At 40.3% G+C, this 128,908-nt stretch overlaps 3 protein-coding genes across 3 annotated transcripts; all 3 read right to left on the bottom strand.

The window, feature by feature from the left end:
* Positions 1-19,017: 19,017 nt before the first annotated feature.
* LOC135594700 (probable polygalacturonase) lies at positions 19,018-64,765 on the bottom strand. Its single transcript, XM_065085161.1, has 13 exons — positions 64,520-64,765; positions 58,631-58,855; positions 55,214-55,448; positions 47,355-47,373; positions 41,807-41,832; positions 41,067-41,083; positions 38,952-38,983; positions 34,806-34,834; positions 25,770-25,777; positions 20,426-20,546; positions 19,982-20,156; positions 19,811-19,881; positions 19,018-19,721 (listed from the first exon to the last, which is right to left on the bottom strand). Exons 1-13 carry the CDS (start codon positions 64,763-64,765, stop codon positions 19,018-19,020), a joined length of 1,908 nt encoding a protein of 635 aa, XP_064941233.1.
* A 6,714-nt stretch (positions 64,766-71,479) lies between these two features.
* Positions 71,480-78,151, bottom strand: LOC135594694 (probable polygalacturonase). The gene is made up of 5 exons (XM_065085151.1): positions 77,993-78,151; positions 72,888-73,008; positions 72,444-72,618; positions 72,273-72,343; positions 71,480-72,183 (listed from the first exon to the last, which is right to left on the bottom strand). Exons 1-5 carry the CDS (start codon positions 78,149-78,151, stop codon positions 71,480-71,482), a joined length of 1,230 nt encoding a protein of 409 aa, XP_064941223.1.
* Positions 78,152-91,833: 13,682 nt separating this feature from the next.
* Positions 91,834-93,612, bottom strand: LOC135594689 (probable polygalacturonase). Its single transcript, XM_065085137.1, has 3 exons — positions 93,383-93,612; positions 92,627-92,697; positions 91,834-92,537 (listed from the first exon to the last, which is right to left on the bottom strand). The coding sequence occupies exons 1-3, from the start codon at positions 93,610-93,612 to the stop codon at positions 91,834-91,836; spliced, it is 1,005 nt and encodes a 334-aa protein (XP_064941209.1).
* Positions 93,613-128,908: the final 35,296 nt, after the last annotated feature.

Raw genomic sequence — 128,908 nt, 5'->3', positions numbered from 1 at the left:
TGGATGAAAAATAATTAGAAGACTATGGAATTCACTTGAAAAACATTCCCATAAAATGTGATAATACAAGTGCCATATGTCTTACCAAAAATCCAATTCAGCACTCTAGAACTAAGCATATCGATATTAGGCATCATTTCATACGCGATCATGTCCTTAACAATAATGTCGTTCTAGAATTTATTGACACAAAGCATCAATTAGCAGACTTTTTTATAAAAGCCTTAAATGAAGATCAATTTGAATTCATTAGAAGGGAACTAGGTATGTTAAATTGTCCCTAAATATAAGCTTGTTTGAATGTATTTTTCGAAAAATGTCTCATCCTTGTTCCATTCTTTTATGGAGTTGATTTCATTCTTCTCTTTTGATTCCAAATGATATATTAAAGTACAACCCAATATCTCAACCTATCTTGAGTCAAACACCTCTGAAAAACAAAAGGGGGGAAGAAAGAATTTTTTCTTCTCTTTCGCGGCAAGCTAGCGGTGGCACCGCCAGAATCGGCGGTAGCACCGCCTGAGCGCTCAGGCTCCAGGCAGTGGAACCGCTCGTTTTGGCGGTGGCACCGCCCGAGAGCCCCTTTATAAGTCGAGCGGTTAGGGTCGGCGGTGACACTGCCCCCAACCCGTGAGAAACTGCCTCAAGCTCTCCCACAACCTCTCTAAACCTTCATTCCAACATTTAGAAGCCTTTGAGAGGGATTCTTGTTGGTCCAAGCTCTCCATCTTCCAAGAGATTCTCAATAAGGTAAAATCTGAAATCTTTCCTCTCTTCTCATTATTTTACCTACTCTTTACAGTTTCATCTATCTTGTCTAGATAATGGCTCCTAAGAGATCAAAAGGGAAAAGGGTTGAAGGAGATTTATATGACCAAGACCGTTTTAGATCCAAAGAAGTAGCTCTTAGGTTTCCAAACTTCGAAACAAGAGGTATCCATAAGGGTAAATACATTGATCTCAATGAACTAGGAAACCTAGAACCCATTAGGTGGTTTGCACATCTAGATGCCATACCTCTGCTACAAATAAATGAACCAATTTATCCTAGGTTAGTTAGGCTATTTTATGCAAACTTATATGTGGATAATGATAGCCTAAGTACTTACCTACTAGGAACACAAATTAGAATTTTTGATAGTACTATTTGTGAACTAATTGGAATCACTGAAAAAGATAGGGGCTGTTATTTTAGAGGTAAATGGGATGTCAATATAATCGGAGCAACTTACTCCGAAGCCGTCGAAACTATTTTTGCAAATCCGGACCTCGGCATAATACCCAAGAGTTGCGAGCACTTACTGCCCTTGAACTCTAAAATCCTTCATCATATCATAACAACCATACTATTCCCTAAGCAATTTCATCTTGATGAAATGAGTCAAATAGAAATAAGCACCATGTATTAGATTATGGCCGGTCAATATAACTGTTTTGGATACTCAATCCGGCAACACATGAAGGATATTATAGCTAAAGATACTATGTTGCCATATGGAGGGTTAATCACTCGATTCCTACTTACCCATGACATTTGTATCCCACCCGATGAAGAAACAATTCAAAGTGATCGGTATAACATCATCAATAGAAATCTGCTGAAAAGACTTAGGTGCATATTTAGCAATGGTATATGGGTTAGGCAACCTAGAAGGACTAATCCAATTCCCCCACCAGTAGAACACCTCGAAATACCAATTCTTTGGGGAAATGAATCTCCTCCTCCTAGTCCCTTTGGCGCAACACCTTCGGCTCCTGTTTCATCCTCCAAAGAACTCATTATGGCATAATTATATCAGATCAAATCGCAGTAAGAACAAATTCAAATCTAGCCAATTGAAATTTTGAAGGAACTACGACAAATGAATCAAAAAATAGATGTCATATATCAGTACTGTGGATTACCTCCTAAGGATTAATCAATGTAGTTTCTTATTCTGTTCTGATTACTCTTAATGTCAAGTTAGAAGTTTGTCGTCTTCTTTTGAACAAAAACTAAACCTTTGTTTGAGATGTATTGTTAAATTCTGGATAATTGCTGATTTATTTTGGAATCTGGATAAATATTTCATACGAGATTAACTTTGTATGATGAATTCGAATTTTGTATGATATGATCACAAACTGTGTGTTTCAAGTCACATCTCCTTATTTTTTGTTGATGACAAAGGGGGAGAAGTGATGACTTGTACGACTTATGTGCATCGATAGCATGACTTATATGAATTGCAAAACCTTGTCTTATATGCCTTGCAAAATCTTTGAGTATATCGCAAGATTGGTTGATCATATGAAATCATTCCTCACATTTATATCATGAAATTCATGTTGAAAATCTTTATCATGTTGAAAATTTTTTATCTCTCGTCGAAGTGAAAATTGTCTCTTATCATTTGACTTGAAAATAATTTTCAATTGCTGAAAATTATGAGAAATACGAAGTTTCGTATTTGCTCATGCTTAATAAGACAACGATAAGTTCAACGGTTAGAACTTATCGATTTATGCTTGAATTCAAAGGGATGGAATTCAAGTGGTTTTATCTTCTCACAATATGGCTATAGATAGGGGGAGTTATGTTTAACTCCGTCATCAATTGATTGTCATCATCAAAAAGGGGGAGATTGTTGAATCTCGAATTTTGATGATGAAATCAATTGATGGGTTAATTGATCTAATCCATATTATTGAAGTTAAGTGTGAAGGATTAACTACGATAGCCTAAAAACATAAAGCAAGGATACCGGAGTCAAGTTCGATGGACGTTTGAGAGTCCGAAGATTCGTCGGAGATGCTGTCGGAACCAACCAAGAAAGATCGAAGACTTGTCGAAACTTTCGGAAGTCTGCCGAAGAGATCGTCAGAGGTTCGCAGAGATCACCGAGAAGGCTCGACTACTCGTTGAATTCGTCACAAGATCGGGAGCTTGTTGGGAGTCCGCCGGAAGAAACCCGAGGGCGTATCGGAAGTCCACCGGAAGATCGTAGGAAAGCTCGCTGAAACAAAACTCGACGTTGGCCGGTTAAAAACTTGCTTAGGATTATGTTTTTAGGTATGTAGTTCACATGTAATTAGGGTTAGGATTAAGGGACAATCCTATATCTTGGTTAGGGGCCAATTGGGCCCAAAAGTGACCTGGTCTGGGACGGACGTGAAGCCCAACCAGAGATCTTTAAGGATGGGCGGTGGCACCGCCCAAAGCCCGAAGTGTAAGGCGGTGGCACCGCCCAGCACCCGAGATCAGGCGGTGGCACCGCTAGTACACCATCTGACAGACATTGATAGGCGGTGGCACCGCCAGTCTCGGAAACCCAAGAGAAGTCAAATTTTGGAGCCAAAATTTGAATCCTCTTGGGGCCTATAAATACCCCTCAATTCTTAGCAGAGAAAACAACTTTTGCAAAGCAATAGTTTGAGATAAGAGCCTTAGCAAAGTCTTAGCAAGTCTTGTTTTCAAATTGCTTGAGTGTTCACCTCCTTTGTTCTTATTGAAAAAAATTGTAAGAGTGTGAATCACTTGTAAAGGTTGTAAGAGGGGTATTAGTCCTTCCCCTTCAAAGTGATTTGCTAGTGGAAGTTGGGAGCCTCATTGAAGAAGGCTTCGCAAGTGGATGTAAGTCATTTGACTGAACCACTTTAAATTGGCGTGTTCATTGAATCTGTGAGTACTTACCTTTCTGCAATCGTTTTCGGTTTCTTACTTTACTCAAGTTACAATCAAAGCGAAATCTCCTTGCATTTTACGGAATCATTTTCGAACTTACAAGTTTTAATCCGCTGCACTAATTCACCCCCCCTTAGTGCCGCTCCGATCCTAACAAGAAGATCCTATGAGAATTGAATATGTTCACATAGAAGATGTAAAATAGATATTGGACACTCTACAAAAGCATTTCACAATTGATTTACCTAAGAATAAATTTTCATTTTAAATCCATTACAATTATTTCATCTTCTTTTTCTAATAAAAATAGAAAGAAAAATTTGTAAAGAAAGAAGAAATTTTATTTTTAATCTTTTTGGCACAATATGTATTTTCATGAAATTATCATAATCAAATTAATGTATCTAAGAATAGTGACTTTTAAGTCACTATTCTTAGATACTTATATCCAGGTATTTCACAGTTGAATTAAGTTAAAAAATACTTAAAGTTAGCGATTTATCAATAGATAATGTTGCCCCAATACCTAACCAAAGAGCTGCTAATAAAAAAGACTATTGTAGCTATTGGATGATGAAATAGATTTTAAAATTTATTAATATTCTTAAAAAAAAGTGCTGTCAATAATCTCATTGGTATTGAAACCATTAAAAAACCACCTAATAACATATTGGGCATTGTATGGAGTATTTATAATACGGGAACGAAGTATCGTTTGGGTAATATTTTCAAAGCCTACAATACTAATGATGGTTCTAGAATTACCAAGCCTACATTACATGCAATAGTACCTAGAATTACTACTGAAAAAAATATAAAATATCATTGGGCCATGCGGGTTCTCCATAATAATTATGCCATATCTCTTTAGCCATTTTAGCTCTTAATATAATATTATTTGATACGGCGTATTTTGGGCCCAAGATATGTCACAGTTGAAGCCACACGTCAAGTCAGAACCGTACCAAGAAGCTGTTCCACATGTCCCATCCCGAGAGCTCGGTCATAAGTGTCGTCCCATCCCTCGAGAGTCAGCGGCCACGCCGAACCGACGTGCTATTAACCCTTGTATAATAGTATAAAGCCCCTGGCCAGCATCCGGCCAGAGGGGAGAGGAGGGAAGAAAAATAGAAAACAATCCACCCACTACTGACTTGCTCATCGAAGGGGCCAAAGTCGGGGATCACCCGACGAGGGCCATTTCTACAGGCGAATGACCACTCGCGAGCCACGAGCGTCTCAACCCAGGGGTCGCCATCCAATGCGCAAGGACGAGCCGTCAATCGACTGGAGCCCGACCAATGCCAACAAGCACCCCTTCCCAAGGGCACAACCACCTCGACATCCAGCTCACTCGATAGAAGGCTCCCGACATTGACCCGTGGACCAAACCGTGCTAACTCATCAGCCATGGTATACTTGTTCACTAACATTTTAGCGCTAGAAGGAGGGCCATGTCGCAGAAGCATGTCATAGAAGCTCTCCCCGAGGGAGAACCACCGACCAGTCTCCCCTCCGTCGAGCCCGGAAATTAGTCCCTCCCCACCCTCGGAGATGGGGGAATCCCGGCCTCGACGCCAGATCGATACTAGCACCTTTTCAATGACCCGGGGTTGTCACCCCTCGAACTAACCATGGGACCCTCGGATGGGACACCCGAGGCATTCCTTAGCCTGACCAAACAAGTGCAAGCCATGGTGGGCATAATGCAGATGCTCGCTCCGTTCATTCCTCAGATCGTGTGGCTAGCGGCTCCCCAAACTGACCCGACCCGACAAAGGCCGAGTGGGTAGTAAGTCGAGATGGGGGAAGCCCCAGAGCAAGCGATGGACCCGAGAGGTCTGCCCGAGCAGAGCATACTCGCACCCTGCTAAGTCACACTACCCCACTTCGAGCTTTACACCGTATCGTTTGACTTGGCGGACAACTCGCTCAGGGCCCAACTGTCCCGGGTCAACCAATGCCTGGACGAGTTCTAGTGTGAGTTCCAAAAATCACCGAGCGAGTCTAGCGAAGGCAGCTCAGGCAGCTCCCCTTTCACACTGGAAGTATAGGACAAGTCGGTACCCCTCAACTTTATGCTGCCGGCATTTGAGACGAATGATGTCGGCTCCGATCCCGCAGAGCATGTCTTCGCATTTCGAGCTCAGATGGCCCTCTATGGCACCTCCGATGCATTGATATGCTGGGCATTTCTGACCAACCTGAGGGGACCGGTACGAGCATGGTTCAGCTGACTACGCCAATCCTCAGTCTTGTCCTTTGACCAGCTCACCAGGGAGTTCGAGCAGAACTTCCTCACTAGCGTGCGACCTAGGCCTTCCATGGCCACCCTGCTCGTGTTATCTCAGTGCGAAGGTGAGTTGCTCTCCCAGTTTGTGGCACATTTAGCCACATGAAGTACAGGACTAGTCGGTACCCCTTAACTTTAGGCTGCCGGCATTTGCGACGTATGATAGCGACTCCGATCCCGTAGAGCATGTCTTCGCATTTCGAGCTCAGATGGCCCTCTATGGTGTTAGGATCAAAAGCACTAAGAGGGGGGTGGGGGTGGGGGGTGAATTAGTGCAGCGGAAAACCTTCTACGAAAAATAAAAACTGCGTTCATTCGTTAAAAGTAATTTTGGTAAGAAAGCCGATTCGTAAATCACTTTAACTTTTGTTTAAGCGAGATGCAGCAAAGATATAAATGTAGTTTGCAGTTATGATTCTAATCAGATAGTAGGCGCAAACTGAAATATGATATTCGTACGAAAAAACTGATTTACGTCTAAATGCTGATTCGTCAATCACTTAATTAAGCGAGATGCAGTTTAAGCAAGGATATAAAGGTAGTTTGCAGTTATGATAGAAATCAAAACATAAACGCAAACAGAAATATGATGATCGTACGATAAAACTGATTTACGTCTAAACGCCGATTTGGAAAGTGCAAAGCTTGAAACCCGATCATATATGTGCAAAAAGCAGTAAGTTTTAGAGGAGTTTGCAGTAAAGATAATATGCTTAAAGTAAATGCAAACCGAGATTTAGAGTGGTTCAGTCAATCTTGACCGACTCCACTTTTGGCTTCCTCCACCGACGAGGTCACCGACGTCAACTAGAGGCCTTCCTTCAATAGGCCAAGGCCAACCACCCTTTTACAGTTTCACTCCTTTTGACGGGCTTAGGAGACAACCCTTATAGAATTTTCTCTCCTCTCTTTAAAGCTCAGAACTTGGAAGAAAAGAGGGGGAAGATCTTTTGGCCTTTACAACAATTTTGAGCTCTAAAAATCACAGAACAAGATCAGGATTTCGGTGTATGTTTTGTTGCCTTTCAGTGCTGAATGGGTGGGGTATTTATAGGCCCCAACCCAGTTTGAATTTGGAGCCCAAAACTGTCAATTCTCGGAATTCCGGGATCTGGCGGTTGCACCTCCTGACTGGAGCGGTTGCACAGCCTAGCAGAGCTCGAAGACTGAGCCTCTGGGCGGTGCCACGTCCTGTCAGGGGCGGTTGCACCTCCTGCTAGAGCTCGAAGACTGAGCTCAGGCGGTGCCACCGCCTGACTGAGGCGATTGCACCTCCTGCTAGAGCTCGAAGACCGAGCTAAGGCGGTGCCACCTCTTGTTAGGGGAGGTTGCACCGCCCAATCTCGCTCGGAGACTGAGCCCAGGCGGTGCCACCTCCTGGCTGGGGTGGTTGCACCGCCTAGTCTCGCTCGGAGACTTAGCCCAAGCAGTGCCACCTCCTGGCTCGGGCGGTTCAACCGCCTAGCAGAAATCAGGGTCCGAATGGGTTGATCCATTCGGCCCAATTTGGGTTTTTCAGGGGCCCAATTGCCCCAAGATTAAGTTAATGGGATCACCTCCCATTTCTAACTTAATCATTGTGCTAACTACGATATTTCCTAAGACATTTACGACAACTTGCTCCGGTGCGTCAATCGCTTCTTCCAGCGAGCTTACGGCGAACTTCCGTCGATCATCCGATGAACCCTCGGTGATGCTCCTGCGGACTTCCGGCAAACTCCTGAACTTGCAACGATCCACTTGGCGAGTTCCGACGAGCTTCTTTGGCAAGCTCATGGACTTCTCGGATTTGTTCCCGCAGAACCTACAACGACTGTCCGAACTTCCGTCGAACTCTCGAACTCCCAACGTTATCATTGTCTTGACTCCGGCGCAACTACTACTGCATATCTTACTTTCATCATAGTTAATCCTGTACACTTATCTCAACATATAGATTAGATAACAAATGACAATTGACTTCATCATCAAAATCCGAGATTCAACATATGGCACCTTCGATGCATTGATATGACGGGCATTTCTGACCACCCTAAGGGGACCGGTACGAACATGGTTCAGCCGACTTCACCAATCCTCAGTCTTGTTCTTTGACCAGCTCACCAGGGAGTTCGAGCAAAACTTCCTCACCAGCGTGCGACCTAAGCCTTCCATGGCCACCCTACGAACTTCCACTTAATATAGTATCATTCTAGTCAAGTTTTTTTGTCATTGGGATAGGTGAATTCTTATGGATCCACCCCCTGAAGGAACCAAATATGATAATTTTTCATCATTCGACTCGAGCAAGAATGAAATGAATGGTAAAAATAGATCCGTATAAAATCTACTTTTCATACATATCTCCACATATCATATATAACGACTCTATGTAAGAAAAGATTTACTAAATTCTATTTTCCAGGGTTGCAACTAATTTAGTTCTTATAGGGAAATGCTCGATATCCAAGTCAGCTTATAAATTTGATCATAATCAAGTGTTTTCTTGGATTGTCTCATATTTTTTTATTGGTGTTTATCCCCCTAATATCTTGATTTTTTTACGTACAAAATATTTACTTTTTACTAATAAAGTCCAACCTATGTTCTTCCTTAGATCTCTTATTTCACTCTGATAGTGTTATAGATTTGGATAGATGAAGAGGAAATTAATATGTTTCCATACTGTAAATAAGGAAGTGGAATAAATATAATATTGAATCATCAGAGCATATCAATAACGAATGAAATATTTCGGAGCTTATCAACGGCGTATGAAATGTTTCGGAGCATATCAATGACAAATGGAATATTTCGGAACATATCAATGGCATATGGAATATTTCAAAGCATATCAATGGCGTAGGAATATTTCAGAGGCATAGGGAGCATTTCAGAACATATCAATAGCGTAGGAAATATTTCAGAATATATCAACGGCATATGAACCATTTCAGAGCATATCAAAGAACGAATACGAAGCAGAAGCTAAAACGTCGTATTTGACGTTACATTCATATCTTTCTTATCCAAAGCGCATACATAAATACATAACCAAAGCTCTGGATATCATATCAAACATAGAGAAAAGATATCATATCAAACATAGAGAAAATGTAGTGGGACCATAGACAGAATGTGATTCATCCATTTCTGAATGACCACCTGACATAAGTCTCCCACGTTTGGGATCTCCATCCACCCACGTCTAGGTGAAGTTAGAAGGGGCCGGTAAAGCATCGCAGGCTCTATGCATAACTCTCTTTACCATTTCTAGCAAAGGTTCTTAGTATCCCATAAACACCAAAGTACAAAAGGATAGTATGAACAATAAATAGCACATATCGGAAGTACACGTGGAACAATAAAATGTACATGCGCCTTTACGAGTCAATATGATGCAAGCATAATCTTTCACAAATGTATTCAGATTTGAAAGGAAATGAAAGCAAGAGCATTGAAGGATTCCAAGCAATCACATATAACTCAATTTAAATAAGAAGGTTAGATAGAATTCAATATCCAAAGGAATGAAACTGGAATAGGCACATATCGAAAACAAATACGGAACAATGGGATATATATGTGCCTATATGAGTTAATATGATATAGCATAAATGTTACACAATAGTTTTGAAGAATGTAAATAATTTGAAGGACAAGAGTATACAAGAATTAAAAGCAGTAATATAAAGCTCAATTGGACAAGAAAGCTAAATGAAATCAATTTCCAAAGGAATGAAACCAAAATATATGAAATCGACCAAAGCTCGATTTCTAGCAGAATTCGAGAGTCACATGTCTATTTTAAAATGAAATAAGTTTGGAATAAATCAAAGTTTCCAACAGGGACTTATAGGTAGTTCAGTATCAAAAGGTTAGAAATTATGATCCTTGTTTTACAGAATTCGTAGGCTTATTTGAAATAGAAGTTTGGATAGACAAACTTATTTCGAATTCTTAAAATAAGCTATCGAAAAAAATGTTTATGAGTCTATATTCAGATTAAATAAGATTTGTCCCAATCAGAGGTCAGTGCATACAGTTATAACCATAACAAGGTAGAAAGGTCAGAATCTCGGAAGTTTAATAGATTCAAATCGTTATGTCTAAATAGGAGATATATCAAATGCAAGGCTAGAACAATTCAAAGTTCCTCATATTCAAAGCAAATGTTGAGATAAAATTACAGTAAGGAAAGGTTAGGACACTTGTAATAGGAAAGATTAGAAAGCTTGCAATAGGAAGGATCGGAACACTTACAATAGAAAGGATCGGAACACTTGCACTAGAAAATATTAGAAAGCTTGCAATAGGAAGAAGGAATGGGAATAAGAAACAAGAGATGTAGATGAATGGAAGTTTAACTTCTATGGAAGCACTTCTCGTGATTTAATTAATTTATTTTATTAATTTCCTACATGCAGAGGAAGAGGACATTAATTTCAAATAAAATAAAAATAGGTTTACTCTACCCATTTTTACCTTCCAAGATAGATTAACTAATCTAAAAAAAAAATTATATTGACATGTATTTTTATTGACCGATCAGAATTACATTATAAGACCAATAATTATCTCAAAAGATCCAACATACACATCTTATTGGACTAATCATGGGACCCTCGGCCGTGACACCCGAGGCATTCGTCAGCCTGACCAAACAAGTGCAAGCCACGGTGAGCATTATGCAGACGCTCGCTCCGCTCATTCCTCAGATCGTGTGGCTACTGTCTCCCCGAACTGACTCAACCCAATAAAGGCCGAGTGGGTAGCAAGTCAAGATGGGGGAAGCCCGAGAGCAAGCGACGGACCCGAGAGGTTCGCCCGAGCAGAGCATACCCGCACCCTGCTAAGTCACACTACCCCACTTTGAACCTGACACTATATCGTTTGACTTGGTGGACGACAAGCTCAAGGCCCAATTGTTCCGGGTCAACCAACGACTGGACGAGTTCTAGCGCGAGTTCCAAAAATCACTGAGCGTGTCTAGCGAAGGCGGTTCAGGCAGGTCCCCTTTCACACAGGAAGTACAGGACAAGTCGGTACCCCTCAACTTTAGGCTGTCGGCATTGGAGACATATGACGGCGGCTCCGATGCCGCGGAGCATGTCTCCGCATTTCAGGCTCAGATGGCCCACAATGGCACCTCTGATGCATTGATGTGCCGGGCATTTCCGACCACCCTGAGGGGACCGGTACGAGCGTAGTTCAGCCGACTGCGCCAATCTTCGGTCTTGTCCTTTAACCAGCTCACCGGGAGTTCGAGCAAAACTTCCTCACCAGCGTGCGACCTAGGCCTTCCATTGCCACCCTGCGAACTTCCTCATAATATAGTATCGTTCTAGTCAAGTTTTTTTGTAATTGGGATAGGTGAATTCTTATGGATCCACCCCCTGAAGGAACCAAATATGATAATTTTTCATCATTCGACTCGAGCAAGAATGAAATGAATGGTAAAAATAGATCCGTATAAAATTTACTTTTCATACATATCTCCACATATTATATATAATGACTCTATGTAAGAAAAGATTTACTAAATTCTATTTTCCAGGGTTGCAACTAATTTAGTTCTCATAGGGAAATGCTCGATATCCAAGTCAGCTTATAAATTTGATCATAATCAAGTGTTTTCTTGGCTTGTCTCATATTTTTTTATTGGTGTTTATCCCCCTAATATCTTGATTTTTTTACGTACAAAATATTTACTTATTACTAATAAAGTCCAACCTATGTTCTTCCTTAGATCTCTTATTTCACTCTGATAGTGTTATAGATTTGGATAGATGAAGAGGAAATGAATATGTTTTCATACTGTAAATAAGGAAGTGGAATAAATATAATATTGAATCATCGGAGCATATCAATAACGAATGAAATATTTCGGAGCTTATCAACGGCGTATGAAATGTTTCGGAGCATATCAATGACAAATGGAATATTTCGGAACATATCAATAGCATATGAAATATTTCAAAGCATATCAATGACGTAGGAACATTTCAGAGGCATAGGGATTATTTTGGAACATATCAATAGAGTAGGAAATATTTCAGAATATATCAATGGTATATGAACCATTTCAGAACATATCAAAGAACGAATACGAAACAGAAGCTGAAACGCCGTATTTGACGTTACATTCATATCTTTCTTGTCTAAAGCGCATACATAAATACATAACCAAAGCTCTGAATATCATATCAAACATACATAAAGTTTAGTGGGACCACAGACAGAATATGATTCATCAATTTCTGAATGACCACCAGACAGAAGTCTCTCACGTCTAGGAGCTCCATCCACCCACGTCTAGGTGAAGTTAGAGGGGGCCGGTAAAGCATCGCAGGCTCTATGCATAACTTTCTTTACAATTTTTGGCAAATGTTCACAATATCCCATAAACACCAAAATACAAAAGGATAGTATGAACATTAAATAGCACATATCGGAAGCACACATGGAATAATAAAACGTACATACGACTTTACAAGTCAAAACGATGCAATCATAAATTTACACAAATGTTTTCAGATTTGAAAGGAAATGAAAGCAAGATCATTCAAGGATTCCAAATAATCACATATAACTCAATTCAAATAAAAAGGTTAGATAGAATTCAATGTCCAAAGGAATGAAACTCGAATAGGCACATATCGAAAGCAAATGCGGAACAATGGGATATACATGTGCCTATATGAGTTAATACGATATAGCATAAACGTTACACAATAGTTTTCAAGAGTGTAACTAATTTGAAGGACAAGAGCATACAAGAATTCAAAGTAGTAATATAAAGCTCAATTGGACAAGAAATCTAAATGAAATCAATTTCCAAATGAATGAAACTAGAATATGTGAAATCGACCAAAGCTCAATTTCTAGCAGAATTCGAGAGGCATATTGAATAAATGATTCAAACTATAAATCATGCTACAATATACTCCAGAAAGCTATTGTGAAAGATATTTCAATCTTATTTCAAATAAAATAATTTTCGTATGAATCGAAGTTTTCAACAAAGAGTTACAATAAATTTAGTAACCCAAGATCAAAGAACAAATCTCAATTTTATAGAATTCACAGGGTTAGTTTCAATAGAAAATTGGGCAAGCATTTGGACTCTAAATCTTTCAATCTAAGTATCAAATGAAAGATCTACGCGTCTAGTTTAAAATGAAATAAGTTTGGAATAAATCAAAGTTTCCAACAGGGACATATAGGTAGTTCAGTATTAAAAGGTTAGAAATTACGATCCTTGTTTTGTAGAATTCGTAGGCTTATTTGAAATAGAGGTTTGGACAGGCAAACTTACTCCGAATTCTTAAAATAAGCTGTCGAAAGAATGGTTTATGAGTCTATATTCAGTTTAAATAGGTTTTGTCCAAATTTGAGGTTAGTGGATAAAGTTATAACCATAACAAGGTAGAAAGGTCAGAATCTCGAAAGTTTCATAGATTCAAATCGTTACGTCTAAACAGGAGATATATCAAATGCAAGGCTAGAACAATTCAAAGTTTCTCATATTCAAAGCAAATGTAGAGATAAAATTGCAATAAGGAAAGGTTAGGACACTTGCAGTAGGAAAGATTAGAAAGCTTGCAATAGGAAGGATCGGAACACTTGCAATAGAAAGGATTGGAACACTTGCTATAGAAAAGATTAGAAAGCTTGCAATAGGAAGGAGGAATGGGAAAAAGAAACAGAAGATGTAGATGAATAGAAGTTTAACTTCTATGGAAGCACTTCTCGTGATTTAATTGATTTATTTTATTCATTTCCTACATGCAGAGGAAGAGGACATTAATTTCAAATAAAATAAAAATACGTTTACTCTACCCATTTTTACCTTCCAAGATAGATTAACTAATTAAAAAAAAAATTATATTGACATGTATTTTTATTAACCGATCAGAATTACATTCTAAGACCAATAATTGTCTCAAAATATCCAATATAAACATCTTATTAGACTAACCATGGGACCCTCGGCCATGACACCCGAGGCATTCGTTAGCCTGACCAAACAAGTACAAGCTATGGTGGGCATGATGCAGATGCTCGCTCCGCTCATTCCTCAAATCGTGTGGCTAGCAGCTCCCCCAACTGACTCGACCCGACAGAGGCCGAGTGGGTAGCAAGTTGGGATGGGGGAAGCCCTAGAGCAAGAGACGAACCCGAGAGGTTCGCCCGAGCAGAGCATACCTGCACCCTGCTAAGTCACACTACCCCACTTCAAGCCTGACACCGTATCGTTTGACTTGGTGGATGACTCGCTCAGGGCCCAGTTGTCCCGGGTCAACCAACGCCTGGACGAGTTCTAGCACGAGTTCCAAAAATCACCGAGCGAGTCTAGCGAAGGCAGCTCAGGCAGGTCCCATTTCACACAAGAAGTACAAGACAAGTCGGTGCCCCTCAACTTTAGGCTGTCGGCATTGGAGACATATGATGGCGGCTCCGATGCCGCGGAGCATGTCTCCGCATTTCGGGCTCAGATGGCCCACAATGGCACCTCTGATGCATTGATGTGCCGGGCATTTCTTGGTCTTTCTTGGGTTCAAGTTTACTTTTAGTGTCATTCTTAAACTTGTTTCTTTTAATGAATTTTTTAAATTTTCTTGTTAGAAGTGCCAAGTCATCATCACAGTCCTCATCACTTGAGTTTTCTTTCAAGTGATCTTCCAAAGTTCTAAGTGCCATATCCTTCCTGTTCTTTGGAAGGATGTCTTCTTGCTCTTCATGAGCTTTACAAGTCATCTCGTAGGTCATTAATGACCCAATTAGTTCTTCAAGAGGGAAGTTGTTTAGATCTTTTTCCTCTTGAATAGCAGTGACTTTAGGATCCCAACTCTTAGGAAGGGATCTTAGAATCTTATTTACGAGCTCAAAGTCTGAAAAACTTTTTCCGAGTCCTTTTAGACCGTTGACAACATCCGTGAAACGGGTAAACATGTCGCCAATAGTCTCACTCGGTTTCATCCGAAAAAGTTCGAAAGAGTGTAACAAAAGATTGATTTTTGACTCTTTCACTCTACTTGTGCCTTCATGAGTCACTTCGAGTGTGTGCCAAATATCAAATGCAGTTTCACAAATCGAAACACGATTAAACTCGTTTTTATCAAGTGCGCAAAATAAGGCATTCATAGCCTTTGCATTAAGAGCGAAAGCCTTCTTCTCCGAATCGTTCCAATCGATCATTGGAAGAGAAGACTTTGAAAAACCATTCTCGACAAGATTCCAGAGTTCAACGTCCATAGAAATAAGAAAGATCCTCATTCGGGTCTTCCAATAGGTGTAGTCCGTCCCATTAAACATGGGTGGACGTGTAATGGAATGGCCCTCTTGGTTTCCGGCGTAAGCCATCTCTCTTGGGTTTTAATCCATTTGAGAGTTAACCGGGCTCTGATACCAATTGTTAGGATTGAGAGCACTAAGAGGGGGGGGTGAATTAGTGCAGCGGAAATCTTTCAGCGATTAAAAACGAAAGCTGCGTTCGTTCGATAAAAACTATTTTGATGCAAAAGCCGATTCTAAGATTACTTATGATTAAGTGCAGTTTACGTCTAAACACAGTTTGCGTCTAAGCGCAGTTTGCGTCTAAATGCAGTTTGCGTCTAAATGCAGTTTGCGTCTAAATGCAGATTGCGTCTAAGCTCAGATTGCGTCTAAGCGCAGTTTGCGTCTAAGCGCAGTTTATGTCTAAGCTCAGATTGCGTCTAAGCGCAGTTTGCGTCTAAGCGCAGTTTGCATCTAAGCGCTGATTGCATCTAAGCGCAGTTTGCGTCTAAACACAGTTTACGTCTAAGCTCAGATTCGGAAAGATAGATACTTGTTCGTAAAAGCGCAGAAGGCAGTTTGCAGTTATAAATGGAATCAAAACGTAAACGTAAACTGCAAAGAAACTCGTTCGTAAAAGCGCAGAAGACAGTTTGCAGTTATAAATAGAATCAAAACGTAAATGTAAACTGCAATGTAAATATCGTACGAAAACACCGATTTACGTCTGAATGCAGATTCGGAAAGATCAGAACTTAGAAACTTGTTCGTAAAAGCGCAGAGAGCAGTAGCTATGTAGGAGGTTTGCAGTAATGATAAAGTGCTCAAAATAAAAGCAAACCAGAGATTTAGAGTGGTTCGGTCAGTCTTGACCTACTCCACTTTTGGCTTCCTCCACCGACGAGGTCACCGACGTCAACTAGAGGCCTTCCTTCAATAGGCGAAGGCCAACTGCCCTTTTACAGTTTCACTCCTTTTGACGGGCTCAGGAGACAACCCTTACAGAACCTTTCTCTCCTCTCTTTACAACTCAAGTCTTGAAGAACAGAAAGAGGAGAACTTTTGGACTTTACACAAATTTGAGCTCTTAGAATCACAGAAAAGATCAAGAATTCGGTGTAGGTCTTTTTCTTTTCAGTGCTGAATGGGTGGGGTATTTATAGGCCCCAACCCAGTACAAATTTGGAGCTCAGAACGATCAAATCCCGGAATTCCGGGATCAGGCGGTTGCACCTCCTGACTGGGGCAGTTGCACCGCCTGGCAGAGCTCGAAGACTGAGCCTCTGGGCGGTGCTACCTCTGTCAGGGGCAGTTGCACCTCTCTGCTAGAGCTCGAAGACCGAGCTCAGGTGGTTGCACCGCCTGACTGCAGAGGTTGCACCGCCTGACAGAGCTCGAAACTTGAGCTCTAGCGGTGCTACCTCCTGACAGAGGAGGTTGCACTGCCCAGTCTCGCTCGGAGACTGAGCCCTGGGCGGTTGCACCTCTTGGCTGGGGCGGTTGCACCGCCCAGTCTCGCTGGGAGACATAGCCTGGGCGGTGCTACCTCCCTGCTTGGGCGGTTGCACCTCCCACAGCAACCTTGGTCCGAATGGGTTGAACCATTCGACCCAATTTGAGTTCTTCAGGGGCCCAATTGCCCCAGGATTAAGCTAATGGGATCACCTCCCATTTCTAACTTAATCAAAGTGCTAACTACGATTATTTCCTAAGACATATTCTGCAGCTTGCTTCGGTGCGTCACTCGCTTCTTCCGGCGAGTTTCCGGCGAACTTCCGTCGATCATCCGATGAACCCTCGGTGATGCTCCTGCGGACTTCCGGCAAACTCTTGGACTGCGATGATCCACTTGGTAAGTTCCAACGAGCTCCTTTGGCAAGCTTCTGGACTTCTCGGATTTGTTCCCGCAGAACCTCCGACGACTGTCCGAACTTCCGTCGAGCTCTCGAACTCCCAACGTGATCATTGTCATGACTCCGGCGCAACTCCTGCGGCATGTCTTACTTTCATCGTAGTTAATCCTGCACACTTATCTCAACACATACATTAGACAACAAATGACAATTGACTTCATCATCAAAATCCGAGATTCAACACCCATGGGACCCTCGACCTTGACACCCGAGGCATTCCTCAACCTGACCAAACAAGTGCAAGCCATGGTGGGCATGATGTAGACACTCGCTTCGCTCATTCCTCAGATCGTGTAGCTAGCGGCTCCCCCAACTGACTCGACCCGATATAGGCTGAGTGGGTAGCAAGTCGGAATGGGAGAAGCCCGAGAGCAAGCGACGGACCCGAGAGGTTCGCCCGAGCAGAGCATACCCGCACCCTGCTAAGTCACACTACCCCACTTCAAGCCTGACATCGTATCGTTTGACTTGGTGGACGACTCGCTCAGGGACCAGTTGTCCCGGGTCAACCAACGCTTCGACGAGTTCTAGTACGAGTTCCAAAAATCACCGAGCGAGCCTAGCGAAGGCAGCTCAGGCAGGTCCCATTTCACACAAGAAGTACAAGACAAGTCGGTACCCCTCAACTTCAGGCTGTCGGTATTGGAGACATATGACAGCGGTTCCGATCCCACAGAGCATGTCTTTGCATTTCGGGCTCAAATGGCCCTCTATGGCACCTCCGATGCATTGATGTGCCGGGCATTTCCGACCACCCTGAGGGGACCGGTACGAGCGTAGATCAGCCGAATGCGCCAATCTTCGGTCTTGTCCTTTAACCAGCTCACCAGGGAGTTCGAGCAGAACTTCCTCACCAACGTGCGACCTAGGCCTTCCATGGCCACCCTGCGAACTGCCTCTTAATATAGTATCATTCTAGTCAAGTTTTTTTGTTATTGGGATAGGTGAATTCTTATGGATCCACCCCATGAAGGTACCAAATATGATAATTTTTTATCATTCGGCTCGAGCAAGAATGAAATGAATGGCAAAAATAGATCCATATAAAATCTACTTTTCATACATATCTGCACATATCATACATATATAAGAAAAGATTTACTAAATTCTATTTTCTAGGGTTGCAACTATTTATTGCAACTAATTTAGTTCTTATAGGTAAATGCTCGATATCCAAGTCAGCTTATAAATTTGATCATAATCAAGTGTTTTTTTGGATTACCTCATATTTTTTTATTGATGTTTATCCCCCTAATATCTTTTTTTTTTTACGGACAAAATATTTACTTGTTACTAATAAAGTCCAACCTATGTTCTTCCTTAGATCTCTTATTTCACTATGATAGTGTTATAGATTTGGATCGATGAAGAGGAAATGAATATGTTTCCATACCGTAAATAAGGAAGTGGAATAAATAGAATATTGAATCATCCCACCTCGCTTATTTTATTCTATAGGATCTAACGAAGCCTGTTCAATGCATAACATGATTCAGATATGATCATAGAAAAAGTTCTCCTCAAATAAATCGACCTGTCCTCTACAACATAGGGTGCTTACGTGGTATTTGAAAGTGAAGATACTTTTGGTTATGAATTCAAATGTTAGGGATAAAATCAATCTCTTTGAAAAATTCATTTCAACTATTGGTATCAAATAAAGAATATAACACTTCCAAGTTGAAGAAAAGTATTCAAATAAATAACATGTCTTATTTTTTCAATAATCCATATTTATAGCAATGAAATATTTTTGGATATCGTTCCTCCCAAGTATGATATATGATCAATTACATCTGCCTTTGTTCAAGGCAAACATTTTAATCTGCCAAGCTTCAGGACATCATAGGTTATGCCATTAAACCATGAGTTGTAGAAAGCATCTCAACTCATGGCTTGGCTCTGTGATAAGCACACTCCTCTAGCCCAACACCATTCACAGGTAGATCATCTTCAGGGAAGGGGCAATGCGTTATACGATCTGGATATTCCGGAATCTGCGCACAGGGAGTGGGCGTCACGTGACTCGATACGCCCTCCACGTCGGTGCAGTTCCAAATCGGCTTCTTCGACTTCACCACCTCCGCCGTCACATTGTAGATGCATATTCCGGTGAAGGGCGCGCCGGGAATCCCCTCCAGCTTCGCGGCCATGGTCACGTTCTCGGCCACCACGTTGCTGTAACTGATATTCTGCACCACCGGAATGGCTTTCGGATCAAATTTGTCGTCCGGGTGCTGCCCGTAGGTGCCCGTCATCCAGAAGACCCACTTCATCGTGTGCAGATTCATTCTTCTCACGAATATGTCCTTCACGTAAGCTCCCCTTCCGATGGTCGTCTTGATCCTGACGCCGGATTCGGAGTGGATGGCCGTGATGTCTTCGGCCCGGACATCTTGGATTCCTCCCGACATCTCGCTTCCCAGGGCGATGACAGCGCTCGTGGGGGAGATGCAGGTGAGCCGTCTGATCACTATGTGTTTGCTTGACATGTTGAATGCAATCCCGTACTCATCCCAACCGCTTTTAATGGCGATGCAGTCATCGCCTGAGACTATGTAGCAGTCCTCAATGCGGACATTGGAGGATGAGTCTGCGAAGAAGAGAGAAACCACCAAAAAGAATCAATCGAAACAGCAACATAGAATCTACAACCCAACTAAATGTAGGTACGATATCCACCTGGATCGATCCCATCAGTGTTGGGAGAGTTGACCGGTGCAAGAATTGTGATGCCTGAGACGATTACGTGGCTGCACAGTGCATTCATTCACGTTAACATCAGATTGTAACAATAGAATGGAAAGCAAAAGAAGCCTTCAAGTGTTCTGAAAGTAGATTATTAATATAAACCTGCTGTACACTGGATGGACATTCCACGATGGAGAGTTAACCAATGTAATGTTGGAAATCAGCACTTGTTTGCAGTACATCAATTCAATGAGGTATCCACGAGTGTAATTGAGTTCTTTGTTACGGAACATTTTCCACCAGGTTTCACCTTGTCCATCGATAGTTCCATTATTCCCTAAAAATAACAATAAAACTTGTTAGCATCACAATCAAATTATATTCTGTTCCCCATCTATGATGCAAACAAGTTAGATGATGATATAGTTATATGTGTCTTCTTGTCAATCAAAGCATGCCAAAACATAATTAAATGTTATAGTTTTTGACTAAAAATAATTTTTTTATCTAAATTTTAGGGGATCATGGAATGACAACACGACGCAGGCTTTATTAATTTAGAAGTAATGTGATAGAAGTACTGAAAATATGCAACGTATATACTACCTGTTATGACCACATCGGTTAGGTTATATCCCATGATGAGATTACTGTATCTACCCCCAGCCGCATCTCTTCCTCTACCGTAGGAGGGCAAAGGGTCAATGATCGGCCACTCGTTGATATCCTGCACAAGCATATCACCATGATATGAATTGTCTTAGTTGATGCAGATTGAACAAAAGAATGTCATTCTCAATTAAAACTTATTAATTTTGGAGCGTAATCTTCTAGATCTTGAAATTTGAAAGGAAATTTTTTATGTGGATTCTAATCCAAGATTATTGATGTTCACATACAAGGATATGACATACAAGAGAAATAATAATAATAATAATAATAATAATAATAAAACAAAACAAATATTACTGTTTTCTTATTTTGAGAGATCAAAGTAGAGATACTAAATAGTCAAAAATCTACCATACAAATTGCAAATATTTCAGAAATTAATATTATCAAGACAAATTTAGATTTGTAGTGGCTTAGTTCACTTCTTTTCCCTCATCAGTCCAAAGCGGTGACTATGCACATCGGATTAGACTTGTGAATTCTCCTTGGAGATGAGATGAAGGAAACGTTAGAATAGTATACACTCGCCTTGTGAATTCTCCTTGGGGAGAGAGAGAGAGAGAGAGAGAGAGAGAGAGAGAGGAAGGCTAATTATAAATTATGTTATGTAATTAGTTAATTTCAGTATGTTGATTCGAGCTAATTATAGATTATTTATACTGCAAACTAGAGTATGCATAACTTTAGATAGTTATATTGTCCTTGGTTGAAAATAACGTGTTTGTTGAGATAGTCTGGTCTGGTCTCTCCTTTAAAATGTGATTTGTCCTACTCCAATGATATATTTTAGTTGACATATTATTGAGCAACACATAAGTCTTTTGTTACCACAATAATAAAATCGTAAAGTCTTAACCATTTGGACTTGACAAAAGCTATCTGGAATTAATATGTCTCTCTGCTCTAATAAACTTAAATGGATTGATTATCATCGTATTAAGATTAATTTGTTTCAAGTTGGCCCTTATAGGCTTGTACAATGGTTGCTACTTTCTTAATCATGACACCAGACCTATTTATTATCATTATAATATTTTCAGCCCTATTTGTTATCATTATAATGTTTTGGCTTGACCCTTTGGTATATTTTTTTTATAAAATTATTGTTACTCTAACAATACGTTGAACCAGGAATTTCTTTTTTAATTGGTTCTTACATTAACTGATACAGTAGCCTTGTAACTAGTATCACATCCAACTAGGGTAAATTGCAAGATTATACATTTTTAATACTTATTTTGTTTTATTGAACTTCCGAATCTAAGTCGTCATATGAAAAAAAAATATAAAGAGTGAAAAAGAGAATCTTTTTAGATTGATATATAGTGGGTTTTAGATCGGAAGATGGTGTCCCTATAGATTTTATAAAGTTCTTCCAGATGACATCAAACGATATGCATTGTAGATCCGATATATTATTATTTAATTTTAATTCTGAATTAAATTTTTTTCATATTACATATAACATATTACAGATTTTATGTTTACAATTGATATCAGAACCTAAGTTCTTAAGATTAAATACCTTAGATATTTTATTTTCTGATTTATGATGCATAAATTATTCATGTATATTATCGATTTAAATTCTTATCTAAATGTGAAAAAAAAAATTTTCATTGGTGCTCACATCATCTGATACCATAGCCTTGTATAATATAGCATCTTCCCATAGGTCTTTCATCAGATTGCACCCTTTTAACACTTTCATTTTTTGTTGGACTTCTATAATGTTTTATATAGGATATATTTTATCGGCGAGAATACCTTGCATGTTGATCCTTTTACTTAGCTTATGATAAGATTGGATCTACCAAGTTCGTGCTCCTTGATAGGCATTTTTTTCTTCTTTCTTTGTGGTAATATCACTTTCGTTAAGAAGTTATAACATGGTTCATTTTTATGTTTTAGTTTAAATTTATTTTTCTTTCTTGCCTACGTCATGATTCTTACCTGGCTTTCTTGACTAACATTATTTGCCCCTGCAGTACTTCTTATATCATGACAATATAGTTTATCACATTAAGGCATGAACTATAATGTGATGATATAATGATTAGTGGTAATTGCTAGTCATATTACTAGCCATTCGTAGAAGTGGTATATAATTAAGTTTTGTACTTGATGTAACAAATGATTTCAAGAGAAATAAATGATTCAATGATATAATTAAATAATAGTATTAGTATAGTATGATTTGAGAGGAAGTAGCAGGATCCACTAGAACACTAAAGTAAAGGTATATTGAATCAAGAGTAGACATAAATATTTTTATAATAGTCTTTTCGTTCTATCCTCGCTTATGAAAGGTCAAGCCAATACCATAGCTATTGCAATGCAAAGGGCTTTACTTGAGAATTAGAAGGAACATGTATCCCATGTGCAAACTCTGAGAAAGTGTTGCATGAATATTCTACGATAATAAGAATTGAAGAATCGATACATAAAATTTTACTAAATTTGAAAGAAATTGTATTGAGAAGTAATATATATAGAGTTAGAGATGCATCCATTTGCATAAAGGGCCCTAAATACATAACTGCTCCAGATATCATCTCTCCACCTTATGTGGATATAGTTGACACAACACAATATATAACTAACCTGACGGAATCAATTGATTTATATATTAGATTATACATTAGGTGAGATCATGAATAACTCTCAAAATGGAAGTTATCTTAAAGATGATATATCTATGCCTATTCGAAATGCGAGTCATAGTATTCATTCTTATGGGAATGGGAATAAAAAACAAGAGATGTAGATGAATGGAAGTTTAATTTCTATGGAAGCACTTCTCGTGATTTAATTGATTTATTTTATTCATTTCCTACATGTAGAGGAAGAGGACATTATTTTCAAATAAAATAATAATAGGTTTACTCTACCCATTTTTACCTTCCAAGATAGATTAACTAACCTAAAAAAAATTATATTGACATGTATTTTTATTGACCAATCAGAATTACATTCTAAGACCAATAATTGTCTCAAAAGATCCAATATACACATATTATTGGACCCTTTAAATAAGAGTCAAGAAGATCCTATGAGAACTGAATATGATCACATAGAAGATGTAAAAGAGATTTTGGACACTCTACAAAAGCATTTCAGAATTGGTTTACCTAAGAATAAGTTTTCATTTTAAATCCATTACAATTATTTCATCTTCTTTTTCTAATAAAAATAGAAAGAAAAATTTTGTAAAGAAAGAAGAAATTTTATTTTTAATCTTTTTGGCACAATATGTATTTTCATGAAATAATCATAATAAAATTAATGTATCTAAGAATAGTAACTTTGAAGTCACTATTCTTAGATACTAATATCCAGGTATTTCATAGTTGAATTAAGTTAAAAAATACTTAAAGTTAGCGATTTATCAATAGATAATGTTGCCCCAATACCTAACCAAAGAGCTGCTAATCAAAAAGACTATTGTAGCTATTGGATGATGATATAGATTTTAAAATTTATTAATATTCTTAAAAAAAAGTGCTGTCAATAATCTCATTGGTATTGAAACCATTAAAAAAAACACCTAATAACTTATTGGGCATTGTACGGAGTATTTATAATACGGGAACGAAGTACCATTTGGGTAATATTTTCAAAGCCTACATTACTAATGATGGTTCCACAATTACCATGCCTACATTACATGCAATAGTACCTAGAATTACTACTGAAAAAAATATAAAATATCATTGGGCCATGCGGGTTCTTCATAATAATTATGCCCTATCTCTTTAGCCATTTTAGCTCTTAATATGTCAAGTCATAACCGTACCAAGAAGCTGTTCCACATGTCCCATCCCGAGAGCTCGGTCATAAGTGTCGTCCCATCCCTCGAGAGTCAGCGGCCACGCCGAACCGACGTGCTATTAACCCTCGTACAATAGTATAAAGCCCCTAGCCAGCATCCGGCAAGAGGGGAGAGGAGGGAAGAAAAATAGAAAACAATCCACCCACTACTGACTTGCTCATCGTAGGGGCCAAAGTCGAGGATCACCTAACGAGTGCCATTTTTGCAAGCGAATGACCACTCGCAAGCCGCGAGCATCTCAACCCAGGGGTCACCATCCAATGTGCAAGGACGAGCTGTCAATCGGCCGGAGCTTTACTAATGCCAACAAGCATCCCTTCCCGTGGCCACAGCCACCTCGTCATCCAGCTCACTCGACCGAAGGCTCCCGACATTGACCCGTGGACCAAACCGTGCTGACTCATCAGGCACGGTATACTTGTTTAGTAATATTTTGGTGCTAGAAGGAGGGCCATGTCGCAAGAGTATGTCGTAGATGTTGGGCTGATAGCCAATATTCAGCCCATGTGGGCTAGGGTAGCCTACAGCCCACACCCCATCTTAACTAACCCTAATTAAGATTAGGGGGGTGTGGTGGCTGCGTTTTAGAAGCAAAAAAAGGCTATAAAAAGGCAGCAACAAGGCAGATCTTCACAGCCACGGGATTCCAAAGAGAAGAAGGAGAACAAGGCAGAAAAGGAAGAGAAAGAAAGGGAAGAAGACAAGGACAACACAGAGAGAATGTTCTCAATCATCTAGCAGTGTTCTCATCTCAGGTTAGATCAAATCTATAGTAGACTCTTGTTGTGATTACTTGGGGAGGTTTTAGATATTGTGGCCAGTGACGTGATCCTTGTATCCCAGTTATTCTCTTGTGGTTGTTGCTAGGGTTTAGGGCAAGAGATTGAGATTTGTATATTCATTATTCTCATAGTGGATTATCTCTAGTTTGCCCCGTGGTTTTTACCCTTCACATTGAAGGGGTTTTCCACGTATATCTTGGTGTTCTATTTGATTGTGCTTATATTTAATTCCGCTGCGTATTATGGTCTTCTAGTATTTGTTTATATACAAAGGTTATTCCTCTTTATATCCCCATCAACTGGTATCAGAGCGGGGTTTTGGTGATTTAATTTTTGTATTTGAACATGGAGGTCAGAAATATTTCTCGCATGATTAGTTTGAATGGAAATAATTGGATGATATGGAAACCAAGAATGGAAGATCTCTTATATTGCAAAGATTTGTATGGACCTTTGCAGGGGGATAGTGCAAAACCTACAACTATGACAGATGATGAGTGGAAGAGGTTAGATCGAAAAACAATTAGGTTTATTAGACAGTGGCTTGATGATAGTGTCTTTCACCATGTTTCTACTGAAATTTCTGCATATTCTCTTTGGAAAAAATTGGAAAGTCTCTATGAAAGAAAAACAGCTGGCAACAAAGCTTTTTTTATCAGAAAACTTGTGAACCTAAAATATAGAGAGGGTGCTTCTATTGCTGAGCATTTGAATGAAATGCAGAGTATTACTAACCAGTTATCCTCTATGAAAATGTCTCTTGATAATGAGTTGCAGGCATTGTTACTTCTCAGTTCATTACCAGAAAGTTGGGAGACACTAGTGGTTTCCCTTAGTAATTCTGCGCCAGATGGTATTGTCACTATGAGTCAAGTAACAAGCAGTTTGTTGAATGAGGAGTTGAGAAGAAAGAGTTCAGCAACATCTCAGAATGATTCACAAGCACTTATCTCAGAGAACAGAGGAAGGTCAAAGTCTAGAAGTAGTTCACGTATGAATAGGAGCAAGTCAAGATCAAGAAAAGATATTGTTTGCTATAACTGTGGTGAGAAAGGACATTACAAGAACCAATGTAAGCAACCTAAGAAGAACAAGAAAAAGGGAAAAGAAGTGGAGTCTACAGAGTCAAAGGATAATACTGTAGCTATAGTGCAGGGTGGTGATTATTTGATTTTGTCTCCTTCTGATGATATTTTTTCTTGTGTGTCAGGATCTTGAGTGGGTGATTGACACAAGTGCTTCTTATCATGCTACACCACAGAGGGAGTTTTTTGCTACTTACAGGTCTGGAAACTTTGGTGTTGTCAAGATGGGCAACTATGGCACAACAGACATCATTGGCATGGGTGATATCCATTTAAAGACCAACCTTGGCTGCAAGTTGGTGCTTAAGGATGTGAGGCATGTGATTGACTTGAGGCTGAATTTAATTTCAGTTGGAAGACTAGATGATGAAGACTATGAAAGCAGATTTCACAGACGGCAATGGAAGCTCAGTAAGGGTTCTCTTGTTATAGCTAGTGGAAAGAAATGTCATACTTTGTACAGGTTGCAGGCTAAAGCTTCTGGTGAGCAGTTAAATGCTACAGAGAAAGACTTCAGTATGGAGTTGTGGCATAGGCGATTGGGACACATGAGCGAGAAGGGGCTGCAAGCTCTTTCCAAGAGAGAGGTATTGCCAGATCTTAGAGGTATACATCTGAACCCTTGTATTGATTGTTTGGCTGGTAAACAACATAGAGTTTAATTTGCTAGTGTTGCTTTGTCTAGAAAAATACATGCCTTAGACCGTATTTATACAGATGTATGTGGTCCTTTGAGGACAAAAACTCTTGGTAGATCTGTTGATGTTCTTGGTATAAGTGGTACACTTTATTTTGTCACTTTTATAGATGATTTTTTCAGGAAAGTTTGGGCCTATGCTTTGAAGACCAAAGATCAGGTTATTAATGTCTTCAAAGAGTTTCATGCCAGGGTTGAAAGGGAGACAGAAAGGAAATTGAAATGCATAAGATCAGATAAAAATGGTGGTGAGTATACAAGATTGTTTAATGACTATTGCAGGTCACATGGGATCCAACATGAGATGACAGTTCTTGGTACACCTCAGCATAATGCAATTACAAAGAGGATGAACCGCACCATCATGGAAAAAATTAAATGTATGCTTTCACAGGCCAAGCTACCCAAAAGGTTTTGGGATGAGGCTTTGAGGACTACGGTTGATGTGATTAACTTATCACCATGTACAGCCCTAGATGGTGATGTTGCAGAGCATGTATGGTCAGAGAAAGATGTTTCCTACAGGCATTTGAGAGTATTTGGTTGTCGCGCATTTGCACATATTCCAGACAATGAGAGGTCCAAGCTGGATGGTAAGTCTAAAGAATGTATTTTTCTTGGTTACTCACATGATCATTTTGGTTACAGGCTTTGGGATCCAGAAAAGCAGAAGGTATTCAGAAGTAGAGATGTAGTCTTCTTTGAGGATCAAACCTTTGAAGATTTGAAGAAGAAGATGCTAGTCATAGGTGCCTAGCAAGCCAATCACGTGAGTGATGGCACGTGTGACTTGATACAGAATCTTTTTGCTTATTATATTTTGGCGTATATCACTTTATAACTATTGCATATGTGCATATATATATTGTGATGTCCTTGGATTTATGCAATGGGAATCGGATCGTGATGAGATCACGATAATGAGATCGATTCACCTTTAAACACATATCCTAAATAATCCCGGTCATAGGTTACTCGAGAGGGACATCGTGATAACCGAATAGACTGGTGTGCTGTATACCCGTCCATATGATGGATACAGCTGATCTCATAGCTGCTCGTTTAGAGACACTAGGGATACAGTACAGGTGCTCATTGGAGAATGAGTTCACTAATTGATCCGCTTACGGAATGCTGGATGGTTGATGATGCCTTATTATCAGACAACGATTCCGTAGTCCTAGTGGTGTATCTGGTCCTTATACTTGAGACACCAAGGATGTCCTGTATGAGTGCTCCACTCTTTGATACCAGACTTATAGGTTTGGCTGTCCCAGATCTAGTACAACTGGTCATTGGGAGTGGTAGTCGACCTTACGAGGGCTATTGAGTGTCGATAGAGGATCATCCACTCTCGGCGTCATGAGAGGAATATCCCATGTGTTCTTGCTCAGACAAATCCCTGGTCAGGGTCATTCGGGTTGAGAGAGAAAGAGTTCTCCGGGAGAATCCGATTAGAGCGAGACTCGAGTAGAAACCGTATGGGTCTGACAACACCATGCTCGATATACGGTCTCTGGGATATTAGATGGATGAGCAACTATAGGTACACGGTAACTAAGGACAGACATGTCAAATGGATTGGATTCCCCTGTATCGTTTGGGGACTACGGCGTAGTAGCCTAGTACGTCCGTAGTCGATGAGTCAAGTGAATTATTACAGAGATAATAATTCACTGAGTTAGAAGGAATTCTGACGAGTATGACTCACAGCCAGCTCGATATTGGGCCTAGAGGGTCACACACATATGGTAGATATTGCGATGAGTAGAGGTTCGGATATGAGATATCCGACAGAGCCCTTGTCTTATTGGATGCAGATCCAATACCCGCTAGGGGAGGACCCATTAGGGTTTGACAGGGGACCTCTATAAATAGGAGGGATTTAGAGCCTCATAGGCTAGAGTCTTTGCTTGCCTTTCCTATTCTCCTCTCCTTCTCCACCTCAGAGCAGGCCTGGAGTTTTGAGGAGCGTCGTCGCAACCCTACTGTGTGGATCACCGCTAGAGAGGAGGACGCTTGACCTCCTTCACCCTCTCCTAAGGATCTGCAAGGAAACAGGGATACACGATCTCCCTAGGTAACACAATATACTCTATACGCAGTTTTAAGTTTCACGGATTTTGCACACCAATCTTCGCACGACGACGAACATCTTTTCGGGAATCGGGGATTTTATTTTTTTTGTTCTTCCGCTGCGCATGTGATGTCGCCCCCAAGATTTCCCAACAGTGGTATCAGAGCCAGGTTGTTCGTGCGAATGATTGGTTTTGAACTGCGTGTGTTGTGTTTAGGAAGAATTTTGACGTCAAAATCGTTGACGCAAAACGAGAAAGGGCAGCAACAGTTGCTGACCTCGATCTGCGTGTGTGAAGCGCAGCCGAAGGCGGGAAGCGCAGCCGAAGTCGGGCAGCACAGGGGCTGCGTCTGCAGCAGTCGGCCGGCGGCCTACTTGCAGCAGGCTTGCTGCCGACGGGGCTGGCAGCCCACGGGCAGAGGCGCCGCAAGGCAGCGGCGCTTGCCGCCGTAGGGCTGTTGAATCTCGGATTTTGATGAGGAAGTCAATTGTCATTTGTTGTCTAATGTATGTGTTGAGATAAGTGTGCAGGATTAACTACGATGAAAGTAAGACATGAAGCAGGAGTTGCGCCGGAGTCATGACAATGATCACGTTGGGAGTTCGAGAGCTCGACGGAAGTTCGGACAGTTGTCGGAGGTTCTGCGGGAACAAATCCGAGAAGTCCAGAAGCTTGCCAAAGGAGCTCGTCGGAACTTGCCAAGTGGATTGTCGCAGTCCAGGAGTTTGCCGGAAGTCCGCAGGAGCATCACCGAGGATTCATCGGATGATCGACGGAAGTTCGCCGGAAACTCGCCGGAAGAAGCGAGTGACGCTCCGAAGCAAGCTGTAGAATATGTCTTAGGAAATAATCGTAGTTAGCACTTTGATTAAGTTAGAAATGGGAGGTGATCCCATTAGCTTAATCGTGGGGCAATTGGGCCCTTGAAGACCTCAAATTGGGTCGAATGGTTCAACCCATTCGGACCCAGGTTGCTGTGGGAGGTGCAACCGCCCAGGCTATGTCTCCCAGCGAGACTGGGCGGTGCAACCGCCCCAGCCAAGAGGTGCAACCGCCCAGGGCTCAGTCTCCGAGCGAGACTGGGCGGTGCAACCTCCTCTGTCAGGAGGTAGCACCGCCAAAGCTCAAGTTTCGAGCTCTGCCAGGCGGTGCAACCTCTCTAGTCAGGCCGTGCAACCGCCTGAGCTCGGTCTTCGAGCTCTAGCAGAGAGGTGCAACCGCCCCTGACAGAGGTAGCACCGCCCACAGGCTCAGTCTTCGAGCTCTGCCAAGCGGTGCAACCTCTCCAGTCAGGAGGTGCAACCGCCTGATCCCGGAATTCCGGGATTTGATCGTTTTGAGCTCCAAATTTGAACTGGGTTGGGGCCTATAAATACCCCACCCATTCAGCACTGAAAAGATACAGAACAACATCGAATTCTTGATCTTTTCTGTGAATCTAAGAGCTCAAATTTGGGTAAAGTCCAAAAGTTCTCCTCTTTTTGTTCTTCAAGTCTTGAGTTGTAAAGAGAGGAGAGAAAGGTTCTGTAAGGGTTGTCTCCTGATCCCGTCAAAAGGAGTGAAACTGTAAAAGGGCAGTTGGCCTTCGCCTATTGAAGGAAGGCCCCTAGTTGACGTCGGTGACCTCGTCGGTGGAGGAAGCCAAAAGTGGAGTAGGTCAAGACTGACCGAACCACTCTAAATCTCTGGTTTGCTTTTATTTTGAGCACTTTATCATTACTGCAAACCTCCTACATAGCTACTGCTCTTCTGCGCTTTTACGAACAAGTTTCTTTACAGTTTACGTTTATGTCTTGATTCTACTTGTAACTTCAAACTGTCTTCTGCGCTTTTACGAACGAGTTTCTTTGCAGTTTACATTTACGTTTTGATTCTATTTATAACTGCAAACTATCTTCTGCAATTTTACGAACGAGTTTCAAGGTTTAGACGAAAATCTGCATTTAGACGTAAAACTGCATTTAGACGTAAATCGGCTTTCCTCGTACAATCATCAGGTTTCAGTTTACGTTTACGTCTTGATTCCAACTGCATACTGCCTTCTGCGAGTTTACAAACGAGTTTCAAAGTTCAGACGTAAATCTACGTTTAGACATAAATCTGCGTTTAGACGTAAATCTGCGTTTAGATGTAAATCTGCTTTTTGCAGATTACTTTTTGAGCTGTACAATAGCAGCACACTATCTTTATACTTCTGCTTAAACTGCTTTTGATCTAAACAAGTGATTTACGAATCGACACTTAGACGTAAACCTGTTTCTTCGTACGAACGTCGGATTTCTGTTTGCGCCGATATTCTGGTTTTCTTCATAGCTGCAAACTGCCTGCATAGATTGACTGCAATCTTGCTTCGTATCAACTTTCATATAGAACTGTCCTTATCATTCAAACGCAGCTTTCGATTTTAATCGTACAAAGTTATCCGCTGCACTAATTCACCCCCCCCCCCCTCTTAGTGCTCTCGATCCTAACAATTGGTATCAGAGCCCGGTTAACTCTCAAACGGATTAAAACCCAAGAGAGATGGCTTACGCCGGAAACCAAGAGGGCCATTCCATTACACGTCCACCCATGTTTAATGGGACGGACTACACCTATTGGAAGACCCGAAAGAGGATCTTTTTTATTTCTATGGACGTTGAACTCTGGAATCTTGTCGAGAATGGTTTTTCAAAGTCTTCTCTTCCAATGATCGATTGGAACGATTCGGAGAAGAAGGCTTTCGCTCTTAATGCAAAGGCTATGAATGCCTTATTTTGCGCACTTGATAAAAACGAGTTTAATCGTATTTCGATTTGTGAAACTGCATTTGATATTTGGCACACACTCGAAGTGACTCATGAAGGCACAAGTAGAGTGAAAGAGTCAAAAATCAATCTTTTGTTACACTCTTTCGAACTTTTTCGGATGAAACCGAGTGAGACTATTGGCGACATGTTTACCCGTTTCACGGATGTTGTCAATGGTCTAAAAGGACTCAGAAAAAGTTTTTCGGATTTTGAGCTCGTAAATAAGATTCTAAGATCCTTTCCTAAGAGTTGGGATCCTAAAGTCACTGCTATTCAAGAGGCAAAAGATCTAAACAACTTCCCTCTTGAAGAATTAATTGGGTCATTAATGACCTACGAGATGACTTGCAAAGCTCATGAAGAGCAAGAAGACATCCTTCCAAAGAACAGGAAGGATATGGCACTTAGAACTTTGGAAGATCACTTGAAAGAAAACTCAAGTGATGAGGACTGTGATGATGACTTGGCACTTCTAACAAGAAAATTTAAAAAATTCATTAAAAGAAACAAGTTTAAGAATGACACTAAAAGTAAACTTGAACCCAAGAAAGACCAAGTTATTTGCTATGAGTGCAAAAAACCGGGACACTACAAGAGTGATTGTCCCCAAGCCAAAAAGAGAACAACAAAAAAGAAGGCGCTCAAAGCAACATGGGATGATTCGAGCGCGTCTGAAGAAGAGGAGTCCAACACCGAGCAAGTTGCTCATTACGCCTTAATGGCCATCGGAGAGGAGGTAACGAATTTATTATATGCTGATTTATCTTTCGATGAATTATTAAATGCCTTCCATGACTTATTTGATGAATGCAAAATTATCAATAGAAAATATAAATTGCTGAAAAAGGAGCATGAAAGTCTTACTTGTGATTTTGATAAGTTAAAAATTGAATATCATGATAGTTTAAATTCATGTATCAAATGTCATGATCTAGAAACTCTCCAAAAAGAAAACCTGCTACTTAAGGACACCTTGAAGAAATTCGAGGTTGGTAGCAAGTCATTGAATATGATCCTTGCAAACAAGGGTCACGTTCCAAAAAGAAGTGGAATTGGATTTGTGAGAAGTCCTCACCTAAATCCAACCACCTTTATAAAAGGCCCCATCTTACATGTTCAACACCAAGCAAAATGTAACTTTTGTTGCAAAATTGGACATAAGACGCATTATTGTCCATTCAAGAAAATTAGTCCAAACAAATTGATTTGGGTTCCTAAAGGAACCATGATAAACTCTATGCAACATGATAAACAATGTAGATCTATCCTTCAGGCACCCAAAAGCAAATGGGTACCTAAAAATTATCCTTTCTTGTAGAAACCCACACCATCGCAAGCTAGGAGCAAGAGATGGTACTTTGATAGTGGATGCTCAAGGCATATGACCGGAGATCCATCTCAATTCTCTAAGCTCACTAGCATAGACGAAGGCTATGTCACCTTCGGAGACAACAACAAGGGTAAAATCATTGGCAAATGAACCATAGATAACAAATCCAACTTCTTTATTGAAGATGTTTTGTTAGTTGATGGTTTAAAACATAACCTCTTGAGCATTAGTCAATTATGTGATAAAGGATATACTGTCAAATTCGAATCTAATGCTTGCATCATTGAAAAACCACATAAGAACATGTCTATGATTGCATTAAAACAAAATAACGTATACACTATTAACATCAGTGATTTATGTGATGAAATGTGTTTTGCGGTTATGAATGAGGATGCTTGGCTATGGCATAGAAGATTAGGTCATGCTAGCATGAAACTAATCACTCAAATATCATCTAGAGAACTTGTAAGAGGAATTCCTAATATCAAGTTCATCAAAGATAATGTATGTGATGCTTGCCAATTAGGTAAACAAATTAAGGGTAGTTTCAAAGCTAAGAATCAAATAAGCACCTCTAGGCCCTTACAATTGATCCATATGGACTTATTCGGACCAATCTCTACATCGAGTCTTGGAGGTAGCAAGTACGCCTTTGTCATTGTTGATGACTATAGCAGATATACATGGACCTACTTCTTAAAACAAAAAAATGAATGCTTTAAATACTTTACCAAGTTTTGTAAACTTGTTCAAAATCAGAAGGGTTCTATGATTTCGTCAATTAGAAGTGATCATGGTGGAGAATTTCAAAACCATGACTTCCAAGAATTCTGTGAACTCAATGGATACAACCATAACTTCTCTACTCCAAGAAATCCTCAACAAAATGGGGTAGTAGAAAGAAAAAATCGAAATCTACAAGAAATGGCAAGAACCATGTTGAATGAACATAGCCTACCCAAATATTTTTGGACCGAAGCCGTAAACACTGCATGCTATATTTTGAATAGAGTTCTAGTAAGACCCTTACTCACCAAAACTCCTTATGAGTTATGGAATAACAAAAAACCCAATGTCTCATATTTTAAAGTCTTTGGGTGTAAATGTTTTATCTTAAATGAAAAGGATAACTTAGGAAAATTCGATGCTAAATCTGATGAAGGAATATTTCTTGGTTATTCTTCGGTTTCTAAAGCTTTTCGTATTTTCAATAAAAGAACTTTAATTATTGAAGAATCCATCCATGTTGTTTTCAATGAGATTTCCGAAATTAGGAAAAATGATCTTGACGATGATGTTAATTTTGATTCTTTGAATTTAAACGAAACCCCGTCTCTAACTAGCAACTTGGATGCATCCACTTCCCAGATTTCCTTACCCAAGGATTGGAAGTATGTAGATGCTCATCCTAAGGAGCTAATCTTAGGAGACACATCAAAGGGGGTTCAAACATGATCTTCCTTTAAAAATTTTTGTGCCAACGCTGCCTTTCTCTCCCAAATTGAACCCAAATGTGTTGATGAAGCCATGAAAGATGATTCATGGATTATCGCAATACAAGATGAATTGAATCAATTTGAGAGAAATGAGGTGTGGACGCTTATTCCTAGGCCAAATGACCATTTAGTTATTGGTACTAAATGGGTCTTTAGAAACAAGCAAGATGAAATGGTATCGTGGTTAGAAACAAGGCTAGATTAGTGGCCAAAGGTTTCAACCAAGAAGAAGGTATCGATTATGAAGAAACCTTCGCTCCTGTGGCTCGATTAGAAGCCATAAGAATGCTCCTTGCCTATGCTAGTAGTAATAATTTTAAATTATTTCAAATGGATGTTAAAAGCGCTTTTCTTAATGGCTTTATCTCCGAAGAAGTCTATGTTGAACAACCTCCTGGATTTGAAAATAATAGTCTCCCTAATCATGTGTTTAGATTAACTAAAGCTCTCTATGGCTTAAAACAAGCTCCAAGGGCTTGGTATGAGAGACTTAGTTCTTTTCTTATTAAAAATAATTTCATAAAAGGCAAGGTTGATACTACATTATTCATCAAGAACTTTGAAAATAATTTTCTCATTGTTCAAATTTATGTTGATGATATTATCTTTGGTTCTACGAATGAATCTCTTTGTGAATCCTTTGCTAAAACTATGAGTCTTGAATTCGAAATGAGTCTAATGGGAGAGTTAACATTCTTTTTAGGTCTACAAATCAAACAACTAAGCAATGGCATCTTTATTAGTCAAACTAAATATGCTATGAGTTTACTAAAGAAGTTTAATATGAATAACTCAAAAGCTATTAACACTCCTATGAGCACCTCCACTAAGTTAGAAATTGATGAAAGTGGAGAAAGCTTCGATCAAAAAACCTATAGGGGTATGATAGGAAGTTTACTTTACCTCACTGCAACTAGACCAGACATAATGTTCAGTGTAGGACTTTGTGCTAGATTTCAATCAAACCCTAAGATATCTCATCTCAAAGCAGTTAAAAGAATACTCAGATATCTTAATGGTACCACAAATCTAGGATTATGGTACCCAAAATCAGAGAAGCTTGAGTTAATTGCTTATGCTGATGCGGACTTCGCAGGCTGTAGATTAGATAGAAAAAGCACATCAGGAACATGTCAATTCTTAGGATATGCCCTTGTTTCCTGGTCATCTAAGAAACAAAACTCGGTTGCACTATCAACAACCGAAGCTGAATATATTGTAGCAAGTGCATGCTGTGCACAAGTTGTTTGGATGAAAAATACCTTAGAAGATTATAAAGTTCATCTTAAAAACATTCCCATTAAATGTGATAACACAAGTGCAATATGCCTAACAAAAAACCCTATACAACACTCAAGAACAAAATATATTGATATCAGACATCACTTTATACGAGATCATGTTACGAATCATGATGTAATCATAGAATTCATTGATACGAAACATCAACTAGCTGAAATCTTTACAAAACCTCTAAGTGAAGAACAATTTGATTTCATAAGAAGAGAATTAGGAATGTTGATGTGTCCGAATACTTAAACTAGCTAAAATTATTTTTCGGACGTTATTGATTACATGACTTGGTATCACTTGATCAAATAACATGTTGGAAATTATGTGACAAATGTTTTTGAAAATCAGTAGCTTACTCATATCCGAATGCATGTAAGAAGTTCATCTTATTTTCTGTTTGAATGCTAGTAGATTTTCCTGTACACTCTTATGAAAACTTTTTGAAAAATGAGTTTCCTCCTTCAAACAACGAACTATAACATAACAAGGAGAAGAGATATTCAAAGCATTATATGTGTCATGCCTTCCTTTATATGCTTGATAACCTGCTGGAATCACATCTACCATTCTTTTTGATAATGCTACCATGCTTTTTGTTGATGACAAAAGGGGAGAAAAATATGAATTGATATGGTTGCTATTACTGATGTTATGATTAGGCCATACCTGCTATCACTGATAATGATATGGTTGCTATTACTGATGTTGATATGGTTGCTATCACTGATGCTATAATTAGGCCATACTTGCATCACCAAGAAATATATGATTGCCATATGCCCTGTATCAAGATATCAAACAAAAATTTGCATCTTACGAATTGATATCTTACCATGTGATGCAATGCTACACTTGCTAAAATATTCGAAATGTGTACATTATGTAATGATATCAAAATCTTGCTTCACAGCTTTACATGTCGATATCTTACAATATGATGAATTGCTACAATAACCATCATTAAAACTTGTTATATTTGAAAATGTATATCAAGCCTTGACATCATCTTCAAAGAGATACATATGATAGGAATCATGATGGGAATATGTCTCTTGAATTTATAAAGTTTTTAAATTCAAGAAGTATGGCATATAGACAGGGGGAGTTAAGGTTAACTCCATTATCAATTGATTGTCATCATCAAAAAGGGGGAGATTGTTGAATCTCAGATTTTGATGATGAAGTCAATTGTCATTTGTTGTCTAATCTATGTGTTGAGATAAGTGTGCAGGATTAACTACGATGAAAGTAAGACATGCAGCAGGAGTTACGCCGGAGTCATGACAATGATCACGTTGGGAGTTCGAGAGCTCGACGGAAGTTCGGACAGTCGTCGGAGGTTCTGCGGGAACAAATCCGAGAAGTCCAGAAGCTTGCCAAAGGAGCTCGTCGGAACTTGCCAAGTGGATTGTCGCAGTCCAGGAGTTTGCCGGAAGTCCGCAGGAGCATCACCGAGGGTTCATCGGATGATCGACGGAAGTTCACCGGAAACTCGCCGGAAGAAGCGAGTGACGCACCGAAGCAAGCTGCAGAATATGTCTTAGGAAATAATCGTAGTTAGCACTTTGATTAAGTTAGAAATGTGAGGTGATCCCATTAGCTTAATCGTGGGGCAATTGGGCCCTTGAAGAACTCAAATTGGGTCGAATGGTTCAACCCATTCGGACCCAAGTTGCTGTGGGAGGTGCAACCGCCCAGGCAGGGAGGTAGCACCGCCCAGGCTATGTCTCCCAGCGAGACTGGGCAGTGCAACCGCCCCAGCCAAGAGGTGCAACCGCCCAGGGCTCAGTCTCCGAGCGAGACTGGGCGGTGCAACCTCCTCTGTCAGGAGGTAGCACCGCCAGAGCTCAAGTTTCGAGCTCTGCCAGGCGGTGCAACCTCTCCAGTCAGGCCGTGCAACCGCCTGAGCTCGGTCTTCGAGCTCTAGCAGAGAGGTGCAACCGCCCCTGACAGAGGTAGCACCGCCCAGAGGCTCAGTCTTCGAGCTCTACCAAGCGGTGCAACCTCTCCAGTCAGGAGGTGCAACCGCCTGATCCCGGAATTCCGGGATTTGATCGTTTTGAGCTCCAAATTTGAACTGGGTTGGGGCCTATAAATACCCCACCCATTCAGCACTAAAAAGATACAGAACAACATCGAATTCTTGATCTTTTCTGTGAATCTAAGAGCTCAAATTTATGTAAAGTCCAAAAGTTCTCCTCTTTTTGTTCTTCAAGTCTTGAGTTGTAAAGAGAGGAGAGAAAGGTTCTGTAAGGGTTGTCTCCTGATCCCGTCAAAAGGAGTGAAATTGTAAAAGGGCAGTTGGCCTTCGCCTATTGAAGGAAGGCCCCTAGTTGACGTCGGTGACCTCGTCGGTGGAGGAAGCCAAAAGTGGAGTAGGTCAAGACTGACCGAACCACTCTAAATCTCTGGTTTGCTTTTATTTTGAGCACTTTATCATTACTGCAAACCTCCTACATAGCTACTGCTCTTCTGCGCTTTTACGAACGAGTTTCTTTACAGTTTACGTTTATGTCTTGATTCCACTTGTAACTGCAAACTGTCTTCTGCGCTTTTACGAACGAGTTTCTTTGCAGTTTACATTTACGTTTTGAATCTATTTATAACTGCAAACTGTCTTCTGCAATTTTACGAACGAGTTTCAAGGTTTAGACGAAAATCTGCATTTAGACGTAAAATTACATTTAGATGTAAATCGACTTTCCTCGTACAATCATCAGGTTTCAGTTTACGTTTACGTTTTGATTCCAACTGCATACTGCCTTCTGCTAGTTTACAAACGAGTTTCAAAGTTCAGACGTAAATCTGCGTTTAGACGTAAATCTGCGTTTAGACGTAAATCTGATTTTTGCAGATTACTTTTTGAGCTGTACAATAGTAGCACACTATCTTTATACTTCTGCTTAAACTGCTTTTGATCTAAACAAGTGATTTACGAATCGGCACTTAGACGTAAACCTGTTTCTTCATACGAACTGACACAGACTTAGCTGGTTTTGCCTAAGTCGTGCGGCACCCTTGCGTGTCCGTCCGCAAAGGTCAGCCTCCCCGAAGCCTCCCATTGTCCCTTAGGACCTCCAAAAGAGAGAACGGGTTAGAGAGAACGCCTCAATCGGGATCCACATGCAAACATGTCCGAAAAACACTTCATAGACAATGCAAATTATAAACAGACTTTACAAGCTCTGAACAGTGGCACAACAAAGGGTAAAATGGTCCATTACAGACCGAAAAGCTCTCTCACGTGTCCACATGACACAACCTTTATTTACAAGCCTAAAGAGGCCACCAACCCAACTAAAGTGGGACTATTAAGCCTTCGGCCGCCCCTCTACATTTTGTACAAGGCATGAACATGCCAACAGACACGGACAGATATAAGCATTACATCAAACATCCTGTTTCAAAGTTTGTCCGTGACATTCTCCCCCACTTATCCCTTCGGCGTCCTCGTCGAAGCCTTTGTGAACACTGCAACTCTTCGCCTTTGCTGAGTCTTCAATCTTCTGCTCCAGCTGCAATGCGCCTCCTGGCTCCCAGCTGCTCTCCGCTGCTGTTTTTGAGTAGTCGAACCTTTGATCCGCCATGCTGCTTCAACTCGCCAATGACTCTGACTCTGGTGTGGGGTTGGCTGAGTTGTGTTGATCCTCGTTGATTACTGCGGATCCATCAAATGAAGGAAAAGACCATCCTTACTGCGCCAGTCTCTCAAAATTTCCACATGCTGCTTGAACTGGGTGGATGCTTGTTGGAGCTTTAACGAGCATCGCCTCGCAAACTTCTGAAGTTTTGGGTCCTTCCTCCACAAAATCTACTCATTGACTCTTCTTTCAGTTAGTTGTCACATCCAAGTAGGTTCGCATCACTTCCGCTTTCGATTGGCATTTCGTTGGGAAATGAAGCGGACAATCTACTCTCAGTAGCACTGATCACCGTTGGTGAGGATTTGACAACTATTGTCTTCCTTTATCTTCAAAGGGTCTTTGAACTTGTGCAGAGCTCCTCTGCTGGATAGATAAGAGAACTGGGGTACTCGGTTTCGCCCATTCTCTTAAGAGTTGAGAAGGCAAAGGTTACTTGACTTCGCCCGCCTCCTCGAGGTTGTACTTCATGCATCGAGCTGTTTACTGGCCTTCGCTTGCTCTTTGCTCACACTTCTGAAGCACTTGAAGTGTTTGCACTCCTTGTGTTGAGTTAGCTACTGTGATTCACCTTCTCAATGCCATTGAACTTCTGGAATGCAGGAAGTTTTCACCCCAACTTGGAGTAATTTTCTCATCAGTTTGGTCGCCTTTGGGATTGTACCGTCTTCTCCATCAACCCTGCCGCCTACTCCCCTGAGTAGCAAAGGTACAGCACCACGTACTGCCTGCTTCGTTCCTTGGTCGTGCACTCTTGCATGACCCGAAGTCCTTCACTTATGGCAATCTTGATGAGAAACTTGTTGACACCGGTCTTACGAAGTTCCTCGGCCTCTACCCTTCAGCCATGTCTCGGTACTTGGAGATTGCCTTTGCATGCTCCACCTCCTCGGCCCCTTTCACGACCAAGCGCTCTCCCTCCAAGAGAGCAAGGGATCAATGACTTTGACGGAAGTCCCGCCTCTGCGGTACCATGGCGCTACCAAGCCCATGGCCCTACTATCCGTCGTCTCACATCTGCATCCCTTTTCTTCCCGATTAGTAGATATGTCTCCGTGGCACTCCTCTGAGTCCACCTCCATTCTAACTGATGCTTGATTTTGGGTAGCTAAGTCCCTCTGGACTCATCGTCGCTTCCTCGCCCCTTTCGACCCCCTGCTTCAACACCTCTGTGTTCTCCAAGCAGTCTGTTTGGTCGATGGAAAGACAGACTGCAACTCCCATGCATGGCCTCTGCCATCGCGTTGTAGGGTTTGCACCAATTCTGTTCTCCTTAGCTTCCTTGGTAGCAACGTTCGCTTACTCGACCTTGTCCTCTGACTTGTCGGGCTCCCTTAAGCGAATATGAGCTCTAGAGCAGTCCAACTCTCCAGCTGCTTCGATCATACCTCTGCATGATCAAGTCCCTCCATGGAACTCACTGGTACTTGCATTCGAACTTTTCCCTTGGTGGAACCCAGCCCCCATATGCTGATGACCAAGGTTTTCATCCGATGCAAAATTCGGTGCACGCCCGGAAGACCCGCCTCTGCGGTACCATGGCCTTCACTCCTTGAATCCATAGCCCTTCTTGCCGTCGTGTTGTTCACCAAAGTGGAGCTCCCAGTAGCTCCCGATCATACCTCCATATGATCTCATCCCTCACGGGACACTAGTCGTGTGTATCGCATTGCCACGAACTGTTCCACCACGATCCGCTGCACCATGTCGCCTCCTGGTGACATCTCCATTGCATTCTGATCCTTGTGGAATAAACTCGAATTGTGAACCCTCCATGTGTGGCCTCTGCCAAAACATCGTAGGGTCTCCTCCACCTTCGATTTTGTTCGCTCCTCTGGCAATCGACCTTCATCCACCCACTCTTGGGTCACACCTAGATGAAGCACTGCTCTAGGACAGTCCGTCGCCTAGTAGCTCCCGAAGTCCACCGACTTCGCTGTAATTTGTGCACCATTGCCTGGATCCTGGGCCTCTGCCCCTACCAGCACAATCTCCGCTGCGCACCGCTTCCTTCACGGCAACTTGAATGGCAACACTGTGGCATATTTTTCAAGAGCACCCGCCTCTGCGTCCTCTTGCCCCATGCTAAGGCCTTCTGAACCCAACTTCGCCTCCGCAAATTGAGTCGCCTTAGTTCCTCCCTCAAATGCTCCTCCGAGATAAGGTGCATGTGCCCCGAAGCTCCCTTCGTCTTTGGCACCATGCAAGATGAGTCCACTCCGTCAGAATGAAGGACCCATGGAACAACATGATCCTGCTCTTGCCTCTGCAAGAGCTCATGTCCTTGACCTCTGTCTAAGAAAAGCACTGTGCCTCTGCTCTATGTTCCAACTTCTCTGTTGGCTCCCTTCATGCGGCTTGGGAACTTCGCCAAGTTACACCCAAGTTGCTCCGCTCCTCGTTTTCGCATTGAGTCGATGGTGGCCCTCGCCCACCATTCCACGGGTCAGCCCTCCCTCGAGTCCGATCTCCATATCGACTCTAAGTGTGCCTTCATTTAAGTTGCTTCAGGTCGCTCCCCCACTTGATCTCGCAATGCATCCACCAATGCATTCTCTCGAGCGAGATCATGCGACGACTCCTCGCCGCTTGCTCAGTCCATCGAGCTTCGTGGAGTTGTTGTTTATGAGGTACTCCCCCTCAACATGTGAAGTCCGTCTCACATGATTCTCCCTCTGGAGTGCCGAGACTTATCCCTCCTGGATAACTATCCCATTGGAGCAACATCTCTCTTCGTTTCAGAGACCACCATCCCCTTGGACTACTCCGATCTGCTGAACAAACTGTGCATTGTTATGCCTCTTGCAAACACACTTGCTAGATTGCGCCTCCACGTCAATACAGCCACCGCTGCACCCCTCAAGGCCTAGCAACATGCTGAACTCGTTGCACGCTTCAGCCTCCTCCGGACGTATCCTTCGCATGCCGAAGAGAAATTTTAATGCTCCATGGCGCCGAGTCTCGACCGCCTTGGGATGGCCACGAATATTCCATCGTCCGCATACAAGCCCATGCATGAGTACCAACTTCTTCGAGTTAGCAATTCCCCTCACCTCTGTGAGCTTTGCATAACTCTTTTGGTCGTTGAGCAACTCATTTCACCTTGGATGGTCTCATTCTTGCCAAGCGCCTCGCTTGCCTAGAGCACCATCAAGTATAGTTGTCAACGTTGAGCCGTAGCTCAAACTCAGCCATCCCAACCTTTGTGCGCTCCAAATTCTTCCAAGCTTGCCTGTTCTCGTGGTGCCTCTTGCGCGAAGGGTTGGCCATTCCTCTGAATGCCAATCTCAGATGCCCGCTCCTCTGAGCGACTCTTTTCCCTACATCTCCATGCCCGTTTTCCCTCAAACGGTCGCGCGTGTGCTGACTGCCCGCAACGCAGCCCCGCTAGGTCCCCCACGTTTGCATGTCAAGTGTTTCTATGAGTGCTTGTCCCGCTCTGATACCATATGACACGGACTTAGCTGGTTTTGCCTAAGTCGTGCGGCACCCTTGCGTGTCCGTCCGCAAAGGTCAGCCTCCCCGAAGCCTCCCATTGTCCCTTAGGACCTCCAAAAGAGAGAACGGGTTAGAGAGAACGCCTCAATCGGGATCCACAAGCAAACATGTCCGAAAAACACTTCATAGACAATGCAAATTACAAACAGACTTTACAAGCTCTGAACAGTGGCACAACAAAGGGTAAAATGGTCCATTACAGACCGAAAAGCTCTCTCACGTGTCCACATGACACAACCTTTATTTACAAGCCTAAAGAGGCCACCAACCCAACTAAAGTGGGACTATTAAGCCTTCGGCCGCCCCTCTATATTTTGTACAAGGCATGAACATGCCAACAGACACGGACAGATATAAGCATTACATCAAACATCCTGTTTCAAAGTTTGTCCGTGACAGAACGTCGGATTTCAGTTTGCGCCGATATTCTAGTTTTCTTCATAGCTGCAAACTGCCTGCATAGATTGACTGCAATCTTGCTTAGTATCAACTTTCATATAGAACTGTCCTTATCGTTCAAACGCAGCTTTCGATTTTAATCGTACAAAGTTATCCGCTGCACTAATTCACCCCCCCTCCCTCTTAGTGCTCTCGATCCTAACAAGGGCAGCGGCGCCTGCCGCCGTAGGGCAGCGACGCCTGCCGCCGCTGCTCCCGCGGGCGAAACCCCCTCCCACAGGGGCGGCCGCCCGGCGGGACAGCACCGCCTGCGGAGGCAGCGGCGCCCGAAGGGGGTGCCCACCCGCAGCGGCATCGCCGCCAGCGGGCGTGCCACCTACAGGCGAGGGCAGTGCCCTCGCCCCGCCGCACAGGCCGCCGCCGGCAGGGTGGCGGCGGCAGCAGCGAAAGGGGGAAAGGGCATTAGGGTTTTCTGGGCAAAAGACAGTTTTGCCCCTTGGAATTTGAGAAATTTCAGTTTCTGTCTTTTGTCCAAATTAGGAAAATACCCCTATAAATTCAGAAATTCCCTACATGTCTCTGATTTCAGAAAATATTAATTAATTAAAAGGTTTAGTTGATTATTATCTAGTTGTCCTACATGATGATGATTATTTATACATGTGATGTATGATGTGTGGACGGATGATCATGGACCGTGTGATGTGTGTACTTGTGATTATTATTATTGAGGTCTGCGAGCCTCCATTATATTTCTCGTTTATTGTCGGGCCTGCGTGCCTATAATTAAGTTGTAATCACATGAGGAGGCGCAGCGGGAGCGTGGATGCGATAGCGGGACCCACGAGACGGACGATCGTGATGCATGGAGATGCATCAAGATGTCGACGGAACCGACGAGGATGAGATGGACGATCACAGGGCATGGAGATGCACCGTTGCACACATAGATCTTGATGTGAGTGATTAGGCCTACTGGTTTGGGCCTAATCACATTAGGTTGTGGTCCATAATCATCTGGTGTAATTGATTATACACATACTAGATAAGTATATATATTTGCATGCGATGTAGATATATATTAAATATGTATATATGTGACATGTCATATTAGGAGACCAAATCTTAGAAACATCTCTCGATAATATTAAGTCGGTAAACGTGAGGCAATTAGATTGACCCACGTGGCCTTCCATCGTTATAAGTAGGAACCGATTCCCGATGTAGGTTGAGTTGGTCGAGTCTCTCGAGACTCACCTATATCGCGATTCGCTATCTTGCTTACGACATAGAGATGTCACTGGTGACCTGAGGGCATGGTATACTTGGTCGAGTCCCTCGAGGGTATATCATCAAATCAGACTCATCTTGTAACGAAGGTGTTGACTTAACCGAGCATCATGGTTGGTCGAGTCCCTCGAGGCCATGGTGATTCGGAGGCCGAACAGGACGGGAATCACAAGGAGTTATGATCGGCAAGAGTTGCCTACCTTTTAGGCTTAGTGTGATTGGTCGAGTCCCTCGAGGTTACACTAAGACGCTGATTGGATCCTGATCCCCACTAGAAGTCTACCGGAGACTTCCGTTTCACGTGCTGAGGGTGTCGCGTGACTCGTTAGTAAAATAGTGGGTGTATATTAAGATAGAAGTCCATATCTTGATAGTTTATTTCTTACAAAATCTGCATGTTATTCATTTCTGCTGCATCTATATTTTTAGAAAATGTCGCTTTCAAATCCCTTACGTGACATACTTGATGTCAACCACCTCACTGGTCCAAATTATACGGATTGGTTCCGTAACTTGAGAATTGTTCTCACAGCGGAGAAAATCGTGTACGTCCTTGATACAGTGATGCCTACGCCCGAAGAAGGGGCAAGCGAGGATGAGATCGCTCGCTACGTGAAGTACATTGATGACTCCACTCTTGCTCAGTGCTATATGTTGGGCTCTATGACTCCTGAGTTACAGAGACAACATGAAAAGATGGATGCCAGATCCATTCTCCTACATGTCCGCAAATTGTTTGAGGAACAGGGAAGGACTCAGCGATATGAGATATCTAAGAGTCTCTTCCACGCTAGGATGACTGAGGGGACACTGGTTTAAAATCATGTCCTAAAGATGATTGAATGGATAGAGAAACTCACAGGTCTAGGAATGGTCCTAGAGGATAACTTGTGTGTGGACATTGTACTTCAGTCCCTACCAGATTCCTTTTCATAGTTCATAATGGATTTTAATATGAACAAGCTTGAGGTGACTCTCCCAGACTCCTCAATATGTTGATGGAGGCAGAGAGTACTATTAAGAAAGAGAAGCCAGTTCTCTACACTGGTGAGACCAAAAAGAAAAGGAAAGTAGAAAGGTCCCTTAAGAAGGGAAAGGGCAAGGGCAGACCAGGTAAAGCAAAGGTTGCTAAGAAAGACCTAGTAAAGGACAAAGGCCAATGCTTCCACTGTGGTAAAGATGGGCACTGGAAGAGGAACTGCAAAAAGTACCTTGCAGAAAGGTCGAAACAAGAAGCTTAGTGAAGCTTCAGGTACATTCATGATCAATCTCCAATTGTTGGATTTTTGTGATAGTGCATTGGTATTGGATACCAATATTGCTTATCACATCTACAATTTATTGTAAATTCTAGCAAAGCCGAGGGGAGATTGACGAGAGGAATATTGCATAAAGGTTTGTTTATGCAAGACACTACTCCACATATCATGGATGTAAGTATCTAAGAGGAAACGAGAGGAGGTGAATAGTGTATACCTATGACATTGTAGGCTAGGTCATATCCATGAGGGAATGATTCAAAAGTTGCTAAATGATGGATATCTAGATCCATTCGACTATGTGTCATATGTAACTTGCGAGCCTTGCCTTCGTGGAAAATTGACCAACTCTCCATTTAGTAGAACTGGAGAGAGAGCCACTGAGTTGTTGGAACTCATACATAGTGATGTATGTGGACCCATGTCAACTCATGCCATTGGAGGTTACTCCTACTTCATTGCATTTACTGATGATTTCTCAAGGTATGGATATGTGTACTTAATGAAGTACAAGTCCGAGGCCTTTGAGAAATTCAGAGAGTATAAGAATGAGGTGGAGAACCAGACTGGAAAGAGTATCAAAACTCTTCGATCAGATCGAGGAGGTGAGTACTTAAGTACAGAGTTTACTCAGTTCCTCAAGGACCATGGGATATTATTCCAATGGACACCTCCTTATACACCTTAGCTCAATGGTGCCTCTGAAAGGAGAAATCGTACATTATTAGATATGGTACGGTCCATGATGAGTTTCGCTGACATACCCATCTCATTCTGGGGATATGCCCTAGAAACCGCAGCTTACCTTCTGAACAGAGTTCCAACTAAGTCGGTAGTGTCTACACCATATGAGATATGGAAAGAGAAGAAGCCTGATCTTAAGGTTGTTAAGATTTGGGGCTGCCCTGCCCACGTTAAAAGACACAACCCCGATAAGTTAGAATCAAGGACAGAGTGATGCAAATTTGTGGGATACCCCAAGGAAACTTGTGGGTATTATTTCTATCATCTCGAGGACCAAAAGGTCTTTGTAGCTAAGAGAGCAGTGTTCCTTGAGAAGGAACACATTCTTGGCGGAGACAGTGGGAGAATGATAGAGTTGAGCGAAGTTGGAGAACCAAGCTCAAGCACCATTCTACAGCCCGAGTCTGTTCAGGTACCTAATACACAAGTATCAACTTTACGCAGGTCTGATGGAGTATCCCATCCTCCTGAAAGATATGTGGGACATATTAGAGGAGAGGATGTAGAGGATATTGATCCTCAGACCTACGATGAGGCTATTATGAGTATAGACTCTGGGAAGTGGCAAGAAGCCATGAATTCTGAGATGGATTCTATGTACTCCAATAAGGTTTGGAACCTAGTTGATGCGCCCGAAGGTATTGTACCCATCGGTTGCAAGTGGATCTTTAAGAAAAAGATCGGAGTAGATGGAAAGGTAGAGACCTATAAAGTAAGGCTAGTGGCTAAGGGGTATCGTCAAAGGCAAGGTGTTGACTACGACGAAACCTTCTCACCCGTAGCAATGCTAAAATCCATCAGAATTCTATTGGCTATTGCAACACACTATGATTATGAGATCTGGCAGATGGATGTGAAAACCGCATTCCTCAACGGGAACCTCGAGGAGGAGGTGTATATGATGCAACCTAAGGGATTCGTGTCCAAGAACTGCCCAGATAAGGTGTGTAGATTGCTTAGATCCATTTATGGACTAAAGCAAGCTTCCCGAAGTTGGAACATAAGATTTGATGAGGCAATCAGATCTTATGACTTTGTTAAGAACGAAGATGAGCCTCGTGTATACAGAAAGGTAAGTGGGAGCGCTATCACCTTTTTGGTGTTATATGTGGATGACATCCTGATCATTGGGAATGACGTAGGAATGCTATCCACAGTAAAGGTTTGGTTATCTAGACACTTCTCCATGAAGTACTTAGGGGAAGCATCCTATATCTTGGGGATTAGAATCTATAGAGATAGATCCAAAAGGATGCTTGGCTTGTCCTAGTCCAGGTACATAGAAACCATTGTCAAAAGGTTTGGCATGGAAAATTCCAAGAGAGGTCTCATACAGATGAGACATGGGATATCGCTTTCTACAAGTATGTCCCCAAAGACTCCAGAAGAAAGGCGAACATGTATATGATACCTTATGCCTCAACAATAGGGTCTATCATGTATGCCATGCTATGTACTAGGCCTGATATAGCGCATGCTCTGAGTGTCACGAGCAGGTACCAGGCGGATCCAGGCTTGGAGCATTGGAAAACAGTAAAGTGTATCCTTAAGTACTTGAGAAGGACTAAGGATCTTTTACTAGTATATGGAGGTAGTAGCCTTAAGGTTAAAGGTTACACGGACTCAAGTTTTCAGTCTAATGTTGATGATAGCAAGTCGAATTCAGGGTATGTGTACACCTTAAATGGAGGAGCAGTGTGCTGGAAGAGTTCCAAGCAAGATACCACTGCTGACTCGACCGCAGAGGCGGAGTACATTGCTGCATTAGATGTAGCAAAGGAGGGAGTCTGGGTGAAGAAGTTCATCACAGATTTGGGATTCGTACCAGGTAGCGAGGAGCCGATCTCCTTATATTGCGACAACAACGGGGCGATTACTCAAATAATGGAACCCGGGTCTCATCAGAAGTGTTCTGAGGAGGTTCCAGCTTATCAGAGAGATCGTAACCCGAGGAGATGTAGCAGTGGAAAGAGTTCCATCCGAAGATAACATTGTAGATCCACTGACAAAGCCGTTGTCTCAGATTGTCTTTGAGCGTCACAGGGGTCTGATGGGGATCAGACACATAGGTGATTGGCTTTAGGTCAAGTGGGAGATTACTAGTCATAGGTACCCAGCAAGCCAATCACGTGAGTGATGGCACGTGTGACTTGATACAGAATCTTTTTGCTTATTATATTTTGGCGTATATCACTTTATAACTATTGCATATGTGCATATATATATTGTGATGTCCTTGGATTTGTGCAATGGGAATCAGATCGTGATGAGATCACGATAATGAGATCGATTCACCTTTAAACACATATCCTAAATAATCCCGGTCATAGGTTACTCGAGAGGGACATCGTGATAACCGGATAGACTGGTGTGCTGTATACCCGTCCATATGATAAATGCAGCTGGTCTCATAGCTGCTCGTGTAGGGACACTAGGGATACAGTACAGGTGCTCATTGGAGAATGAGTTCACTGATTGATCCGCTTACGAAATGCTGGATGGTTGATGATGCCTTATTGTCAGACAGCGATTTCGTAGTCCTAGTGGTGTATCTGGTCCTTAAACTTGAGACACCAAGGATGTCCTGTATGAGTGCTCCACTCTTTGATACCAGACTTATAGGTTTGGCTGTCCCAGATTGAGTACAGCTGGTCATTGGGAGTGGTAGTCGACCTTACGAGGGCTATTGAGTGTCGATAGAGGATCATCCACTCTCGGCGTCATGAGAGGAATATCTCATGTGTTCTTGCTCAGACAAATCCCTGGCCAGGGTCATACGGGTTGAGAGAGAAAGAGTTCTCCGGGAGAATCCGATTAGAGCGAGACTCGAGTAGAAACCGTATGGGTCTGACAACACCATGCTCGATATACGGTCTCTAGGATATTAGATGGATGAGCGACTATAGGTACACGGTAACTGAGGACAAACAGGTCCAATGGATTGGATTCCCCTGTATCGTCTGGGGACTACGGCGTAGTGGCCTAGTACATCTGTAGTCGATGAGTCAAGTGAATTATTACAGAGATAATAATTCACTGAGTTAGAAGGAGTTCTGACGGTTATGACTCACGGCCAGCTCGATATTGGGCCTAGAGGGTCACACACATACGGTAGGTATTACGATGAGTAGAGGTTCGGATATGAGATATCCGACGGAGCCCTTGTCTTATTGGATGCAGATCCAATACCCATTAGGGGAGGACCCATTAGGGTTTGACAGGGGACCTCTATAAATAGGAGGTATTTAGAGCCTCATAGGCTGGAGTCTTTGCTTGCCTTTCCTATTCTCCTCTCCCTCTCCACCTCAGAGCAGGCCTGGAGTTTTGAGGAGCGTCGTCGCAACCCTGCTGTGTGGATCACCGCTAGAGAGGAGGACGCTTGACCTCCTTCACCCTCTCCTAAGGATCTGCAAGGAAACAGGGATATACGATCTCCCTAGGTAACACAATATACTCTATACGCAGTTTTATGTTTCACGGATTTTGCGCACCAATCTTCGCACGACGACGAACATCTTTTTGGGAATCGGGGATTTTGTTTTCTTGTTTTTCCGCCGCGCATATGATGTCGCCCCCCCATGATTTCCCAACAGAAGACACAGGCCAAGACTTCTGCAGAAGGATTAGCAGATTGTGACCCAGTTATTCCTCCAGTATATCATGGTGATGGGGGAGATGTGCAGGAAGATAGTGTAGAGCATGATGTTGACCTACCTGCAAGACATGTTGAGCAAGAAGAAGTAGGAGAGCAAGTTCCAACAGAACCTCAGTTGAGAAGATCTTCTAGACAACGTCAACCTTCTAGAAGATACTCTACAGATGAGTATGTGATGCTTACTGATGCAGGTGAACCAGAGAGTTACCAAGAAGTAATTGAAAGTGAGCAGAAAGAGAAGTGGTTAGTTGCTATACAGGAAGAGATGGATGCTCTTCAGAAGAACCACACTTATAATTTGGTGCTGCTACCAAATGGAATGAAGGCCTTGAAGAACAAGTGGGTTTTTAGGTTGAAGACTCAAGAATATTGTTCTCAACTAAAGTACAAAGCTAGATTGGTTGTGAAAGGCTTTTGTCAAAAGAAAGGTATTGACTTTGAAGAGATTTTCTCTCCTGTTGTTAAAATGTCTTCTATTCGTGTTGCTCTTGGTATTGCTGCTAGCCAGGACTTGGAGGATGAGCAGCTAGATGTGAAGACAGCTTTCCTTCATGGTGATTTGGAGGAGGAAATTTATATGGAGCAACCAGAAGGCTTCAAAGTCAAAGGTAAAGATAATTTTGTCTGCAAGTTGAAGAAGAGCTTGTATGGGCTAAAGCAAGCTCCAAGACAGTGGTATAGAAAATTTGATTCATTTATGACAGAAAATGGATACAAAAGAACGACTTCAAATCATTGTGTGTACATCAAATGGTTTGGTGAGTATTTTATTATTCTCTTACTTTATGTTGATGACATGCTTATTCTTGGGAAAGATATGTCTAAAATTGACAGGTTGAAGAAGGAACTGAGTGAGTCTTTTGCAATGAAGGACATAGGGCCAGCAAAGCAAATACTAGGCATGCAGATTTTCAGTGATAGGAAAAACAAGAAGATTTGGTTGTCATAGGAGAAATACATCGAGAAGGTATTGGAAAGATTTAGTATGAGCAACGCAAAACCAGTTGGTTCTCCTCTTGCAGGTCACTTCAAGTTGTGCTCAGAACAAAGTCCGTCAAGTGATGAGGATAAGGAGAAAATGCAAAAGGTTCCTTATGCTTCAGCAGTTGGAAGTTTAATGTATGCAATGGTATGTACGAGGCCGGACATCGCATATGCAGTGGGTGTTACTAGCAGATTTCTTGCAAATCCAGGCAAAGAGCACTGGGCAGCAGTGAAGTAGATTTTTAGATATCTCAGAGGGAGCTCTAAGGTTTGTTTAAGCTTTGGAGGTGGACCACATGTGTTGACAGGTTACACAAATGCAGATATGGCAAGAGATATAGATACGAGAAAGTCTACTTCAGGTTATGTACTTACTTTTGCAGGGGGAGCTGTGTCATGGCAATCTAGGTTGCAAAGGTGTATTGCTCTCTCTACCACAGAAGCAGAATATATTGCTGCTACAGAGGTATGCAAAGAAATGTTATGGATGAAAGAATTCTTACAAGAATTGGGGCTGAAACAGAAAAATTATGTGGTGCATTGTGACAGCCAAAGTGCCATCCATTTGTGTAAGAACCCAATGTTTCATTCAAAATCAAAGCATATAGATGTCAGATACCACTGGATTCGAAATGTATTTGAAGAGAAGCAGTTGCAGCTTCAGAAAATTCATACAGATGACAACGGAGCAGACATGTTGACGAAGACCTTACCAAAAGAAAGACAGGAGATATGCCGATAGCTGGTTGGCATGGCTTCACATTGAGGAGTCATGGGACAGCCTCCCTTATGGGCTGAAGGGGGAGGTTGTTGGGCTGATAGCCCATATTCAGCCCATGTGGGCTAGGGCAGCCCACACCCCCTCTTAACCTAACCCTAATTAAGATTAGGGAGGTGTGGTGGCTGCGTTTTAGAAGCAGAAAAAGGCTATAAAAAGGCAGCAACGAGGCAGATCTTCACAGCCATGGGATTCCAAAGAGAAGAAGGAGAATAAGGCAGAAAAGGTAGAGAAAGAAAGGGAAGAAGACAAGGACAACGTAGAGAGACTGTTCTCAATTATCTAGAAGTGTTCTCATCTCAGGTTAGATCAAATCTACAGTAGACTCTTGCTATGATTACTTGGGGAGGTTTTAGATATTGTGGGTAGTGACGTGATCCTTGTATCCCAGTTATTCTCTTGTGATTGTTGCTAGGGTTTAGGGCAAGAGATTGAGATTTGTATATTCATTATTCTCATAGTGGATTATCTCTAGTTTGCCCCGTGGTTTTTACCCTTCACATTGAAGGGGTTTTCCACGTATATCTTGGTGTTCTGTTTGATTGTGCTTCTATTTAATTCCGTTGCGTATTATGGTCTTCTAGTATTTGTTCATATACAAATGTTATTCCTCTTTATATCCCCATCAGTAGAAGCTCTCCCCGAGGGAGAACCACCGACTAGTCTTGTAATCACATCAAATATTTAAGTTAGGAATTGATTTTCTTTCCTTACTTGTTATTATAATTTAAGAAAATCTTAATCTACTTCCTTGTTTGTTGATATGAATTAAGGAAATAACTAGTAAGTATTCCAAATATGATGATGTCATATTTGTTAGTATATTAAATAGAAATAATTTATATTAAATAAATACGAAAATTAAAATTTATTTCCCTTAATAGAGGCTCACCTCCTCCTATTTAAAGGGGAGGGATCTCTCTCATTCGTTCCTCACACAAGAGGTAGGTTTCCCTACCTTTCTTAAAAGTTTTAGCTTTTATTTTGATTCTTTAAATGTTGAAAGTTTTATAGTTCGAAAAATGTGTATCAATTCTTTAAATGTCAAATTTTTTTGTATTAAAGTAATCAGTTAAAATTTTCAAAATATTCTTAGACCCATGATTAAGGTTTTTATTGTAGAATTAAATATATTAAAAAGGTATATGTTTTATATGATATATTTTCTGTATTACAGTTTATCTTTAATCTTAACTGGATTAAAATCTTGTTAGACTAGAATATGTTATCTAAAATCCCTTTTTTTGATATTCTTTGATCTGAAATTTAAAATATATTATTCTAAATGATTTAAAATATGACTAGAATATGTTGAAATTTTATGTGTTGAAAACATGATTTTTATTTGAATTTAGAAAGCTATTTCCTTGTGTTAAAACTTATCTCCTAGTCCCTCTTTTAATGTCTTATGATTTCTAGTCAAATTGAGAATGTTATTTCTTTGTATTAAAGCTTTTCTCCTCATCTATCTTTTAATGCATTATTATGTTTTTATATATGTTGTTAATGGGTATATGCTATGACTAGTCCATGGGCCAAGGTTGGGCCAGTTTTATGTACTGCATGCTCAATCATGTATAATGCACATGACCAATAGATGGACTGGCTCAATCTAGCCCAATATTATTGTTGAACTTGAGCCCAAATATTGATTGAATTAAATTATACTTGATTAGTCTAGATCAATTCAGGGTGATTCCGAATTGATTGACTTATTCAAGTTAGTTTAACCTAAATTGAACTTAATCTAGTCTAAATTATACTAGTCTAGGGTGGTTCCAGACCAGTTAAATAAGGATTAGAGATCAGTTCAGTTAGGCTCTAGTAAATCGAGTTCAATTGAATCGATTAAACTAGAGTTGAAGTCAATTGAGGGTTAATTTATATTATTTGATATTGATGATTTTTGAAAGAGATGTTTTAAATATGTTATTTCATCCCGAAATGGATATGACCAGTGTGAGATTATATTCCTGCCAAGAGCAGGTAGGGCGATTCCCTTCGGGGATTAGCGGGCCGTCAGACGTGGCGGCTGGACGGTTCCTCCATCCGCTGTTGGGAGGAACGTGTCCCCACTTTGGCGGGTGTGGGACACCACTCCATCCACTGTTGGGAGTGTGATACGAGTTTGCCTCCATCCGCTGTTGGGAGAACACAAACTCATCCCGTAAGATAAAGCCTCTCCATCCGCTGTTGGGGGAGTGCTCCTTCGGGTACTTGATATACGCCAATGGGATGATTGATTGAATTTTGGTCATGTATTTATCTTGATTTGACATTTGGGGTTCCTACTCAGCATTGCTGAATTTTCTTTGTTTTTGATTTTCAGAGCAGCCTCCCTCTAGTACTAAATCGGATTCCAGTGGAGAGCGAACCTTCCTCTACCGCTAGGTAGAGCCACTTGGATGACTCTTGAAGTTAACTTTTCTATTTGTAATTTGATGAATAAATGAATTGTAATAAATGGTTATAGATGATGAATAAAGTGATGTTTATTTATTTGGCCGGTGTGAAAAAAAAAAAAAAAATCCAGGATGTGACAAGTCTCCCCTCCGTCGAGCTCGAAAATCAGCCCCTCCCCACCCTCGGAGATGGGGGGATCCCGGCCTCGACGCCAGATCGCTACTGGCACCTTTTCAACGACTCAAGGTTGTCGCCCCTCGGACTAACCATGGGACCCTCGGTCGTGACACCCAAGGTGTTCCTCAGCCTGACCAAGCTAATGCAAGCCATGGCGGGCATGATGCAGACGCCCACTCTACTCATTCCTCATATCGTGTGGCTAGCGGGTCCCCCAACTGACCTGACCCGACAGAGGTCGAGTGGAGAGCAAGTCGGGATAGGGGAAGCTCAAGAGCAAGCGACAGACCCGAGAGGTTCGCCCGAGTAGAGCATACCCGCACCCTACTAAGTCACACTACCCCACTTCGAGCGTGACATCGTATCGTTTGACTCGGCGGACGACTCGCTCAGGGCCTAGCTGTCCCGGGTCAACCAATTCTTAGACGAGTTCCAGCGCGAGTTCCAAAAATCGCAGAGTGAGTCCAACGAAGGTGGCTCAGGCAAGTCCCCTTTCACTCATGAAGTACTGAGGTTGGCCACGGCCGCTGCAAAGGCCGCCGTGTTGGAGGTCACCCCGTCGCCCACCCCGCCGAAGTCCGTCAGGTTGGCCACGTGGGCCCGACATCCTCCTGCCCCCGCCGCCGCGAAGTGCAAGGCTTCTAGCTCCGTCGCACCACTTGCCCGCCGATGGTGGCGATGGCCCTTAGCGATCCCTATGTACGCCGTCGTTACCACCGTCCACAGCACTAAAATCATCAACACCTGCACGTAACTGAGAAAAGTTGGAGTTTGAAGGATTAAAGCTTTGAGATAGGATTACTGGGAAAAAGAAAAGAAAAGGAGAAGAGGTGTTACACGGAATATTGGCTGCGAGTGCTCCATTGTCAGAGAGATGTGTCAGAAACAGAATGCTTCCACGGCTCGGCTCTTGTTCTATATATAGAGAGAGATGGAGAGAGAGAGAGAGAGAGGAAGGCTAATTATAAATTATGTATTAGTTAATTTCAGTATGTTGATTCGAGCTAATTATAGATTATTTATACTGCAAACTTGAGTATGCATAACTTTAGATAGTTATATTATCCTTGGTTGAAAATAACATGTTTGTTGAGACAGTCTGGTCTGGTCTCTCCTTTAAAATGTGATTTGTCCTACTCCAATGATATATTTTAGTTGACATATTATTGAGCAACACATAAGTCTTTTGTTACCACAATAATAAAATCGTAAACTCTTAACCATTTGTACTTGACAAAAGCTATCATGAATTAATCTGTCTCTCTGCTCTAATAAACTTAAATGGATTGATTATCATCATATTAAGATTAATTTATTTTAAGTTGGCCCTTATAGGCTTGTACAATGGTTGCTACTTTCTTAATCATGACACTAGACCTATTTGTTATCATTATAATATTTTCACCCCTATTTATTATCATTATAATGTTTTGGCTTGACCCTTTGGCATATTTTTTTTTCTGAAATTATTGTTATTCTAGCAATACGTTGAACCATATCATGAGAATTTCTTTTTTAATTGGTTCTTACATTATCTGATATAGAAGCCTTGTAACTAGTATCACATCCAACTAGGGTAAATTGCAAGATTATACCTTTTTAATACATTTTGTTTTATTGAACTTTCGAATCTAAGTTGTCATATGAAAAAAAATATAAAGAGTGAAAAAAGAGAATCTAGTTCTCTTTTTAGATTGATATATAGTGGGTTTTAGATTCGAAGATGGTGTCCTTGTAGATTTCATAAAGTTCTTTCCAGATGAAATCGAAAGATATACATTGTAGATCCGATATATTATTATTTAATTTTAATTCTGAATTAATTTTTTTTCATATTACATATAGAATATTACAGATTTTATGTTTACAACTGATATCATAACCTATGTTCTTGAGATTAAATACCTTAGATCTTTTATTTTCTGATTTATGATGCATAAATTATTCATATATATTATCGATTTAAATTCTTATCTAAATGTGAAAAAAAAAAATTTTCATTGGTGCTCACATCATCTGATACGGTAGCCTTGTATAATATAGCATCTTTCCACATGTCTTACATCAGATTGCACCCTTTTAACACTTTCATTTTTTGTTGGACTTCTATAATGTTATGTAGGATATATTCTATTGGCGAGACTGCTTTGCATGTTGATCCTTTTACTTAGCTTGTGATTAGATTGGATCTACCAAGTTCGTGCTCCTTGATAGGCATTTTTTTCTTCTTTCTTTGTGGCAATATCACTTTTGTTGAGAAGTTATGACATGGTTCATTTTTATTTTTTAGTTTAAATTTATTTTTTTTCTTGCCTACTTCATGATTCTACCTGGCTTTCTTGACTAACAATATTTGCCCCTACAGTACTTCTTATATCATGACAATATAGTTTATACCATTAAGGCATAAACTATAATGTGATGATATAATGATTAGTGGCAATTGCTAGTCATATTACGAGCCATTCATACAAGTGGTATATAATTAAGTTTTGTATGTGATGTAACAAATGATTTAAAGAGAAATAAATGATTCAATGATATGATTAAATAATAGTATTAGTATTGTATGATTAAATAATAGTATTAGTATAGTATTCGAAATGTGAATCATAGTATTCATTCTTATGAGAATGGGAATAAAAAACAAGAGATATAGATGAATGGAAGTTTAACTTCTATGGAAGCACTTCTCGTGATTTAATTGATTTATTTTATTCATTTCCTACATGCAGAGGAAGAGGACATTATTTTCAAATAAAATAAAAATAGGTTTACTCTACCCATTTTTACCTTCCAAGATAGATTAACTAACCTAAAAAAAATTATATTGACATGTATTTTTATTGACCAATCAGAATTACATTCTAAGACCAATAATTGTCTCAAAAGATCCAATACACACATATTATTGGACCCTTTAAATAAGAGTCAAGAAGATCCTATGAGAATATGTTCACATAGAAGATGTAAAAGAGATTTTGGACACTCTACAAAAGCATTTCACAATTGGTTTATCTAAGAATAAGTTTTCATTTTAAATCCATTACAATTATTTGATCTTCTTTTTCTAATAAAAATAGAAAGAAAAATTTTGTAAAGAAAGAAGAAATATTATTTTTAATCTTTTTGGTACAATATGTATTTTCATGAAATAATCATAATCAAATTAATGTATCTAAGAATAGTAACTATGAAGTCACTATTCTTAGATACTTATATCCAGGTATTTCACAGTTGAATTAAGTTAAAAAATACTTAAAGTTAGCGATTTATCAATAGATAATGTTGCCCCAATACCTAACAAAAGAGCTGCTAATAAAAAGACTATTGTAGCTATTGGATGATGAAATAGATTTTAAAATTTATTAATATTCTTTAAAAAAAAGTGCTGTGAATAATCTCATTGGTATTCAAACTATTAAAAAAAATACCTAATAACTTATTGGGCATTGTACGGAGTATTTATAATACAGGAACGAAGTACCATTTGGGTAATATTTTCAAAGCCTACATTACTAATGATGGTTCTAGAATTACCAAGCCTACATTACATGCAATAGTACCTAGAATTACTACTGAAAAAAATATAAAATATCATTGGGCCATGCGGGTTCTTCATAATAATTATGCCCTATCTCTTTAGCCATTTTAGCTCTTAATATAGTATTATTTGATACGGTGTATTTTGGGCCCAAGATACATCACAACTGAAGCAACATGTTAAGTCAGAACTGTACCAAGAAGTTATTCCATATGTCCCATCCTGAGAGGGTCATAAGTGTCACCCCATCCCTCGAGAGTCAGCGGCCACGCCGAACCGACGTGCTATTAACCCTCGTACAATAGTATAAAGCCCCTGGCCAGCATCCGGCCAGAGGGGAGAGGAAGGAAGAAAAATAGAAAACAATCCACCCACTACTAACTTGCTCATCGAAGGGGCCAAAGTCGGGGATCACCCTATGAGGGCCATTTCTGCAAGCGAATGACCACTCGCGAGCCGCAAGCGTCTCAACCCAAGGGTCGCCATCCAATGCGCAAGGACGAGCCGTCAATCGGTCGGAGCCTGACCAACGCCAACAAGCATCCCTTCCCGAGGGCACGACCACCTCGTCATCCAGCTCACTCGACAGAAGGCTCCTAACATTGACCTATGGACCAAACCGTGCTAACTCATCAGCCATGGTATACTTGTTCACTAATATTTTGGCGCTAGAAGGAGGGCCATGTCGTAGAAGCATGTCGTAGAAGCTCTCCCCGAGGGAGAACCACCGACCGGTCTCCCCTCCGTCGAGCCCGGAAATCAGTCCCTCCCCACCCTCGGAGATGGGGGGATCCCGGCCTTGACGCTAGATCGCTACTGGCACCTTTTCAATGACCCAGGGTTGTCACCGCTTGAACTAACCACGGGACCCTCGGCTGTGACACCTGAGGCATTCCTCAGCCTAACCAAATAAGTGCAAGCCAGGGTGGGCATGATACAAACGCTCGCTCCGTTCATTCCTCAAATCGTGTGGCTAGCAGCTCCCCCAATTGACCTGACCCGACAGAGACCGAGTGGGTAGCAAGTCGGGATGGGGGAAGCCCGAGAGCAAGCGACGGACCCGAGAGGTCCGCCCGAGCAGAGCATACCCGCACCCTGCTAAGTAACACTACCCCACTTCGAGCTTGACACCGTATCGTTTGACTTGGCGGACGTCTCGCTCAGGGCCCAACTGTCCCGGGTCAACCAACGCCTGGACGAGTTCTAGCGCGAGTTCCAAAAATCACCGAGCGAGTCTAGCGAAGGCGGCTTAGGTAGGTCCCCTTTCACACAGGAAGTACAGGACAAGTCGGTACCCCTCAACTTTAGGCTGTCGGCATAGGAGACATATGACGACGGCTCCGATGCCGCGGAGCATGTCTCCGCATTTTGGGCTTAGATGGCCCTCTATGGCACCTCCGATGCATTGATGTGCCGGGCATTTCCGACCACTCTTAGGGGACCGGTACGAGCGTGGTTCAATTGACTGCACCAATCTTCGGTCTTGTCCTTTGACCAGCTCACTAGGGAGTTCGAGTAGAACTTCCTCATCAGCATGCAACCTAGGCCTTCCATGGCCAACCTGCGAACTTCCTCTTAATATAGTATCGTTCTAGTCAAGTTTTTTTGTTATTGGGATAAGTGAATTCTTATGGATCCACCCCCCAAAGGAACCAAATATGATAATTTTTCATCATTCGACTCGAGCAAGAATGAAATGAATGGTAAAAATAGATTCGTATAAAATCTACTTTTCATACATATCTCAACATATCATATATAATGACTCTATGTAAGAAAAGATTTACTAAATTCTATTTTCTAGGGTTGCAACTAATTTAGTTCTTATAAGTAAATGCTCGATATCCAAGTCAGCTTATAAATTTGATCATAATCAAAGTGTTTTTTGGATTGTCTCATATTTTTTGATTGGTGTTTATCCCCCTAATATCTTGATTTTTTTACGTACAAAATATTTACTTATTACTAATAAAGTCCAACCTATGTTCTTCCTACTGGGAAAAAACATATTAAAGCGGAATATTCTTTTCCCTTTTTTGTGTATCAAAATGGGTTCCTCATCAAAATACCAACTTGATATCTAAATGAAAATATCAACTAGCACAACATAAATAATAGAGTAAATAATCAATCACACAGTGAGACCAAATCTTTTAACGTGGAAAACCCAGTGTGGGAAAAACCATGAGACCGTAGTCCATTTTAAACTTCCACTATCAATAATAATGATAACAGGTTTACAATAGGTCTTCTCTAGAATAATCAGAGGATCACAATAACATCAAGAACATAGATCTTGGCTTTAGCATATCGGATGGATCTCCTAAAAAGAGAATTCTAGGTCTCAAAGAGTAGATATAGCAGGAAAGTACCATAGAGAGGGTAAACTATAGATCAACACCGTTAGGATTGTAGAGTTTGCTGCAAGGATTCTCCACATAAAATTTGGGCCAAAACTGACAACGTTTGGCTGCCGATCATCAAGCAAAAAACTCAGAAACCTAATCTTTCTCTCTCCTTCTCTCTCCTCTTTTCTCTCTCTGCGCCGCAGCTTGCTGCATGCTCATCTGCACACACACACGCTGCACGCTCTCATTTTTTTTGCTACCCTCACCTTTTGCCCTTTCTTTCAATTATTGATTTGGCCTTAATAGACCCAATTCTCCAAGCCCACATTTGGGCTGGACCCAACAATTCTACCCCTCCAGCTCATATGATGGGCTGTACCAAGCCCGCACTTTGGTTACATGCTTCAAGCTACTCTTTAGGTAAAGACTTTGTCAACATATCTAAACCATTCTCATTGGTATGCACTTTTTCCAATTGTAATTCTTTCAACTCAAGCACATCACGAATCCAATGATATCTCATATCAATATGCTTGGATCTAGAATTATATGTTGAATTCTTGGAGAGGTGAATGACACTCTGACTGTCACATTAAACAGTATATCCTTCCTGTTTCAAGCCCAATTCCTGTAGAAACTTTTTCATCCATAAAACTTCCTTACAGGCTTCAGTAATTGCTATGTATTTTGATTCTGTGGTTGATAGAGCAACACACTTCTGTAACTTAGACTGCTAAGAGACTACTCCTCCTGCAAATGTCATCAAGAATCCCGAAGTAGCCTTCTTGGAATCAGTATTACCTGCCATGTCTGCATCTGTGTAACCTTCTAACACAGGTTCATCACTGCCAAAACATAAACATAACCTGGAAGTACCTCTTAGATATCTTAATATCCATTTCATTGCTGCCCAATATTCCTTTTCAGGATTAGAGAGAAATCGGTTAACAACTCCAACTGCATGAGCTATATTTGGCCTAGTATAAACCATAGCATACATCAAACTGCCTACTGCAGATGAGTAAGGCACTCTGGACATTTTTCTTTCTTTCTACTTGTAGGACATTGTTTCGAACTAAGCTTGAAATGTCCTGCAAGTGGAGAACAAACTGCTTTGGCTTTACTCATGTTGAATCTTTCAAGAACCTTTTCAATGTAAGTCTCCTGAGATAGCCAAATCTTCCTTTTCTTCCTATCACGAAGAATCTTCATGCCAAGTATTTGTTTCACCGATCCCAAGTCTTTCATGGCAAAAGACTTACTTAGCTCTCTTTTAAGCTTTCCGATTTTTCCAACATCATGGCCAACAATCAGCATATCATCAATATATAATAATAAAATAATAAAATCATCATCTGAAAATTTCTTCATAAACACACAATGATCAGATGTGGTTCTATCATACCCTTGGCTCATCATAAAGGAATCAAACTTCTTATACCACTGTCTAGGTGCCTATTTGAGTCCATATAAGCTTTTCCTAAGCTTACACACCATATTTTCTTTTCCCTTGACTTTGAAACCTTCTGGTTGCTCCATATAAATTTCTTCTTCTAACTCACCATGAAGAAATGATGTTTTTACATGAAGTTGCTCAACTTCTAAATTCAAGCGGGCAACCAAACCAAGAACAACTCGGATAGAGGACATTTTCACAACTGGAGAAAATATTTCTTCAAAGTCAATACCTTTTTTTCTAACTGAATCATTTCACAACTAGTCGTGCCTTGTATCTTTGTTGTGAGCTATTGTTTTCAGTCTTCAATTTGTAAACCCACTTATTCTTGAGAGCTTTCTTCTCTTTAGGCAACTTTACTGTTAGGATCGAGAGCACGAAGAGGGGGGGGGGGGTGAATTAGTGCAGCGGAAATCTTTCAGCGATTAAAAACGAAAGCTGCGTTAGTTCGATAAAAACTATTTTGATGCAAAAGCTGATTCTAAGATTACTTATGATTAAGTGCAGTTTACGTCTAAACACAGTTTGCGTCTAAACGCAGTTTGCGTCTAAATACAGATTGCGTCTAAGCTCAGATTGCGTCTAAGCGCAGTTTGCGTCTAAGCACAGTTTGCGTCTAAACACAGTTTGCATCTAAGCACAGTTTACGTCTAAGATCAGATTGCGTCTAAGCGCAGTTTGCAGTTATAAATGGAATCAAAACGTAAACGTAAACTGCAAAGAAACTCGTACGTAAAAGCGCAGAAGACAGTTTGCAGTTATAAATCAAAACGTAAACGTAAACTGCAAGGAAACTCGTTCGTAAAAGCGCAGAAGACAATTTACAGTTATAAGTAGAATCAAAACATAAATGTAAACTGCAATGTAAAGATCGTATGAAAACACCGATTTACGTCTGAATGCAGATTCGGAAAGATCAGAACTTAGAAACTTTTTCGTAAAAGCGCAGAGAGCAGTAGCTATGTAGGAGGTTTGCAGTAATGATAACGTGCTCAAAATAAAAGCAAACCAGAGATTTAGAGTGGTTCGGTCAGTCTTGACCTACTCCACTTGTGGCTTCCTCCACCGACGAGGTCACCGATGTCAACTAGAGGCCTTCCTTCAATAGGCGAAGGCCAACTGCCCTTTTACAGTTTCACTCCTTTTGATGGGCTCAGGAGACAACCCTTACAGAACCTTTCTCTCCTCTCTTTACAACTCAAGACTTGAAGAACAGAAAGAGGAGAACATTTGGACTTTACACAAATTTGAGCTCTTAGAATCACAGAAAAGATCAAGAATTCGGTGTAGGTCTGTATCTTTTCAGTGCTGAATGGGTGGGGTATTTATAAGCCCCAACCCAGTTCAAATTTGGAGCTCAAAACGATCAAATCCCGGAATTCCGGGATCAGGCGGTTGCACCTCCTGACTGGAGAGGTTGCACCGCTTGGCAGAGCTCGAAGACTGAGCCTCTGGGCGGTGCCACCTCTGTCAGGGGCGGTTGCACCTCTCTGCCAGAGCTCGAAGACCGAGCTCAGGCGGTTGCACCGCCTGACTGGAGAGGTTGCACCGCCTGGCAGAGCTCGAAACTTGAGCTCTAGCGGTGCTACCTCCTGACAAAGGACGTTGCACCGCCCAGTCTCGCTCGGAGACTGAGCCCTGGGCGGTTGCACCTCTTGGCTGGGGCGGTTGCACCGCCTAGTCTCGCTGGGAGACATAGCCTGGGCGGTGCTACCTCCCTGCCTGGGCGGTTGCACCTCCCACAGCAACCTGGGTCCAAATGGGTTGAACCATTCGACCCAATTTGAGTTCTTCAGGGGCCCAATTGCCCCAGGATTAAGCTAATGGGATCACCTCCCATTTCTAACTTAATCAAAGTGCTAACTACGATTATTTCCTAATACATATTCCGCAGCTTGCTTCGGTGCGTCACTCGCTTCTTCCGGCGAGTTTCCGGCGAACTTCCGTCGATCATCCGATGAACCCTCGGTGATGCTCCTGCGGACTTCCGGCAAACTCCTGGACTACGACGATCCACTTGGCAAGTTCCGATGAGCTCCTTTGGCAAGCTTCTGGACTTCTCGGATTTGTTCCTACAGAACCTCCGACGACTGTCCGAACTTCCGTCGAGCTCTCGAACTCCCAACGTGATCATTGTCATGACTCCGGCGCAACTCCTGCTGCATGTCTTACTTTCATCGTAGTTAATCCTGCACACTTATCTCAACACATACATTAGACAACAAATGACAATTGACTTCATCATCAAAATCCGAGATTCAACATTTACCAAGTCATAGGTGTGGTTCTCAAGCAAGGATCTCATCTCTTCTTGCATGGCTTTAACCCATTCATTCTTATTCTCATGTAGAATAGCTTCTTGGTAAGTTTCTGGCTCTCCCCCATCAGTAAGCATAACATATTCAAGTGGAGGATATCTGGTAGATGGTTGTCGCTCTCTAGTGGATCTTCTTAATGGAATCTCAACTGGTGGTGGAGGTGCTTGTTTAGTTGGTTCAGTATCATCAACTGTTGGTGTATCATCACTGGTATTCTCACTACAATCTTCTTGTTCATCTCCCCCATGATCATCATGAACTATAGGTGAAGGAACTGGACCCAGACTCCAAGGAATATAAACAGAAGTTTCTGGCTGCTTAATATTATCACCATCATCAAACAATTGGTCTTCAAGAATCACAACATCTCTGCTTCTAATAATCTTCTTGTTCATTGGATCCAATAATCTGTACCCAAACTCTTCATGACCATATCCCAAGAAGATACATGATTTTGCTTTACTATCAAGCTTGGACTTCTCATCTTTGGGAATATGAACAAATGCTTTACACCCAAAGACTCTTAAGTAATTATAAGATATATCTTTTCCTCTCCATACTCTCTCTAGAACATCACCTTTCAGTGGAACTGATGGAGAAAGATTTATCAGATCAACTGTAGTTCTCATAGCCTCCCCCCAAAATGACTTTGGTAACTTGGCATGGGAAAGCATGCACGTAATCCTTTCTTAAATGATTCTATTCATCCTTTCTACCACACCGTTCTGTTGAGGAGTTTTAGGAATTGTTTTCTCAAGCCTGATATTATGAAACCTGTAATAATTCTCAAAAGGACCCCTGTACTTATCATCATTATCTGATCGAATACACTTTAGTTTTCTGCTAGTTTCTCTTTCAACACTTACATGAAACTCCTTGAAAACATCGAGTACTTGGTCTTTAGATTTCAAAGCAAAAGCTCACACTTTTCTAGAATAGTCATCAATAAAAGTAACAAAATAAAGAACACCTCCAAGAGTTATAGTTTGCATAGTACAAACATCAGTATAAACTAAATCAATAACATCTGATCTTCTAGATGATGGATATGTCTGAAATGCAACTATGTGTTTTTCCAGCTAAGCAATGATTACAAGATTTAAGAGATGTACCTTGCAACTCTGGTAAGAACTGCATTCTAGCAAGAGTTTGAAGTCCCTTCTCGCTGATATTTCCAAGCCTCTTATGCCAAAGATCTATACTTTCACGTTTTTGAATTTCATTAATCTCTCCTTTGTGTAGCTTAGCTTCCATGACATAAAAAGAGTTAAGTTTCTTTCCTCTTGCCACAATCAGAGAACGTTTAGTGAGTTTCCATTTGCTTTCACCAAAATAGTGTGCAAAGCCCTCATCATCAAGTCTACCTGTAGATATCAAGTTAAGACGAATATCTGGAACATGCCTTACATCTTTGAGTATCAATTTGCTCCCAATACTGGTCTCCAAGCAAATATCTCCAATACCCACAATCTTAGATGTACCACTGTTTCCCATTCTGACATTACCAAAATCACCAACAGTGTAAGATCTAAAGAAATCACCATGAGAAGTAACATGAAATGAAGCACCAGAGTCAATTATCTAGTTACTGTCCTGAGCTACAAGACTAACACAACCTTCATCACAAACAATAGTGATATTACCTTCAGCAGCAACTGTATTGGTCTCTTTCACATTTTTCTTCATTTCATTCTGTTCTCGCTTCCAAAACCTACACTCTTTCTTCATGTGACCTGGCCTGTTACAGTGAAAACATTTTATATCTCTTTTAGACTTAGATCTTCTTCTATATCCATGTGGGTTTCTGCTATGACTTCTTCCACGTTTTTTTTGTTTTTCAGTAACAAATGCCCCAAAAGAAGATTCACCCTGTTCTTTCCTTCTAGCATCTTCATTTAGCAAACTATCTTTAACCATATCTATATTAAGAGTTCCCTCTGGCATGGAGTTGCAAATAGTCACCACATAAGTTTCTCAACTTTCTGGTAAAGAGCTAAGAAGTAGTAATCCTTGCATCTCATCATCTATATTCATTTTCATAGCAACCAACCTGTTTGCAAGACTCTGAAATAGGCTTATATGCTCAACAATGTTACCACCATCTTTATACTTCAAATTTACAAGCCTTATGAGGAGAGAAATTATATTTCCCACTGTCTTTTTCGCAAAGAGATTTTCTAACCTTTGCCAAACAACATCAGCTCTGGTTTCAACAGAAATATGCTCATGCAAGTTTATATCCATCCATCTTCTAATATAGGCAATAGCTTTTCTATGTTTAACTTCCCATTCCTCATCATCCATAGTAGAAGGTTTATCTTTAACCTTGATAGGCTTATATAAATCTTTGCAATAGAGCAAATCTTCCATCAGACGCCTCCAAGTGGAATAATTTGATGAGTTCAATTTAATCATACAATCTGATTACTCCATTTCAATCACACAAGAAAAACTAGCACCAAACAACCTATTGCTTTGATACCACTTGTTGGGAAAAAACCTGTTAAAGCAGAATATTCTTTTCCCTCTTTGTGTATCAAAATGGGTTTCTCATCAAAATACCAACTTGATATCCAAATGAAAATATCAACCAGCATAACATAAATAATAGAGCAAATAATCAATCACATAGTGAGACCAAATCTTTTAACATGGAAAACCCTGGGAAAATCCACGGGACCGTAGTCCATTTTAAACTTCCACTATCAATAATAATAATAATAGGTTTACAATAGGTCTTCTTTAGAATAATCAGAGGATCACAATAACATCAAGAACATAGATCTTGGCTCTAGCATATCGGATGGATCTCCTCAAAAGAGAATTCTAGGTCTCACAGAGTGGATATGATAAGAAAGTGCCTTAGAGAGGGTAAACTATAGATCAACACCGTTACGATTGTAGAGTTTGCTACAAGGATTCTCCACATAAAATTTGGGCTAGAACCGACAACGTTTGGCTACCGATCGTCAAGCAAAAAACTCAGAAACCTAATCTTTCTCTCTTCTTCTCTCTCCTCTTGTCTCTCTCTGCCCCGCCGCTTGCTGCACGCTCATCTGCACACACGCTGCACGCTCTCATTTTTTTTGCTACCCTCACCTTTTGCCCTTTCTTTCAATTAGTGATTTGGGCTCAATAGGCCCAATTGTCCAAGCCCACATATGGGCTGGACCCAACACTTCCTTAGATCTCTTATTTCCCTCTAATAGTGTTAAAGATTTGGATAGATGAAGAGGAAATGAATATGTTTCCATACTATAAATAAGGAAGTGGAATAAATACAATATTGAATCATCGGAGCATATCAATAACGAATGAAACATTTCGGAGCTTATCAACGGCGTATGAAATGTTTCGGAGCATATCAATGACAAATAGAACATTTCGGAACATATCAATGGCATATGAAATATTTCAAAGCATATCAATGGCGTAGAAACATTTCAGAGGCATAGGGAGCATTTCGAAACATATCAATAGTGTAGGAAATATTTCAGAACAAATCAATGACATATGAACCATTTCAGAGCATATCAAAGAACGAATACGAAATAGAAGCTGAAACGTCGTATTTGACGTTGCATTCATATCTTTCTTATCCAAAGCGCATACATAAATACATAACTAAAGCTCTGGATATTATATCAAATAAATAGAAAGTGTAGTGGGACCACAGACAGAATGTGATTCATCCATTTTTGAATGACCACCAGACAGAAGTCTCCCACGTCTGGGAGCTCCATCCACCCACATCTAAGTGAAGTCAGAGGGGGCCAGAAGAGCATCGCAGGCTCTATGCATAACTCCCTTTACCATTTCTGGCAAAGGTTCACAGTATCCCACAAACACCAAAGTATAAAAGGACAGTATGAACAATAAATAGCACATATCGGAAGCACATGCGAAACAACAAAATGTACATGCGCCTTTATGAGTCAATACGATGCAAGTATAATCTTTCACAAATGTATTCAGATTTGAAAGGAAATGAAAGCAAGAGCATTCAAGAATTCCAAGCAATCATATATAACTCAATTCAAATAAGAAGGTTAGATAGAATTCAATGTCCAAAGGAATGAAACTGGAATAGGCATATATCGAAAGCAAATGCGGAATAATGGGATATACATGTGCCTATATGAGTTAATACGATATAACATAAACGTTACACAATAGTTTTCAAGAATGTAAATAATTTTAAGAACAAGAGCATACAATAATTCAAAGCAGTAATATAAAGCTTAATTGGACAAGAAAGCTAAATGAAATCAATTTCCAAAGGAATAAAACCAGAATATGTGAAATCGACAAAAGCTCGATTTCTAGCAGAATTTGAGAGACACATTGAACAAATGATTCAAACTATCAATCATGCTCCAATATACTCAAGAAAGTTATTGTGAAAGATATTTCAATCTTATTTTAAAAAAAATAATTTTTGTATGAATCGAAGTTTCAACAAAGAGTTACAATAGATTTAGTAACCCAAGATCAAAGAACAAATCTCAATTTTTTAGAATTCATAGGGTTAGCTTCAATAGAAAACTGGGCAGGTATTTAGACTCTAAATCTTTCAATCTAAGTATCAAATGAAAGATCTACGTGTCTAGTTTAAAATGAAATAAGTTTGGAATAAATCAAAGTTTCCAACAGGGACTTATAGACAGTTCAGTATCCAAAGGTCAAAAATTACGATCCCTGTTTTGTAGAATTCGTAGGGTTATTTAAAATAGAAGTTCGGTCAGGCAAACTTACTCTGAATTCTTAAAATAAGCAATCGAAAGAAAGGATTATGAGTCTACATTCAGATCAAATAAGTTTTCTCCAAATCAGAGGTCAGTGCATAAAGTTATAACCATAACAAGGTAGAAAGGTCAGAATCTCGAAAGTTTCACAGATTCAAATTGTTACATCTAAACAGGAGATATATCAAATACAAGGCTAGAACAATTCAAATTTCCTCATATTCAAAGCAAATGTAGAGATAAAATTGTAGTAAAGAAAGGTTAGGATGCTTGCAATAGGAAAGATTAGAAAGCTTGCAATAGGAAGGATCGGAACACTTGCAATAGAAAGGATCGGAAAACTTACAATAGAAAAGATTAGAAAGCTTGCAATAGGAAGGAGGAATGGGAATAAGAAACAAGAGATGTAGATGAATGGAAGTTTAACTTCTATGGAAGCACTTCTCGTGATTTAATTGATTTATTTTATTCATTTCCTACATGCAGAGGAAGAGGACATTAATTTCAAATAAAATAAAATTAGGTTTACTCTACCCATTTTTACCTTCCAAGATAGATTAACTAATCTAAAAAAAATAAAAAAAAATTATATTGACATGTATTTTTATTGACCGATCAGAATTACATTCTAAGACCAATAATTGTCTCAAAAGATCCAATATACACATATTATTGGACTAACCATGGGACCCTCGACCGTGACACCCGAGGCATTCCTCAGCCTGACCAAACAAGTGCAAGCCATGGTGGGCATGTTGCAGACGCTCGCTCCACTCATTCCTTAGATCGTGTGGCTAGCGGCTCCCCCAATTGACTCGACCCGATAGAGGCCGAGTTGGTAGCAAGTCGGGATGGGAGAAGCCCGAGAGCAAGCGACGGACCCGAGAGGTTCGCACAAGCAGAGCATACCCGCACCCTGCTAAGTCACACTACCCCACTTCAAGCCTGACACCGTATCGTTTGACTTGGTGGATGACTCGCTCAGGGCCCAGTTGTCCCGGGTCAACCAATGCTTGGACGAGTTCTAGCACGAGTTCCAAAAATCACCGAGCGAGTCTAGCGAAGGCGGCTCAGGTATGTCCCCTTTCACACAGGAAGTACAGGACAAGTCGGTACCCGTCAACTTTAGGCTGTCGGCATTGGAGACATATAACGGCGGCTCCGATGCCGCGGAGCATGTCTCCGCATTTCGGGCTCAGATGGCCCTCTATGGCATCTCCGATGCATTGATGTGCAGGGCATTTCCGACCACCTTGAGGGGACCGGTACGAGCGTGGTTCAGTCGAATGTGCCAATCTTCGGTTTTGTCCTTTGAGTAGCTCACTAGGGAGTTCGAGCCTTCCATAGCCACCCTGCGAACCTTCCTCTTAATATAGTATCGTTCTAGTCAAGTTTTTTTGTTATTGGGATAGGTGAATTCTTATGGATCCACCCCCTGAAGGAACCAAATATGATAATTTTTCATCATTCGACTCGAGCAAGAATGAAATGAATGGCAAAAATAGATCCGTATAAAATCTACTTTTCATACATATCTTCACGTATCATATATAATGACTCTATGTAAGAAAAGATTTACTAAATTCTATTTTCTAGGGTTGCAACTATTTATTGCAACTAATTTAGTTCTTATAGGTAAATGCTCGATATCCAAGTCGGCTTATAAATTTGATCATAATCAAGTGTTTTTTGGATTGCCTCATATTTTTTTATTGGTGTTTATCCCCCTAATATCTTGATTTTTTTACGAACAAAATATTTACTTGTTACTAATAAAGTCCAACCTATGTTCTTCCTTCGATCTCTTATTTCACTTTGATAGTGTTATAGAATTGGATCGGTGAAGAGGAAATGAATATGTTTCGATACTGTAAATAAGGGAGTGGAATAAATAGAATATTGAATCATCCCACCTCATTTATTTTATTCTATAGGATCTAACGAAGCCTGTTCATGCATAGCATGATTCAGATATGATCATAGAAAAAGTTCTCCTCAAATAAATCGACCTGTCCTCTACAACATAGGGTGCTTACGTGGTATTTGAAAGTGAAGATACTTTTGGTTATGAATTCAAATGTTAGGGATAAAATCAATCTCTTTGAAAAATTCATTTCAACTATTGGTATCAAATAAAGAATATAACACTTCCAAGTTGAAGAAAAGTATTCAAATAAATAACATGTCTTATTTTTTCAATAATCCATATTTATAGCAATGAAATATTTTTGGATATCGTTCCTCCCAAGTATGATATATGATCAATTACATCTGCCTTTGTTCAAGGCAAACATTTTAATCTGCCAAGCTTCAGGACATCATAGGTTATGCCATTAAACCATGAGTTGTAGAAAGCATCTCAACTCATGGCTTGGCTCTGTGATAAGCACACTCCTCTAGCCCAACACCATTCACAGGTAGATCATCTTCAGGGAAGGGGCAATGCGTTATACGATCTGGATATTCCGGAATCTGCGCACAGGGAGTGGGCGTCACGTGACTCGATACGCCCTCCACGTCGGTGCAGTTCCAAATCGGCTTCTTCGACTTCACCACCTCCGCCGTCACATTGTAGATGCATATTCCGGTGAAGGGCGCGCCGGGAATCCCCTCCAGCTTCGCGGCCATGGTCACGTTCTCGGCCACCACGTTGCTGTAACTGATATTCTGCACCACCGGAATGGCTTTCGGATCAAATTTGTCGTCCGGGTGCTGCCCGTAGGTGCCCGTCATCCAGAAGACCCACTTCATCGTGTGCAGATTCATTCTTCTCACGAATATGTCCTTCACGTAAGCTCCCCTTCCGATGGTCGTCTTGATCCTGACGCCGGATTCGGAGTGGATGGCCGTGATGTCTTCGGCCCGGACATCTTGGATTCCTCCCGACATCTCGCTTCCCAGGGCGATGACAGCGCTCGTGGGGGAGATGCAGGTGAGCCGTCTGATCACTATGTGTTTGCTTGACATGTTGAATGCAATCCCGTACTCATCCCAACCGCTTTTAATGGCGATGCAGTCATCGCCTGAGACTATGTAGCAGTCCTCAATGCGGACATTGGAGGATGAGTCTGCGAAGAAGAGAGAAACCACCAAAAAGAATCAATCGAAACAGCAACATAGAATCTACAACCCAAGTAAATGTAGGTACGATATCCACCTGGATCGATCCCATCAGTGTTGGGAGAGTTGACCGGTGCAAGAATTGTGATGCCTGAGACGATTACGTGGCTGCACAGTGCATTCATTCACGTTAACATCAGATTGTAACAATAGAATGGAAAGCAAAAGAAGCCTTCAAGTGTTCTGAAAGTAGATTATTAATATAAACCTGCTGTACACTGGATGGACATTCCACGATGGAGAGTTAACCAATGTAATGTTGGAAATCAGCACTTGTTTGCAGTACATCAATTCAATGAGGTATCCACGAGTGTAATTGAGTTCTTTGTTACGGAACATTTTCCACCAGGTTTCACCTTGTCCATCGATAGTTCCATTATTCCCTAAAAATAACAATAAAACTTGTTAGCATCACAATCAAATTATATTCTGTTCCCCATCTATGATGCAAACAAGTTAGATGATGATATAGTTATATGCGTCTTCTTGTCAATCAAAGCACGCCAAAACATAATTAAATGTTATAGTTTTTGATTAAAAATAATTTTTTTATCTAAATTTTAGGGGATCATGGAATGACAACACGACGCAGGCTTTATGAATTTAGAAGTAATGTGATAGAAGTACTGAAAATATGCAACGTATATACTACCTGTTATGACCACATCGGTTAGGTTATATCCCATGATGAGATTACTGTATCTACCCCCAGGGGCATCTCTTCCTCTACCGTAGGAGGGCAAAGGGTCAATGATCGGCCACTCGTTGATATCCTGCACAAGCATATCACCATGATATGAATTGTCTTAGTTGATGCAGATTGAACAAAAGAATGTCATTCTCAATTAAAACTTATTAATTTTGGAGCGTAATCTTCAAGATCTTGAAATTTGAAAGGAAATTTTTTATGTGGATTCTAATCCAAGATTATTGATGTTCACATACAAGGATATGATATACAAGAGAAATAATAATAATAATAATAATAATAATAATAATAATAATAATAAAACAAAAGAAATATTACTGTTTTCTTATTTTGAAAGATCAAAGTAGAGATACTAAATAGTCAAAAATCTACCATACAAATTGCAAATATTTCAGAAATTAATATTATCAAGACAAATTTAGATTTGTAGTGGCTTAGTTCACTTCTTTTCCCTCATCAGTCCAAAGTGGTGACTATGCACATCGGATTAGACTTGTGAATTCTCCTTGGAGATGAGATGAAGGAAACGTTAGAATAGTATACACTCGCCTTGTGAATTCTCCTTGGGGAGAGAGAGAGAGAGAGAGAGAGAGAGAGGAAGGCTAATTATAAATTATGTTATGTAATTAGTTAATTTCAGTATGTTGATTCGAGCAAATTATAGATTATTTATACTGCAAACTAGAGTATGCATAACTTTAGATAGTTATATTGTCCTTGGTTGAAAATAACATGTTTGTTGAGATAGTCTGGTCTGGTCTCTCCTTTAAAATGTGATTTGTCCTACTCCAATGATATATTTTAGTTGACATATTATTGAGCAACACATAAGTCTTTTGTTACCACAATAATAAAATCGTAAAGTCTTAACCATTTGGACTTGACAAAAGCTATCTGGAATTAATATGTCACTCAGCTCTAATAAACTTAAATGGATTAATTATCATCATATTAAGATTAATTTGTTTCAAGTTGGCCCTTATAGGCTTGTGCAATGGTTGCTACGTTCTTAATCATGACACCAGACCTATTTGTTATCATTATAATATTTTCAACCCTATTTGTTATCATTATAATTTTTTGGCTTGATCCTTTGGCATATTTTTTTTCTGAAATTATTGTTACTCTAACAATACGTTGAACCATATCATGGGAATTTCTTTTTTAATTGGTTCTTACATTAACTGATACAGTAGCCTTGTAACTAGTATCACATCCAACTAGGGTAAATTGCAAGATTATACATTTTTAATACTTATTTTGTTTTATTGAACTTCCGAATCTAAGTCGTCATATGAAAAAAAAAATATAAAGAGTGAAAAAGAGAATCTTTTTAGATTGATATATAGTGGGTTTTAGATCCGAAGATGGTGTCCCTGTAGATTTTATAAAGTTCTTTCCAAATGACATCGAAAGATATGCATTGTAGATCCGATATATTATTATTTAATTTTAATTCTGAATTAAATTTTTTTCATATTACATATAGCATATTACAGATTTTATGTTTACAATTGATATCAGAACCTAAGTTCTTAAGATTAAATACCTTAGATATTTTATTTTCTGATTTATGATGCATAAATTATTCATGTATATTATCGATTTAAATTCTTATCTAATTGTGAAAAAAAAAAATTTCATTGGTGCTCACATCATCTGATACCATAGCCTTGTATAATATAGCATCTTTCCATAGGTCTTTCATCATATTGCACCCTTTTAACACTTTCATTTTTTGTTGGACTTCTATAATGTTTTATATAGGATATATTTTATCGACGAGAATGCCTTGCATGTTGATCCTTTTACTTAGCTTGTGATAAGATTGGATCTACCAAGTTCGTGCTCCTTGATAGGCATTTTTTTCTTCTTTCTTTGTGGTAATATCACTTTCGTTAAGAAGTTATAACATGGTTCATTTTTATGTTTTAGTTTAAATTTATTTTTCTTTCTTGCCTACGTCATGATTCTTACCTGGCTTTCTTAACTAACATTATTTGCCCCTGCAGTACTTCTTATATCATGACAATATAGTTTATCACATTAAGGCATGAACTATAATGTGATGATATAATGATTAGTGGTAATTGCTAGTCATATTACTAGCCATTCGTAGAAGTGTTATATAATTAAGTTTTGTACGTGATGTAACAAATGATTTCAAGAGAAATAAATGATTCAATGATATAATTAAATAATAGTATTAGTATAGTATGATTTGAGAGGAAGTAGCAGGATCCACTAGAACACTAAAGTAGAGGTATATTGAATCAAGAGTAGACATAAATATTTTTATAATAGTCTTTTCGTTCTATCCTCGCTTATGAAAGGTCAAGCCAATACCATAGCTATTGCAATGCAAAGGGCTTTACTTGAGAATTAGAAGGAACATGTATCCCATGTGCAAACTCTGAGAAAGTGTTGCATGAATATTCTACGATAATAAGAATTGAAGAATCGATACATAAAATTTTACTAAATTTGAAAGAAATTGTATTGAGAAGTAATATATATAGAGTTAGAGATGCATCCATTTGCATAAAGGGCCCTAAATACATAACTGCTCCAGATATCATCTCACCACCTTATGTGGATATAGTTGACACAACACAACATATAACTAACCTGACGGAATCAATTGATTTATATATTAGATTATACATTAGGTGAGATCGTGAATAACTCTCAAAATAGAAGTTATCTTAAAGATGATATGTCTATGCCTATTCGAAATGTGAATCATAGTCTTCATTCTTATGAGAATGGGAATAAAAAACAAGAGATGTAGATGAATGGAAGTTTAACTTCTATGGAAGCACTTCTCGTGATTTAATTGATTTATTTTATTCATTTCTTACATGCAGAGGAAGAGGACATTAATTTCAAATAAAATAAAAATAGGTTTACTCTACCCATTTTTACCTTCCAAGATAGATTAACTAATCTAAAAAAAATAAAAAAAATTATATTGACATGTATTTTTATTGACCAACCATAATTACATTCTAAGGCGAATAATTGTCTCAAAAGATCCAATATACACATATTATTGGACCCTTTAAATAAGAGTCAAGAAGATCCTATGAGAATTGAATATGTTCACATAGAAGATGTAAAAGAGATATTGGACACTCTACAAAAGCATTTCACAATTGATTTACCTAAGAATAAGTTTTCATTTTAAATCCATTACAATTATTTCATCTTCTTTTTCTAATAAAAATTGAAAGAAAAATCTGTAAAGAAAGAAGAAATTTTATTTTTAATATTTTTGGCACAATATGTATTTTCATGAAATAATCATAATCAAATTAATGTATCTAAGAATAGTAACTTTGAAGTCACTATTCTTAGATACTTATATCCAGGTATTTCACAGTTGAATTAAGTTAAAAAATAATTAAAGTTAGCGATTTATCAATAGATAATGTTGCCCCAATACCTAACCAAAGAGCTACTAATCAAAAAGACTATTGTAGCTATTGGATGATGAAATAGATTTTAAAATTTATTAATATTCTTAAAAAAAAGTGCTGTCAATAATTTCATTGGTATTGAAACCATTAAAAAAAACACCTAATAACTTATTGGGCATTGTATGAAGTATTTATAATACAGAACGAAGTACCATTTGGGTAATATTTTCAAAGCCTATATTACTAATGATGGTTCTAGAATTACCAAGCCTATGCAATAGTGCCTAGAATTACTACTGAAAAAAATATAAAATATCATTGGGCCATGCGGGTTCTCCATAATAATTATGCCCTATCTCTTTAGCTATTTTAGCTCTTAATATAGTATTATTTGATACGACAAATTTTGGGGCCAAGATACGTCACATCTGAAGCCACACGTCAAGTCAGAACCATACCAAGAAGCTGTTCCACATATCCCATCCCTCGAGAGTCAGCGGCCACGCTGAACCAATGTGCTATTAACCCTTGTACAAAAGTATAAAGCCACTGGCCAGCATCCAGCCAGATGGGAGAGGAGGGAAGAAAAATAGAAAATAATCCACCCACTACTGACTTGCTCATCGAAGGGGCCAAAGTCGAGGATCACCCGACGAGGGCCGTTTTTGCAGGCGAATGACCACTCGCGATCCGCGAGCGTCTCAACCCGGGGGTCGCCATCCAACGCGCAAGGATGAGCCGTCAATCAGCCGAAGCCCGACCAACGCCAACAAGCATCGCTTCCCGAGGGCACGACCACCTCGTCATCCAGCTCACTCGACAGAAGGCTCCCGACATTGACCCGTGGACCAAACCGTGCTAACTCATCAGCCATGGCATACTTGTTCACTAACATTTTGGCGCTAGAAGGAGGGCCATGTCATAGAAGCATGTCGTAGAAGCTCTCCCCGAGGGAGAACCACCGACCAGTCTACCCTCCGTTGAGCTCGAAAATCAGTCCCTACCCACCCTCGGAGATGGGGGGATCTCGACCTCGATGTCAGATTGCTATTGGCACCTTTTCAATGACCCGGGGTTGTCGCCCCTCGAACTAACCACGGGACCCTCGGCTGTGACACCCGAGGCATTCCTCAGCCTGACCAAACAAGTGCAAGCCATGGTGGGCATGATGCAGACGCTCGCTCCGCTCATTCCTTAGATCATGTGGCTAGCAGCTCCCCCAACTGACCCGACCCGACAGAGGCTGAGTGGGTAGCAAGTCGGCATGGGGGAAGCCTGAGAGCAAGCAAAAGACCCAAGAGGTCCGCCCGAGCAGAGCATACCCGCACCCTGCTAAGTCACACTACCCCACTTCGAGCCTGACACCGTATCGTTTGACTTGGCGGACGACTCGCTTAGGGCCCAACTATCCCGGGTCAACCAATGCTTGGACGAGTTCTAGCGCGAGTTCCAAAAATCACCAAGCGAGTCTAGCGAAGGCGGCTCAGGCTGGTCCCCTTTCATACAGGAAGTACAGGACAAGTCGGCACCCCTCAACTTTAGGCTGTCGGCATTGGAGACATATGACGGCGGCTCCGATGCCGTGGAGCATGTCTCCACATTTTGGGCTCAGATGGCCCTCTGTAGCACCTCCGATGCATTGATGTGCCGGGCATTTCCGACCACACTGAGGGGACCGGTACGAGCGTGGTTCAGCCGACTGCGCCAATCTTCAGTCTTGTCCTTTGACTGGCTCACCAGGGAGTTCGAACAGAACTTCCTCACCAGCGTGCGACCTAGGCCTTCCATGGCCACCCTGCGAACTTCCTCTTAATATAGTATCGTTCTAGTCAATTTTTTTTGTTATTGGGATAGGTGAATTCTTATGGATCCACCCTCCGAAGGAACCAAATATGATAATTTTTCATCATTCGGCTCGAACAAGAATGAAATGTGTTAGGATCGGTGCGGCACTAAGAGGGGGGGGTGAATTAGTGCAGCGGCTTAAAACGTTGGTTTCGACAAATCTTTCGTACGATAAAAATCGGAATCGGAAGTGCTTAACTTGAAAGCATATTCGCAAAGTTGTGCAGTAAATGTAATGAGGAAATAAAGCAAGTAAGAGGGTTTGCAGTAATGTAAATAGCAGTAATGAAATGCAAACCAGAGATTACTCCGTTTTTAAAGTGGTTCGGTCAAGTGACCTACATCCACTTGCAAGGCCCCTCTTCGATGAGGCTCCCACCTTCCACTAGCAAATCTCTTGAAAGGGAAGGGTAAATACCCCTCTTACAACTTTTACAAGCGGTTCACTCTCTTACAGATTTTCAGCAAGAAAGAAGGAGGTGAACACTAGCAAATTGAAAACAAGAAAGGCAAAGACTCTTCTAAGACTTTTCTCTCAATCACTTGCTGCTCAAAAAGTTATGTTCTCAGCTGAGACTTGAGGGGTATTTATAGGCCTCAAGAGGATTCAAATTTGGGCTCCAAAAATTTGAATTCTCTTATGTTCCCGATGCTGGCGGTGCCACCGCCCAGCGCTCGGGTGCTGGACGGTGCAACCGCCCAGCCAAGGAGATGTCACCGCCCAGCTCTCGAGTGCTGGGCGGTGCCACCGCCTGGCTCTCCGGTTCACTGGTTTGGCTTAATTTTAGCCCAAACCAAATCTGACTTTGGGCCCAATTGGCCCCTAACCAGGATATAGGATTATCTCTTAATCCTAATCCTAATTACAAGTGAACTACATAACAAAACACATCCTAAGCAAGTTTTCAACCGCGAACGTCGAGTCTTGTTCCGGCGAGCTTTCCGACGAACTTCTTCCGACGGACTCCCATCAAGCTCCCGAACTTGTGATGACTTTAACGAGCAGCCGAGCCTTCTCGGTGATCTCCGTGAACCTCCGACAATCTCTTCAGCGAACTTCCAAAAATTCCGACAGGTTCCCGATTTCTTCTCGGTTGGTTCCGGCAACATCTCCGACGATTCTTCGGACTCTTAAACGTCCATCGAACTTGACTCCGGTATCCGTGCTTTATGTTTTCTAGTTATCGTAGTTAATCCTGCACACTTAACTCAATAATATATATTATATCAATTAACCCACCAATTGATTATATCATCAAAATCCGAGATTCAACAATCTCCCCCTTTTTGATGATGACAATCAATTGATGACGGAGTTAAACATAACTCCCCCTATCTATATGCCATATTATGAGAAGATAAAAAACACTTGAATTCCATCCCATTGGATTCATGCATAACCCGATAAGTTCTAACCGTAGAGCTTATCGTAATCCTCATTAAACAATAGTAAGTACGAAACTTCGATAAAAATCATAAGTTAAATGATAAGGGACAAATTTTACTACGACAGAAGATAAAGATTTTCAATATAAATTTCATGATATAGATGTAAGGCATGCTTTCAATATAATCAATCAATCTTGTGATATTTTCAAGGATTTTGCAAGGCATATAAGTCATTCATATCACACAAGTTTTTGTAATTCATATAAGTCATGCTATCGATATGGTGTAAGTCATCACTTCTCCCCCTTTGTCATCAACAAAAAGAGACAAGCCAACTAATTGATGATCATTGAATCATTAAAAAAGTTTAGCATTTAAAACAAAATTCATCATTCAAATTTGCCAGAAATAGTTTATCCAAAAGAAATCATCATTAATGCAGATCAAAACAATAGTTATCTAAAAGGAAGGATCAGTTATCGTTCAAACGTGACAGACTTTGAACTTGCTGTTAAAAGTAAACAGAACATAATAAAAAGATACATCAATTTAATCCTTAGGAGGTAATCCACAGTGCTGATACATGATATCTATTTTTTCATTCATTTGTCGTAGTGTCTTCAAAATTTCAACTTGTTGATTTTGAATTTGTTCTTGCTATGATTTGATCTGAGACAGTTCTGCCATAATGAGATCTTCAGAGGAGGAAATAGGAGCTGAAGGTGCTGCGCCAAAGGAACTAGGAGGAGGAGATTCATTTCCCATAAGAATTGGTGTTTCGGGGTGTTCTATTGGTGGAGGAATTGGATCAGTCCTTCTAGGCTACCTAACCCATATGCCATTGCTAAATGTGCACCTAAGTCTTTTCAGTAGATTTTTATTTATTATGTTATATCGATCATTTTGAATAGATTCTTCATCGGGTGGGATGCAAATATCATAGGCATGAAGAAATCTAGTGATTAACCTCTCATATGGCAACATAGTATCTTTAGCCATAATATCCTACATGTGTTGCCGAATTGAGTACCCAAAGCAATTATGCTGACCGGTCATAATCCAATACATGGTACTTATCTCTATTTGACTTATTTCGTCAAGATGAAATTGTTTGGGGAATATGATGCTTGTGATAATGTGATGAAGAATTTTAGAGTTGAAAGGCAGTAAGTGTTCACAGCTCTTGGGTAGGAAGCCAAGGTTTGGATTTGCAAAAATTGTTTCTACGGCTTCGGTATAGGTTGCTCCTATTGTATTGACGTCCCATTTACCTTTAAAATAGCATCCCCTATTTTTTTCAGTTATGCCAATTACCTCACAAATAGTGCTGTCAAATATTCTAATGGGTGTTCCTAGAAGGTAAGTGCTTAGGCAATCGTTGTCCTCATATAGGTTGGCATAGAACAATCTCATTAGCCGCGGATAGATTGGTTCATCTATTTGTAGTAGAGGTAGAGCTTCTAGGTGTGCAAACCACCTAATGAGATCTAAGTCCTCTAGTTCATCCAGATCAACGTATTTTCCCTTATGGACACATCGTGTTTCAAATTTTGGAAAGCTAAGGGCTACCTCTTTTGATCTAAAAAGGTCATGGTTATATGAATCTCCTTCAATCTTTTTTCTCTTTGATCTCTTAGGAGCCATTTTCTAGACAAGATGATGATGAAATTGTGAAAAATAAACAAGGGAAAGAGAAAAGAAAAGAGGGATTTCAAGTGTTACCTTATAGAGATTATGTTGAGAGATGGAGAGCTTGGACCACCAAGAATCCTTCTCCAATGCTTCTAAGAGTTAGAATGAGGGTTAGAGGGAATGGGAGAGGGTTTTGAGAGCTTTTTCGTCGGGTTGGGGGCGGTGTCACCGCCGGCCCTAACCCCTCGGGTTAATAAGGGTCACTCGGTCGGTGCCACCGCCAAACCGAGTGGTGTCACCGCTTGGCGCTCGAGCGCTCAGGCGGTGCCACCGCTGGCATCCCGCGGAGGAAGAAAAAAAATTTTTCTTCCTCCCTTTTGTTTAGCTTCTTCCCTCAAGATAATAAGTTATATTTTAATGGATCATTTTGAATTGAAGAAGAAGGAAGAAATCAAATTCATAAAAGAAAGGAAAAGGACGAGTCATTTTTTGTGAAGCTCATTTTAGGGACAATTTAATATGCCTAATTCCCTTCGGATGAATTCAAATTGGTCTTCATTTAAGGCTTTTGTAAAAATATCTGCTAATTGATGCTTTGTGTCAATAAATTCTAATACCACATTGTTGTTAAGGACATGATCACGTATGAAATGATGCCTAATGTCGATATGTTTAGTCCCAGAGTGCTGAATTGGATTTTTGGTGAGACATATGGCACTAATATTATCACACTTTATAGGAATATTTTTCAAGTGAATTCCATAGTCTTCTAGTGTATTTTTCATCCAAACAACTTGCGCACAACATGCACTTGCAGCAATGTACTCGGCTTCGGCCGTAGATAGAGCTACTGAATTTTGTTTCTTAGATGTCCAAGAAACAAGTGCATGACCTAAAAACTGGCATGTTCCAGATGTACTTTTTCTATCTATTCTGCATCCGCCAAAATCGGCATCTCCATAGGCTATTCAATCGAATTTATCTGATTTTGGATACCATAGTCCTAAATTTGGAGTTCCTTTAAGATACCTAAATATTCTTTTAACACTCTTAAGATGAGATAATTTAGGATTAGATTGAAACCTAGCACAAAGTCCTACACTAAACATAATATCTGGTCTAGTCGCGGTGAGGTAGAGTAGACTACCTATCATTCCCCTATATGTTTTTTGATTGAAATTTTCACTATTTTCATCCATATCTAACTTAGTCGCAGTACTCATAGGGGTGTTTATTGCTTTTGAATTATCCATGTTAAATCGTTTTAACAATTCTAATGTATATTTGGATTGGTTAAGAAATATACCATCACTAAGTTGTTTGATTTGTAATCCTAAAAAGAAAGTTAATTCACCCATTAAACTCATTTCAAATTCATGACTCATACATTTGGCAAATGATTCACATAGTGATTCATCCGAAGAGCCAAAAATAATATCGTCAACATAAATTTGCACAATAAGAAACTTATTTTTAAAATATTTAATAAACAATGTAGTATCAACCTTGCCTTTGGTAAAATTATTTAAAATAAGAAAGGAACTAAGCCTTTCATACCAAGCTCTAGGAGCTTGTTTCAAGCCATAGAGAGCTTTAGTCAATTTGAATACATGATTAGGAAGAAGAGAATTTTCAAATCCGGGAGGTTGTTCGACATATACTTCTTCGGAAATAAAACCATTCAAGAAAGCACTTTTGACATCCATTTGAAATAGTTTAAAATTATTACTACTAGCATAGGCAAGGAGCATCCTTATGGCTTCTAATCGAGCCACGGGAGCGAAGGTTTCTTCATAATCGATACCTTCTTCTTGGTTGAAACCTTTGGCCACTAATCTAGCCTTGTTTCTAACCACGATACCATTTTCGTCTTGCTTGTTTCTAAAGACCCATTTAGTACCAATGACTAAATGGTCACTAGGTCTAGGAACAAGCTTCCATACCTTATTCCTCTCAAATTGATTCAATTCCTCTTGCATTGCAATAACCCAAAAATCATCTTTTATGGCCTCGTCAATGCATTTAGGTTCAATTTGAGAAAGGAAGGTGGCATTAGCACAAAAATTCTTGAAAGAGGAACGAGTTTGAACCCCTTTTGATATATCTCCTATAATTAGATCCTTTGGATTAGCATCTATATACTTCCATTCCTTGGGTAAGGAAATTTCGAAAGAAGGTGCATCCAAGTTGCTATTTTGAGGAGAAGGTTCATTTAAATTCAAATTATCAAAACCAAGATCATCATCAAAATCATTTTTCTTTAAATTAGAAATTTCATTAAAAACTACATGAATAGACTCTTCTATTACTAACGTTCTTTTGTTAAAAACCCGAAAAGCCTTAGAAACGGAAGAGTAACCAAGAAAGATGCCTTCATCGGATTTAGCATCAAATTTTCCTAAGACATCTCTTTCATTCAAAATAAAGAATTTACAACCGAAAACTTTAAAATAGGAAATATTTGGTTTTTTGTTATTCCACAATTCATAGGGAGTTTTTGATACGGATGGTCTTAATAAGACTCTATTCATGATGTAGCAAGCCGTATTTACGGCTTCGGCCCAAAAATACTTAGGTAAACTATGTTCATTTAACATAGTTCTTGCCATTTCTTGTAGGTTTCTATTTTTTCTTTCAACTACTCCATTTTGTTGGGAATTCCTCGGAGTGGAGAAGTTGTGATTGTATCCATTAACTTCACAAAAATTTTGAAAGTCACGGTTTTGAAATTCGCCACCGTGATCACTCTGAATTGATGAAATCATGAAACCTTTTTCGTTTTGAGTGAGTTTACAAAATTTAGAGAAGCACTTGAAGCAATCACTTTTGTGGACTAAGAAATAGGTCCAAGTGTACCTAGTATAGTCATCCACAATTACAAATGCATATTTGCTTCATCCTAGACTTGTTGTGTCAATTGGTCCGAATAAGTCCAAATGGATCAATTGTAGTGGTCTAGTGGTGCTAATTTGATTTTTTGGTTTGAAACTAGTTTTTATTTGTTTACCTAGTTGACATGCATCACATACTTTGTCCTTAGTAAACTTCATATTTGGAATCCCTCGTACTAATTCTCTAGATGAGATCTTAGATATTAGTTTCATGTTTGCATGGCCTAATCTCCTATGCTAAAGCCAAGCATCATCATTTAGAGCGGAGAAGCACATTTCATTACTTAGTTCATCAAGGTTGATGGTGTAGACATTATTTTGTTTTAATGCAATCATAGTCAAGTTATTGTTTGGTTTTTCGATAATACACATATTTGATTCGAATCTAACGATATAACCTTTATCACATAGTTGACTAATACTCAAGAGATTATGTTTCAATCCATCAACTAGTAAAACATCATCAATGGAAAAACTAAATTTGTTACCAATAGTTCCCTTGCCAATGATTTTGCCTTTGTTGTTGTCTCCGAAGGTGACGTACCCTTCTTCTTTGCTAGTGAGCATAGAGAAATGAGATGGATCTCCAGTCATATGTCTTGAGCATCCACTATCGAGATACCATCTCTTGCTCCTAGCTTGTGGGTTTGTCTACAAAAGAGGATGACTTTTAGGTACCCATTTGATTTTGGGTGCCTCAAAAATTGATCCACTAACTTTGTTATTTATTATTGAATCCTTTATAGTTCCTTTAGGAACCCATATTAATTTTTGTGAACTAATTTTCCTAAATGGACATTTGTAGGCAATATGTCCGGATTTGCATCAGAAGTTGCATTTCATATAAGAGGAAACATGTAATGTAGGTCCTTTTATGAAAGTGGTAGGATTTTGATGTAATCCTTTTACAAATCCAATTCCATTTCTATTTGCGACGTGACCCTTGTGTGCAAGGATCATATCTAATCCTTTGCTACCAACCTTAAACTTGTTTAAGGTTTCTTTAAAAAGTAAATTTTCATTTTTTATTGCTTCTAAATGCTCACACTTAGAGCATGGAGGAGTTTGAAGACTATCAAACTTATCTTGTAGCAAAGCATGCTCTTTCTTTAAGATACTTAACTTCTTGCTAACAGTTCTACATTCATCAAATAATTCATGAAAAGCGATAGAGAGTTCTTCAAAAGATAAATCTTCATTAAATAAATCACATACCTCTTCTCCTAAAGCCATTAGCGCGTAATGAGCAACTTGCTCGGTGTTGGACTCCTCTTCTTTGGGCGTGCTTGAATCATCCCACGTTGCCTTGAGCGCCTTCTTCTTTGATGTTCTCTTTTTGGCTTGAGGACAATCGTTCTTGTAGTGTCCCGGTTTTTTGCATTCATAGCAAATCACTTGGTCCTTCTTTTGTTCAAATTTATTTTTTGTATTATTTTTAAATTTGTTCTTTCTTAAATATTTTTTAAATTTTTGAGTCAAAAGTGCAATGTCATTGTTACTGTCCTTATCACTTGATGTTCCTTTCAAGTGGTCTTCTTGTGATTTGAGTGTCATATCCTTCCTGTTCTTTGTAAGGGGGTTCTCGAGCTCGTCATGAGCTTGACATGTCATTTCGTAGGTCATTAGAGACCCAATGAGTTCTTCAAGAGGGAATGCTTTAAGGTCTTTGGCCTCTTGAATGGCCGTAACTTTTGGATCCCAACTTTTAGGAAGGGATCTTAAGATTTTAGTTACTAGTTCAAAGTTAGCAAAATCTTTACCAAGAGCTTTGAGTCCATTGATGACATCCGTAAACCGGGTGTACATGTCTCCGATGGACTCACTTGGTTTCATTCGGAAAAGTTTGTAAGAGTGCACAAGGATGTTGATTTTGGACTCTTTCACTCGGCTAGTGCCTTCATGAGTGACCTCAAGAGTTCTCCAAATATCAAAAGTTGAATCACAAATTGAAACACGATTAAATTCATTTTTGTCTAGTGCACAAAACAAGGCATTCATAGCCTTTGCATTTAAAGCAAAAACCTTCTTCTCCGATTCATTCCATTCGCTCATCGAAAGAGAAGATTTTTGAAATCCGTTTTCAACAATAGTCCAAAGCTCGAAATTCATAGAAATGAGGAAGATCCTCATCCGAGTCTTCCAATAAGTATAATCCGACCCATTAAACAAGGGTGGACGTGTGATAGAATGACCCTCATGCATGCCGGAGTAAGCCATCTCTCTTGGGTATTAAACCAAATATGAGAGTGAGCCTTGCTCTGATACCAATTGTTAGGATCGGAGCGGCACTAAGAGGGGGGGGGGTGAATTAGTGCAGCGGCTTAAAACGTTGGTTTCGACAAATCTTTCGTACGATAAAAATCGGAATCGGAAGTGCTTAACTTGAAAGCGTATTCGCAAAGCTGTGCAGTAAATGTAATGAGGAAATAAAGCAAGTAAGAGGGTTTGCAGTAATGTAAATAGCAGTACTGAAATGCAAACCAGAGATTACGTCGTTTTTAAAGTGGTTCGGTCAAGTGACCTACATCCACTTGTGAGGCCCCTCTTCGATGAGGCTCCCACCTTCCACTAGCAAATCTCTTGAAAGGGAAGGGTAAATACCCCTCTTACAACTTTTACAAGCGGTTCACTCTCTTACAGATTTTCAGCAAGAAAGAAGGAGGTGAACACTAGCAAATTGAAAACAAGAAAGGCAAAGACTCTTCTAAGACTTTTCTCTCAATCACTTGCTGCTCAAAAAGTTGTGTTCTCAGTTGAGACTTGAGGGGTATTTATAGGCCTCAAGAGGATTCAAATTTGGGCTCCAAAAATTTGAATTCTCTTATGTTCCCGATGCTGGCGGTGCCACCGCCCAGCCAAGCGGTGCCACCGCCCAGCGCTCGGGTGCTGGATGGTGCAACCGCCCAGCCAAGGAGGTGTCACCGCCCAGCCAGGCGGTGTCACTGCCTGGCTCTCCGGTTCACTGGTTTGGCTTAATTTTAGCCCAAACCAAATCTGAATTTGGGCCCTGTTGGCCCCTAACTAGGATATAGGATTATCTCTTAATCCTAATCCTAATTACAAGTGAACTACATAACAAAACACATCCTAAGCAAGTTTTCAACCGCGAACGTCGAGTCTTGTTCCGGCGAGCTTTCCGACGAACTTCTTTCGACGGACTCCCATCAAGCTCCCGAACTTGTGATGACTTTAATGAGTAGCCGAGCCTTCTCGGTGATCTCCGTGAACCTCCGACAATCTCTTCGACGAACTTCCGAAAATTCCGACAGGTTCCCGATTTCTTCTCGGTTGGTTCCGGCAGCATCTCCGACGATTCTTCGGACTCTTAAACATCCATCGAACTTGACTCCGGTATCCTTGCTTTATGTTTTCTGGTTATCGTAGTTAATCCTGCACACTTAACTCAATAATATGGATTAGATCAATTAACCCACCAATTGATTATATCATCAAAATCCGAGATTCAACAAAATGAATGGTAAAAATAGATCCGTATAAAATCTTACTTTTCATACATATCTCCACATATCATATATAATGACTCTATGGAAGAAAAGATTTACTAAATTCTATTTTCCAGGGTTGCAACTAATTTAGTTCTTATAGGTAAATGCTCGATATCCAAGTTGGCTTATGAATTTGATCATAATCAAGTGTTTTTTGGATTGTCTCATTTTTTTTTATTGGTGTTTATTCCCCTAATATCTTGATTTTTTTACGTACAAAATATTTACTTATTACTAATAAAGTCCAACCTATGTTCTTCCTTAGATCTCTTATTTCACTCTGATAGTGTTATAGATTTGGATAGATGAAGAGGAAATGAATATGTTTCTATACTATAAATAAGGAAGTGGAATAAATACAATATTGAATCATCGGAGCATATCAATAACGAATGAAACATTTCGGAGCTTATCAACGGCGTATGTAATGTTTCGGAGCAAATCAATGATAAATGGAATATTTCATAACATATCAATGGCATATTGAATATTTCAAAGCATATCAATGGCGTAGGAACATTTCAAAGGCATAGGGAGCATTTCAGAACATATCAATAGCGTAGGAAATATTTCATAATATATCAACGGCATATGAACCATTTCAGAGCATATCAAAGAACGAAGACGAAACAGAAGCTGAAACGTCGTATTTGACGTTGCATTCATATCTTTCTTATCCTAAGCGCATACATAAATACATGACCAAAGCTCTGGATATCATATCAAACATACAGAAAGTGTAGTGGGACCATAGACAGAATGTGATTCATCCATTTCTGAATGACCACCAGACAAAAGTCTCCCATGTTTGGGAGCTCCATCCACCCATGTCTAGGTGAAGTCAGAGGGGGCCGGTAAAGTATCGCAAGCTCTATGCATAACTCCCTTTACCATTTCTGGCAAAGGTTCACAGTATCCCATAAACACCAAAGTACAAAAGGACAGTATGAACAATAAATAGCACATATCGGAAGCACATGCGGAACAACAAAACATACATGCACCTTTACGAGTCAATACGATGCAAGCATAATCTTTCACAAATGTATTCAGATTTGAAAGGAAAATGAAAGCAAGAGTATTCAAGGATTCCAAGCAATCACAAATAACTCAATTCAAATAAGAAGGTTAGATAGAATTCAATGTCCAAAGGAATGAAACTAGAATAGGCACATATCGAAAGCAAATGTGGAACAATGGAATATACATGTGCCTATATGAGTTAATACGATATAGCATAAACGTTACACAATAGTTTTCAAGAATGTAAATAATTTTAAGGACAAGAGCAGTAATATAAAGCTCAATTGGACAAGAAAGCTAAATAAAATCAATTTCCAAAGGAATGAAATCAGAATATGTGAAATCGACCAAAGCTCGATTTCTAGCAGAATTCGAGAGGTACATTGAACAAATGATTCAAACTATCAATCGTGCTCCAATATACTCAAGAAAGCTATTGTGAAAGATATTTCAATCTTATTTCAAATAAAATAATTTTCGTATGAATCGAAGTTTTCAACAAAGAGTTACAATAGATATAGTAACCCAAGATCAAAGAACAAATCTCAATTTTATAAAATTCACAGGGTCAGTTTCAATAGAAAACTGGGCAGGCATTTGGATTCTAAATCTTTCAATCTAGGTGTCAAATGAAAGATCTACGTGTCTAGTTTAAAATAAAATAAGTTTGGAATAAATCAAAGTTTCCAACAGGGACTTATAGGCAGTTCAGTATCAAAAGGTCAGAAATTACGATCCCTGTTTTGCAGAATTCGTAGGCATACTTGAACAAAAGTTTGGAAAGGCAAACTTACTCCGAATTCTTAAAATAAGCAATTAAAAGAAAGGATTATGAGTCTATATTCAGATCAAATAAGTTTTGTCCAAATCAGAGGTTAGTGCATAAAGTTATAACAATAATTAGGTAGAAAGGTCAGAATCTCAGAAGTTTCATAGATTCAAATCGTTACGTCTAAACAGGAGATATATCAAATGCAAGGCTAGAACAATTCAAAGTTCCTCATATTCAAAGCAAATGTAGAGATAAAATTACAGTAAGTAAAGGTTAGGACACTTGCAATAGGAAAGATTAGAAAGCTTGCAATAGGAAGGATCGGAACACTTGTAATAGAAAGGATAGGAATACTTGCAATAGAAAAGCTTGCAATAGGAAGGAGGAATGGGAATAAGAAACAAGAGATGTAGATGAATGGAAGTTTAACTTCTATGGAAGCACTTCTCGTGATTTAATTGATTTATTTTATTCATTTCCTACATGTAGAGGAAGAGGACATTAATTTCAAATAAAATAAAAATAGGTTTACTCTACCCATTTTTACCTTCCAAGATAGATTAACTAATTAAAAAAAAAAATTATATTGACATGTGATTTAACCAATCAGAATTACATTTTAAGACCAATAATTGTCTCAAAATATCCAATATACACATCTTATTGGACTAACCATGGGACCCTCGACCGTGACACCCGAGGCATTCGTCAGCCTGATCAAACAAGTGCAAGCCATGGTGGTCATGATGCAGACGCTCGCTCCGCTGATTCCTCAGATCATGTGGCTAGCGGCTCCCCCAACTGACTTGACCCGACAAAGGCCGAGTAGGTAGCAAATCGAGATAGGGGAAGCTCGAGAGCAAGCGACGGACCCGAGAGGTCCGCTCGAGCAGAGCATACCTGCACCCTACTAAGTCACACTACCCCACTTCGAGCCTGACACCGTATCGTTTGACTTGGTGGACGACTCGCTCAGGGCCCAGTTGTCCCGGGTCAACCATCGCCTAGACGAGTTCTAGCGCGAGTTCCAAAAATCACCGAGCGAGGCTAGCGAAGGTGACTCAGGCAGGTCCCATTTCACACAAGAAGTACAGGACAAGTTGATACCCCTCAACTTCAGGTTGTCGGTATTGGAGACATATGACGACGGCTCCGATCCCACGGAGCATGTCTCTTCATTTTGGGCTCAGATGGCCCTCTATGGCACCTCCGATGCATTGATGTGCCGGGCATTTCCGACAACCCTGAAGGGATCGGTACGAGCGTGGTTCAGTCGACTGCGCCAATCTTCGGTCTTGTCCTTTGACCAGCTCACCAGGGAGTTCGAGCGGAACTTCCTAACCAACGTACGACCTAAGCCTTCCATGGCCACCCTGCAAACTTCCTCTTAATAGAGTATCGTCCTAGTCAAGTTCTTTTGTTATTGGGATAGTTGAATTCTTATGGATCCACCCCCTGAAGGAACAAAATATGATAATTTTTCATCATTCGGCTCGAGCAAGAATGAAATGAATGGCAAAAATAGATCCGTATAAAATCTACTTTTCATACATATCTTCACGTATCATATATAATGACTCTATGTAAGAAAAGATTTACTAAATTCTATTTTCTAGGGTTGCAACTATTTATTGCAACTAATTTAGTTCTTATAGGTAAATGCTCGATATCCAAGTCGGCTTATAAATTTGATCATAATCAAGTGTTTTTTGGATTGCCTCATATTTTTTGATTGGTGTTTATCCCCCTAATATCTTGATTTTTTTACGAACAAAATATTTACTTGTTACTAATAAAGTCCAACCTATGTTCTTCCTTCGATCTCTTATTTCACTCTGATAGTGTTATAGAATTGGATCGATGAAGAGGAAATGAATATGTTTCCATACTGTAAATAAGGGAGTGGAATAAATAGAATATTGAATCATCCCACCTCACTTATTTTATTCTATAGGATCTAACAAAGCCTGTTCATGCATAACATGATTCAGATATGATCATAGAAAAAGTTCTCCTCAAATAAATCGACCTGTCCTTTACAACATAGGGTGCTTACGTGGTATTTGAAAGTGAAGATACATTTAGTTATGAATTCAAATGTTAGGGATAAAATCAATCGTTTTAGTGACAATCATAAGTCATCCTGTCTTTGAAAAATTCATTTCAACTATTCGTATCAAATAAAGAATATAACACTTTGAAGTTGAAGAAAAGTATTCAAATAAATAACATGTCTTATTTTTTCAATAATCCATATTTATAGCAATGAAATATTATTGGATATCGTTCCTCCCAAGTATGATATATGATCAATTACATCTGCCTTTGTTCAAGGCAAACATTTTAATCTGCCAAGCTTCAGGACATCATAGGTTATGCCATTAAACCATGAGTTGTAGAAAGCATCTCAACTCATGGCTTGGCTCTGTGATAAGCACACTCCTCTAGCCCAACACCATTCACAGGTAGATCATCTTCAGGGAAGGGGCAATGCGTTATACGATCTGGATATTCCGGAATCTGCGCACAGGGAGTGGGCGTCACGTGACTCGATACGCCCTCCACGTCGGTGCAGTTCCAAATCGGCTTCTTCGACTTCACCACCTCCGCCGTCACATTGTAGATGCATATTCCGGTGAAGGGCGCGCCGGGAATCCCCTCCAGCTTCGCGGCCATGGTCACGTTCTCGGCCACCACGTTGCTGTAACTGATATTCTGCACCACCGGAATGGCTTTCGGATCAAATTTGTCGTCCGGGTGCTGCCCGTAGGTGCCCGTCATCCAGAAGACCCACTTCATCGTGTGCAGATTCATTCTTCTCACGAATATGTCCTTCACGTAAGCTCCCCTTCCGATGGTCGTCTTGATCCTGACGCCGGATTCGGAGTGGATGGCCGTGATGTCTTCGGCCCGGACATCTTGGATTCCTCCCGACATCTCGCTTCCCAGGGCGATGACAGCGCTCGTGGGGGAGATGCAGGTGAGCCGTCTGATCACTATGTGTTTGCTTGACATGTTGAATGCAATCCCGTACTCATCCCAACCGCTTTTAATGGCGATGCAGTCATCGCCTGAGACTATGTAGCAGTCCTCAATGCGGACATTGGAGGATGAGTCTGCGAAGAAGAGAGAAACCACCAAAAAGAATCAATCGAAACAGCAACATAGAATCTACAACCCAAGTAAATGTAGGTTAGATATCCACCTGGATCGATCCCATCAGTGTTGGGAGAGTTGACCGGTGCAAGAATTGTGATGCCTGAGACGATTACGTGGCTGCACAGTGCATTCATTCACGTTAACATCAGATTGTAACAATAGAATGGAAAGCAAAAGAAGCCTTCAAGTGTTCTGAAAGTAGATTATTAATATAAACCTGCTGTACACTGGATGGACATTCCACGATGGAGAGTTAACCAATGTAATGTTGGAAATCAGCACTTGTTTGCAGTACATCAATTCAATGAGGTATCCACGAGTGTAATTGAGTTCTTTGTTACGGAACATTTTCCACCAGGTTTCACCTTGTCCATCGATAGTTCCATTATTCCCTAAAAATAACAATAAAACTTGTTAGCATCACAATCAAATTATATTCTGTTCCCCATCTATGATGCAAACAAGTTAGATGATGATATAGTTATATGTGTCTTCTTATCAATCAAAGCACCCCAAAATATCATAAACTGAATTAAATGTTATAGTTTCTGGCTAAAAATAATTTTTCTATCTAAATCGAAACACTTGCAATAGAAAATATTAGAAAGCTTGTAATAAGAAAAATCGAAACACTTGCCTTTCGAAGATTTTTAACCGAAGATCCGAAGAAGGTGTACGCCCGAATCCTTCTTCTATTTTTCTGTCTCCTCTCCCTATTTTCGTTTTCTGCACCAATCTTCTTTCTTCCTCCACAACTGCAGCTCGTACAAAACATAGGGCACATTCACCTGCCCTCCCTTACTCTTGTTCCTTCTTTTTTTTCTTTTCCCAAACGCAGCTGCCGCAGCCACCGCCGTTGCCGTTGCCACAGTCGCAGCCCCTTTCACCACATTGCCTTCTTCCTCCTCTTCTTTCGTAGACACAACTGTTGCAAACGCAGCCGCCGCCGCCGCAGCTGCAATCATGGCCGTAGCCCCTTTTTTTTTTCCCTTTCCTTTCTTTCTCTTTCCCAAAAGCAGCTGCTGCAGCCATCACCGTTGCCGCAGCCACCGCCACCGCCACAGCTGCTACCGCAGCTGCAGCCACAGCCACCTTCCCTGCTTCCTCTTCTTCCCTCTCGTTCTTCTCTTCCAGCTGCAGCTGCCACCGCCGCAGCCGCAGCGTCTTCTTCCTCCCCTGCTCTTCTTCTTCTCTTCTTCTCCTCTCCTCCCCGACGCCCCACACATGCACTCCTATGTTTCCTCCTACAGGAAACAGAGGTGCTGCAGCCCTAGCTGCTGCAGTTACCTCTCTCTCCTCTCCCTCTTCCCTCTCTTCTTATTCTTCTTTTCTTCTCTTCGCCCTCTTCTTCCTCCTCTCTTCTTTTCCCCTCTTCTTCTTCTTTTCTTCTCTTCTCCCTCTACTTCTCTTCTTCTTCTCCCCACGCCCCACAGCTTCTTCTCCCGCTACTTTTCTTCTCTTCTTTTCTCCCCATGCCCCACGGGAAACAGAGCGTGGGGGGCGGGGGAATAAAATCGAAATTTTCGATTTTTTTTTAATTTTTTTGCAACTTAACAGTTTAGTCCTTAAAATTTCTATATTTACATATAGATCCTCCGATTTACAAATAAATCCTTATTAATAAATTTCAAAAGTGAGGGATATTACATGAACCCTCTCTCCCAACTAGCAACTTAGATGCATCTTCTTCCGAAACATCCTTACCCAAGGAATGGAAGAACGTAGATGCTTATCTTAAGGAGCTAATCATAGGAGACACATCAAAATGGTTCAAACTCATTTTTCTCTTAAAAATTTTTGTGCTAATGCCACTTTTTTTTCTCAAATTGAACCTAAGTGCATTTACGAGGCCTTGAAAGATGATTCATGGGTTATCGCAATGAAAGAAGAGTTGTATCAATTTTAGAGAAATGAGGTGTGAAAGCTTGTTCCTAGGTCAAATGACCATTTAGTTATTGGTACTAAATGGGTCTTTAGAAACAAGCAAGATGAATTTGGTATCGTGCTTAGAAACAAGGCTAGAGTAGTGGCCAAGTGTTTCAAATGGATGTTAAAAGTGCTTTTTTTAATGACTTTATTTCCAAAGAAGTTTATGTAGAACAACCTCTCGGATTTGAGAATGATAATTTTCCTTATCATGTGTTTAAATTGACTAATGCTCTCTATGGATTAAAATAAGTCCCAAAGGCTTCGTATGAGAGACTTAGCTCCTTTCTTATTCAAAATAATTTTTCTTAAGGTAAGGTCGATATCATATTATTTATTAAAAATTTTAAAAATAATTTTCTTATTGTTCAAATTTAAGTTGATGATATTATTTTTAACTCTATAAATGAATCTTTATGTGAATTATTTGCCAAAAGTATAAGCCAAGAGTTTGAAATGAGTCTAATGGGTGAACTAACCTTCTTTTTAGGCTTACAAATCAAACAACTTAGCAATGATATTTTTCTTAGTCAAACAAAATATGCATTAGACTTGCTAAAATGGTTTAATATGAATAATTCAAAGGCTATCAATACACTTATGAGTACAACCACTAAGTTAGACACTGACGAAAGTGGAGAAAGCTTTGATCAAAAAGCTTATAGGGGTATGATAGGTAGTTTACTATACTTCACCGCAACTAGACCAAACATCATGTTTAGCAGAAGAATTTGTGCTAGATTTCAATCTAACCCCAAGCAATCTCATTTAAAAGCCATTAAAATAATTTTTAGATATCTTAAAGGAACCACTAATATAGGATTATGGTATCCAAAATCCGAGAACTTTGAACTAATTGCTTATGCTAATGCGGATTTTGCTGGATATAGATTAGATAGAAAATGCACATCCAGAACATATCAATTCTTTGGTCATGCACTTGTCTCTTGGTCTTCCAAGAAACAAAACTTGATTGCACTATCTACAACCGAAGCCGAATACATAGCTGCTAGTACATGTTGTGCACAAGTTGTGTGGATGAAAAATACTTTAGAGGATTATAAGATTCACCTTAAGAACATTCCCATAAAATGTGATAACACAAGTGCAATATGTTTAATAAAAAATCTCATTCAACACTCTAGAATTAAACATATTGACATTAGGCATCATTGCATAAGAGATCATGTTAATAACCATGATATATCTTTAGAGTTTATTGATACAAAACATCAATTAGTCGATATCTTTACAAAATCTTTAAATGAAGAACAATTTGATTTTATTAGAAGAGAGTTAGGGATATTAAATTGTCTGAATGCATGATCATTGATGTATATCTTTTCCGGACTTTCTCGTTTTCTTTTTAGGCTTTCATGAAATCTGAAATATGAAAACTTAATGATGTTTGATACATGGAATTCATTAACAAATGCATCTTTCACAGATTTCACTCTTATGAATTTTTAATGAGAAACATATTTGAGTTATGAAGGCTTATTCATGGAATTTCTTTTATCCTTCATATGATGCTTCTTTCCCATGAATTCTTCCTTACTCTTCTCATTAAAGAAATTTTTTTATGAATTTTTAGTATGAGATTATCACTTGCAAGAATAGGGATTTGATTTTGTATGGATATCTTGACCCTTTTCATGAATCCCTTCTCTTTGATTAAAGTATGTTTTAACGAAAACTTATTTAGTGTTTTTGACTTCAAAAATTTGGTTCTTTATAGATTCCCTCCTTACCTTGCTTCCTCTCCTTCATGCAAAGTTTTGATAACAAAGGGGGAGAAGTTGATGAAATATATCGTTTTAATGTTGATAACTTTTGATGTTGAGAACTTTTGAATGTTACCATGCAACGATGCAAATTGGATAAAATAGAGTGATACTTGAATTTTTACCATACTTGCATTGTTGAATTGTTCTCCTTTTTATTGATGACATAGGGGGACAAATGATGTGACAAATTGATGACAAATTGGCATTGTAAATGTATGCAATGTATCTTATCATAAATGCTTGTATGTTTTGAAAAATTGGCATTGTAAATGTATGCAATGTATCTTATCGTAAATGCTTGTATCTTATCATGAATGCTTGAAATATGATTGGTACGTAACGTAATGTGGCATGATTACTTATAAATGTTTTATTCTAGCATCATGCTTGATTTTGTATCAAAATGATAAATGTCTATATCGAAATTGCCATGTTTTATTTCATATTGGAATCATGCCTCGGATTGATGAATCATCATTTTTTTGAAATTTTAATCTTGGAAAGTTTTATATTTGAAATTTCTATCATATGTAAAAATGATGATTGTTTATCATCTTTCTATATTGAACTTGGAAATGGATATCATGCCTCGACATTATTATTTTTATAAATATGTGACATCGTATGTTGAGAATGTTAAATCATGATAGTGCATATTGATAAGTTTAAATGAACTAAACTTATCGATTTAATACTTGAATTCAAGAATGTCTTTTCTCAAGTATGGCATATAGATAGGAGGAGTTAAGGTTAACCCCGTCATCATTTGATTGTCATCATCAAAAAGGGGGAGATTATTGAATCTCGAATTTTGATGATGAAATCAATTATAAATTATTTGATCGAATCCATATATTGAGAAAAGTGTGCAGGATTAACTATGATAGCAGTATGATATAGAGTAGGTGTTGTGCTGGAGTCAAGATCGGGACTTCTTTGGGAGTTCGAGAGGTCGTCGAAAGTTCAAACATTCATCGAAAATTTTGTCGGAACTGACTGAGAAGTCCAAGAGCTTGCCAAAGAAACTCATCGGAACTCGTCAAGAAGATCATCGTAAAGTCCAGGAGCATGACAGGAGTCCATCGGAACTTTTGTCGGAACTGACTGAGAAGTCCAGGAGCTTGCCAAAGAAACTCATCGGAACTCGTCAAGAAGATCATCGTAAAGTCCAGGAGCATGACAGGAGTCCATCGGAACTTTGCCAAGAGATTGTCAGAAGTTCACTGAAAGATTGCCAGAAGCTCGCCGGAAGAACAATTGACTTACGGAATAAGAATGCTTTAGTTAAATATCTTAATTATTATAGTTAGAACTTAAATTGAGTTAAGATTGGGAGGTAATCCCACTACCTCAGTCAGGGGTCAAATAGGCCCTTAATAGGGTTGAATTGGGCCGGATTGAATAGCCCATTCAACACCTAAAACCATAGTCGGCGGTGGCACCGCTTGGGACTCGGTCTCCCAAGTGTTCTGATACCGCTTAGACTGGGTGGCGGTACCGCCAGCAGTTAATGCTACCAGCAGTGGTACCGCCCTTGTCAGGTGGTGGTATAACTAGAGCTCGGTCTCCGAGCTCTATTAGGCGATCGTACCGCCCAGGCTGGGTGGTGGTACTGCCCAATGCATGGTGTAAGGCGATGGTACCACCTAGTACTGGTGGTGGTACTGCCAATACCCCAGAAATCTGGGGCAAGACATATTTTGGCTCCAATTTTGAAGCCATTGGGGCCTATAAATACCCCACCCTTTTCTACATAAAAGGGAATGAAAGTGTTAACATAATCTTGAATTCTTGGGGTGTTAAAGTGTTGTAAAAGTGAGAAGTGTCCTCCCCTCCCTCTCTTAGTTTTGTAACCATCCAAGAAAGCAGAGTAAGGCTTGTAAGGGTTATCTCCTAAACCCGATAAAAGGAGAAAGTGCTATAAAAGGTGGTTGGTGTTCGCCTATTGAAGGAGGACCATTAGTGGATGCCGGTGACCTCGACGGAGGACTAATCAGAAGTGAATGTAGGTCACAACGACCGAACCACTATAAATTCCAGTGTGTTCTTTCCTTACTACAAATTTTCTTTACTGCATTCAACTTTAGTACATTGCAAACTGCCCTACCTCTTCTTCTCTACTTATTCAAAGTAAAACAACGATTTGAGTCGAAATCGATTTTTATCATATGAAATTTTTTGAATCGACATAATTTTTCCACTATACTAATTCACCCCCCCCCCCCCCCCCCTCTTAGTGTTGCTCTTGATCCTAACACATGCACCTTATCTCTGAGAAGCATTTGATAGAGGAGCTAAAGCGACTCAACTTGTGGTGGCAATGTTGGGTTCGGAAGGCCTTGGCATGGGACAAGAGGACGTGAAGGCTGGTACTCTTAAAGAATATACTATAGTGCTGCCACTTAAGTTGCCATGAAGGAGAAGATTGTACTTGTGGGGGTAGAGGCCTAGGATCCAAATAATAGTACACCAATTTTAGTGAAGTCGGTGGACTTTGGGAGCTAATAGGCAATGGATTGTCCTAGAGCTGTGCTTCGTCTGGTGGTGACCCGAGAGTGGGTGGATGAAGATCGGTTGCTAGTGGAGCGAACATAATTAAAGGTGAAAAAGGCCCTACAATGTGTTGTCATAGGTCACACATGGAGGGATCACAATCCAAATTCATCCCACAATGATCAGAATGCAATGGAGTGTTAGGACTCTAGCTAGGAGAGTCCTAATTGAGAGGGGCATTTATGTAAAATCTACCTAAGCCGACCCCTATTAAAGAGGTGAAGAGGTCGGTTAGGGTTTGGAGGTTATTTCTTAGAGAAGAATTAAGAGTTGTAAAGGAATAGGAGTCTTGAGTAGGAGTCTTAATTGAGTAGGAGTCATATTAGGAGTTAGGGTTTAGAAACCTATAAATAGCCATGTATTTATATACTTTTGAGAAGCAATAGATGAATCTTTTCAGCAGTCTTTGAGCAATAATTTGGAGGAAGGAACCCTTATAGAGTTCCAAGGAAGCCGATCCCCTAAAGAGATCAACCCCAAGCTTAGAATCTGTAAGGATTCTAACATAGAGATGTCACCAAGATGCAACATGGTGTAGCAGATCATGGTGGAATAGTTTATGACAATATAATACACCAAAAACTAGTCCCACAAGGGACTAGATCATACAAAGGTATGATCGAGAGCTATTGGGAGAGCACGTGGTTGTGAAAGGGGCCGAGAAGATGGAGAATGTAGAAGCAAACTCCAAGTACCGAGACAAGACTAAAGAACAAAGGCCAGAGAACTTCGTAAGACTAGCGTCAATGAGCTTCTTATCAAGATAGCCGAAAGTAAAGGACTTCGGGTCGATACAAGAGTGCTCGACCAAGGAATGAAGTGGGTAGTACATGGTGTTGTACCTTTATGACTCAAAGGAGTAGGTGGCAAAGATGATGGAGAAGATGGTACAATCCCAAAGGCAACCAAAACTATTAGAGACTTACTCCAAGTTGAGGTGAACACCTTGCATTCCCAAAGTTTGATAGCGTTGAAAAGGTGAATCACAGAAGTGTGAGCAAAAGAGCAGGTGAAGGCTAGTAACCAACTTGATGCATGAAGTATAACCCTTAAGGAGGCAAGCAAAATTAAGTAACCTTTGCCTTCTTAACTCTTAAGAGAATGTGTAAAGCCAAGTACCCTAATTCTCTTATCTATCCAGCAAAGGAGCTCTACATAGGTTTAAAGACCCTTCGAAAAAACATAATGAAAGATAATAGTTGTCAAATCCTCGCCAATGATTATTAGTGCTATGAAGAGTAGATTATCCACTTAATTTACTAACAGAATACTAATCGAAAGCGAAAGTAATGCGAACCTACTTGGAAGTGACAATTAAGTGGAAGTAGAATCAATGGGCAAATTTTACGAAGGAAGGACCCAAAAAAACTTTAAAGTCTTTGAGGCGATACTCATTAAAGCTCCAATAAGCATCCACCTAGTTTAAGCGGCATGAGTCATTTGAGAGACTAGCGCATATTAAGGATGATCTTTTTCTTCATCGAAGAGATCCGCAGGAGACAACACGGATTAGCATAACTCAACTGACCCCACACTAGAGTCAGAGTCATTAGCGAGTTGAAGTAGCAAGGTGGATCAAAGTTCAACTACTCAACTACAATGGCAGAGTACAGTTGGGAGCCAAGAGGCGCATTGCAACTGGAGCAGAAGATTGAAGGCTTAATAAAGGCTAGGAGATGCAATGTCTGCAAAGGCTTTGACAAGGACATCGAAGGAATAAGTGGGGGAGAATGTCAATGACAAAACTATAAACGGGGTATTTGATGTAATGCTCATATATGTCTGTGCCTTTTGGTTTTTATTGATGCTTTGTATAGTATATAAAGGGCTGATAGTAGGCTTAGTAACTCCTTTTTCTTTGGTTTCGGTGGCCATCTTAGGCTTGCAAACAAAGGTTGTGTCATATGGTTGTATGGATTTTAGTTTGTAGTGGACCATTTTGGATTATTTGTTGTGCGACGTTTAGAGCTTGCAATGTCTATTTGTAATTTGTATTGGCTATAAAGTATTTGCTGAAATGATTGCTTATGGATCTCGAGTGAAATACTTTCACTAACCTATTTTCTATTTTGTAAGTTCTAAGGGACCAAAGGAGGTTTCAGGGTAGCTGACCTTTGTGGACGGACACGCAAGGGTGTCGGACGACTTAAACAAAATCAGCTAAATGCGTGATAGTATAGCTAAACCTAGATCTAAGGATAGTTCGGAGGTCTCAACCTCTACCCTCCTGCATGCCTCAATGAGGTGTTACTCTACCTCCTCAACTTGAAGGCAGGTTCGAGTCAACTATGAGGATAGCTCTGTAACCCAAGCTTTCGTCGCCCTCCTCTCTTCTTTAGGCCACTCCCCTTAGGTGCCTACAAGGTGGAGTTGGCCTAGAAGAGCCAGCTGATCAATGCCCCCCCATCCAGCAAACGGTTGACAAGCGCTGTCATGTAGTTGTGATGTTGCACTAAGGTAAGAGCAAGGTGGTTAAAGAGGAAGACCAAAGAAAATAATAGATATGCTTAAGGAAGGGGCCTTACCAGGACTTCATTGTAAGAATAGAGGTCAACCAGTACCTCTAGCAAGAAGTGGTATACCAGGTTAGCTAGGATGGGGCTGAGCGAACCCCGATAGTAGGTGGCGGCTAGCCCAGCCTCCTCACACAATCACTGGTCCTCAATCAGCCCCTCCCAGCATGGCTTTAGGGGGGCACTTGGGGCCAGGACCACGTTGTCGAGTGTAGCAGCAGTGGATGATCTGGATACGAAAAAGCTCCAGTCCGTCGAAGGATTAGTAGAGGAACGAGGGATAGCTACGACCTGCAAACCTTGTTAGTCATATGTGCCCTACAAGCTAATCACGTGAGTGATGACATGTGTGAACTGACACGTAGTCTTTTTGCTTATTATTATTATTTAGAATTTTATTACTTTATATTGTCTATTGCTTGAATATATTATAATATCCATAGATCTGCACAAAGGGAATCAAATCATGATGAGATCACGATAACCTTTAAACACAAATCCTAAATAATCCTTATCAAAAGTTACACGAGAGGGACATAGAGATAACCAGATAGACTGGTATGCTATATACCCATCCATATGATGGATGCAATTGGTCTCATAACTACTCGTGTGGGGACACTAGGGATATAGTACATGTGCTTATTAGAGAATGAGTTCACTGATTGATCCACTTACAGAATGTTGGATGGTTGATGATGCCTTATTGTTAGATAGTGATTTCGTAGTCCCAATAGTGTATCTGGTCCTTAGACTTGAGATACCAAAGATGTCCTGTATGAGTACTCCACTCTTTGATACAAGACTTATAGGTTTGGAGGTACCAAATCTAGTATAGCCAGTCATCGGGAGTTGTAGCCAACCTTACGAGGACTATTGAGTGTCGATAGAGGATCATCAACTCTCGGTGTCATGAGAGAAATATCCCATGTGTTCTTGCTTAGAAAAATCCCTTGCTAGGGTCATTCGGATTTGTTAGAGCTGGCCCCAAGAAATTTACCAAAAGGTAATTTGGCAACCTAATAAAGAAAATAAAGTAGAAAAATAAAAGAGACAAAAACACCAGATTTACCTAGTTCGGTCAATTAACCTACATCCACGGACGAAGGAGGAGCAAATCACTACTATAAAAGGGACAACTATAAATGCCTTAGGAAGATGATCCTAGGCCATAAAACACTTGAAACTACTAAACAAGAAAAGCCCAAAGCAAACAATTAGGTTTTCTTGTGGTGCATCTGGCTTCAAAGCCCAAGGCCTTATTTATAGTTGCAATAGGAGATAACAAGCTTAATTTTCCCGATGTGGACTATGTAGGACTTGCCAAACTAATAGGATGGAGAGAGAAATAGTTCTCTAGGAGAATCCGATTAAAGTGAGACTCGAGTAGAAACCGTATGGGTCTGACAACACCATGCCTAGTATACAGTCTTTGGGATATTAGATGGATGAGAGACTATAAGGTACACGGTAACTGAGGATAGATAGGTCCAATGGATTGGGTTTCCCTGTATCGTTTGGGGACATGGCATAGTGGCCTAGTACGTCCGTAGTCGATGAGTCAAGTGAATTATTATGGAGATAATAATTCACTAAGCCAGAAAGAGTTCTAACAAGTATGACTCATGGCCAACTCAATATTGGGCCTAGAGGGTCATACACATAAGGTAGGCATTGCGATGAGTAGAGGTTCAGATATAAGATATCCGTCGGAGCCCCTATCTTATTGGATATCCAATAACCCTCTGAATTATTGTATCCTTTGGATGAGATCCAATAAGAGCCAATGAGAGATTATTGGATAGAGATCCACTAATCTAAGAGGCTTGAGTAGTTGGATGTGTTGAATCTCGTATTTTGATGATGAAACCACTTGATGTATGTTTGTGATTTAATCTGCATTTAAGTGACGCAGGATACTTTGATCAGGAGGAGACAATTAAAGCAGGAAAATCATGTTGTGCCGGAGGAACATGTCAGAAGATTGGACGTCGGGCCGGTGGATCGGTCGACGTATCGACAGAAGGCTTCGGGTCGTAGACTTGGGCATCGGGCCAAGAAGAGCGGGTATTGTGCCAAGGATATCGGAGTTGCGGAGTCAACTGGCCGATTGGGCAATAGGCTGTAGGAAAGGACGATGCGCCGAAGAATCGGACGAAGCGTCGAGGGACCAATGACATGCCGGACAACTTGGTTAATTGCTTAGGATTAATTGTCTCGATCGAAGTTTTTGTTTTGAGTGTGCAGGAATAACTACGATGGAAAAAAGACATGCAGCAGGAGTTGCGCCGGAGTCAAGACAATGATCACGTTGGGAGTTCGAGAGTTCTACGGAAGTTCGGACGGTCATCGGAGGTTCTACGGGAACAAATCCGAGAAGTCCAGGAGCTTGCCAAAGAAGCATGTCGGAACTCGCCAAGTGAATCGTCGCAAGTCTAGGAGTTTGCCGGAAGTCCGCAGGAGCATCACCGAGGGTTCATCGGATGATCGACGGAAGTTCGCCGGAAACTCGCCGGAAGAAGCGATTGACGCACCGGAGCAAGCTGCAGAAATTGTCTTAGGATTTATCATAGTTAGCACTATGATTAAGTTGAAAATGGGAGGTGATCCCATTAGCTTAATCTTGGGGCAATTGGGCCCCTGAAAAACCCAAATTGGGCCGAATGGATCAACCCATTCGGACCCTGATTGCTGTGGGAGGTGCAACCGCCCAAGCCAGGAGGTAGCGCCGCCTGGGCTAAGTCTCCCAGGGAGACTGGGCGGTGCAACCACCCCAGCCAGGAGGTGCAACCGCTTGGGCACAATCTCCAAGCGAGACTAGGAGGTGCAACCTCTCCTGACAGGAGGTGGCACCGCCTGAGCTCAATCTTCGAGCTCTGCCAAGCGGTGCAACCGCCCTAGTCAAGAGGTGCAACTGCCTGAGCTCGGTCTTCGAGCTTTGGCAGAGATGTGCAACCGCCCCTGACAAGAGGTGGCACCGCCCAGAGGCTCAGTCTTCGAGCTCTGCTAGGCGGTGCAACCGCTCAAGTCAGGAGGTGCAACCGCCTGATCCCGGAATTTCGGGAATTGACAGTTTTGAGCTCCAAATTTGAACTGCGTTGGGGCCTATAAATACCCCACCCATTCAGTACAGAAAGCACACGGACATACACCGAAATCTGGATCTTTTTCTGTGATTCTTAGAGCTCAAAATTGTTGTAAAGGCCAAAAGTTCTTCTCCCTCTTTTCTTCCAAGTTCTGAGTTGTAAAGAGAGGAGAGAAAATTTCTGTAAGGGTTGTCTCCTAAGCCCGTCAAAAGGAGTGAAACTGTAAAAGGGTGGTTGGCCTTCGCCTATTGAAGGAAGGCCTCTAGTTTGTTGGGCTGATGGCCCATATTCAGCCCATGTGGGCTTTATCAGCCCACACCCCCTCTTAACCTAACCCTAATTAAGATTAGGGGGGTGTGGTGGCTGCGTTTTAGAGGCAGATTAAAGCTATAAAAAGGCAGCAACGAGGTAGATCTTTGGAGCCACGAGATTCCAAAGAGAAGAAGGAGAACAAGGCAGAAAAGGAAGAGAAAGAAAGGGAAGAAGACAAGGACAACGCAGAGAGACTGTTCTCAATCATCTAGTAGTGTTCTCATCTCAGGTTAGATCAAATCTACAGTAGGCTCTTGCTGTGATTACTTGAGAGTTTTAGATATTGTGGGCAGTGACGTGATCCTTGTATCCCAGTTATTCTCTTTTGGTTGTTGCTAGGGTTTTGGGCAAGAGATTGAGATTTGTACATTCATTATTCTCATAGTGGATTATCTCTAGTTTGCCCCGTGGTTTTACCCTTCATATTGAAGGGGTTTTCCACGTATATCTTGGTGTTCTGTTTGATTGTGTTTCCATTTTATTCCGCTGCGTATTTTGGTCTTCTAGTATTTGTTCCTATACAAAGGTTATTCCTGTTTATATCCTCATCAACTGGTATCAGAGCGGGGTTTTGGTGATTTAATTTTTGTATTTGAACATGGAGGCCAGTAATATTTCTCGCATGATTAGTTTGAATGGAAATAATTGGATGATATGGAAACCAAGAATGGAAGATCTCTTGTATTGTAAAGATTTGTATGGACCTTTGTAGGGGGATAGTGCAAAACGTACAACTATGACAGATGATGAGTGGAAGAGATTAGATCGAAAAACAATCGGGTTTATTAGACAATGGCTTGATGATAGTGTCTTTCACCATGTTTCTACTGAAATTTCTGCATATTCTCTTTGGAAAAAATTGGAAAGTCTCTATGAAAGAAAAACAGCTGGCAACAAAGCTTTTTTGATCAGAAAACTTGTGAACCTAAAATATAGAGAGGGTGCTTCTATTGCTGAGCATTTGAATGAAATGCAGAGTATTACTAACCAGTTATCCTCTATGAAAATGTCTCTTGATGATGAGTTGCAGGCATTGTTACTTCTCAGTTCATTACCAGAAAGTTGGGAGACACTGGTGGTTTCCCTCAGTAATTCTGCACCAGATGGTATTGTCACTATGAGTCAAGTAACAAGCAGTTTGTTGAATGAGGAATTGAGAAGAAAGAGTTCAGCAACATCTCAGAATGATTCACAGGCACTTATCTCAGAGAATAGAGGAAGGTCAAAGTCTAGAAGCAGTTCACGTATGGGTAGGAGCAAGTCAAGATCAAGAAAAGATATTGTTCGCTATAACTGTGGTGAGAAAGGACATTATAAGAACCAATGTAAGCAACCTAAGAAGAACAAGAAAAAGGGAAAAGAAGTGGAGTCTACAAAGTCAAAGGATAATACTACAGCTACAGTGCAGGGTGGTGATTATTTGATTTTATCTCCTTCTGATGATATTTTTTCTTGTGTGTGTCAGGATCTTGAGTGGGTGATTGACACAGGTGCTTCTTATCATGCTACACCTCGGAGAGAATTTTTTGCTACATACAAGTCTGGAAACTTTGGTGTTATCAAGATGGGCAACTATGGCACAGCAGACATCATTGGCATTAGTGATATCCATTTAAAGACCAACCTTGGCTGCAAGTTGGTACTTAAGGATGTGAGGCATGTGGTTGACTTGAGGCTGAATTTAATTTCAGTTGGAAGACTAGATGATGAAGACTATGAAAGCAGATTTCACAGAGGGCAATGGAAGCTCAGTAAGGGTTCTCTTGTTATAGCTAGTGGAAAGAAATGTCATACTTTGTACAGGTTGCAGGCTAAAGCTTATGTTGAGCAGTTAAATGCTACAGAGAAAGACTTCAGTATGGAGTTGTGGCATAGGCGATTGGGACACATGAGCGAGAAGGGGCTGCAAGCTCTTTCCAAAAGAGAGGTATTATCAGATCTCAGAGGTATACATCTGAACCCTTGTATTGATTGTTTGGCTGGTAAATAACATAGAGTTTCATTTGCTAGTGCTACTTTGTCTAGAAAAATGCATTCCTTAGACCGTGTTTATACAGATGTATGTGGTCCTTTGAGGACAAAAACTCCTGGTGGATCTGTTGATGTTCTTGGTATAAGTTGTGCACTTTATTTTGTCACTTTTATAGATGATTTTTCCAGGAAAGTTTGGGCTTATGCTTTGAAGACCAAAGATCAGGTTATTAATGTCTTCAAAGAGTTTCATGCTAGGGTTGAAAGGGAGACAGAAAGGAAATTGAAATGCATAAGATCAGATAATGGTGGTGAGTATACAGGATTGTTTAATGACTATTGCAGGTCACATGGGATCCAACATGAGATGACAGTTCCTGGTACACCTCAGCATAATGCAATTGTAGAGAGGATGAACCGCACCATCATGGAAAAGATCAGATGTATGCTTTCACAGGCCAAGCTACCCAAAAGGTTTTGGGATGAGGCTTTGAGGACTGCAGTTGATGTGATCAACTTATCACCATGTACAACCTTAGATGGTGATGTTGCAGAGCATGTATGGTCAGGGAAAGATGTTTCCTACAAGCATTTGAGAGTGTTTGGTTGTCGCGCATTTGCACATATTCCAAACAATGAGAGGTCCAAGCTGGATGGTAAGTCTAAAGAATGTATTTTTCTTGGTTACTCACATGATCAGTTTGGTTATAGGCTTTGGGATCCAGAAAAGCAGAAGGTGTTCAGGAGCAGAGATGTGGTCTTCTTTGAGGATCAAACCTTTGAGGATTTGAAGAAGAAGGCACCAGCCAAGACTTCTGCAGAAGGATTAGCAGATTGTGACCCAGTTATTTCTCCAGTATATCAGGGTGATAGGGGAGATGTGTAGGAAAATAGTGTAGAGCCTAATGTTGATTTACCTGCAGGACATGTTGAGCAAGAAGAAGTAGGAGAGCAAGTTCCCGCAGAACCTCAGTTGAGAAGATCTTCTAGACAACGTCAACCTTCCAGAAGATATTCTACAGATGAGTATGTGATGCTTACTGATGCAGGTGAACCAGAGAGTTACCAGGAAGCAGTTGAGAGTGAGCAGAAAGAGAAGTGGTTAGTTGCTATGCAGGAAGAGATGGATGCTCTTCAGAAGAACCACACTTATGATTTGGTGCTGCTACCAAATGGAATGAAGGCCTTGAAGAACAAGTGGGTTTTTAGGTTGAAGACTCAAGAATATTGTTCTCAACCAAAGTATAAAGCTAGATTGGTTGTGAAAGGCTTTGGTCAAAAGAAAGGTATTGACTTTGAAGAGATATTTTCTCCTGTTGTTAAAATGTCTTCTATTCGTGTTGCTCTTGGTATTGCTGCTAGCCAGGACTTGGAGGTTGAGCAGTTAGATGTGAAGACAGCTTTCCTTCATGGTGATTTGGAGGAGAAAATTTATATGGAGCAACCAGAAGGCTTCAAAGTCAAAGGTAAAGATAATTTTGTCTGTAAGTTGAAGAAGAGCTTGTATGGGCTAAAGCAAGCTCCAAGACAGTGGTACAAAAAGTTTGATTCATTTATGACAGAAAATGGATACAAAAGAACGACTTCAGAACATTGTGTATACATCAAATGGTTTGGTGAGGATTTTATTATTCTCTTATTTTATGTTGATGACATGCTTATTCTTGGGAAAGATATGTCTAAAATTGACAGGTTGAAGAAGGAACTGAGTGAGTCTTTTGCAATGAAGGACATGGGGCCAGCAAAGCAAATACTAGGCATGCAGATTTCTCGTGATAGGAAAAACAAGAAGATTTGGTTGTCACAGGAGAAATACATCGAGAAGGTATTGGAAAGATTTAGTATGAGCAATGCTATGCCAGTTGGTTCTCCTCTTGCAGGTCACTTCAAGTTGTGCTCAGAACAGAGTCCGTCAAGTGATGAAGAGAAGGAGAAAATGTAAAAGGTTCCTTATGCTTCAACAGTTGGAAGTTTAATGTATGCAATGGTATGTACGAAGCCAGACATCGCATATGCAGTGGGTGTTACTAGCAGATTTCTTGCAAATCCAGGCAAAGAGCACTGGGCAGCAGTGAAGTGGATTTTTAGATATCTCAGAGGGAGCTCTAAGGTTTGTTTAAGCTTTGGAGGTGGAGATATGGCAAGAGATATAGATACGAGGAAGTCTACTTCAGGTTATGTACTTACTTTTGCAGGGGGAGCTGTGTCATGGCAATCCAGGTTGCAAAGGTGTATTGCTCTCTCTACCATAGAAGCAGAATATATTGCTGCTACAGAGGTATACAAAGAAATGTTATGGATGAAAGAATTCTTACAAGAATTGGGGCTGAAACAGGAAAATTATGTGGTGCATTGTGACAGCCAAAGTGCCATCCATTTGTGTAAGAACCCAATGTTTCATTCCAAGTCAAAGCATATAGATGTCAGATACCACTGGATTCGAAATGTATTTGAAGAGAAGCAGTTGCAGCTTCAGAAAATTCATATAGATGACAACGGAGTAGACATGTTGACGAAGACCTTACCAAAAGAAAGACAGGAGATATGCCGACAGCTGGTCGGCATGGCTTCACATTGAGGAGTCATGGGACAGCCTCCCTTATGGGCTGAAGGGGGAGGTTGTTGGGCTGATGGCCCATATTCAGCCCATGTGGGCTTTATCAGCCCACAGCCCACACCCCCTCTTAACCTAACCTTAATTAAGATTAAGGGGGTGTGGTGGCTGTGTTTTAGAGGCAGATTAAAGCTATAAAAAGGCAGCAACGAGGCAGATCTTTGGAGCCACGAGATTCCAAAGAGAAGAAGGAGAACAAGGCAGAAAAGGAAGAGAAAGAAAGGGAAGAAGACAAGGACAACGCAAAGAGACTGGTCTCAATCATCTAGCAGTGTTCTCATCTCAGGTTAGATCAAATCTACAGTAGGCTCTTGTTGTGATTACTTGGGAGTTTTAGATATTGTGGGCAGTGACGTGATCCTTGTATCCCAGTTATTCTCTTGTGGTTGTTGCTAGGGTTTTGGGCAAGAGATTGAGATTTGTACATTCATTATTCTCATAGTGGATTATCTCTAGTTTGCCCCGTGGTTTTTACCCTTCACATTGAAGGGGTTTTCCACGTATATCTTGGTGTTCTGTTTGATTGTGTTTCCATTTTATTCCGCTGCGTATTTTGGTCTTCTAGTATTTGTTCCTATACAAAGGTTATTCCTGTTTATATCCCCATCATCTAGTTGACGTCGGTGACCTCGTCGGTGGAGGAAGCCAAAAGTGGAGTAGGTCAAGATTGACCGAACCACTCTAAATCTCGGTTTGCATTTACTTTGACCATATTATCTTTACTGCAAACCTCCTCTGAAGCTTACTGCCTTCTGCGCTTTTACGATCAGGTTTCAAGCCTTTTACTTTCCGAATTAGCATTTAGATGTAAATCTACTTTTTCGTACGATCATCATATTGCAGATTGCGTTTTCGTTTTGAGCTTTACCATAACTGCAAACTGCCTTTATACTCTTGCTTAAACTGCGTCTTGCCTAATCAAGTGATTTACGAATTAGCATTTAGACGTAAATCAGTTTCTTCGTACGAACGTCGGATTTCAGTTTGCGCCTATATTCTGGTTGTCATCATAGCTGCAAACTGCCTGCATAGATTGACTTTAATCTTGCTTAGAATCGACTTTCACATAGAAATTGTTTTTATCGTTTGAACGCAGCTTTCGGTTTTAATCGCAGAAAGTTTTTCGCTGCACTAATTCACCCCCCCCCCCTCTTAGTGCTCTCAATCCTAACAATTGGTATCAGAGCCCGGTATTTCTCATTTCGGACTTACACCCGAGAGAAATGGCTCTTCATGGCTTTCAAGAGGGCGTTTCGATTTTTCGTCCACCGTTGTTTAACGGATTGGACAACACCTATCGGAAGACCCGAATGAGGATCTTTCTTATTTCTATGGATATTGAACTTTGGAATCTTGTCGAAAATGGTTTTTCGAAGTCTTCTCTTCCAATGATCGAATGGTCAGATTTAGAGAAGAAGCATTTTTCTTTAAACGCAAAGGCTATGAATGCCTTATTTTGTGCTTTGGACAAAAATGAGTTCAATCGGGTTTCTTTGTGCGAAACGGCTTTCGATATTTGGCGCACTCTTGAAATCACGCACGAGGGAACTAGTAGAGTCAAAGACTCGAAAGTTAATATTTTACTGCATGATTTCGAGCTTTTTCAAATGAAGCCAAGCGAAACCATTGGTGACATGTACACCCGTTTTACGGATGTCATCAATGGTTTAAGAGCTCTTGGCAAATGATTTTGGAATTCTGAACTTGTGAACAAGATTTTGCTTTCTCTTTCTAAGAAGTGGGATTCAAAAGTAACGGCTTTACAAGAAACAAAAGATTTAAATATTTTTTCACTTGAAGAACTAATTGGGTCATTGATCACATATGAAATGACGTGCAATGCACGTGAAGAACTTGAGAACCACCTTCCAAAGAACAGGAAGGATTTGGGACATAGAACATTTGAAGACTACTCGAGCATAAGCTCGAGTGATGGTGAACTTAAACTACAAATGAAACAAAAATTAAAAAGTAAAAAGAACGGAACTACTTGCTTTGAACGCAAGAAGAAGAACAAAAATTGGGATGAATCGAGCTCCTCCGAAGACGAGGAGAAAATCAACAAAGGCGAGGTGGCAAACTATGCCTTTACGCCTTTCGACGCTGAGGTAATCAAAATGCCTTTAATTTACTTTGAAATTACATGCTGCTTTTCATAAAGCATTTTTTTTAAATTTTCTTAAAAATTACATGTTTAATAATTTTATAATGAAAATACAAACAATTAGGAATCATGCTTATCATTCTAGTAATTTTGAAAATAATCATGAAAATTACATGTTTATGATAAACAAAATAATTTTGATTAAAAATACCTTATGAAATCATGCTATATGTGGTTGAGAAGTAATAATAATCATGTTGATGTCCATTGTTATTTCTCGATTTTGAGTATATTAAATCATGTTTAAATTGAAGTTATGATTAATGAGTATATATTTTTGAAATTATGTATGATGATTCTTGATAATTATGGATTATCGATTTTCATGATAATAACAGTGGCTTTAAAAATTGATGCATGTTTTGATTTGACATAAATGAAAAGGCATGCTAACATGAAATCGATCACTTAAAATGAAACACTTCAAAAATGCTTTTCCCATCTGATCTAGATTAATGATTTCATGATATTTTGTGAATCTCAAAATTGATTTTGATGACTTGATTATGAGTTTTAAGTTAATGATTTGATTTGAATGAGTTTTATCTAAATCATAATCTTGATTTTGCAAAATTGGAATCACAAATAATATCTTTTGGTATTCATGAATTGATACTTACAATATGAAAGTACTGGTATGCATGACTTGAATTTGATTGAAACATTGCATGCTTAAATTAATCATTCTCCTATGTTTAAAAAATTCTTTAAATGCCTTATGTGATGATTAATTTGCTTTATGATGAATCACGAATCATGACTTGATCTATGATATTCCTTATGTGATGATATGAATACATAAAATATTCATTAATTTATTTTGATGTATACAAATGAAAAGTTATGATCATGCATGGTAAGATATAAATTGACAAAATTGATACCATCATGATATGAAGCATTTATGATTTGCAATGATGCATGCAATACTTGAGCTTTTTAATTATGATGTGATGTATTGCATATGATGTAAATCATGATTTAAAATGCTATGAGTTGTTATTAAAATGATGTATGTTGATTTAATGTTATGAATGCTCTAAATGATTAATGTTCGGTATCATGAACACTTTATTATCATACATGAAAATAGTGATAAATACTTTAGAAATAAATGTTTATATCATGTTAGATGGTTTTACATATTATGCATGATAAGCTATAGTGATGAGTGAAACAATGATTGAAATAATATGAATGATGATTTGGAATCATGCATATAATAATGAGTTTATATGTTTTGAAAATGTGCATGTTTTAATTTGAAAATATAATGATGCACAAATGAGATTGACACTAACCTTTGTCATGATTTCAAAATTGACGTAAAGGGTTTTTCCCTTCTTTTTGACAATGACAAAAGGGAAGATTGCTAGCTTGCACAATTCAAGAAGAAAGCAAAAATTTTACTTCTCAAAAGAGAAGAAATTGCTATCTTGAACATCACCAAGAAGTGCTATCTTGCAAATCTCAAGACACACAAATGCAATCATGCAAAATTTGTAATTTTGCACATCATTAAAATTTATGATGCTTTGGTGATTATGCATGTTCTAAAATGTTATAAAATTCACTAGCTTGCATGATGTAGAACTTAGCTATATTGAACATCACCAAGGAATGCTATCTTGCCTATCTCAAGAAGCAAAAAGTTAACTTGCACATCTAGCAAAACTTATATTTCAAGAAGCAAGAGTTAATTTCTTGAACATCTCAAAATTGCTAGCTTGCGAGCCTTAAAATGTAGAAATTTTTTGCTAGCTTGTATATGGTAAACTCGCTATCATACTACCATGATGATGAGCATGCCTTATCTTCATGATTATATTTGAAAAACTATGGCAAAAATATGTCCGAATGATTAAACGTGTTAAAATTATTTTTCGGACTTTTTTGATTGAATGATCAAATCACTTGATTGCCATAATGGTTTTACACAATTACTTGCCATGATTACATGTTGGAAATTATGTGCTTGAATACAAAAAATTCCATGATGATAAGCATGTATTACCTTCATGATTGTAATTGAATATCTCTAGTAAAACCTTGTCCGAATGTATGAAAGTGTCAAATTTCATTTTCGGATTTTCTTGATCCTAACAATTGGATTTTCTTGATACATTATCCTCTTCCGAACTTAACAAGCATATGTCATATCAAGTTTAATTCACATCATTGATTTTTGACATATGGAATCATCTAGCAAATGCACTTATCATGTGAAAAATATTTTTCGAGAAACATATTTGATGATTCCCTCTTATAAAAGGAAGATATTTTTACATACAAGGATTTGACTCACTTACATATCTTAATCCTTGCAAAAATGAAGTGTGCTTTAATATCTTATCGATTTGAACTTCACATATGGCTTTCCTCCTTCATGTAAAAAGATAACAAATAAAAAGGAAGAAGCAATAAAAGCTATCTCCATGTCATGTTTTCCTCGAGATGTTTGCATAATTGGTATCCTATCACTCACTGTTGGAAAATGACATGAACCAACTTATGGCATCGCACTTATATTTAAAATTTACTTATATCGTTCTCCTTGTTGTTGATGACAAAGGGGGAGAAATATATAAATTGATACTATGAGTGCCATATTTGAAGAATATGAATAGATGTTATGAATGCCATATTATGATGAGATATCAAAAACAACATTCATATGAATAGGTGCTATGAATGTCATATCATGTTAAGATATCAAGAACTTGAATCGCAATTTTACATGTTGATATCTTACCATTTGATGATAGCAAACTTGCATGATGATAACAATAGATATTATGTTTTTCATGCAATGAGTTAAACTTACATCACAAACACTTGATTGTGGTACTTCTCCTTTTTGTTGATGACAAAGGGGGAGAAGTATGTTGATGACATGACATGTTATGCATAAGTTTATGATGACATGTTGCTTGGATTTTTGAATCCAAGAGTTTCTATCAATATAGCATATTGATAGGGGGAGTTTGTTTAAACTTTGGGAGTTAAGGTTAACTCCGTTTATGATGACATGTTGCTTAGATTTTTGAATCTAAGAGTTTCTTTCAATATGGCATATTGATAGGGGGAGTTTGTTTAAACTTCGGGAGTTAAGGTTAACTCCGTCATCAGGTGGTTGTCATCATAAAAAAGGGGGAGATTGTTGAATCTCGTATTTTGATGATGAAACCACTTGATGTATGTTTGTAATTTAATCTGCATTTTAAGTGACGCAGGATACTTTGATCAGGATGAGACAATTAAAGCAGGAAAATCATGTTGTGCCGGAGGAACATGTCAGAAGATTGGACGTCGGGCCGGTGGATCGGTCGACGTATCGACAGAAGGCTTCGGGTCGTGGACTCGGGCATCGGGCGAAGAAGAGCGGGTATTGTGCCAAGGATATCGGAGTTGTGGAGTCAATTGGCCGATTAGGCAATAGGCTGCAGGAAAGGACGATGCGCCGAAGAATCGGACGAAGCATCGAGGGACCAATGACATGCAGGACAACTTGGTTAATTGCTTAGGATTAATTGTCTCGATCGAAGTTTTTGTTTTGAGTGTGCAGGATTAACTACGATGGAAAAAAGACATGCAGCAGGAGTTGCGCCGGAGTCAAGACAATGATCACGTTGGGAGTTCGAGAGTTCTACGAAAGTTCGGACGGTCGTCGGAGGTTTTGCGGGAACAAATCCGAGAAGTCCAGGAGCTTGCCAAAGAAGCTCGTCGGAAATCGCCAAGTGGATCGTCGCAAGTCCAGGAGTTTGCCGGAAGTCCGCAGGAGCATCACCGAGGGTTCATCGGATGATCGATGGAAGTTCGCCGGAAACTCGCCGGAAGAAGCGATTGACGCACCGGAGCAAGCTGCAGAAATTGTCTTAGGATTTATTGTAGTTAGCACTATGATTAAGTTGAAAATGGGAGGTGATCCCATTAGCTTAATCGTGGGACAATTGGGCCCTTGAAAAACCCAAATTGGGCCGAATGGATCAACCCATTCGGACCCTGATTGCTGTGGGAGGTGCAACCACCCAAGCCAGGAGGTAGCACCGCCTGGGCTAAGTCTCCCAGGGAGACTGGGCGGTGCAACCACCCCAGCCAGGAGGTGCAACAGCCTGGGCTCAGTCTCCAAGCGAGACTGGGCGGTGCAACCTCTCCTGACAGGAGGTGGCACCGCTTGAGCTCAGTCTTCGAGCTCTGCTAGGCGGTGCAACCGCCCCAGTCAAGAGGTGCAACCGCCTGAGCTTAGTCTTCGAGCTCTGGCAGAGAGGTGCAACCGCCCCTGACAAGAGGTGGCACCGCCCAGAGGCTCAGTCTTCGAGCTTTGCTAGGCGGTGCAACCGCTCTAGTCAGGAGGTGCAACCGCCTGATCCCGGAATTCCGGGAATTGACAATTTTGAGCTCCAAATTTGAACTGGGTTGGGGCCTATAAATACCCCACCCATTCAGCATAGAAAGCATACAGACATACACCGAAATCTTGATCTTTTTCTATGATTCTTAGAGCTCAAAATTGTTGTAAAGGCCAAAAGTTCTTCTCCCTCTTTTCTTCCAAGTTCTGAGTTGTAAAGAGAGGAGAGAAAATTTCTGTAAGAGTTGTCTCCTAAGCCCGTCAAAAGGAGTGAAACTGTAAAAGGGTGGTTGGCCTTCGCCTATGGAAGGAAGGCCTCTAGTTGACGTCGGTGACCTCGTCGATGGAGGAAGCCAAAATTGGAGTAGGTCAAGATTGACCGAACCACTCTAAATCTCGGTTTGCATTTACTTTGAACATATTATCTTTACTGCAAACCTCCTCTGAAGCTTACTGCCTTCTGTGCTTTTACGATCGGGTTTCAAGCCTTTTACTTTCCGAATCAGCGTTTAGACGTAAATCTGCTTTTTCGTACGATCATCATATTGCAGATTGCGTTTACGTTTTGAGCTTTACCATAACTGCAAACTGCCTTTATACTCTTGCTTAAACTGCGTCTTGCCTAATCAAGTGATTTACGAATCAGCATTTAGACGTAAATCAGTTTCTTCGTACGAACGTCGGATTTCAATTTCCGCCTATATTCTGGTTTTCATCATAGTTGCAAACTGCCTACATAGATTGACTTTAATCTTGCTTAGAATCGACTTTCACATAGAAATTGTTTTTATCGTTCGAACGCAGCTTTCGGTTTTAATCGCAGAAAGTTTTCCGCTGCACTAATTCACGCCCCCCCCTCTTAGTGCTCTCGATCCTAACAGGATGGAGATCCAATACCCAATAGGGGAGGATCCATTAGGGTTAAGTTGATAGGGGACCTCTATAAATAGGAGGGATTCAGTGGTTCATAGGCTAGAGCCTTGCTTGCCTCTCATATTCTCCTCCCCTTCTCCTCCTCAGATAGTAGGCTTGGAGTTTTGAGGAGTATCGTTGCAACACTACTGTGTGGATCACCACTAGAGAGGAGGATGCTTCACCACCTTCACTCTCTCTGAAAGATCTGTATGGATTCAAGAATATACGATCTCCCGATGTAACATAATCTTTCATATATCCAATTTTAAGTTTGATAGATTTTATGCACTAATCTTCGCACAACGATGAACACATATATGGAAAATTAGGGATTTTGTTTTATGTTCTTCCACTGCACATGTGATGTTGCCTCCCAGATTTTTTAACAGTGGTGTCAGAGCTAGTTTTTTCATATGAAAGATTGGTTTTAAACTACGTGTGTTGTGTTTTAGAAATTCTTTTGACGTCAAAATCATTGATGCAAAAGGCGATAGAGGGCTAGAATTGTTGTTGCCCTCGCAGGTAGGCCAAGACCTCACAAGGGAGGTCTTGACCACCTGCATGCAGGAGCCGCTAGTAGGTGATGTGCGACGACCGTCCGCCCACAAGCAAGCTGCCCGTTGGCAAGTCGCCTATAGAGAAAGCAACCTACATAGGGGTGGCGTCACCCGCATGCGAGCAGCACGTAGGGGTGATCGCCACATGCAATGGTGCTCGCAAGGGCATGTCGGCTCGCTGCGGATACTGCCCTGGAAAGGGGCAGCGCTTGCGAGCACTGGCCCCACGGACAGAATTGCCCGCAAGGGCGGTAGTGCCCGTAGTTGTGCCTGCCCGCTGTCCACGGGAGCAACAACACTTGCACGTGGTGCGCCCATGGGCAGGGCAGCACAGCGCCCGCAAAAGGGGGTGCCACCCCACGGGCGAGTCGTTGGCGGGCACTACACCCGCGGGCAGGGGCGACGCCCCCGCCCCCCTTCGTAGAGGGCCACCGCCAGCAAGGTGGCGATGGTTGCAGCAAGTAAGGGGAGGAGAAGGGTTAGGGTATTTTCTAGGCAAAAGAAAATTTTACCCCTCGAAATTTTAGAAATTCCAATTACTATCCTTTATCCAAATTATAAAAAGACCCCTCATAATTTAAAAAATTCCCTACATATCCTTAAATTCAAAAAAAATAATTAATTAAAATTTTAATTGATTATTATTATTATTATTATTATTATTATTATTATTATTATTATTATTATTATTATTATTATTATTATTAAGTAGTAGTCCTACATAATGATGATGTGTACATGTTATTATGATATGTGGATGGATGATCATGGACCATGTGATTTGTGTGTACTTATGATTATTATTATTGTGGCCCATGAGCCTCCTTTTTATTTCTCGTTTATTGTCGGGTCTACGTGTCTATGATTAAGTTGTAATCACATGAGGAGGCATAGCAGGAGCGTGGAAGCAATAGCGGGACCCATGAGATGGACAATCCCGATGCATGGAGATTCGTCGAGATGCCGATGAAATCGATGAGGATGAGATGGACGATCATAGGGCTTAGAGATGCACCACTTCACACATAGATCTTGATGTGAGTGATTAGGCCCATTGGCTCGGGCCTGATCATATTAGGCTGTGGTCCATGATCATCTGGTGTGATTGCTCATGAGATATGTAATTACTTGTACAACTACTAGATATATATATATATATATATATTTGCATGCGATGTAGATATATATTAAATATGTAAGTGTGTGGCATGTCATATTAGGAGACCAAATAAAAGAAACCCCTCTCTCAATAATATTAAGTTGGTAAACGTGAGGCAATTAGATTGACCCACATAACCTTCAACCATTATAGGTAGGGACCGATTCTCGATGTAGGTTGAGTTGGTCGAGTCCCTCGAGGCTCCCCTATATCATGATTTGATATCTTACCTATGACATAGAGATGTCACGGTGACCTGAGGACATGGTATGCTTGGTCGAGTCCCTCGAGGGTATATCATCGAATCAAACTCATCTTGTAACGATACTGTTGACTTAACCAACATCATGGTTAGTCGAGTCCCTCGAGACCATGGTGGCTCGGAGGCCGAATAGGACGGGAATCATAAGGAGTTGTGATCAGCAAGAGTTGCCTACCTTTTTGGGCTTAGTGTGATTAGTTGAGTCCCTCGAAGTTACACTAAGACACTGATTGGATCCCGATCCCCACTAGAAGTCTGCCGGAGACTTCCGTTCATGGGCTGAGGGTGTCGCATGACTCGCTAATAAAATAGTGGGAGCACATTAAGATAAAAGTCCATATTTTATTTATTTATTTTTATAAAATATGCATATTATTTATTTCTGTTGCATCTTTATTTTAAAAAAAATATCGCTTTCAAATACCTTACACGACATACTTAATGTTAACCGCCTCATTGGTCTGAAATATATGGATTGGCTTCGCAACTTGAGAATTATTCTCATAGCGGAGAAAATCGCATGTCCTTGATATAGTGATGCTTATGTCCAAAGAAGGGGCAAGCAAGGATGAGATTACTCGCTACGTGAAGTATATAGATGACTCCACTTTTGCTTAGTATTACATATTGGGCTTTATGACTCCTGAGTTATAGAGATAGCATGGAAAGTTGGATGCCAGATCCATTCTCCTATATGTCCACAAACTATTTGAGGAATAGGGAAGGACTCAGCGAAATAAGATATCCAAGATCCTCTTCCGCGCTAGGATGACTGAGTGGAGATCGGTTCAGAACCATGTCCTAAAGATGATTGAGTGGATAGAGAAACTCACAGGTCTAGGAATGGTCCTAGAGGATAACCTGTGTGTAGATTTTGTGCTTCAATCACTACCTCATTCCTTTTCATAGTTCATAATGAATTTTAATATGAACAAGTTTGAGATGACTCTCCTTGAGCTCCTCAATATGTTGTGGGAAGTAGAGAGCACTATCAAGAAAGAGAAGCTAGTTTTGTATACTGGTGAGACCATAAAGAAAAGGAAAGCAGAAAAGTCCCTTAAAAAGAGCAAGGGAAAGGACAGACCAGGTAAAGCAAAGGTTGCTAAGAAAGACCCGACAAAGGACAAAGGCCAATGCTTCTACTACGATAAAGATGGGCACTGGAAGAGGAATTGCAAAGAGTACCTTGTAGAGAGGGTGAAATAGAAGTTTGGAGAAGTTTATGGTACATTCATGATTAGTTTCCAGTTGTTAGTTTTTTTTATAGTGCTTGGGTATTGGATACCAATAGTGCTTATCACATATGTAATTTGTTATAAATTCTGACAAAGCCTAGGAGATTAGTGAGAGGAATACTGCATAATGGTTTATTTATGCTAGACACTACTTCATATATCATGAATGTAAGTGTGTCCAAGAGGAAATAAGATGAGGTGAACAATGCATACCTGTGACATTATAGGCTAGGTCACATCCATGAGGGAATGATTTAAAAGTTGCTAAACGATGGATATCTAGATCCATTCGACTATGATCATATGCAACTTACAAGCTTTGCCTTCATGAAAAACTGACCAACTCTCTATTTAGTAGAACTGGAGAGAGAGCCACTGAGCTGTTGGAACTCATACATAGTGATGTATGTGGACCCATGTCAACTCATGTCATAGGTGGTTACTTCTACTTTATTACTTTTACTGATGATTTCTCAAGGTATGGACATGTGTACTTGATGAAATATATGTCTGAGGCCTTTGAGAAATTCAAAGAGTGTAAAAATGAAGTGGAGAACAAGACTGAAAAGAGTATTAAGACTCTTCGATCAGATTGAGGAGGTGAGTACTTGAGTATAGAGTTCACCCAATTCCTCAAGGACTATATGATTCTATCCCAATGGACACCTCCTTATGAACCTCAGCTCAATGATGTAACTAAAAGGAGGAATTATATATTGTTAGACATTGTGTGGTCCATGATGAGTTTCGCTGTCCTACTCATCTCATTCTAGGGATACGCCCTAGAGACCACAGCTTACCTTCTAAATAGAGTTCCAACTAAAATGGTAATGTCTACACCATATGAGATATGGAAAGGAAAAAAGCCTAATATTAAGGTTGTTAAGATTTGAGGCTGCTTTGCCCACGTTAAAAGACACAACTCTAATAAGTTGGAATCTAGGATGGAGTGGTGTAAGTTCGTGGGATACCCCAATGAAACTTGTGGGTATTATTTATATCATCTCAAGGACCAAAAGGTTTTTGTAGCCAAGAGAATGGTGTTCCTTGAGGAGGAACACATTCTTGGTGGAGACAATGGGAGCATGATAGAGTTGAGCGAGGTTGGAGAACCTAACTCAAGCACCACTCCACAGCTCGAGTCTGTTCAAATACCTAACACACAAGTTCCAATTTACATAGGTCCGATAGAGTATCCTATCCTCCTAAGAGATATGTGAGACATATTAGAGGAGAGGATGTAGACGATATTAATCCTTAGACCTACGAGAAGGCTATTATGAGTATAGACTCCAAGAAGTGGCAAGAAGCCATGAATTCTGAAATAGATTTCATGTACTCCAACAAGGTTTGGAACCTAGTTGATGCACCCAAGGGTACTGTACCCATCGGTTGTAAGTGGATCTTCAAGAAGAAGATCGAAATAGATAGAAAGGTAAAGACCTATAAAGCAAAGCTAATGGCTAAGGGGTATCGTCAAAGGCAAAGTGTTGACTATGATGAAACTTTCTTACCCGTAGCCATGTTAAAATCCATTTGAATTCTATTGGCTATTGTAGCACATAATGATTATGAGATATGACAGATGGACGTGAAAACTGCATTCCTCAATGGCAACCTCGAGGAGGAGGTGTATATGATACAACCTGAGGGATTCGTATCCAAGGACTGCCCAGATAAGGTGTGTATGTTGCTTAGGTCCATTTATGGACTAAAGTAAGCTTCCCAAAGTTGGAACATAAGATTTGATGAGGCAATCAGATATTATGACTTCATTAAAAATGAAGATGAGGCTTGTGTGTACAGGAAGGAAAGTGGGAGCACTATCACCTTAGTGTTATATGTGGATGATATCCTGATCATTGGGAATGATATAGAAAAGTAAAGACTTGGTTATCTAGACACTTCTCCATGAAGGACTTAGTGGAAGCATCCTATATCTTGGGGATACGGATCTATAGAGATAGATCTAAGAGAAAGCTTGGCTTGTCCCAGTCCAGATACATAGACACCATTGTCAAAAGGTTTAGCATGAAAAATTCTAAGAGAAGTCTCATACCGATGAAACATGGGATACCGCTTTCTAGGAGTATGTCCCTAAAAACTCCTGAAGAAAGGGCGAATATGGATAGGATACCTTATGCCTCAGCGATAAGGTCTATTATGTATGCCATGCTCTATACCAAACATGATATAGTGCATGCTTTGAGTGTCACGAGTAGGTATTAGGCGGATCCAAGCTTAGAGCACTGGAATGCAGTAAAGTGTATCTTTAAGTACTTGAGAATGACTAAGAATCTTTTACTAGTATACGAAGATAGTAGCCTCAGGCTTGAAGGCTACATAGACTTGAGTTTCCAATCCGACGTTGATGATAGCAAGTTAAATTCGGAGTATGTGTTCACCCTTTATGGAGGAGTAGTGTGCTGGAAGAGTTCCAATCAAGATACTATGCTGATTCGACCATAGAGACGGAGTACATTATTGTAGTAGAAGTAGCAAAGGAGGCAGTCTGGATGAAAAAGTTCATCACAAATGTAGGACTCATGTCGGGCAACGAGGAGTCGATTCTCTTATATTGTGACAACAACAGGGCGATTGCTCAAGCGAAGGAACTTAGGTCTCATCAAAAGTCTAAGCACGTTCTGAGGAGGTTCCACCTGATCAGAGAGATCGTGACCCGAGGAGATGTAGTAGTGGAAAGAGTTCCATCCGAAGATAACATTGCAGATCCATTGACAAAGCTATTGTCTCATATTGTCTTTAAGCGTCATAGGGGTCTGATGAGGATCAAACACCTAGGTGATTGGCTTTAGGTCAAGTGGGAGATTGCTAGTCATAGGTGCCCTACAACCCAATCACGTGAGTAATGGCACGTGTGACCTGATATGCAGTCTTTTTGCTTATTATTATTATTTGACATTTTATCACTTTATATTGTCTATTGCATGAATATATTGTGATGTCCATGGATCTGCGTAATGAGAATCAGATCATGATGAGATCATGATAATGAGACCGATTCGCCTTTAAACACGGATCCTAAATAATCTCGATCATAGGTTACTCGAGAGGGACATCGAGATAACTGGATAGATTGGTGTGTTGTATACCTATCCATATAATGGATGTAGTTAGTCTCATAGCTGCTCATGTGGGGACACTAGGGATATAGTACAAGTGCTCATTAGGGAATGAGTTCACTGATTGATCCGCTTACGGAATGTTGGACGGTTAATGATGCCTTATTGTCAAACAACGATTTCATAGTCCCAATGGTGTATCTGGTCCTTAGACTTGAGACACCATAGATGTGCTATATGAGTACTCCATTCTTTGATACTGGACTTATAGGTCTGGAGGTACCTGATCTAGTACAACCGGTCATCAGGAGTGGTAGCCAACCTTACGAGGACTATTGAGTGTCGATAGAGGATCATCCACTCTCGATGTCATGAGAGAAATATCACATATGTTGTTGCTCAAACAAATCCCAGGCCAGGGTCATTCGGATTGAGAGAGTAAGAGTTCTCCGGGAGAATCTGATTAGAGCGAGACTCGAGTAGAAACCGTATAGGTCTGATAGCACCATGCCCGGTATATAATTTTTGAGATATTAGATGGATAAGAGACTATAGGTACATGGTAACTGAGGCCAAACAGGTCCAATAGATTGGATTTCCCTATATAATCTAGGGACTACGGCGTAGTGGCCTAGTATGTCAGTAGTCGATGAGTCAAGTGAATTATTATGGAGATAATAATTTACTGAGCCAGAAGGAGTTTAATAGGTATGACTCACAGCCAGATCGATATTGGGCCTAAAGGGTCACACATATAAGATAGGCGTTACGACGAGTAGAGGTTCAAATATGAGAAATCCGTCAGTGCCCCTATCTTATTGGATATCCAATAAGCCACTGAATTATTGGATCCTATGGATGAGATCCAATAAGAGCTAATGAGAGATTATTGGATAGAGATCCACTAATCTAAGAGGCTTAGGTAGTTGGATGGAGATCCAATACCTAATAGGGCAGGATCCATTAGGGTTAAGTTGATAGAGGACCTCTATAAATCGGAGGGAACTAATGGTTCATAGGCTAGAGCCTTTTTGGGTTGCCTCTCCTATTCTTCTCCCCTTCTCCTTCTCAAATAGCAGGCTTGGAGTTTTGAGGAGTATCGTCGTAACCTTGCTGTGTGGATCATCGCTAAAGAGGTGGTCGCTTGACCTCCTTCACCCTCTCCTAGAGATCTGTAGGGATTCAGAAATATACGATCTCCCTAGGTAATGCAATCTTTCATATATGTAGTTTTAAGTTTCATGGATTTTGTGCACCAATCTTCGCATGATGACGAACACATCTTAGGGAAATTTGGGATTTTATTTTCTGTGCTTACGCTGTGCATATGATGTTGCTCCCTAGATTTCCTAAAAAACCTTTGGTGGCATCATTCTCCCAAGTGGTGGAGGGCTCCTCAATTGCCCCCTCGTATAACGATGTCACCGTAGGTGGACCCAAGGATGGGTCCGAAGAAGCTACGTATGGACCCTCCCCCGCCGGAGACAATGTTGGGTTAGGGCCCTCCTCAATGGATGGCTCCATATGTGGAGCCGCAGTCCCAGGTAATGGAGCAATGTGGGGCTAGAGTGGTGATGTTGGCTGCCTGGAGGTAGCCTCGTCATATGGATCCGAGGACGACTCAGATAGTGGCCTTGGAGAAGTGATAGTAGTAGGATCGAGACTCCCAACCGGGGGCCCTATAGGAGAGACAAGGGATGGCCCCTGAGAGGTCCACACCCCCACGACCGATCCTAGCTTGGAAGATAGAACCACCTCTACCACTACGGGCAGCAACTCCTCTATGAGTAGTGGCTCTAGGGGCTCAACAGGGCCCCCTAACACCTTTTTTGGGGGTATAGGCTTGCAGCGTCATGCTCACCCGAGGACCCCGAAGAAGCCAGAACCCTCGGAAGGGGTTGTAAGTCCCCCTCAAATAGGTTAATGCTAGCCTTGGAGCTACTAGAGGCCTGATAGGAGGGCCATGAAAGGAGCCTCGGGCCCATGATGGTCGCTCGCCGGTTGGAAGAGCCTCGCCGAGCCTGAAGAAGGGAGTAGAAGGGCGTCGCCTCTTCACCTCCCAAAGATTCACTCATGCCAAAGAACCACAGAGCAAGGGTTAGAGACAAGTAAGAAAGAGCCAAAATAGAAAAGAATGATTGTCCTATATGGGGCCCGAGGAGGAGTGGCCTCCATCGAACAGGCTTCCTCCTTACGCTCCACGGCCCTAGATGAGAAGAACCCTTGTATCTTCTCTAAGGTCTCGGCTTCGCCCAAGGATAGAGGGGGCAGTGCATTATCTATGGTGAGCACTACCAAAACCACTAGGAAGCACTAGTCTTGGCTTTTGCTGACGATGAAGAAGCGACTCCTCCACCCTTGCTATAGGAGGCTACTCCACTTATCTTAAACCTAGCATGGGGTACAGGTAGTAAATGCTTGGCCCCGACTCAGTTGGAAGCATGAGCAGAAGAGGTCGCTAGATAATGCCACCCCTATGTCATCGCATGCCTTGAGGAAGATGATAGAACCCCAAAGGAATTCTATGTATATTGATCTTTGAGAGGGATCAATCCTTGGAATGCTATAGGGGTTTCACCCTCCTAGAAGTTGGCCAAATAGCTGCAATTGTAGATAGATCTTATTCTTAAAGAGATGGAGGCTACATGCTTATATAGGGCTCCATATCCTAGCCTTAGGGGCTTCTTCCTAAGTGAATTACCCCTTTTGCCCTCAACCCTAGTTGACCGGCCTAATAAAAGGGGGGCGACGGCTAGGAAGCCCAAAGGCCCAAATATAAACCCTAGCCACTCTTATTTATAGGATAGAGGCGGCTAGCTAGGGTTTATTACAATCTCACAGGGTTTTTATTAGCTGCTTCTTAGTTGAGTAAGACCCAACCCTGTTAGGGTCCTATCAAGCCTGCCCTCTCCAAATCAGTCTTGTCCTCAAGGCTGAGGTTCCATGAACTCAAGGAACCGGGTCTTCAGCTCCTCATATGATTCCTATGTGGTATCTTCAAGTGGTAAATTATTCCAATGCACTAGTACTTCAGTAGAGGGATGTCGGCGACGCATCATGATTCTGCGGTCGAGAATGACTTGTGGTTGGGCTTGAATGTCTCCATTATCAGTAGTGTTGGGCAGTTGGATCTAGGGTGACTCGTGTTCTCCCAACTTGGGCTTCATGCATGACATAAGGAAGATAGGGTGAATTTTGACATCCTTAGGCAATTTAAGTTTCTATGCCACGGCTCCAATATACTCTATGATCTGATAAGGCCCATAAAAATGTGGGGATAACTTTATGGAGGCTCGTGTGTTGATGGAGAGTTGCTTGTATAGCTGTAGACAAAAATAAACCCAATCTCCTATTGAAAATTCTCTTTCGCTTCATCATGTGTCGGCTTGCTGCTTTTTTCTGGCTTGAGTGGTAGAGAGATTATTCTTTAGCAGTTATAGGAGTTTGTCCCTGTCAATTAAATCTTGGTCAATCTGATCTACCTTGGCCGAGCCAATTACATACTTTGGAATCACAAGGGTCGGCCGACTATACAATGCTTCATATGAGGTATATTTTGTCGATGAATGATATATAGTATTATACAACCATTCGTCCTAGGGAAGACATTTTGCCAACTCCTTTGGCTAGTCACTAGTGAAACACTGAAGGTACGTCTCTAAACACCTATTTACCACCTCTATTTGGCCATCAGTTTGTGGATGATATGCTGTGCTCATCTTGAGTTTCGGTGCCCTATAACTGAAATAACTTGGTTCAAAATTTACTGGTGAAGATCCTATCACCATCACTTACAATAGACCTTGGCATCCCATATAGTTTAATAATATTTTATATAAAAATCTGAGAAAAACTAGCAGTAGTGTAGGGATTTCGCATAGCACAAAAATAAGTATATTTCATAAGTCGATCAACCACCATGGGGATTGTGCTTTTACCTTTAGAAGGTGGCAGCCCTTCGATAAAGTCCATGGAGATGTCAGTCCACACTAAGTCCTGTTAGGATCAAGAGCAGCACTAAGAGGAGGGGTGAATTAGTGCATCGGAAAACTTTCTTGATTTCAAAAGTATTTGTCTCGATTAAAACCGATTTTGACGAAAATTATATCGATACAATCCGTTTATGAGGGAAATTAAATTTGAAAGCTTTCATAAAAGTGCAAGAAGAAGATTAAGGAGGTTTGCAATAATGTAAATTGCACAAATGAAAGCAAACCAGAATTTAGAGTGGTTCGGTTGATGTGACCTACATCCACTTTCGGATTCCTCCTTCGTTGAGGTCACAGGCATCCACTAAGGGCCTTCCTTCGATAGGTAAAGACAAAACACCTCTTTACAATGCTTTCTCCTTTTCCCGGGTTTAGGAGATAACCCTTACAAGCCTCACTCCTCTTTTTTGGATGTTTACAAAGCGAAGAGAGGGAGGGGAGGACTCTTTCTAACTTTTACAACACTTAACACCCTAGAGATTCAAGAATATGTTAAACACTTTCGTTCCCTTTCATGCAGAAAAGGGTGGGGTTTTTATAGGCCCCAATGGCTTCAAAATTGGAGCTAAAAAGTGTCTCATCCTGGATTTCCGAGGTACTAGTAGTGCCACCACCATTACTGGGCGGTACCACCACCTAACACCTAACACTGGGCGGTACCACCGCCCAGTCTGGGTGGTACCACCGCTTGATAGAGCTCGGAGACCGAGCTCTAGCGATACCACCGACTGATAGGAGTGGTACCACCGGTGGCAGCATTAACTGCCAGCGGTACCACCACCCAAATAACCTGGGGCACTGCTTTCCAGGTGGTGCCACCGTCGGCCAAGAATTCAATGGCTGAATGGGCTGCTCAATTCTGCCCAATTCAGCCCTGTTATGGGCCTAGTTGGCCCCTAATTAAGTTAGTGGGATTACCTCCCAATCCTAACTTAATTTACAATCTAACTATAACAATTAAGATGTAATCATAGCACTTCTTGTTCCGGTGCGTCAATTGCTCTTCCGACGAGCTTTCGACGAACTTCTGGTGAACATCCGACAAACTCTCGGCAATGCTCCGGTGGACTTCCGGCAAGCTTCTAGACTTTATGATGATCTTCTTGGCAAGTTCTGATGAGCTTCTTTGGCAAGCTCGTGGACTTCTCAATTGGTTCTGGTAGAACTTCCGATGAACTCTTGAACTCCCAACGAGATCTCGATCTTGACTCTGACACAACATCTGCTTTATGTCTTACTGCTATCATAGTTAATCCTGCTCACTTTTCTCAACATATAGATTAAGTCAAACAATTTACAATTGACTTTATCATCAAAGTCTGAGATTCAACAATCTCCCCCTTTTTGATAATGACAATCAATTGATGGCGGAGTTAACCTTAACTCCCCCTATTTATATGCTATACTTAAGAAAAGACATTCTTGAATTCAAGAAACAAACTGATAAGATAAGTTCATTAAACTTATCAACATGCACATCATGATTCCTATCATGATCTAGCATACGATTCCATGTTTTTATCAAAATGATGTCAAGGCATGACATCCATTTTCAAGCATGATATTTCAAATATGAAATATGACAAAGATAGCAATTCATCATTCTAGGCAAGATATCAATTGTAAAATAGCAAGTTAAGTTCTAGATATCTTATCATAATGAAAGACATTTATCAAGCAAACATTTCAAGTATATATGATGAAATACATTGCATACATTTGTCATCAATTTATCACATTTTGGGTATTATTTCTCCCCCTTTATCATCAACAAAAAGGAGAAAAATTCAACAATGTAAGTGTGGTAAAAAAAATTCAAGCAAGTTTCACACTCAAAAGTTCTTATCATTATAT

This window comes from Musa acuminata, chromosome BXJ1-2 (assembly GCF_036884655.1).
Source record: "Musa acuminata AAA Group cultivar baxijiao chromosome BXJ1-2, Cavendish_Baxijiao_AAA, whole genome shotgun sequence".
Lineage (NCBI taxonomy): Eukaryota > Viridiplantae > Streptophyta > Magnoliopsida > Zingiberales > Musaceae > Musa > Musa acuminata.
Note: the sequence above shows the minus strand (reverse complement) of the source record. Positions and strands in the feature narration are given on the sequence as shown.

Excerpts from the sequence above, each read along its gene's own strand:
- LOC135594700 (XM_065085161.1), bottom strand. The coding sequence starts at position 64,765 with ATGAACAAGAAGATTATTAGAAGCAGAGATGTTGTGATTCTTGAAGAC. Across the intron at positions 20,157-20,425 it reads AACCGATGTGGTCATAACAG|GGAATAATGGAACTATCGAT; the intron begins GTAGTATATACG and ends TGTTATTTTTAG. Across the intron at positions 19,722-19,810 it reads CACTGATGGGATCGATCCAG|ACTCATCCTCCAATGTCCGC; the intron begins GTGGATATCGTA and ends TCTTCTTCGCAG.
- LOC135594694 (XM_065085151.1), bottom strand. The coding sequence starts at position 78,151 with ATGGAAGGCCTAGGTCGCACGCTGGTGAGGAAGTTCTGTTCGAACTCC. Across the intron at positions 72,619-72,887 it reads AACCGATGTGGTCATAACAG|GGAATAATGGAACTATCGAT; the intron begins GTAGTATATACG and ends TGTTATTTTTAG. Across the intron at positions 72,184-72,272 it reads CACTGATGGGATCGATCCAG|ACTCATCCTCCAATGTCCGC; the intron begins GTGGATATCGTA and ends TCTTCTTCGCAG.
- LOC135594689 (XM_065085137.1), bottom strand. The coding sequence starts at position 93,612 with ATGGCTGCAGCAGCTGCTTTTGGGAAAGAGAAAGAAAGGAAAGGGAAA. Across the intron at positions 92,698-93,382 it reads AAAAAAAAGAAGGAACAAGA|CCACGTAATCGTCTCAGGCA; the intron begins GTAAGGGAGGGC and ends TGCACTGTGCAG. Across the intron at positions 92,538-92,626 it reads CACTGATGGGATCGATCCAG|ACTCATCCTCCAATGTCCGC; the intron begins GTGGATATCTAA and ends TCTTCTTCGCAG.